The 144,179-nt window shown below is 41.3% G+C and overlaps 2 protein-coding genes and 1 long non-coding RNA gene across 6 annotated transcripts; 2 read left to right on the top strand and 1 right to left on the bottom strand.

Annotated features, from left to right (window-relative positions):
• Nucleotides 1-62,416: 62,416 nt before the first annotated feature.
• API5 (apoptosis inhibitor 5) lies at nt 62,417-81,392 on the top strand. The gene is made up of 14 exons (XM_081835336.1): nt 62,417-62,606; nt 64,057-64,218; nt 65,667-65,760; nt 67,535-67,600; nt 68,607-68,758; nt 69,721-69,927; nt 70,880-70,984; nt 71,414-71,503; nt 72,864-73,045; nt 74,665-74,758; nt 75,416-75,472; nt 76,047-76,123; nt 77,410-77,546; nt 79,908-81,392. Exons 1-14 carry the CDS (start codon nt 62,538-62,540, stop codon nt 79,985-79,987), a joined length of 1,572 nt encoding a protein of 523 aa, XP_081691462.1. The 5' UTR covers nt 62,417-62,537; the 3' UTR covers nt 79,988-81,392.
• Nucleotides 78,253-84,539, bottom strand: LOC309327586. The gene is made up of 2 exons (XR_014150582.1): nt 84,412-84,539; nt 78,253-78,618 (listed from the first exon to the last, which is right to left on the bottom strand). It is a non-coding gene; the product is annotated as an uncharacterized lncRNA (long non-coding RNA).
• On the top strand, nt 84,418-141,726 carry TTC17 (tetratricopeptide repeat domain 17). Of its 4 annotated transcripts, none has more exons than XM_081834043.1 (25): nt 84,418-84,691; nt 96,633-96,722; nt 97,808-97,977; nt 98,836-98,947; nt 100,144-100,275; nt 101,574-101,683; nt 102,575-102,719; nt 103,069-103,208; nt 103,506-103,666; nt 104,429-104,541; nt 105,322-105,468; nt 107,142-107,257; nt 107,733-107,907; nt 109,041-109,118; nt 110,552-110,776; nt 112,307-112,493; nt 125,279-125,449; nt 127,709-127,965; nt 128,959-129,124; nt 130,957-131,077; nt 132,985-133,144; nt 134,449-134,532; nt 137,474-137,593; nt 138,426-138,569; nt 140,706-141,726. In XM_081834043.1, the coding sequence occupies exons 1-25, from the start codon at nt 84,452-84,454 to the stop codon at nt 140,835-140,837; spliced, it is 3,696 nt and encodes a 1,231-aa protein (XP_081690169.1). In that variant the 5' UTR covers nt 84,418-84,451; the 3' UTR covers nt 140,838-141,726. The 4 variants fall into 4 exon arrangements, with proteins under 4 accessions (XP_081690169.1, XP_081690170.1, XP_081690172.1 ...); XM_081834044.1 differs by having other exon boundaries at nt 84,460-84,691; nt 103,120-103,208; XM_081834046.1 differs by lacking the exon at nt 84,418-84,691 and adding an exon at nt 84,843-84,861.
• The last annotated feature ends 2,453 nt before the right edge of the window (nt 141,727-144,179 follow it).

The raw sequence follows: 144,179 nt of genomic DNA, 5'->3' as shown, positions 1-144,179 counted from the left end.
TTTCCACGCACAATGCACAGTCTGGAGAAAGGCTGTGAAGACACCCTTCATAGACCTGCTTCAGGATCAGCTCAGAGTCACAATTTCTACTGCTATCGCTCATGTTTTGATGAACTAAACATTCTTTGCGTGTGAGAGGAGATGTGTGTCATTTGCTTTAAAGTTTGTAGAGTGAAATTGCTTCTTATGAATGTTGAGAGCTGCATCAAGGACTCCAGTCAAAAGTGAGGTGCAAATCGAATAAATAAATAGATATCAACAGATAGATGCTTAATCCAAATAATTTTCTAACCAGCATACCTGTATTAAATGGAACTTGGAAGATGGTTTTCAAGATTACTTTATGTGTCAGGATTAACCAGAACTCAAATTAGGATACAAGATAGCTGCAATTCCTTGTGGAGAGCCACAAGAGGCACATCGTTGTGTCTCCATGACAGAGTATGTGTTTCATATGCAGAAAGATCCAGGTTCAATCTCCAACATCTCCAAGTAGAGCTCCTGTCTGAAACTCTGGAGAGCTGCTGTCAAGATCAACAGCACCGGGCTAAATGGACTCAGATTCCTATATTACAGGTTGTGGGAAGAAGGAACAGTGTTGTTATTCCAGATCATAGCACGGCTCCACCACACTCATTTTTATTAAATAAACAAATTCACAGATTATGGATGTTGAGGTAAAATGTCCACTCACTTGGTCTTAGATGTCGTTCTGCTATGTTCTAGCGGCTGCTTTTCAAATTTCATTTCTAAAGATTTTCATCGTAGCACCCTACATTAACGTGCTACCAAACTACTAGGGCCAGGGACTGGAGTTTAGAATGTCAACATAGCAGCACTAATGGCAATGCAAATCTAATTTTTCAGCCCATCAATTTTGATTGGTAGCATATATTTCCTGAGTTAAACTTTGGAACTCTTCATCCAACTCAGATTCTGAGGGTTAGGTCACTTCAGTGAAGCTGAGGTTAGTACTAGAGCTGATAAAAGGAGGTACCTCTCACAACACAAAACTAATAGGTAATTCACAAACACAAGATGTAATAATTGCCATTAGCCTATACCCCCACCCCACTCCCCATTTTCTGTTTGGATATTTCCTCTTCCAGCTCTTAGTCAATATTATATGCCAACTAAGCATGCTCAGTTGTCTTTGGGCTGTGCGTGTGGGATAGAAGTTCCTTTAATTTCTCACCCGCCTAAGTGTTTTTGTACTTCTGCAAATTCTGAAGTCCCTGATTTGCCCATCATTCAAATGTTGTGCGGGCACCACATCATGTGATTGATTATGCGAGGTGGGACTTACATAGCCCTCCCCCCAACCTTTTATTTAAGCTGGCATCCCTGTCTGTCATGGATGCTTTAGTCAAGATTGTAGGGGGTTGGACTAGATGGCCCTAACAGTCCCCCCTCAACTCTACAATTCTTTGATAAGCTACATACACTGGAGAGGTGTATTGGATTGGTGCTCCATTTTGATTCCTCAGAAGCTATAGATAGTCATGCTTTTAGTTTAGGGAGGTTATTGAAATACCCAGGTATGGGAGTTGAGATTGGGGAGGGAGTGTGTGTGTGTGTGTACACAAATACATTGCTTATTTCTGGGGCGGGACTGAGATACGCATACCGCTAAACATTTTGTGAATCTAGGTTTGGCCTCATTGAGGGGCAGTATTTCAATAAGAGTACCCCTAAACATTTTTTTAGGGGGGGGGAGCACTGCACAAATATATGTGAATGACCAGACTGATCATTAAGTCTTCATGCTGTGTGTCTATAGTAAAGAGAAAGTACAGACAGCAAAAAAATGGGAAGATTTTGTTTTCACATTAAAAAGCCCAGCCAGGGCTTACAGTACAAATTCCATGGCAGAGGTTGGAAGGGTCGGTATCTTTCTTTCAGCAGCTATCAAAAGCAGGCTGACTAGTTTTATTGCTACCCTAATAACAAAGAAGATGTTCAATCTGCTGATAATTTGATTCTAATTAGAACTTCAATTCACAATGCTGGAACTGCACAAAAATGCATAAATGAAACAGCAATTAACCTTTAGTTCTGGGCTTATTTTCCTCCTCTCAACATGGGTCAGTTGCCATAGAGATTATACCTATGTGATTTGCAGATGTGACTCAAAAGCGGCCGGGGTGGGCATCTCAGTCTCATCTCAGTGTGGCACCAGGATAATTAAAAATCTGTTAAAAGCGAAGAGAAAGTATATCTGAAATTCAAAGTGGTGGGGGAGGCAGCTAAAGAGAAAGGGGCAGCGATAAGGGAGAGACTTGGAAAACTCTAATAAAGAAAGGCCACTTGCCTTGGGACAAAGTGTCCTAGTCCTTAGAGACAATACCCATTGAAGTGGGTGCAGTTATTACGGCCATCTGGGATACAGCTTCTCTGCACTTTGTTCATTCTAAAATAATTACCCTAGTAGTTTGTATATTAAAGCTTATATCAGAACACATATTCATCAGAACACATCATGGCTTCTCCGATGATAGAGTCCTGGCTCCAATCTTTAGCAACATCTCAGATACTGTAAGTTGTAAGTTGTTTTAAGCTGTTGTTAATATTTGTGTTTTAATGTTGTAACCCACCCTGGTGAAGGGTGGGTAATTAGTAATAATAGCAATAACAACAGTATAGTGAAAACAATGAAATATGGCTGCACAGCCACTATTCTGGCCTTCTCCTCATGATCTGTGGCTTCTCCTGGCCCTGTCCAGCTGTGCGCACATCAGCATGGATGCCTGAAGTGCGGAAGGCTACACACAGAGACACCTGTATCTATAGACTTCCATGGGTCTTCAAGCCCTTTGTGATCAGTGATCTACATTCATAGGCTTCCCCACTTCAGACAAGCAAGAGTGGGGCCATGGGGAGTTACATGTCATTAGAGGCAGAGGGGCAGCCTCACAACCCCTTCCTACCCACATTGCCTCTTCATACAAATAATGTGTGAAAGAGACTAGGATGTTCTGCCAGTTTATTCACGTGAATATGGTATAAAGTAGCCATCATCAACCTGAAATCCTCAGAATGTTTCATCAGCCCCAGCTAGCATGGCTGATGATAGAGGAACGATAGGAGTTATAGCCCCAAACATCTGGAAGGTGCCATGTAGGGGAAGAACATTATAGGTCAAAAGCATATGGTATGAAACTCCAGCTGATGCCACACAGTCAAGTGCAAAGTCTATCACAGTATGTTATACACTAGTTTGCAACCTTATGCTGGTCACACTCCAATAGAGATTCAGCCTTGCACTCAGATTAAACTCCATCTAAAATTGTTTCCATGCCATTGGATTGTGGGCCAAACTATACATTCAGCTTAGCACCTATACCATTTCCTTCATGGAGCACAAAGAAGCTGTTGGAGAAGGGAAGGAAGAGACCTTTAGTGGAAAAGTCTTAAGAAACCGCCCCCCTCCCATGCTGGTCTTCTGCTTGCACATTCAACTACAGGGATGAGCTACACTTTGTGATCATCATGTGTAGTTTGGACCTAATATTGCAAAGTCTTCCAGCTTCTTTGACCTGGAGCAGAGATGTGTTTGCTTCAAAACCACTGTGTTCACCAGAAAGGGGTCCAGAATCCAGCATTACATTTTGCCCCACAAACTGATCCCCCATGAGTAGTCATGCTTCACAATGAAGTTGGTACTATCTAATAATGACTGCTTCCCAATGCACATGGGCAATTATTTATTAAACTTCCCTGTTTAAGGAAGTGTTTAATGTTTGCAGATGACCTAGTTTTGACATTACAGGAGCCAGAATCTAGTATGAAAAGGGTATTAGAACTGATTCAAGAATTTGGTCAAGTGGCTGGATTTAAATTGAACAAGTTAAAAACGAAGGTTTTAGAGAAAAATTTAACACAGACAGAAAAAGAAAGGTTTCAGAATGAGACTGGTTTGACTTTAGTTAAGAAAGTGAAATACCTGGGGATAAACATGACAGCCAAAAATTTGAACTTATTTAAAGACAACTATGAGAAATGCTGGTCAGAAGTTAAAAAAGACTTAGAAACATGGTCCAAATTGAAGCTTTCCTTGTTGGGTCGAATTGCAGTTATAAAGATGAATGTATTGCCAAAAATGTTATTTTTGTTTCAAACTTTGCAGATTGTGGACAAGATGGATTGTTTCAAGAAGTGGCAGAGAGACATCTCTAAATTTGTCTGGCAGGGCAAAAAGCCCAGAATAAAATTTAAAATATTAACTGATGTGAAGGAAAGAGGGGGGTTTGCCCTGCCAGACTTTAAACTTTATTATGAATCAGCAGCTTTCTGCTGGTTGAAAGACTGGCTGCTTCTTGAGAACACTGATATCTTGGATTTGGAAGGTTTTAATAATGCTTTTGGATGGCATGCATATTTGTGGTACGACAAGGTTAAAGCGCACAAAGCTTTCAAACACCATATTGTCAGGAAAGCATTATTTAATGTCTGGATAAGGTACAAAGATTTATTGGAAAGCAAGACCCCAAGGTGGTTGTCACCCATGGAGGCAAAGGCTCTGAAAAGACTCAATATGGAGGCCAAGTGGCCGAAATATTGGGAGATATTAGAACAAGAAGGAGATAAATTGAAATTGCAGAGTTTTGAGAAACTAAAAGATAAAGTGCGAGATTGGCTTCATTACTATCAAATAAGAGAGGCCTATAATATGGACAAAAAAATGGGCTTCCAGGTGGAAAAATCGAAATTGGAAACAGAACTGTTAGAACCTAAAACTAAGATTCTTTCAAGAATGTACAACTTGCTGTTGAAATGGAATACTCAGGATGAAACAGTTAAATCAGCTATGATTAAATGGGCACAGGACATTGGTCATAACATTATGTTTGCTGACTGGGAAAAGTTGTGGACCACCGGTATGAAATTTATGGCATGTAATGCCTTAAGAGAGAATATTATGAAAATGATTTATAGGTGGTACATGACCCCAGTCAAGCTTGCTAAAATTTATCACTTGCCTGATAACAAATGTTGGAAATGTAAAGAAACTGAGGGTACATTCTTTCACCTTTGGTGGACCTGCCCGAAGATTAAGGCTTTCTGGGAGATGATATATAATGAACTGAAAAAGGTATTTAAATATACCTTCCCTAAGAAACCAGAGGCCTTTCTCTTGGGCATAGTCGGCCAATTGGTGTTAAAGAAGGATAGAACGTTTTTTATGTATGCGACAACAGCAGCAAGAATACTTATCGCAAAGTATTGGAATACACAAGATTTGCCCACCTTGGAAGAATGGCAGATGCAAGTAATGGACTATATGGAATTGGCAGAAATGACTGGCAGAATCCGAGACCTGGGAGAAGAAGCAGTGGAAGAGGATTGGAAGAAGTTTAAGAACTATTTGCAGAAACACTGTAAAGTGTATGAATGCTAAAATGAGGTTGGATATGAAATAATATGGCATTAGTGGTACAGTGTTAAAAGATATGCAAAAAATGTAATAGAAAAAGGGTGGAAAAATATGGTTATATTATGTCAAAGTAAACATTATGTTAAAAGTATTTAATTATAAGGAGGAAAGATTGGAGACATAATAGAAGTGATCACAATAACTAGAAATGAGTTTTGAAGAAGGGTAAGGATTTGCTGTATCTGATTGGACAAAGAGGAACACAAAAAAGGGAGGTGTGAGGAAGTCGAGAAAGAAAGCTATGTAAACATGAACTTAAAAATTGGAGTTTTTGTTCTTAATTCTTTTTTCTTTTTTTCTTTTTTTTGATTCATGTCTGTGATTGTTTTTGCTGTTTTGTGTTTTTCTGATGTTTTTTCCTTTTTTCTTTCTGTTAAAATAAATAATTTTTTTTTTTTTTTTTAAAGGAAGTGTTTAATGTTTGATGTTTTGTCGCATTATTATTATTATTCTGTTGGGAGTCGCCCAGAGTGTCTGGGGAAATCCAGCCAGATGGACGGGATATAAAATAATAATAACAACAACAACTTATTCTGCCTCATGTGCCGGACTATTAAAATTATGCAAAAGTTACATCATAGCCATTGTTTCTTTAACATATTACAATGGTGCAGTGTACATATTTTCATTTGGGAATGGGAACATACAATATTAATGCTTTAGCCCAGTGTTTCTAAAACTTTGGTCCCCAGCTGTTGTAGGACTACCATCATTCCTAGGTAGCAGGACCAGTAGTCAAGAATGATGGGAGTTGTAGTCCAACAACAGCTTGGGACCCAAGCTTGGGAAACACTGTTTTAGCCTGTTGTTGGCATTCATCTGTCTTGAGAAACAATTGAGTGCACCTTTGGGGGTGAAGTCAAACTGCTGAAAAATTATAGTGCCTGCTGTGGATGCAGAGATCAGTAACTCAGAACTGCTGCCTCTCACATTGTTTTTGTTGTGTTAGCTGCACCAAAGTGACCATTCTGGAGTGCAAGCAGTGTGTATGGAGGTCCTGGTTTGTCCAGATGACAAAACTCGGTCTCGCTGATGTGGTACAAAGGAAAGTGGAGCAACATGTTTGACACCAGTTTGCATGCAGGGGTTGATGGAAGGAGGTGTACAAGACACCATCAAACCATCTTAGGGACTCCACTCCAGATTTGTGTAAAGTTTATTCCTTAGCCTTTTCTTTTCCTGAAGATGTCCTGCAAGGCAGCGGACATGGATTTTTTCTCAGGGTTCACTCCTAAAGCCTTTCTCATGAACTAGTATAGCTGCAAGGCAGCTGACATTTAGGATCAGCATTTCCTTCTCCTAGATGGGCTACTTTCCCAGGTTGACAATCACCATCTGCCTCTCTTTTCCTTTTATAGCATGTGTAGTAACCACCTTCTTGACTATTGGACCCACTTTTGGTCTCACCAGCTCAATCTGCCAGAGCCTGTTTTTTGCATTCAGAAGAAGTCCCTAACTCATCAAGGGTTTGAGATCCATCAGCTACCCTCACTTGGTTTAGCCAGCCAGTCAAAGCTGTTTCCCAGGGTTTGGCCACTGTCACATGCTGACAGTTTCTAGGTGGAAAGCTCAGTGCAGAGTGGGAACCAGAGGTGGACACATTACCCCAGAAGGAGCATGACATTTGCCCCACCAGAGGTGGTACCCCTCTCCTAGCACCTCATACTCCTAGCTCATTCTGTATAGAGTAGAATGATCCTAATCACAATATGGTGCCAGATTTCATATCTATGGTTATAGATCAAGGCTTTTTTTCAGCCAGAACCTCTCAGGTGGGCAACATTGTCAGGGGGGCGTTCATGGCACCTCTTCTTCTAGAAAAACAGCACTAGGTATGGTCCTCTGTCCATAGCCCTGCACCACTTGTGATCTACCATCAAAGAGCTCCAAGCTATATGTTGTTTCTGCAATTCTAGGCAGGGAGCAAAAACAAATTTATTTAAACCTTAGTGGGTCGCCATGCCTGGCTAGTGTGCTGTGTTAAGCTGGGTGCATCACAAGTTGTACAGGCCAGGATTCTTTCCACACTGTGGCCTTTTAGCATTGCTGAGGCATTTGCTAATTAGTTGGAAGTGAAATTAAAGCTGTGAAACCACATGGCACTTAATAGAGTGCTATATTCCCAATTAAAATTCCCCAGTGTCTAGTCCAACAGGCAAGAACATAGGCTTACTCAGATGTTAGCTCCATTCTATTCTAGAGAGCAGGAACAGGAAGGCAGCCAGTTGCAAAGGTCTTGAAGTTTGGTGTTGTTGGAAGAAAGTTGCTACTTCTCCCAACTATCTTACTGAGAAATCAGCCCTTACTGAAACCAACCCTTTAATCCGTTGTTGCCTGTTCCCTCCCTGTCAGAATCAGCTTTATCATTCACCATTAAAATATTCTTACATTTTCTTGGGAATAAATAAAGTTTTGATTTCCCCCTGTCCTCCTGGAAATGCTCCTAGTATGCTCCAGGTCTTCTTAGTCCCAACATTTATATGAAGGGATCCATGAAACTTTGTCCAGGGTAGAAATGGAGGGAATTTTGATAAATTTGCATTTAAAGGCAGACCTATCAAATCCACACTTTATGAAACAATACACAAACTGAAACACATCATCCACACTTTATGAAACAATACACAAACTGAAACACGCCTGGATGAAGCGGACCATTTGGATCCCTTCCAGTCGGGATTCAGGCCTCATCATGGGACTGAAACTGCCTTGGTCGCACTGGTTGATGATCTCCGGCGGGCCAGGGACAAAGGTGAGAGCTGTTTCCTAGTTCTGCTGGATCTCTCAGCGGCGTTTGATACCATCGACCATAACATCCTTCTGGACCGTCTTGAGGGGCTGGGAGCTGGGGGCACTGTCATACAGTGGTTCCGCTCCTTCCTCCTGGGCCGTGTTCAGAAAGTGGTGGGGGGGATGAGTGTTCAGACCCCTGGGCTCTCACTTGTGGGGTGCCTCAGGGTTCTGTCCTCTCCCCCATGCTTTTCAACATCTACATGCAGCCGCTGGGAGAGATCATCAGGGGGTTTGGGCTGGGTGTTCATCAGTATGCGGATGATACCCAGCTCTACCTCTCTTTCAAATCAGAACCAGTGAAGGCGGTGACGGTCCTGTGTGAGTGTCTGGAGGTGGTTGGAGGATGGATGGCGGCTAACAGATTGAGATTGAATCCTGACAAGACAGAAGTACTGTTTCTGGGGGACAGGAGGTGGGCAGGTGTGGAGGACTCCCTGGTCCTGAATGGGGTACCTGTGCCCCTGAAGGACCAGGTGTGCAGCCTGGGAGTCATTTTGGACTCACAGCTGTCCATGGAGGCACAGGTTAAATCCGTGTCCAGGGCAGCTGTGTACCAGCTCCATCTGGTACGCAGGCTGAGACCCTATCTGCCTGTGGACTGCCTCGCCAGAGTGGTGCATGCTCTGGTTATCTCCCGCTTGGACTACTGCAATGCACTCTACGTGGGGCTACCTTTGAAGGTGACCCGGAAACTACAACTAATCCAGAACGCAGCAGCCAGACTGGTGACAGGGAGCGGCCGCCGAGACCATATAACACCGGTCTTGAAAGACCTACATTGGCTCCCAGTACGTTTCCGAGCACAATTCAAAGTGTTGGTGCTGACCTTTAAAGCCCTAAACGGCCTCGGTCCAGTATACCTGAAGGAGCATCTCCACCCCCATCGTTCTACCCGGACACTGAGGTCCAGCACCGAGGGCCTTCTGGCGGTTCCCTCACTGCGAGAAGTCAAGTTACAGGGAACCAGGCAGAGGGCCTTCTCGGTAGTGGCGCCCTCCCTGTGGAATGCCCTCCCACCAGATGTCAAAGAGAACAACAACTACCAGACTTTTAGAAGACATCTGAAGGCAGCCCTTTTTAGGGATGCTTTTAATGTTTGATGTATCATAGTATTTTAATATTCTTTTGGAAGCCGCCCAGAGTGGCTGGGGAGGCCCAGCCAGATGGGCGGGGTATAAATAATAAATTATTATTATTATTATTATTATTATCCTTAGAAGTTTGCATGTCTCTGGATTTTACAATACTGTTCTCCTGCCTAATAATGTGTGCACAAATGCCTAGAGTAATGTGCTCATAAAAGTGCATGTGTTAGTGAAAATAACATGCAAAAAATCATGATTTTCAGGAAATTTGCTTTGTAAAAATGTGTACATTAGGGGAAATTTGCATACAAAAATGTGTTTATTTGTAGAATTTTTCACTAAACTGCTGAGTAATTTTCATTAGGAAATCACTGCACAAATGTGGATAACTAAATTTATGATTGGAAAAATGAGAAACTGAGAGAACCATAACGGGCAGGTCCATGCATCGCTAGTCCAGAGTCATAGCCATGTAGGGTAAGGTAAAGGTAAAGGTACCCCTGAACGTACGGGCCAGTCTTGACAGACTCTAGGGTTGTGCGCTCATCTCACTCTAGAGGCCGGGAGCCAGCGCTGTCCGCAGACACTTCCGGGTCACGTGGCCAGCGTGACAAAGCTGCTCTGGCGAACCAGCACCAGAGCAGCACACGGAACGCCGTTTACCTTCCTGCTATAAAGCGGTACCTATTTATCTACTTGCACTTAAGGGTGCTTTCGAACTGCTAGGTGGGCAGGAGCTGGGACCGAACGACGGGAGCTCACCCCGCCTCGGGGATTCCGCCGACCATACGATCAGCAAGTCCTAGGCGCTGAGGTTTTACCCACAGCGCCACCCGCGTCCCTTGCCATGTAGGGTACAAGGAGTCAAATGCTTCTCACAGGAGGGGAAGAGTAGTTATCTCTATATCCTGAAGGTGTTAGTGCTACAAGATCTTATTAACCTGCAATGCAAACGTACAAAATCATTGAAAAGGAATGAGAGCACAAGTAAAGAGACATCTGCTGATATGTCTATAACTTGGCATTTTTCTAGCATCTCCACTCCTTCCCACTGAGGTCAGAAATTGTTCTGAATAATCCCGCACATAATCAAACCCCGTGGCAAGGGATGTTCTGAATCACTTTACGCAACTGCACCAGGCTGTGCCTAATATGTACATAAAGAAGCTATTGTCTCCGTTGCATGTGACAATTCTTGCTGGAATGTCTCAATGATATGTATGTGAAGGGTAAACGTGCCACCTGGGATTGCTTAATGGATGCTGTAATTAGCAGCACCAATTAACTAATTGTTCACCTGTTAGAAGATAATACAGAAAACAGCCAGCCAGCCTTCTTGTGCTGTCCCTAATGGGTATGTGAAACTGGTGGCTGGAAAAACAGAAGCATTAAGCTCTCCTTGCTTTGAACAATGAGCTCGTGCTTCCTTTTCCAACTGCTCTTTTGCTGCCAGTCCACTGCACAATTATAGCCTACTAATATCACTTTGCCATGGCCAGGTCTTTAAGAGTTGCGTGTCAAGGTCCACAAGCTACCCCTCAAATAACTCACAACACGCACATAAATTTTGTTTAAGGTTTTTGGCATAATTTTGGCCACAACTTTATTGAAATACATAAATGTGTGTGGTTGTTTAGGCATTGGTTAAGACTATCTGTCCCCTCACCTGGGGACAGAACTGACTTCCAGGCACCACCGAAAGCCATTAAGGGAAAACAATATCCTAACCCCTCCTCCAATCCTAACCCCTCCTCCAATCAATTGATAACCAATGCCTAACCGCAACCTTATAAGTTGTGACGAATTGCTACGCAGTAGGCAAAAACCAAATGGCCCAGCCAATCAGCCAGATGGACAAAATTCCTACCAGGCCCCTGCCCCAATGGCAGACGACCCCATGACAGGCATAGCAAGGTCAATGCAAAACCCAATAAAATTAGGGTGGGTGGGTGGGTGGGTGGGTGATCCGTTGCACGCAGTGAAAGAGAAAGCTCCAAGCTGCGTTCAAAGGATTTAAAACATCCAATTGCACCAAATTGGTGCAACATCCCTCCCACCAAATTGCAACATAGGATTTACCCCAGCAATCCAGCCATCCAATCGTTGCCACAGGCTTCCTTAGTAATCCTGCCTGGCAACAGAGGGGTGGCCTGGTGGACCCCACCACAACACATGCTCTCCATGAGGGAGAACACGCTTTGTGTAGAAGCTGGAGAGAATCACCTAGTATTCCTGGCACAGTAATTTAATAGGGTCAGGAAAACAATGTCTTTACCAAGTTGAACCTGGTATGATTCACAATATGGAGTGCATCCTTTCCAGTCTTTCATGGGTAGAATATTAAAATAAAAAAAGAAGCAAAACACCGTTTGTGGTATTTAAGTTCTTCTGCATTTTGTTTCAGTCTTGGGACCAGCATATGTCAAGCATTTCCTAGCCTTTCTATGCCTTACTTTTGTTTACTACAAGGAGGAGTATGAGTCCTGGTCGGCAGGACTCCCATGAGTCCTGGTCAGCATAGTCTACAGTCAGGGATGATGAGAAATGTCTGAAGGGCCACAATATCCCCACTCCTGGCTTGCTAAGTAGCAGTCATTATTGAAGAGTGTGTGTGCGAAGCAAATCAGAACTGCATGGTTGGGGAGATGGTGAAACATTTCTCCTCATTGGTCCTGATCGGGGCCATTGAACCCACTGCTATGTGCTTCTGAGGCAAAAGACAGCTGCAGGACTGGGACCATGGCAGTATAACCAAGTGCTAAATACTCTCTCCCTACTAAACCATGGTCCCAATTAGGAATGGTCGATTTCATTTTCTCACCATTGCTCATTTTCCCCAGTCTTAAATTTAGTTCTCCATATTCCTGCAGTAATTTGTAAATTCTTCTATACAAAACCCTCTTGAAAATTGGTCAGTGTGAATTTATCCAGACACTTTGTATGCAGTTCTGATGCATATAGACATTTTTGCAAGCAATTTACCCCTAGCATAACACATTTTTCTATGTTATTTTAACTAATATAAGTATTTTGTGCCAACTTTACCCTAGCATATGCATTTTTGTACACTTTACTGGCTGGAATAGGGACGCGGGTGGCACTGTGGGTAAAACCTCAGTGCCTAGGACTTGCTGATCATAAGGTCGGCGGTTCGAATCCCCGCGGCGGGGTGAGCTCCCGTCGTTCGGTCCCAGCTCCTGCCCACCTAGCAGTTCGAAAGCACCCCTAAGTGCAAGTAGATAAATAGGGACCGCTTTATAGCGGGAAGGTAAACGGCGTTTCCGTGTGCGGCGCTGGTGCTGGCTCGCCAGTGCAGCTTCGTCATGCTGGCCACATGACCCGGAAATGTCTTCGGACGGCGCCAGCTCCCAGCCTCTTGAGCGAGATGAGCGCGCAACCCTAGAGTCGGTCACGACTGGCCCATACGGGCAGGGGTACCTTTACCTTTTACCTTACTGGCTGGAATACTGTGTTGCCAAATTCAGTATAAGCAGGATGAACCAGATGCACAAATATAAGATGGGGCACACCTGGCTTACCAGTAGTATACGTGAAAAGGATACTGGGGTCTTAGTAGACCATAAGTAAAACAAGTCAACAGGGTAATGCAGTAGCAAAACTATTGCTATTCTAGCCTGCATCAACCAAAATATAGTTACCAGGTCAAGGGAAGTCATAGTACCACTCTATTCTGCCTTGGTCAGACCACACCTGGAATACTATGGCTTGTTCTGGGCAGCACATTTTAAGAAGGAAACACAATTTAAGAAGGATATTGATAAGTTGGAATATGTGCAGAGAAGGGTCACCAAGATGATCAAGGGTCTGGAAACCAAGACTTATGAGGAAAGGTTGAGTGAGATGGGTATGTTTAGCTTGGGAAAGATGAGGCTGAGAGGAGATATGATAGTTATCTTCAGATATCTAAAGGGCTGTTGCAATGAAAATGGAGCAAGCTTTTTCTCTCTTGCTCTGGAGGCTAGGGCCCAAGCCAATGTATTCAAGTTCTAAGAAACTAGATTCAAACTAAACATCAGAAAGAACTTTCTGACAGTAAGAGCTGCTCAACAGTGGAACTGACTCTCTCAGGAGGTAGTGGGATTTCCTTCACTGGAGAGTTTTTAAGCAGAGGTTGGGTGGCCATCTGCCATGGATGCTTTCATTGAGATTCATGCATTGCAAGGGGCTGTACTAGATGACCCCGGGGTACCTTCCAACTCTACAATTCTATGATTCTCAGAGAGCCAGTGTGGTGTAGTGGTTAAGAGCAGTAGTCACGTAATCTGGGGAACTGGGTTCGCGTCTCCGCTCCTCCACATGCAGCTGCTGGGTGACCTTGGGCCAGTCACACTTCTTTGAAGTCTCTCAGCCCCACTCACCCCACCGAGTGTTTGTTGTGGGGAAGGAAGGGAAAGGAGAATGTTAGCCGCTTTGAGACTCCTTAAAGGGAGTGAAAGGCGGGATATCAAATCCAAATCCAAGTGTTAATTTCAAAGGAGAGCTTTATTTTGGATCATATGCTGTTTCAGATAACTGTTTCAGATTTCTCTCACCCCTAGTCTCAATATGGATCCATCTGCAGCTACTGCTTAGTAAATAAAAAACAAACAGGCAAAAGCCAATCACATCCTTAAGGTACCATCTCTTTTGGTCCTTAAAACTGTAAGGAGATAACCTTTCACAGATTAAGGTAAGCCTGTAGCAACTGCAAAAGTTTTCTAGATACAAGTACAGTCGGAAAGATAAACATGAAACTATAAAACCCAGTAATACTAATTCATCTCTGGCCCTAATTGGAGTGTACAAGCCCCTTCCAAGGCGGAGAACAGATATAAAGAAAAATGTGTTAGTCCTGATATTGGCAAAGTGATAACACAATAGGTTTAAAATCAATAGAGAGAGAAAAAAACAACTTCTCATTTTTATATTATTTTTAAAATTATTACACATCCAACCTGTGAGTTAGTTCAGTGCTACTCATCAACTCACACATTGTGACTCTTAGTTGGTCCTAATAAAGGTATTGTTTTACTGCCTGTGGCTGGTGCTTCTGGCATCTATGACTGAGTCTAACGCTAGTGAAATGGGAAAATAAGGGGCCCCCATTACCAATGGGGGAGAAACTTGATTCATACTTTTCAAAACAATATGAGAACCAAAACAGGGCAGCTGTCTATGAGCTCCATCTGGTACACATGCTGAGACCCTACTTGCCTGCAGACTCTCTCGCCAGAGTGATACATGCCCTGGTTATCTCCCTCTTTAATTACTGCAATGTGCTCTACGTGGGGCTACCTTTGAAGATGACTTGGAAACTGCAACTAATCCAGAATGCGGCAGCTAGAGTAGTGACGGGGAGTGGCCGCCGGGACCATATAACACCAGTCCTAAAGGATCTTCACTGGCTCCCAGTACGTTTCCAAGCACATTGCAAAGTGTTGGTGCTGACCTTTAAAGCCCTAAACAGCCTCAGCCCAGTATACCTGAAGGAGCATCTCCACCCCCCATCGTTCAACCTGGACAATGAAGTCCTCCTCCAAGGGTCTTCTGCTGGTTCCCTCACTGCAAGAAGCGAAGTTATAGGGAAACAAGCAGAGGGCCTTCTCAGTAGAGGTGCCCTCCCTGTGGAAAGCCCTCCATTCAGATGTCAAAGAGATAAAGGATTACACAACTTTTAGAAAACATCTGAAGGCAGCCCTGTATAAGGAGGTTTTTAAGGCTTCATGTTTTTTGATATGCTTTGAGCTGGCTGGGGAGGCCCAGCCAGATGGGTGGGGTATAAATAATAAAATTTGCATAATCTCCACAAACTATGGGCAAGCATAGAGGATCAGTGGAGACCAGTAAAACAAAACAAAAGAAAAACCAAAAAAAACTTGCTTTTCCTACTGTTTTGAATGCAAGTCACCAAGAGTAAAGTACCAATTCCTCCAGGGGTTGTTGTTGTTTTTTAAGTTATTTTACTTTTCAGCATGAGCTTAGAATTATTTATTTTTCAACCATCTTAAGTATAAAATGGCAGCAAACTTTATTGGCTTAAAATTCTGTTGCACGCCACCCCAATCTCTGAGTGGTGCAAGATTTCTGGAGTTCCAGGCACTTCCCCAGGTTTGTCTTTCCTTTTGGAATGAGGCACAGAGGGGACTGTGGTATCTTTATGATATGTGGTTTATTTGCACATATACAGTATGCAACCTAAGCCTATGATGGAGGGGTTCACTGCGTGAACACCCCCAAAGAGTCTTGTTTCTTGTATGGGATAGCTGCAGCCTTGGGTTCAAACAGTAATCAAACATTGCTCTCAAACGTTCTCTGACTCTCTCTCTCCAGCTTGCTGCTTTACTTCTAGGTCATACCCCTGAACTCTCAACTCCCTACTCTGGCTTTGTCCTTCTAACCAACCACGAGCTTGGAGAGGAACCTTGCCCATTTGCCATCTCACACTGAGCCCCTTTCCTTTCTTTTCCTTAATGGCCCATCACCCAGGCAATCACCTCATCTGAAGCTAGCCTGGCTTATATTTTAACACTTCCTGGATCCAAGAGTTAGAAAGGTCTCGCATACAGCCTACTTCCTCCCCCCACTTTTTACAATACAGTGGTTTACAACCATAATCCGTTCCGGAGGTCCGGTTGTAAACCAAAACAGGTTGTAACCCAAGACGCGCTTTCGCCAATGGGGCCTCCCAAAAAAAAAATGGGTTGTAATCCCGAAAAATTGGGTTGTAATCCCAAAAAAGGGACACACACTTCCAGGTTTGATGTGGTTGTAATCCAAAACGGTTGTAGTCCAAAACGGTTGCAAACCAAGGTGCCACTGTACTGTTTGGAACTTGTTTAGGTTGAAATCCATTGTGTGTGTGTGTGTGTGTGTGTGTGTTAAAGCAATGGAATTACCTCTAATAATTAGTTCTTAGTCTGCTTTAATCACTTCTGGCAAATGGGAACTAAGAAGTGATGAGCACTTAAAAGTGAAACATCCTCAGAAGTGTCCATGCAGGGAAATTGCATTGTGGATCTTCAGAAGAGGGTTGGTGTGCACAGGTAGCAAGCAGAGGAATTCTGCCAGCACTTAGTTGCAGTGCTCCAATGAGAGAGGAAGGAAGAACGTATCTCAAACTTGTGAAATACAAAGTGTGACCAAGGCCTCTGTCATTTTTATTTAATTCCATTTTCCTTTCGTTTTGAGGAAACTGAAGCAAACAAAGGTCTAGCAACTTGCCAAATGGTACTTAAGAAGGCAGTGGCAAGAACAAACACAGGAGATGTATAAATGGTTGAGACAAGTGAGAGTGGCTAATATAAAACGTTGCATGATGAAGTGCTCCAATTCAAAGTTCCAGCTAGCCTGTCCTTCATGATATTCCATTCCACTCCATACCCCCCTCCCCTTCCCATGGGGTTCGATCCACCTTCTAACACTTATCAATATGCATGCCATGTTCACTGAGCTTGCTCAGTCCTCACTGGACTATTTGAGGGACTTTCCTTCCACTCTAACACATTTTTCCTAGGTTTCTTTTTTAACTTCTGCAAACTTCAGGGTTCCCCAAAGCCTTTTGATACCCAAATTCTTGTCTGTGGGTGGTGCTGTTTTGGCTATATAATGATCCACACTTAGAGAATGAGTTTGCTATTAAGATATAGGATTCTACAATGGATTGCCATTGGTCCTAGTCACTTACAAATAGCTGGTCTTCAGGTGACTCCAAGAATATCCTGATCAATAGCGCAAACTTAAACAGTAGGTCTCATTAAGTTACTTCTAGGTAAGTTTGTCTAGGATTACAGCCTTTTGCTGAATATATAGCTTTGGCATGAGTTGATGAAGCTTTAGAGCTATCTCCTTCTAGCTCATCATTCTCTTTTCCACAGGGGCCAGTCAGAAGCCACTATAAGCTTTCCCAGAGGGCTTGGTGGTAATTTCCCCAAGGTTTGTCCCAGCATCTGGTGCTCAGAAGTATAGTTTTAAAATGAAGGTCCCCTTTGTGTAATCCAGGTCTGCACAACTAAACACAAGTATGCACAGGGTTTGGGTCAGTTCCTACTGCCTCTCTATATATGGAAGTATTCTGTTTACAAACCTGTTGTTCACCATACTGCAGCTTGGCAGTTCAGGCAGAGTGCTGATGCACAGCAGGCTTTCCAACACTGAGCATCACTGTTGCTTACTGAGAGTGGGAGGGGTGAGGAGCTCAGTGTGGTGCAGACACGATGGCAGAGCAAATCCAATGGTTGAGCTCTTCCTCTCAGGAAGTTGCAACAACACTCAGTGTTAGGAATCCAGGTGTATAGAGCCATTCTGCCAACTGCTGCTGCTCACAATTTCACAGCGTTATGAATAAGGTGTGAGAACCTCAGGTATGCCATCCCAAGCCCCTTGGAAGAAAGGTGGAATACACTTGTAATAGATAAAGAATAATTCTCAGCAGCGATATCAGGGGGGGTTGGGGGGTCCTTCTTCCTGAGAGCACAAAAATAATTAGACTGGCAAGCTAAATATATATAAAGGGTGGGTGGGCATTGCTTGGTGTAGATAGCCAAGAGTTTAAAGTCACTCAGTGAGCTTCACGGCTGAGCAGGGATTTGAACCACAATTTTCCAGTTCAAAACTGCCCAGCACACTGCTCTGACAATATAATAAATTAGTAGCTATGCAGCTTCTTGGGAGGAAAAGACTTGCTGGATCTGACCACGGTGATCAAACCATTATGCACCTTTAATCAACCCAAGGTGACTGATGCTTCAAAATGGTTCAGAAAGTTTCTGGGGCAGACAAGGGAGAAGATAATCAATGATCAATACCTCCAGAATACACATAGCTTCAGCTAAATTTGACTGTGTTCTGGAATGGGATTCAGCTACTCTTCTACAATTAGAACCTCCACAGAGATTTGAGGTACAGGGCAAAGCAATGACTTTTGCTTCATGTGGCAAAACATTTGCAGTGTTCACAGAAAAATCCATGAAGGGCAGCCGAAGCCAACCCGAGTTCCTCAGATTGATTTAAATGGCTGTAATATCACATTTCCTTGGCTTGCATAAGAACCCCCTGCCAGACCTCAGCCGCCCCCACAGAAGCACAGTAATTGCTTTCCATGTATTAAGGAAACTATCAATAGCCTATTAACTTGTCATTTCCAGGTCTACACACAGAGCACAGCCTCACCTTCTCTTTCCTTGGTGACATTTGATGTCCTGCTATTTGCTTTCTTGATGGGGCCAGGGTCTCTTGGGTAAAGGAGGGAAGAATTAATGTGACACGCCCATTAAAATTAATTGCATGCAAACATTAGAAGGCAGCCAACCATTCCAATCATGAAATATGGATAAGGATTTGCTGAAAGCCATTTATATTAAACTACTTTTATGATAATATTTAACTTTTTGGCATTAAATATTTAGTGCTCTTTTATTTCCCACCTGCGACAAACCTTCAGTCTCACCCCATGTGCGTGACGGAGCAGCAAAAAAGGACAATTGCCAATAAATCCCAGCAATGGTGAACTAATCTAAGGTTCCTGTCTCACTTTGTCCAAACCATTTGCTGGAAGGTTGGGGAATGACTAGCTTTGATGTCAAGGTTTGGGGAATCCTTTCCCTCCCCTGATGGTGGCAAGAAAAAACAGGCAACAAGAAGGTCCTTACCACATAATTTATTCACGATTTACAGAGAGAGAGAGACAAAGGAATGCAGTCCCTATCCATCACTGTCATTACTCCGAGTAATCTCCTCCCCCTCTTTCCCTCTCTGTCATCAGCAGCAACTTACGGGGGCTGTGTAAGGCCCTTGGTCGGTTCACTTTCTGCTCTTCCACTTTCTCAGCTCTCCTAGTTCTAGGAGAAGGGGGGTCTGGAATGCTTTCGAATGATCACATGTTAGCCAGCTGTTCTGGCTCTGTTGCATCCCCCTCCTCCCCTTCCATTATCTCCCAGCTCTGTCTTTCTTCTATCTCAGAATCAAGACCTTCTGCAAACCACTGTTGTAATTCTGTACTGTCCTCCTCTTCTCAGGAAGATTCAGGAGGAGGAGGGGCGGCCTCCACCATTCCTCTTCAGTCCAGTCCCTGACACATGATCATACATTTTTACTAACCTGTATGAAGGGACGCAGGTGGCGCTGTGGGTTAAACCACAGAGCCTAGGACTTGCCAATCAGAAGGTTGGCGGTTCGAAACCCCGTGATGGAGTGAGCTCCCGTTGCTCGGTCCCTGCTCCTGCCAACCTAGCAGTTCGAAAGCACGTCAAAGTGCAAGTAGATAAATAGGTACCACTCTGGTGGGAAGGTAAACAGCGTTTCCGTGCTCTGCTCTGGTTCACCAGAAGCGGCTTAGTCATGCTGGCTACATGACCCAGAAGCTGCATGCCGGCTCCCTCGGCCAATAAAGTGAGATGACCACCGCAACCCCAGAGTCAGCCACAACTGGACCTAATGGTCAGGGGTCCCTTTACAAAGTAGATATTAGCTTCCTGATTATAGGTGAGAAAGTTGTGACCTATCTTCTGTCCACAGAATGGAGGAGTGGAGACAGCTGAAAGGCATTTACTCCAGTACTCTGGCCTGAAGGGGGAGATTATCTGCATTCGCAGTCTTGTTTTCCAAAATGGGATATTATGCAATTGTTATGAGGGATGTGGATAGGGAGAAAGGGCAAACAGAGACCTCATTGCCTAGACTTTCTGAAATGCCACAAAGGCTATGGACAAGGAAATCAGCAATAACATTTTGAGATCAGAGGCATAAAAAGTACAGTGGTACCTCAGGTTACATACGCTTCAGGTTACATACGCTTCAGGTTACAGACTCCGCTAACCCAGAAATAGTGCTTCAGGTTAAGAACTTTTCTTCAGGATGAGAACAGAAATCGTGCGGTGGCGGCGTGGCAGCAGTGGGAGGCCCCATTAGCTTAAGTGGTGCTTCAGGTTAAGAACAGTTTCAGGTTAAGTACGGACCTCCGGTGTGAATTAAGTACTTAACCCGAGGTACCACTGTAGTCCTGTCTTGGTGGGCTGTGGGGAATGGCCATAAAATTTCATCCCCTAGATATGGGGGACTAGCTTTTCTTTTCCTTTCATGATAGAAGGGGAAGGAGTGGGCAGGGTCTGGAATCTAGGAACAGTACAATTCTAGAAAGCTTACCATGAAATCCATGTCAGCCTTGCAGGGGTGATCCTAGATTGTAAACATATTTCACATTTTGTCAGCTCCAACCTCCTGATTATTAAGCATGGCACAATGTATTCCAGCTGCCTTTGCTGATATGATGATCAAAACCCTGTAACACAAATTACATTTCATTAACAGGAAAAGGTTAAGGAATGCTTCAGTAGCTCATAAACAATTCTTATGTGGAATGGAGATGGGAAGAGGCTGGCATTTATACTGCTGGCATCTCAGCAGCCTAGAGCAGTAACAGGGTAAAGAAGGAAGGGTGGGGAGAGAAATACTTTAGCCACAAGTTACAAAAAGCATATTCAATTAAAGATTGTTCTAAGAAGGAATATTGATCTATTGATTATCCAGCTTCAGTAAAGCAAAGATAATACTGGGCAGCTTTTGCAGTATTACGAACATCCCTTGTAGCTTTCCAGGGATGAGGAAGGAATTTGACTCACATTTTAACCCAGACTGACCTGATCCGCCCTTTCTGAAACAGGGGGTTGCATGCAATATAGTACTAAGTAAGACTATGTGCATATTGAATGGTTTCCATTTGGTCAGTGGGACTTTCCCCCTCCTTCTGCATACCCTCTAAGCTTTTCTAGGTTTTCCTCCAAACCTTCACTATGTTTTGGGGGGCAGGATGCACAGGAGAGGAGAGGAGACTAAAATCCCATTGCCCTAATAGACCTTGTTCTGCACATGCAAAAAGTTAGTTACGCATGGTGGAAATGCATGTGGGTTCCAATATACACATGTTACAGTTGAATACCAACCAACATGTGAACCAAACTACAGCTGTCCTTCAAAATTTGCACTTCTCTGAATTTTGCAATGCAGTTCTCCAGCCAAGAAAAGTGGAGGTGAATATAACATACAAAAAAAGCATTGTGTCAGGGGAAATTGCTTGCAAAGATGTGTATCCCAGAGAACAAGGTTCCTTTTACTATACTTTTAAGAGCTTCTCTGTCTGGAGAGTAAGACCGTCCTGCTCCGTCTGCTGGAATCAGAGCTCAAGACAGGCATAGGCAAACTCGCCCCTCCAGATGTTTTGAGACTACAATTCCCATCATCCCTGACCACTAGTCCTGTTAACTAGGGGTGATGGGAGTTGTAGTCCCAAAACATCTGGAGGGACGAGTTTGCCTATGCCTGGCTTAAGAAATACCTGAAATTGACATCACTGACAGTTGCAACTTCTCAGACCACACAATGCCTCAGACCACAACAGTGTATAATGTTAGTCTAGATGGCTTCTTCCCAGTTGTAAAGTACTCTCAGAGAGGCTGTTTTGTAACAGAGAAAGAGGCAGGAGAAAGTGCTTCACCCTTCCCCTGCCAGGTACATTCCCTCTTTTCCCAGTGGCTTTTCAGGGCCCAAGTTTACCTTTGAAACATGGCTCTAGAATCCTGCAGCAGGGAGGTGGAAGCAACTAGGGACAAATTTCTGGGGAAACTGAGTGGCAGAGGAGAGGTTAAACCTTCAACCTCTTCTTTGCTGCAAGCTTTGCAACAGAGTTGTGGTTTTTTATATTGTGATTTCATGTTGTGAACCGCCCTAAGATACATGTATATAGGGCAGTATACAAATATTAATTAATTAATTAATTAATTAATTAATTATTATTATTATTAATAATAATAATAATAATAATAATAATAGTACATTGAGTTGGTGCTTACAGAGAGCTTCAGTGTAATAATCTCACCAGGATACTTTGGTGTGATTCTATACAAAATTAGGCAAAATTGATAGCATCTCAGAGGTACAACAGAGGTACAATATGAGAACATCACAGCTGCAGACAGCCAGCTTGTTGACATCTTGTGATATGGCTAGCTGTGGGAAAGAACTTTCCCGGAAGTTCACAGGCTGGAAAAGTCTTTGTGAAGTCTGTAATTTGAACAAAACAAATTCCTTCCAGTAGCACCTTAAAGACCAACTAAGTCAGTTCTTGGTATGAGCTTTCGTGTGCATGCACACTTCTTCAGATACACTGATGGACTTCCATTTCATGCGGCTCAATGTGGTGCCTTCCATAGTTCCAGTTACAGATAGGTAGCCGTGTTGGTCTGCCATAGTCAAAACAAAACAAATTCCTTCCAGTAGCACCTTAAAGACCAACTAAGTCAGTTCTTGGTATGAGCTTTCGTGTGCATGCACACTTCTTCAGATACACACGAATGTATCTTGAATGGGTGTGTATCTGAAGAAGTGTGCATGCACACGAAAGCTCATACCAAGAACTGACTAGTTGGTCTTTAAAGTGCTACTGGAAGGAATTTGTTTTGTTTTGACTATGGCAGACCAACACGGCTACCTATCTGTATCTGTAATTTGAGACCTTCCTCTTGAGTATGTACAGGAAGTATTGGTCACTTGCTGGAAAGTGTCTGAAGTGTTCGGACGTGTTTTCTGTAGTGCTGCAGAGTCAGAAATAAAGCAATGTAAATAGATTTCTGTCTATCACCTTTCCCTGCTGGGAAGCAAGGAGGGAGGGGGTGTGCATTTTCCCACGCTGGGAGATGTCACCTATATCAAGATCTCCCTGGTCTGTCTGGGAAAGCAGCCAGAGGCAGATCACCGATAAGCAAGCCGGGAGCCTGGGAGAGGAGCCAGTCTCTCCCGAAGAAGGCTTGTTTTCCAACACAACACTCATCCCAAAACATGGTTCAACATCAGAACATACTACAGCAGATCCAACTTTAGCATAATATTTCTTGGTGAGAAGAATCAATATTTTAAAAAGTCAGTTATGTCTGGAAAAGATATAATTCCTTAAGGAATATGTGCCAAAAGATCTGCCATCTAACAACACAGAAGACCACATAGAATTCTGGTCTCCTAAGCCTAAATATCAAAGAAACTATGTTTGTGAAACATTAACTTATGTCACACGTGGATTTGGTCCTTACAGAAAGATCTAGGAAGAGTTCACTAATTATGGTGCTAAATCCTCAACTGCAATATGGATTTGGGCCAAGTCAGGGGACCTGATTTTTCCCATTCCTCCATCCACCCATTCAAGTTCTTGGGACTCCTCATGCCCTCTCCCCCAAAGCTGCTCCTGAGGTTTGTGGAACCTTCTGAAATGGAATGGGGGATATGGCACAGAAGGTTACAGTAAGTAGAAGGAAATCAGCTGCTAAGGCCAAGCCACTATTCTGCAATTGGATTCAAGAGTAATGGGCATGCAAGCAAGAGTTTCACACTGGAATCTTGACTATCAGATAAGTATCCCATCTACCAAGGTTAGGTGACTGAAGATCATGAAACCAAGGAACCATGGCTGCTGCGTATCTGCTTTGCTGGGGCTCCTTCTCCTGAATTTTGATTCTGCAAGTATGCTGCATTGTCCACTGTCCTAAACCATCTTTGGGAAAGTACTGAAGGAATGTTGTATTTACATCCCATTTATATAGATGACATTTTATAAGTATATATTAAAATTATTATTATGAGGAGAGCAAAACCTTCGAACGCCTGACAACTAGTTAGAAAAATATGTCTTTAGTTGTCCCTCTTTGAGAGAAAGTATTCAGAAATGCAATGTCTTAATGTAAAAATGTATAAAGTTAAGAACAAGGGTAGCAGGGAAAGGAGGAAATAGCAATAAAAAATAAATAGCATGGAATATTGCTCGAGGTCCTGTTAATACAGCAAATATATTGACTCGTGGAATGAAACAGAAAAGTTAACACATCACACTAAGCACCCACAGTGCAATTGTTTGTGTGCAACAGAAAAACTAAATAGATATAAGGAGGGAAATGTTCCAATAGAATTTATAGCAATATATTTTCTCATAGAACTTTAGCTCCACTTACTGGCTGTAAATTAAAATCCTGCAATTAGAACATAATTCCTCTGTGGAATGGCAGCCTTTTCAGCTGGCTAGATTCTACTTGCTCAGAGTACATGGAAGACTGCTTCTCATATTAAACTATCAGTGGACACTATTGTTTATGGTTGTATGGCTCCACATTGGGCCATCATGTTTGTCAACTCTTTGCCCATGTAGATCAGCTAGGTTGTGTGGAGTCTTCCATGGAGGTACCAGCACCTGCCCTGAATTAGAGGTCCTGAGGCTGCTGTCTTATATACCTGGAAATAAGCCCCATTGAACTGAATGGGATTTATTTCTGAGTAAACATGTAAAGGATTGTGCTGCAAGTGCTAACACAGCTTTAAGAGTATAAATCCCATGATGCAGAACAACTGTGCCAGAGAATGGAAAACTGAGGGGAAAGACAATTAAGGAAGAACACACTGGATTAGAGACATTTTAAAACACCAGTGGTTTTTGTTATTTATTTTTTTAATGGAAATCCATGGCTTGGGACTGGGGAAACCAAACTAGCAATAGAAATTTTTCTCAAGAATTAATTCCAGGAATGTGTGTGCATGCCAGCACTCTCTCACACAGATGCCTTGTGTGGTGGAAGAAGCAGGTGATGTGTTTGGATTTGACTGACATTTTGGCCAAGGATTTAAAATTATGTTTCGAAACACCCTGTTGGTTTCTAAAAGCTTTTCTCCCCAGGAGTGTGCTTAAAAAATACCGGTTAAGAATGGAACCAATTGCACTAATGGGAATCTTTGATACACTTAGATGAATCTCTCTCAGAATAAAAAGGCACATAGCTCAGCAGCTGGAGTCAAGGAGGACTGGACCCATCCTTCCTGACAACGTAATTGCACACAGCAGGGCCATAAGCAATTTGTCTGTTGTCTGCCTGGGAAGCCTCTTTTCTATATTAAGCTTTAGCCACAGGTGTCTATATAGACGTTGCTTTTGAAGACCAAGCTCAGGAAACCAAAAAGTCAATAGATACAAGGGGCCAGCTGAGGCCCGGATCTATTTGAGCCCAGGGTTTCAAATGCTTTCTTGCTGAGCTCTGGCCTGCCCTGAAGAGATTGAGGGATTCAGTTAGGACCTTAGGCTGGCTTTCTACGCGGTTGAATTATATCCCTTTTGTGCTCTGAGGGTTTGCTTGCTTTTCTCTTTTTCTTATAGGGTGGCCAGTTTGATCAACTGACACTTATTTGATTTACAACTAAAAGGAGATGCAGCTACCCAAAGCCTTGCTGATATCCTATTGTGAATCAATGTACCAGATGGTTAGTTTTTTAAAAATCACTGTGTACAAACCTCTTTCCGCTTCTTTTTCGAGGGCATTGTCTCTTGGTCCACTCAATAGCTATTTTAGCAACACAGAGCTACAGGTCTATTGGTGGTGGCAGCACATAAGACAAGAGGGGATCTATACCAATATGTGACAGTGTGCAGGTGAAGATGCTTCAGATCAAATTTTGTGAATTGAATTTAGTGACACATCAAAAGTGGTTGGAGCCTGCTGGGTCTTTCCGAGTCATTTTAGGTAACTCTTGGGAAAACCTTAGGCTTTTTGCAATGAACATAATGGAAAAATGAGAAACATGCTTGTCCATCCATTCATCTGTCTATGTTGTGACAGGCTCAACGCAAAGTCCTGCTGTACACAGGGCCTGTGATAGGGTTGGAAAAGGTTAATTAAAGCCCAGGCTGAACGACTGCAATGGTCAAAACTGCCAGACAGGTGTCTTTGGTTTCCTACGTGGACAGAGTTTTGGCTTACCTCTGCTCCCTTGGCCACAGTTTGATTTCTGACATTAATATCAATGGGTCTACACTGAGTAGAATTTAGTTGGCTACAACCCAGGGTTAATTAGCCGCTTCCTCTCCTTACCTCTGTCACGCTTTCTTTTATTGTGACATAGTGCCCTGTGACATCATGCTCTTTTGCAAAACAGGATTTTAAAAAGGGCTGGTGTAGGGAAGCCATTGATCAAAGTTTCCATACATACAGGGACAAAGGAAACAGAAACTGACTAAGGAAGGTGCAAACGAAGGGCAAATCATCACTAATGTTCGGACACACTGAACATGCATCAACAAGCGAGAGATAAAGCAAGGTGGATATTTCTCATTAAAGTTGCAGGGGACCTCTGCTATAGGAGATTTATTTTTAAATAAACAATATAGAAGGATATTGGTCACAGGAACAGACACAGATAATATAGCACTATATTAACTACAATTTAAATCATGTCTGCAACTTATTGGGGGGAAGCACTGCTTCAGTAGCATTATACAGGCCTGGTGTAGAGGCAACACCAGCTTCAGACTGACTTATTTGGCACTGAGAAGGATTGACTGAAGTTTCTAATAACAAATGGGTACATGTGACACTGTGCAATTCAGAGCCTTTTCCACTGCTGCCTCTGTCTACAAAAAGAACTCCGAAAGAATTAGTTTTTGTAGAAGACAATCAAATAATAGAAGGCATTTGTAGGTTCTCTTTGAAGCCGTAATTGAAAACAAAGTGGATTTGGCTTCTTCACGAAGCAAGGTTCATTGGAGGAAAGGAACTGCCTTCACCACTAAGTGTCAAAGTATTCTGGCCTACTAGCATGCTGGGTCAGAGAATAAGAGAATTGTACCAGCGGAGGGGGCAGTGAGATGAGGGAGAATTGTAAAGCCAACTTTGAAAGCCTGCTCAGATGCTCATAGCATAACATCTTGTTGTGTGTAACCAGATCTATTGAACGTAATAGAAAAATGGGGTCTCAGAGGCAATTGCTTGGGATCTCTGTAATAAATCAAGTCTCTGTGCAGTTTAATGTTGTGTCACACTTTTTGTGCCCCACCCCCACCCTCCGGCACCATAAATATTGTCAAAAGCAGGAGCTGGACATTCCTGAAGAATAAAGGAGAGGTTGAGGTCAAATTGTGACAACTCACTGGATAATATTCTTCCTCACGACCTACCTGGTAGCATTTAAACTGTAGGCTTTAGTGGTAAAACAAGTCCTGTATTGTCAGAAAAACACCAGCCACTTTGTACTCATCCCGTGCTGTGTGGGAGAAAATAGCAGGTTATGCGTGTTTATTCTTAAGGTGAATGATTTCCTTTGGCCACCCTTGTGCTGTTCCTTGACATCCATAAATTATCATCACATAACTCTTTGCCCCACACAATCTGTCCATGCCCTTATTTTATTTTTTTCTGGGATTATCATTAGAGCTCCTGTCGAGGCACCAAGTTTATCATGGAAAATTTGGAAACAGCAGAGGAATCCCAAAGAGCCTTTAGGCCACACGCATCCGTTCCTCCAATAACTATTTGCCACATTGATGGCTCCTATTTGCCTGGGGAGCCTCACAGCTGAGCTTCCAGAGGCAGGAAGACTTATATGCCTTCCATCTGCCAAGTTTTTCAGATGCAGGGGAAATGTATGTGCTTTTTGCTCTTAATAGGCACTGTGCAAAAGAAAAAGAAAAAGTGGTCAATACTATATTTCCTGGGCTCCTTTGACAACAATGTATTAACCAACAGATGCTGTTCCCAGAATTCTGCAAATTTCTCATAACTCTGAACAAGGAGCACAACCCAACAGACTTCTCATTTGTCAGAAAGAGGATATTTATTCATTCATAGTTATGGGGGGGGGGATTTATATCCAACCACACAGCCCCTCAGGATGGCTAGGTCTGATAACATGAATTTACTTCTTCTTTTTTCTTTTCTTTTTTACTAGCATTCTGCACCTGAATCCAGTAAAGCTCCTCAAAGTGACAGGACAAACTCTGAAATAGAAGTGTGGAGACAGGACATTAGGTTTTAGGCATCTACAGCCCTACTACCCCCTGAGCAATTGTTCCAATGCCTGCCACAGTGCTCTCTGCAGCTCTCTCCAACATGCATGCACAAAGACATATTTTTTACGGAACTTACAAGAGAAACTATTCAGACATCTGAGACTTGGCTCAGAGGGGTCAGGTAGGGTTGCCATTTGTCTGTAATCTCCCGGATATAGCCGGGATTCAGCCGTTGGAAACTGTGTCCGGGCAGAAATCTCTGAAATGTCCTGGAAAAACTGGACGTATGGCAACTCATGTCGGAAGTGTAGATTTTTGTCAGAAAAGGTAAATTACCCTTGGACGGTTAAGTCCAGTCAAAGGCAACTATGGGGTGCAGAGCTCATCTCACTTTTCAGGCTGAGGGAGCCAGCGTTTGTCCACAGACAGCTTTCCAGGTCACATGGCCAGCATGACTAAACCACTTCTGACGCAACGGGACACCATGACGAGTGCCAGGGTGCATGGAAATGCCATTTACCTCCTGCCACAGCAGTACCTATTTATCTACTTGCACTGGTGTGCTTTCAAACTGCTAGGTTGGCAGAAGCTGAGACAGAGCAATGGGAGCTCACCCCATTGCACGGATTCGAACCGCCAACTTTCCAATTGGCAAGTGCAAGAGGCTCAGTGGTTTAGACCACAGTGCCACCCACGTCCCTTTATCTTTTGACATATGGCAACCTTAGTCAGGAGAACTGGAGGCTGAACTTTAGTTGCTTGCACACAACCCTGAGAGCTGTGATTTTAACACTTTGCTTATTGGGTTTTGTGTGGTGGGAGAAGGAACAATAGTTGGATCACAGTCTGTTGGGAGAAATGTACTCCCAAGCCCAACCAGGTATTTTGTATGCTGAGATGGGGAGAAAATGGGATAAAACAATGAGGTGGTTGGAAAACAGGAATGTGAATCGAGGTGGGGCATGAGTTTTATAAAATGTAACAGAATAGATGAAAAATGGAGTAGTGGAGAGTGGGCATGGGTTGCCATTAACTAGATTGGGCCAGACCTCAAAGAGCCACAGGACTGGAGTGGTGCTGTGTGTACAGTGCACACACACCCAAATCCTAGGCCCTTCCAGACTGCCACTATTTTGGGTGGGATTCAGTCACATACTGAAAAATTCAGGTTGTACAATTAAAGTTGATTCAGTGTTCTTGAGCAACAAACTTCTCCCCTCCCAGCCCCCCTTTTTTTCGATCAGGAAAGTGACAGGAAAATGCACTGGAAGCCGGGGGTCAATGTGGCACCGACATGTAATAGTGCCCGTTCTGCAGATCAAAGTGTTTGATGGTAGAATAAGGTGATCCCACAAGTAAGCTGTAGATTGAATTGGCAACTGTTTTGGAAAAAACCTCAGGTAAAAATCCTCCACTTGTTTCATAGGGAATCAAAGGAGCAAAGAAATTGTTAATATGTAAAATTCAGAAGATAAAGAAAAAACTAGCACGATGACCTACTTCCTCTCCCATTCCAGAAGGCAGATAGACCTAACCGCTTTGCTGTAAGCATTCTTGAGCATTCACAGTTCTGCTGACTCCTTAGCCCATATTTCAGTGTCAGTTGTACATAAGGAAGGAAGGAAAGGATTTTGCTGGAGGAAGGAGGGGGGGCAAGTTGTGCCCTCAAAACAAGAACTATTTACAGTTCCATAAGCATGTTAGAGATGGCTGGGTTTTCAATGCAAGGCTTGTTCGAATACATTGTCGGTCTTGTAATTGACTGTCAGCTTGATTTACAATGGCAGCTGTGATGGGTTTGGTGATTTCATTCCAAAAAGCTCTTTGAAATAAGTGAGGGGAAAAGTCAACCCACTGAAGCAACTCGATTTGTTAATATCATCAAAGTCTAGGGAAGGCTTTAGGTGCCACATCAGCTCCAAACACACTTGGCTCAGAAATGCAGCAGGCTAAGAAGAGGCTGTTTATCAAAGCCACCACAATAGCAGTTGGCATGAGGGATGGGCAGGCAGGCGGGCGAGGGAGGGAGGAATGAGCGGACATTCCGGAAGCAGAACCGTGATACAAACTTCTCATACAATCATGTCCTGATCATTAAAACATCCTAGTTCCTCCAAACGGCACAGAAATAACTTCAGAATCAGTCTGGTGTGCTGCTGCAGATACTCTATAAGCATCTTAGTTTGGCCCAGGCTGCATTTGTGATGGCACGCCTCACTATCAAAAATTATGAATCACTGACATCTGGCTTTCCTGGAAATCACGGATGGGTTTTTCCAACGCTATGTATCAGGAGCAGCCAACATGCTGCCCTCCAGATATTGTCGGAATGCAATTCCCATTATCCATAACCACTAGTCCTGCTGACTGGAGCCGATGGGATCTGTAGTATAGAGACACCTCCCAGATCTACATTTCCTAGCACCCTTAACAAAGCACAAACTACAGTTCCCATGATTCTTTGGGAGTAAGCCATGACTGATAAAGTGGTATAAGAGTGCTTTAAAGGTATGGTGCAGATTTAACCCAACCTGCCTCAGCCCAGCCATCATGGTCAGGTTGTAAAGGAGCAGTAGTTGTCACTGAATAGCAAGCTTAGATAAAGTAACAGAGATGTTGAAAGTGCAATAGAATGGTGTGTATCTGCATGCTACTACAAGCTGTGTGAAAATGTCGTTCCTCTGGAACAGGGGTGTCCAACCAGTTGACCGCGATCGACTGGTCAGTCTCCGGGATGTTTGGGTCGATCACAGGCTCTTTTTCGTTTGCATGGGAAAAAGAGGATCCAGCCCCGCCCCCTCGCCCTGTCCCCCATTCACGCATGATCTCTAGAATGGAAGAGGGAGTTTTCCCTGTGAGGCTGTTTGTTTCCTGATCGATCTTTTGGTGAGTGACTTTTCCCTTTTTCCCCTAAAGAAAGCTCAACATTTTTGACCTGCCCCTGTAAAAAAAAGGTGAACAGCTTTGTCTGTCCTCCCTAAAAAAAGCTGAACATCTTAGACATGAAAACCCCACCCCCAAAAAAGGGGTAGATCACTGCCAGTTTTTTATTCTGTGAGTAGATCGCAGTCTCTCAGGAGTTGGACGTCCCTCCTCCAGAAGATGGGCAAGAAGCCACTTCCTGATCTCCCCCTAGAGGCTTGTCAGGACTTTGGAGGAGTGGGTGGGTTATATAAGGCAGCCTCACTCTGCCTTCCTCTCCTGCATGCAAAGTGGGGATTAGCCGGTGGCCATGCTATTGGTGGGAGCTGCATAAATTAGTGGATTGGACTGGTCCCTGCTTGAATGTGCAGGGAAATGAAAAAGGTTGGCACAGATGGTGATCACCTTGAGGCACTTTTCAGGTGAATAGTGATTCTGGAGACTTGCACACAGGGATTCGGGACAGATTCCTTTTGAGGCTAGCCTGTGTCACTCACCCTGAGTTGTGGGGCTCCAAGGGGTCATGGGTCAGGAAGACCTCCCTTCTCATCTGAATGGTGTGGGATGAGGGGACTGGTGGAATTTAAGCCTTCTTCTCTTGCTCCCTCCCTGAAAGGCAGGGTAACCCAAATTATAACATGCTTAGAAGCCTGGTTGTCAGTTTTAAATATTTCCCATACAGTGGCTTTTACCTGTGTAGATCAGAAGTTCATTTGAATTTAAGATGGTGGCCCTAGTTTAAATCCACACCTTGTGGCATGCCTATTTATAGCAGATCTCCTTAAGCACAGAATGTGTGGGCTTTTTAACATATCCTTTACTGTTAAGTTTGGACTGAAGTCTGTATTTGGAAGGCTAAAATAGACTCCAATTGCTAGATCTCTTTCCTGACAACTAAAGGGCAAGGAATGTAGACTTACTAAGAGTGTTAAAAGTTAACAAGCCAGTAGCTGGCTAATTAGGTTTTAACCAGAATAGTTAAAAGAAAGCACTTAGCAGGCTCGTAGGTCAAAATGGTCCTTGAGTCCTATATGTAAGTAGAAGAACATGAATGGTACATTCAGTACATTGCCCTCATAGCTGAATAAATGTGGGGAAGGCAAAACAGGAATGAACTATGAATTAGTCTTTTTTTTTTCCACCACAACCACATTACAAAGCAAATGGCTTGCAGCAAAATATTGATGGCTGATATCTTCTGTTAACTTTTAATCTCCGTACTTTTTGAAGCAATTATCCAAGGACAAGTTGCAAGGTGGAAAGACAGTACAGTACTGTGGCTATATGTTTTGTGCTATTTCCTTTTTCTTTCTTTTTTTAGGAGAGTAGGGAAAGACCAAAAGCCAGGATGTCTCAATCAAAATGTAAACGGCATTAGCCTGCTGCACAAGGAGCTAATGTGCAAACCCCAACGTATCAGGAACCTGTCAAGGTAATACTTTGCTATCCATTTGCCGGTGTGAGATAGGGACCTCGTGGTGCATTAACTTGAAAGATGCAGGTAGGACACAGAGCTCAGATGTCGAAATGAGCTACGAGGCTGCCACAAGCTTTCGCTGTAGGACAGTCAGATTCCGGACGCATTCTGCCTGCAGTTCTAGTGGCAAAACTGCTGTAGCATCAATGTAGAATTACTTCCAGTTTATAATAAAGAAAGTGACCTCATTACCTCACCCTCATTTTTTTCTTATCCTTCTCCTTTTTCTTCTCTGCCTCCAAGGACCTTTGATTGCCTTTTATTTCTTTTTCAATCAAGTTCTTTTTATCACCTAAAATATTAACTTAAAAGTAATAACTCATCCTCAGATGCAGGGACGAAGAAACTAATGGCTCCTCCGAGAGGTGTACCTAAGGCTTGATTTTATCTGTTTGGGCTCTAGCATTCAAATGCTTCCATCTTTAGTGAAATGGGGACTATAGAATATTAATTCAAGTGCTATTTCAAAAGCTACCAATAACCACTGGGGACCAATGGTTCTCTTTTGACTTTTATCCCCTTTACCTCTCTTGAACTGCAAGCAGGAAAGTCACACATCCTCTTCTCCTTGAATCTGCTGCTGCTGTTAAAACCAACTCTGAGGTATCCAAGTTCCTCACTCCAGAAGCTGTCACTAGTCCACATCCATTCCACATCAGGCTGTAACAGAGATGGGGAGGGAAAGGGACAGAGGATCACCCCCACAGAACCAGATTTAGGGCAGTGCGGGCGGTTCCCCCACACAGGGCACTAAGCCAAGGGGGCACAAAACTGAGAAGATCCATAACTGAGAAGATCCATTTGGGGGCGCAAAAGTAGGGCACCTCACCAATGCAGCCAAGAAGCCAGCAACTTTAGAGGCCTCTAGTTCTACCCCAGTCAAACTTGCTAAGATATATCACCTGTCTGACAATAAATGTTGGAAATGTAAAGAGGCGGAAGGGACATTCTTTCATCTCTGGTGGACTTGCCCGAAAGTGAAGGCCTTTTGGGAGATGATTCATTAAAGGGAAGTTTTCCTTCTGCACATATGCTTTCCCTCTGCACATAACTGTTGCATTATGGGGAAGCATTGCTTCTTTTCTCTTGCATTCTGGGAACTCTCGCTTATAATCTTTTCTCTGTTTCTGCACACACTGTCGTGATTTTCATTCCTACAATTCATAATGAACTAAAAAAGGTACTTAGATTTACCTTACCTAAGAAACCGGAGGCCTTTCTTCTGGGCATTGTGGACCAGAGAGTACTTAAGAAAGATAGAATTTTTTTTATGTATGCTACCACAGCAGCAAGGGTCCTGATTGCTAAGCATTGGAAGACACAAGATTTACCCACGCTGGAGGAATGGCAGACGCAGTTGATGGATTACATGGAACTGGCCGAAATGACTGGCAGAATCCAAGACTTGGGAGAAGAAACAATCGAGGAGGACTGGGAAAAATTTAAAGACTATTTGAAAAAACACTATAAGTTGTATGAATGTTAAAAAAAATGCACTTTTTAGGAAATTCTAGCTTCAGCAATTGTAAATTAATGAAATGGAAATTAAGGTACAAGAAGTCAGAGGTGGAATAATGAAATAACTTTATTATGTTTAAGCTAAAACGTATAAGATGTGGGTTACAACACTTTGGAAATTAGGCAACATGATAAAATGAAAGATACAATAAGTTTTGAAACAAGTTAACAAATTGCTGATGTTTTGTATCACAGAGAACGCAGAGTTAGGAAGATGTGGGGAAGTCCATTAGATGTGTTGGAAAAAAGGATTATGGAAATTTGTAATTTCTCTACTTTATTTTCTTTATCTGTCTTTATCTCTTTTTTCTGTATTTCATAAACTTAATAAAAATATTATAAAAAAAAAAAATAGAGGCCTCTAGTTCTCATGTTTTTCTACCCAGCTGGTCCTTAGAAGAACTTTTAACTAAGATCTTGTATCTGAGTTCCCCTATTTCCTCCTTCCTTGCGTTAACAGCAGCCCTCTTCAGGAAAATCATCCTGTCACTCCAGCCTACCCACTCCATCCCTTACATATATATGCCAAAATTAATTTTTCCAGTCTAATTGGGGGAGGTCAACGTGCTCATGGAAGAGTGGGTTAACCCTTCCCTCCCCAACTGTGCCAACCAAATGCACCTGTCAGGGACTGGCTGGATGACAAAGAGTGGTGGGGGGCACCAGCCAGGGAACCCCCAAGGGAAATCCCAAAGGAGGAAGGCTCAGAGCCTGGGGATTGGTGGTGGGACACCAAGGAGAGGTCAGAGGGAGAAGAGTGAGAGGAGTTGTTGGATGCTGAAGGGGCCACAGGATTTAGTCAACAAAGAGGGTCTGTGACAGGCAGCAGTTCTGACTCAGAGGCTGAAGCAGAGGACAAGGGGCAAGAGGCTACAGAAGAATGCAGGGAACCTGCCTCTCCTGCTGTGACAAGCTCCCCTCCCGCTTTGTCTTCAAGGGCACACAGTGTGATGCATAGCACAGAACAGAAATTAGACTTCTGGGGAAACATCTAGCAGAGGAGAAGCCTTAGAGAGGATTAAAAGCCGTCAGTCCTGGCAACTGCTCCACTGGGGCAAGACTTACTGGGAAGCATTGCTGAGTTGTATGGTGTTTCTTTGAATAAAGAGTTAACTTCTGCGGCAAACTCTGCTTCTTGCTTGCTGACCTGCCCCTAACTCTAGCGCTGACAGCCCACACACACACACACACTGTACTATAATTAGGCTTGGAGAAAAAAAGCCTTCTGTTGGATCTCATAAAGAGCTTTTTGCCTCACAGAAGGGGCATTTCGGGGCAGTGCCTTGGGGACATGAGGATTAACCCTTTCCTCCCCAGCTGCAATTCTACTTTGCAGGTTTTATGCAAATCGGAAAAGAATACATCATACTAGGTTTGTGTATGTTTGTGTGTGCCCTATACAGTGGTACCTCGGGGTTACAAACACCTCAGTTTACAAACACTTCAGGTTACAGACTCCGCTAACCCGGAAGTAGTACCTTGGGTTAAGAACTTTACCTCAGGATGAGAACAGAAATCAATCACTGGTGGTGCGGCGGCAGTGGGAGGCCCCATTAGCTAAAGTGGTACCTCAGGTTAAGAACGGTTTCAGGTTAAGAACAGACCTCCGGAACGAATTAAGTTCGTAACCAGAGGTACCACTGTATACATATTTTATCCCCATCACCTACTAGTACAGTTTTCCCTGTTCCTTGATCTGTGTAATTCTGCTCCACAGCTGGTATCTAGAATTCCATTATTACTGTGCCAATATTGCGACTCTTCAAGGACATTCTTTCAGCTCTTGTGGTGTTGTTGGTGGTGGTCTTCTTTTTTTAACTATCATATTGGTACATTTTCCCCAGCTCTAGCATGGCTCTAAATGAGACCAACAGAGGAAATCTCCAACAGACTTACCTGAATAGCAGTATACAGCTGTAGCACAGCTTTCCTCCTATCTAAGAGTTCTTCAACAACAATCCCAAGAGCGCTGCAGACAGCAAAATAAATAAATTTTCTACCTGGGGGATTGTAAATGGTGGGAGTCTTGTGCCTAAGAGTCTCTTGGGAAATGTTAATGGGATTTGGGGATCTAATTATAGTGTAATTAATACAGTTGTCCCACATTCTCCTCTGGGATAGAGGGCAGAAGAAAGGCATTTTAATGAGCTCTCTTGGGTTTTGGCAGGTATGTTATAAGATGCAGAGCAAGAATTAAACAAATTAAGAGACACTACTCAAGAGACCACAGAAAAGAACCAGTTGTTCAGCTGAGCTAGTTTTGTAAGAATGTTGTAGGAGAAATGTTCCTTGCAGCTCTGAGATAAAGAAGATTCAAAGTGTTGTGAACTTCAGAATGTCGGGAAAATGTAGGAGACCAGCCATTTGCAAAGCAATGATAAAATAACACCACAAATCACAAGATAAGGCCATTAGTAAGAATTCTCATGGCTGCAACAGAATATTGCTCTTTCATTGAATAATGAAACAGCAAGATACAGGTTCTCTTGGTCAGAAAGAAGAGCATAAAGATACAAGGACGGTTTTCAGCTGCTTTGCTTCAAGTGTCATAGAATGTGAACCAAGCAATCATTTGCTAAAATCAGAAGACAGTATGAGACTATCATTGGCTTACAGCAGGTGAGGGGGAACTTTCACCCCCCAGATATCCCTGGACTGCAACCCAGTGGAGGCTGTTCCATTAGATCAAGTGGGGCACCTGCTTGCATACTTAGTTGCAGACAGTCAGAGGATGAGCACCAACCACTACTGCTACAACCTCTATCATCCTTGGTTGTTAGCTTATGGGTGTTGTAGATCAGAAATACCCAGAGGGCCAAATGTTCACCACCACTGTCCTAAAGGTTGGATTTTATTCTTAGCTCAGGGAATCTAAATTGTGCAAAAAGTGTGATATAGGCATGGGCAAATTTGTCAAATTCACTTTCTCTCGTTTTTATTTTTATTTTTCCAGCCTTAAATTCATTTCTCAACCTTTCCACATCAGTTTGTGGGTGGATAGTATGGAAATTCATCAAGATCTTACTGCGAATTTCTCCTAATATATATGTTTATCTACAATTTTGCCTAATATACACATTTCTGCAAAGCAAATTTTCCTAAATATAATGTATTTTACAAGTTATTTTCACTGTTATATGCATATTTACTCTTATCTCACCCTAACGTATGCATTTTTGTATACATTACTTGACTTGAGAACTGCATTGCAAAATTCAGAGAAATGTGAATTTTGAGCAGTGGCTGTGTTTTGATTTGTGTATTGTTTCGGAAGTTTGAAATTAGGTTCACTTTTAAATGCAAATTGAATCAAATTTCTCCTCATCCCAACCATAACATCATTCATGCATTCGTTTTCTTACACCCAAGCTTCCTTCATTTACATTTTGTTTTTATAAAGTACCCTGACTAGGAGTGAAGTGTCCCATTCTCTGTTCAGCTTGCACAGTCCAGGAATAGAAAATGGAGCCTTTTTATTCTTATTCCATTTATTTCTGTCACAGCAAAAGTTGACAAGGCTAGGCATGTTCCTGCTTAGCTTGTAACCTCTCCTCTGGGTCTTCCTCCCTCCACCCCAGCAGTCCTATGATAATGTAATAGGCTGAATCCTACTGGCTTGCAAGCAATCTTCCTTTGCCTCTTTTCCACATGCTCTACCAGCAATTATTTGCAGAGGTCAATAAATGTGCCCTGACATTTATACTGTTTGCAAAGGGTGCAGGACTGTAAGAGACTTATCCCCAAACCTGAATTTCAGCTTTATCAGAAGCTATTTTTAAAAGCTGACTAGATTTGGTTGAATGGTCCGAGAGAATCAACCAAACTTTATTTCAGGGAATCTCAACTTCAGGATTGGAATTGCTTTACTCAAAATTGCGTTCAGGGTAGGTCTCAGCAGAGTGCATGTGGATATAACCACTGTGTGCTGGTCCCGTGAGCTAACCGAGAGGCGAGGTCCGAGTCCAGGCCGATGTCAAAGGTGCAGTATGGAGGCAGCCCATAAAAGTTGAAGCTGGATGCAGGGCAGGTAGTCGGGTGAGGTCAGGAGCTGCGGCAGGATAGCAGGACACGATTCAGGCAGGAACTGACAACTAACGAAGTTGCTCCCGCAACTTGGGACTGAGGTTGGCTGGCTTTTATCTGCCCCTAGGCACAGGGCGGCCCCGATCCTCAGGTGACTCACCTCTCCTGGCCTGGAAGCGAGCATTCCTCCTGCGGGAACTTAGTTCCCTCTGCCTCTCTGCCCTGAACCTCTGCAGCTCAGGAGAGGCTGGAGGGTTACCGGACCCAGAGGCAACCTCAGCTTCCTCTGACGGGGCTGAGAGTGGAGCACCTGCAGTCAATGGGTCCTCCACCCCCTCAGGAGCCAGAGCAGATTCAGCTGGTGCCTGCACCTGAGGATTCAGCACAGGTGAGGACCCTTCAGGCTCATGCCCCAGCCCCAGCTCAACTGGTTCTGGAGGCGGGGAATCCTGTGCAGGCTGGGATTCCTCAGGTTCAGCATCTGAATCCAAATCTCAGGCCATCACACACTGCTATACAGTCATACATCGGGTTTCAGACACTTCAGGTTGCGTTTTTTGGGGTTATGGATGCGCCGAAACCTGGAAGTACCGGAATGGGTTTCAGCGGTCGCGCATGCGCAAAAGCACTAAATTTAAGCAGTGCTGTGGGTTGTGAACACTGCGGGTTGCGAATGTGCCTTCATGGATCACATTCACAACCCAAGTGTCCACTATAGTCTTTAAAGACAGAAAGAAAAACTTGCCTAGTGCTTTCTCTTTCCCTGTTACGTTTTTGTGGTATACAAATATTTCAGGAAGCTGAGGCATGCCAAGAATATTTTACATGCACAATTTCGTGTACAATTGAAAACGCTGGTAGCATTTAGATAAATTCAACAGTATGGTAAATATTTGAAGGATGTAAAATGGAGAAACGATTAGATTGGTTACACTAAAATATGCAGGAATGATAGCGAAGTAAAATGAACCATGAAAGGAGAAGGAGGGAAGTCAATTGTTACATGGTATTATGTAAAAAAAAAAATTGAGACTGAAAAATTAATAAAAAATTGTTACACACACACAAATATATATTTTTTTTTCATGCTCAAAACATATTTGTATGTTCAAAGCATTTTTTCACAATCTTAGTAAGATTGGCAAGCATTCTTTTTTTCTTTTTCTTTTTAATAATAATTTTTATTTCTATATATCCCAACAATTATTTAACCATAATTTTAACATTTTCAACTTTGACTCCCTTCCCCCTCTTTCTGCGGTTCCTTACATTTATTTTTGACCTTTCTTGCATACTCCAAATTGCCTTAACTTATTATTTTACTCATCTTTTTCTCCTTGATTGGTTTACAATTTGTTTGTAAATACCCATTAACTATTTCCATTCCTTTCTAAAAAAGTTGTCTTGATTTCTTATTCTTCTGGTAAGTTTCACCATTTCTGCATACTCCATTAGTTTCTGTATCCATTTTCTTCATCCTCTTCATCCTTCTATTTTTGGACAAATAACATTCTTGCAGCTGTAGTTGCATACATAAAAAAATTCTATACTGTTTAGGTAGTTCTAATCCCATAATTTCCAAGAGAAAAGCTTCTGGGGGTTTTTACGAATGTTATCTTAAAAATCTTTTTCAATTCATTATTTATCATTTCCCAGTAAACTTTAACCTTATTACAAGACCACTGCATATGAAAAAGGTGCCTTCTTTCTCTTTACATTTCCAACACTTATTTGAGTTTGATTTATACATTTTTGCCAGTCTACTAGGTATTAGGTACCTAGTTGTCATATAATTTTCTCTTAAACCATAAGACACATAAATTGTATATCCATATTCCATAATCATTCCCACGCTTCGATTTCTATATGACCAATATCTATTGCCCAAAGTATCATTGAAGTTTTCACTTGTTCATCTTTTGTCTCCCATTCCAATAACATCTTGTACATTTTGGACATCACTTGAACATTACAATTAAACAGGTCTCTCTCTAATTGTGATAGTTGTTCCCCAAACCCCCACTTCATATCCTTTAAAAATATTTCATTCAAATGATGATATTGTAACCATGTTGTTAACATTCCTGGTAAATCCTTAAACTCTTTTAATTTAAATTCTCCACCCTCCTGCCTTAGCAAATTTCTATAAGTCACCCAACTTTCCGTCGTATTTTTCTTTTTCACTGCTATGGTTTCCAAAGGTGAAAGCCAAAGTGGTATTTTAATTTCAATAAATTTTTATATTTGTTCCATATTCTATACATATTTTTCCTAATTATATGGTTTGTGAAATCTTTATGTACTTTCACCATTTCATACAAATAAGCATGCCAACCAAAAACATTTTCATGACCTTCCAAGTCTAAGACATGCGGATTCTTCAATAACAACCATTCCTTCAACCTGCACAGGCAATATGCTTCATAATATAATCTCATATCCAGCAGGGAGAAACTTCCACTCTCTTTCATGTCTATCAGTATTTTATATTTTATTCTTGGGTTTTTCCCTTGCCAGATATATTTAGAAATATCTTTTTGCCATTTGTTGAAGCAGTCTGTCTTGTCGATCACCGGTATTGATTGAAACAAAAATAACATTCTTGGTAATACATTCATCTTTATGGTCAACATTCTGTCCAGCAATGAAAGTTTCATTCTACCTGAAATTTGCAAATTTCTTTTAATATCCTCTCAGGTTTTCAGATAGTTATCTTTATTTAGATTTATATTCTTTGCTGTTAACCATACACCTAAATATTTGACCTTCTTTTCAATCTTTCAATCTGATATATTTTATGATTTATTTTTACTCTCATCATTTGTGGTGTTTTTTTACCAGGAGCTTGGTTTTATCTTTACTAATTTTAAGACCTACTATTTCTCCAATGTTTTTTATCTCTTCTAATGCTTTCATTATTGACTCTATTGGTTCTTCTACAGATATCACCACGTCATCTGCAAATGCTTTTAATTTGTACTGTCTCTGTCCCACCCTTATTCCTTTAATTTCTTGATTACATCTTATTCTTTGCACCAAAACTTCTAAAACTAATATAAAAAATAAAGGTGACAGTAAACAACCTTGTCTAGCACCTTTAGTTGTCTTATAATTCTCAGTCAATACATTATTTACTATCAATTTTGCCTTAACTCATTTTATAAAAGTGTCTCCACAACTCATATATTTCAAAATATTTAAACATAAAGTTCAAGGAGAGATTAGCCAGCATTCTTAAACCCGTGCCACAAGAAGAGAGGCCCACAAATTCAAATCTGAAATAGTCTGTGTTATTGCTATAATCAACTGTAGAGTTGGTTTGGCAGGGAGTAGCAAGTTGTTTTGCTCAGTGTCACATTACCCTTAAAATAATTTCTATGCTAATTGGGAATATATATTCCAAGAACATATTCCAATTTACATTTATTCCAACCCAAAGTTTGTTCTTCATCTGTTGTGCTTGGAAAAACCTGTGGTTTGCTACTGATTATCTGTAGATTTTGATATTATACTGAAGCTGCCTGGTTCACTTCTGCCTCTTGAACTTTCAGCCCTGGCTGGCTGAGGACCCATACCTCACAGCTGCCAAGGTTAGTGACTGGCACAATGGTGGCAAAAATGCATGCTAACCCCTAATTTTTACCTGATTTTGGAGGTTGGGAGGTAGCATTACATGGCTTATGTTGCCCCCCTTTTTTTGGACAAGTGGGAGATATCTACCATTGCAAGAAACCCGTTCCTATCCTTTATTCCTCCCAATGCAACATTTAGATTTCCAGGTTCTTAACATTGTCCCTAATTTAATAGATGGCATGGTTTTCTTATATTTTACCTTTTATCAGGTGATTCATGTTCTCAGCTTCGTTCAGTCTTTTATATGACAATGACCTGCTAGAATGTGGGCTTGTTGCTGCCTCGGGGCAGTGGAGAGGAGGTCAGACCGCTTGAGTTACACTTATTATAGAAGCACATGGTAGCTGTTGATTTTCCAGTGATATTTGTGTGTTAAATCTGCCCTGTGTTTCAGCGCATTGACAAACCATGATTCACACATACATGCACACACAACACTACTTCATATAGCAAAACTCACTAACAGATGTTAATTTATCATGTAATGCCAGTTATGTGAATTAGCCTTGACATACAAATTAGAGATCTATAAATAAAATGGACTTGAAATTAAAAAGGTAAATGGTATTAAAATTTTGCGTTGTTGCACTTCTGCATATTCCATACTGTATTGAATTGAATCAATTGCCTTTCAATAATTCCTGCAGGAACTATATGCCTGATTTTTTTTTTTTTTTTAATGGGATATTCTTCTAGGTGTCTCAATTAATTAGTTATTTTTCAGTGTCCACAGGGAGACAGTTATTGTTGTTTTCTAAACAGTTTTTCTGAATAAAACTTTGTTTTTCTTTACCTGCCTAGAAGCTCAAGCTATACTAGTCTTTATGGGTTTTTTCTAAGCTCTGTAATGGCCTGTTGTTATTGTCCAGCAGGGAGCCCCAGGTGGGATCTAGGGCTGAGACATCAGCTGCTTAAACAAGTGGAACGGCTGCCATTAATCTCTGCTTGTGATGCTCATAACAAGAAAATGGAGCAAGCAGGGAATTGGCTCTCAATAAAAGAAGCGTCCTTCAGCCTTACACAGTTCCATGTCCAGTCACTGATCAATATATATATCGTGCCCATAGATCATAGATCAAAGCAGCAGAGGTTGAGGAATTGCCCAAACTAGAGACCTGTGCAAAGTGGACAGTGGAGCATTTCCCAGTCAGAGAGTGATAAAATCCATCTCATGGGGACAGGGCTCTAAGAAAGATCCAGACAAGGACTAGGGTGATGAGAGCTGGACTTGGGAAGCAAATGTTTTGTTTTGTTTTTTTATATGTGTCGCTTCCCATGAGGTTTGTCAAATCATTCGACAATATAATGACAAGTATAAAAACAATTGCACAAAAAACATTTTAAAATACAACTATAAGTATAAACACATTTTAAAACAACAACACATACGTAAAATTTTTTTTCCTCTCTCCCAACCTTAATTGGCCCCTTTGGTTGGGTTTGTCCCTACCTTTCCCTCAATGACTTAAGACTTGCTTAGTTAGGCTTTGTATAATGGAAATGGCATTGGGCAAGATCCACATAGTAAATGAGATCCTCTAAAGGGGCCTAGGGGGAGGATTGGCTATTGTCATGGGCCAGGAGGCAGCTTACCTGCTCAGCAGCAGCCTGAAGGAGCAGAAGGCAAAGTTACCTGCTACTGATCAGCCTTCTTGCTCCTGATGAGAACCACCTGGCTCCAGCTTTCTTAAGCAGGTTCTCCAGCCTCCGTCAGTTGCTGGAAACAACATTCATCATTGCTGGCCAGACTTTGTTGCTTCTTGCTTCTCGTGACCCTGGACCCTCGGCTTTCTTGACCCCCGGATCGTCTGACTATGTGAACTGAGATAGTCCTGACCTTGGGACTGGACTGAAACTTGTATATGGACTCTGCCACCAGGCAAGTATCCCCCTGAGTCTCTGCTGGTTGGCTGGCTTCTCCCTCCACTGAGCTCTGCTCCGGCTGGCAGCACAGGACTACAACAGCTATGGCATGTGCTAAGCTTGGGTTGGGGCCTCTTCCTGGTTGGAATCTCTTACCCTGGTCACTCAGTAAGGCCCTGGATGCTTGCCTTCCACCCTGCCAGAGCTCAAGACTGAATGATTCCCATGTGGGGAGCACTTCTCAACCCCAACCAAATGCCATTACATCAACATGGGGCGGTAGAATGAGGAACAGGATCCTTGTCATGCCAACCCCACTTGTGGCTGTAATTGATAAAGTTTTCGTTTGAATGAATGAATGAATGAATGAGAGAACTATATTGTAATTTCCACTGACGATAATACTATAATGTCACCCCACCTCTCATTTATATTGGCTTTAGGACCCAATGATCAGTGCTGACCTTCATCAGACCAAAGCCCCATCTCACAACAGCTAGCCAAATACCTATGAGTTGCTACTAAGCAGGACATTAGTGAAATCCCACCTTTCCCAGCATATGGTATTCAGAGGCATATCACCTCTGACACTGGACGTAGTACACAATCGTGGCTAGTAGCCATGCACAGCCTTTTCCTTCATGTATTTGTCTATCACCTTTACTCTAGTTTCATCAGGTGCTAAAGACATGCCTCTTCTTTCAGGCCATCTTGAGGTTGTTGCAACTTGGGCTCAGAGAGAAGTGATTTATAGTGATGTTTTATAGTGGAGCCAAAGTGCTGTCCTCCTGATATGACCACAGCTGTTGTTTGCTTGGATGGGGCTGCAGTGAGGCGATGGTGAGGCTGAGAATGTACAATAGTGCACCAGGAGGGACCACTGACATTAGTCTGTTGCTCCCATCAATGTACTTGGATAGCCCCACAGTCTCACCCAAGCTCATTAGCAGTGCTAACGTTGGAGTGGTGGCTGCACCACCCATGTTGCTACTGTTTGATTGGTAGAACAGTCTCTGGAATTGTTGACTTGGCTCTGTTACATATTTGACAACTCAATTTGTGAGCCACTCTCAGATTTTTAAAATTAAGGTAAGAATATAAATTAACAGCGTTTCCGTGCGCTACTCTGGTTCGCCAGAAGCAGCTTAGTCATGCTGGCCACATGACCCGGAAGCTGTACGTCGGCTCCCTCAGCCAGTAAAGCAAGATGAGCACCGCAACCCCAGAGTCGGCCACGACTGGACCTAATGGTCAGTGAGCCCTTTACCTTTACCTTTATAAATTAACTGAATTAATATGAATACAAGAAGAGTCTGCTGGTTCAGGCCAATGGTCCATCTAGTCCTGCATCCTGTTCTCACAGTGGCCACCCACATGCCTGTGGGAAACCTGCAAGCAGGACCCCAGCACAAGAGCACTCCCCTCCTGTGGTTTCCAACAATTGATATTCAGGAACATCGAGTGTGGAAGCAGAGCACTCCACAGAGCATCCCTCTGCGAAACGCCTTCCCTTCAGATGTCAAGGAGATAAAGAACTACCTTACTTTTAGATGACATCTGAAGGCAGCCCTGTATTAGGAAGTTTTTCATGTTTGATGTTTTACTATGTGTTATATATGCTGTAAGCCGCCCAGAGTTCCCCAACCAAATGGGTGGGTATAAATAAAATAATAATTAATAACAATAATAATCACAGCTACTGTGGCTAGTACCCATTGATTGCCTTATCCTCCATGAATTTGTCCAATTCTCCCCAAAAGCCATTCAAGTTGGTGCCCATCACTGCCTCTTGTGGGAGTGAGTTCCACAGTTTACACGCTGCACGAATAAGTACTTTCTTTTATCTGTCCTGAATCTTCCAAAGTTCAGCATCATTGAATGTCCACGAGTTCTAGCCTTATGGGAGAAAGAGGCAAACTTCTCTCTCTCCACTTTCTCCAGACCATGCATAATTTTATAACCTTCTATCACATCACTTCTTATAAATTTTGACATTGCCTGTGGATGTGATGATGTCCCTTAAGATAATCATAAGATGCTTTGCCTTTCATTGCCCAGCCAAACATATTCCGACGAGAAACGTGACAGCCTCTTTCTCAGGCTAAGAAGCTCTTGGTTGCTAGAATGCAAACATTAGCCAAGCTAGCTTGCAGTTGAGCTTTGGATGTAGGAGAGGTTTGGGTTTTCACAGGAGCAGATCAGTCTGATGCAGTTCTTGTTTTAGCTCAGAAGAGGTTACAGCAACAGGCACTTGAATTCTCAGAAGGGCAAAAGCTATTCTGGTTGCATTACCAAGACAAATAGTGCAGTGAAATCAGCTCATACAGGCAAGAATGGGTCCCTGAAGGTTGGCTAAGTAAATTTTCAATCCAATACAATCTCTATGGTCCCCTGGTGTGTTCTAATTTTTTCCAGGCAGCATAGTGTGTGGCAGGCTCCCCACATTTTGAATAAGAGTGTGTATCTCTTTTCTTATGTTCATATCTTTCTCCTATATCTCCATGGCCAGCAGTTCAAGACCTTATGATTTGTTGGCACTAAATCAGGCATATTGCTGTCCCCCATATCTCCAGCTTGACAGCTGGAACACTGAGGAATTCCAGTCCTATCTGATTTTCACTCAAACCAGCTTAACATTTTGCACATATACATCTTTTAAAGGTCTCTCAGCCACCCAGGGTTGAGGAACAAATTCACTGGCAGGAGCAGTTCATCATAATTTGTAAAGGGGACAAAAAAAAAGAACTGTCATTGTTCAGAATACACAGGTCTGTACAAATGCCCTCATGGTTAATAGTTTTGCCGTGAGTATAAGGCAGAAATTGCTTGATTTTACCGCCTATATGTACCACACATTTTTCATTAGAAAATAAACACTCCATACCTTTACATTCTGTTACTACAATTCTTTGAGTCATAGGGTAGTATCCAGCTAAGTCATAATCAGAGTAAACCCATTGAAATCAACTGGAATGACTCACTTCAGTCCATTCACTTCAATTTGTTTTCTCTTAGTTGGATACAGCCAAGGGGCTAAATACACACTACTTAAAATGCATTGTGATCCCAGGTTGTTGTTTTTTAACCTAAGGGGTCCCTAACCTGGATCAGGACCATAATATGAAAAGAGGGGAGATTTAACTCTCTCTTCCCCCACCACGACCCTGAAAAAATTGTCACCATCACAAAGCAAATAGCAATGATAATTTAAGCTTTGTTGTTTTAAAAACCCACTTCCATGGACACCACTGGGAATTCTTTTAATTACTGCCATTGGCTTAAACCTCCACTCCCTGCATGCGGTGGTCTGTTTGGTCCAAGAGCCTCATACTTGGTTTCAGTTTTTTAAAAGCCTTTGTCTCTTTAGGGCCCACATTAAAATTAAGATGTAACTAGGCCTCAACATGTCCATGCAGTAATTTAACACAGGTAGGAAAGTAGTTAGGCTACATGTTGGATGTGTGGACTGAGGGGCCCATAGTAATGCAATTCAAGTTCAAGGTGAGTCAATATGAAATGGTAACATTGGAATGGTTGCAGGAAGTACTGTCTCTTTGAATTAACTGTTGCTGATAACATCAAATCATCTTAAATGTTTTTTAAAACAGGAAACAAAAACGAACAGGAAATTGAGTCTACTGAGCAAGAGCAAATCATCCCATTGACAATGATGACTGGCTGGTATTTGGAGCAGGAAGGTGTTTTTGCTCAGCAAAGGTTATCTTGAAACATATGCTACAATATTGTACTTCTCTCCACCTGCAGTTCCTAGCCACTCCTGAGTGATGGATGGTGTCTCAGAATGGATTCTCGTGACCACGAGGTGTGCTGTGGACAGATAAGCCTGGCCTTGCCCTCTTCCCTGTCGGGAATGACTTGGGTCTGTAATATACATGCCCACGTAGAACACTGATTTCTCTTTAAGGTAGTGAAGATAAAAGTACAGGCACGTGGTGAGGAAGAGGCACCAAATTATTTTGACAAGGCAGCGATTACTTGTCCAAAATTCCACTCTTGTGTAGAAAAGAAGAAAGCATAAGAAAGTTCAGTGATAAGGCAGGCCAGGTTGGGTTCCATAAAAGCTTCTGGCATGCCAAAAAGCAACAACAGAAGCAGTCTTCCGTTGGGGGCTGCTTAGGGAAGGGAATGACAATAATTAGACGTTGCATCAAATCACCATCCCAATCTTTGTAAAGCCCTTAGTGTCTGCCAACTGAAGGCAAATGGGATCTCGGCATTTATTAGCATCATTTCCCTCCTCCTGCTTTTCAGCTCATAGGCACTCAGATCAACTTAGATACATTGCAAAATAATAATTTCATAAATTTAAAAGCAATGCAATTTTAAAGTCGCAATTGGTTAAATAACCAGTTTAAGGCAGCAAAACATTGTGTTCAAGATCATTCCAGTGTCTGAAAAGAATGTATTAGATTAGACAGATTAATGATATTGTCAATTCTAAGGTGTACATTTGCAAACTATGAGGCTTTGTAGTTGAGAAGAACACAAGAATTGCTAGATGTGTCTTTATTGGTGTATACTTTGTAGTGATGGTATTCTGTATTCTTGAATATGTCTCAGAGGAAAAAGATTCCCAGAATCTAGAGATGGGGGAGAAATTTGATTTAGTTAAGATTTAAAGATGAACTTACCTAATTTGCACTTTTGGAACTATATGCAAAACGAACCACAGTCATCTTTCGAAATGTGCATTTCTCTGAATTTTGTAGTTCAGGTCTTCAGTAAAGTTATTGGTCAAAAAAGCATATAGTAGGGTAAAGAATGCATTAAAATGCACATATTCATGAAAATGGCATACAAATATGCCTTACATTCAGCAAAATTGCATTTAAACATGTGCATATTAGCAGAAATTTGCACTAAGATGCAGGTGAATTTTTGCAAGAACTTCAAAACAAAAAAGCTTGTGAAACAAGAGAAACTGAGAGAAACCAAAACTGATGGTCACCCAATCCTACTGAAATCCCGAGATAAAGTAAGGTTCTTTGTAGGCTGCCACGTTCTGTAGACATTTTGTTCTGCAGTTAGTGGGGGAAAGCATCCAAATCATGAGAAAAGCATCCAAATCTGATCTGCTTTGATCAGATTTCACCTGGAATGTTGTGTCCAATTCTGGGCAATTCAGTTGAAGAAGAATATCAGCACTGGAACTTATCAAGAAAATAGTCGCAAAGATAGTGAAGGGCCTGGAGACCAAGTCCTGTAAGGAAAGATTGTAAGACCTGGGGGTATGCAGCCTGGATAATAGATGGTTAAGCTGCAGTTCCACTCTGTAGGTGGAAGTTAGTGTTACTTAGTGCAAGCATTTGAGTTTGCCAGGTAGAACTATCTCCCCTATCCTGCCCCCTCCCATTCTGTTCTGGATGTTCTCCGAACACCCTGCAGAACCATAGGGGTGGGGGGAGGGAATACAGGGGCACGTGAGGGAATAGAGGAGGAAAGGCCTACTGCTCAAGTTACACTCTAGCTGCCACTAGCACAACTATTTTGTTGACTCTGGCCCTATGATTCAACCCTGTTGGTCTTACTATTCAGTGAAAAATCATTTACCCCTCATGTTAATTCCAACATAATTTTGTATCTTTTTATCCCCTTCTAATGTAGGAAGGGAGGCACAGTTTTAGCTAACACTAACTAGCTGCTTATGATGTTGATGCCATGGAGAATGCCCTCTCCCAGGCCACCACAAAAACCCCCTGAGAGCTTTTGAGAGTGACAGAACTACCAATAGGGGCCCCTCTGTCAATATTGGTGCCTGAGAGGGTCTGTAGTGAAGGAGGCTGTCTTTCAGATATTTAGGACAAGAACTAGGAGTGAACCTCATAGCAACAGTACACTGAATTGCTATACATTTCTGTCATGAGTCTGAAGTACAACTCTCCTTTCAAGTATGGTACAACTATATGATGAAATAAAAAGGTTTTTGAATTCAACTTCATAACGTATGCAGCCGGGAGGAATGGGGCAGACAAGAGCCCATCGGTGGTGTCAAGGGCCTTGTATTGCAGACATTTTATTGCTTTGGTGAAAGCTCCCAGTCATATCGCCAAAATCCATGTTTACACAGAAATGACTTAACCAGGACTCGATATTTACTCATTCAGATTATATCAGTGCAGCTTCTCTGTGCCTGTGGCGGGGAAGAAAAGCTATTTGCCTGTATTTGATCAGATTCTCTGTAAAAAACTCCACATTCTTTAGAGCAGAATAGAGTTTTATTCTATAACTGTATAGAGTTTTATTGTATAACACAGCTAACGTCAAAGCAGAAACGGAACATATACAAGATACAACTTTCACTTTTTATGCTAAGTGCCATAATGGTCCCCTACCTATCCTATCCAAATGTATAGCTAAAATGACCCAGCCTCCAAGACCAGTTCAGTTTTAAAATATGTGAACTAATGATAGACCTGGTTTACCAATAAACGGACTTGGGGCAATAGGAAGCCATGTTCTGCAAAGAAGTGGCATATCTGGAGAAGATGAGAATCGTGTGTTCTTTTGTCTACACCAGGAAGGGAGACCCCCATGCCACTCCAGATGTTGTTGGACTCCAACAGCTATCAGCCCCAGCCAACATGGCTCCAGCATGTGTAAAAGGAAGAAGGGAAGGTCTGCTTAAGATGCAAACAGGGTTCCGAGTCTCTTAGACACAGTGTTGCAAGCCTAAAGGGTTAGGGTTTGCAAAGTATGGAATGTTTTATGAAGCTCCAGTTTTATGGCATCTCTAGCTTCCTGCCCTCCCATGGGTATTATAAAGCTACAATAGTTGCTGCCCAGGATATCTGAATTGCAGGAGAGAAAAAGGCTTATATCAAGAATGGGTAGATTGACCTATTTCCATTCTGTGTCACAACTGCATGTGCTCACCCATAAGTCTGTTTTGTAATTTCCACAATTTAATCTGCAATTTTTTAAAAAAAAAATCTGCACAAAATTACAGTACATGTTTAAATACACAATTAAATATTCTGCCAAAATAGACAGGATTGTACCTAAATCATACTTAGAGCAAACCAACTGAAATTAATGGGCATGACTAACTTCAGTTCTGTTGGTTTTAATGGGGCTACTCTGACAGTGTTTAGTTGGAAACAACTAAATAAGTTTCTTTTTTAAAAAAATCAGTGATGGTTTTCTAATTAGCGTATGAGAGAAGTCATAAGTATGCTAGCACAAAATATGTGCTGCAGCATATTTTGGAACAATATCTGTAGATGGGGTAAATAGCAAGTAGGATAAATAATGGCACATTGCTGCCCGTTGGGGCCTGCCATTCTAGCGAATTCCCACTACAGACCAAATTCATTTTAGCAGGAGAGTTTTAATATATAACATTAGCCTCAAAACTCTTAGAAGAAACCTCTATGGTGTGAAAGTGTGTCATTAGTTTCTCACATCTACCACACAGCTCTCCATGTGGCGTCTTGACGCCATCCTTAGAGCACCCGATGTTTCCAATTAGGAAGAATGTAACCCAGCTTTCATGTCTGGGAGAAAAATCAGTGGCTTTTGGATTGCCTTTGCCTGCAAGCCTTTATTATGTCCTTGTTGAGTCCCTACTGATAAATGCATCTCCAGCCAAGAGATGTTTCCAATGTGTGGGGAGAGTACATAGATCCAGTGACTGGCAATGAAATAGCCCAAGGCCCAACTGCTTGAGGTGTTTTTTTTGCTACAGAAATGTACAATACAAAGTGTTTTTTTTCTCATTAGTCTTATCAGCCCTAGTGAAGCACTCCTGCTAATCCTCGCCTCCTGCTGTTCAATCTGGCCCTTCGAGCAGCCACTTCCAATGGTCACGGATTAATGATACACAGAACTTGAAAAGGGATAAGAGAAAAGAGAGAGATGGAACACTAAACGCATCGAAACAGAAGCTTGAAAAGTTGGTCAGGAAAGCCTGGAAGGCTTCTCAGCAAAGCAGCATATCATAAGGCAGGCTTCCCCCACCAGGTGCTCTCCAGAAGTTTTGGAGTACAAATCCCATCAGCCACACAGTGGTGGGTGGGTTGATAGGGGTTGTAGTCTTAAACTTCCAGAAACACTGTATAAAATAAGCCTTCCTTTTCCCTCTGCAACAATAAAGCAAGTGAATGTGATTAAGCAGAAGCCTAAATATGTTTCAGATGAGCTAAAACAGAGGACCTGTTTTAGTCACTAAAAGTTCCACAACACTTTAAAAAGAAGAGGCAGTGGGTTCTCGTTTCCAACGTGTGAAGCCAAACCCACAGTTCAATAATTATTATTTCAGAATGAAGCAAAATTCCTGCATGACACTTTTTCCAGATTAGAATTCAGTGTTCTTTGATTACTTCCAAACAACCCATTTCTTGAGCCTTTACAGTGGTACCTCGGGTTAAGTACTTAATTCGTTCCAGAGGTCCATACTTAACCTGAAACTGTTCTTAACCTGAAGCACCACTTTAGCTAATGGGGCCTCCTGCTGCATTTCCGCCGGAGCACGATTTCTGTTCTCAACCTGAAGCAAAGTTCTTAACCTGAAGCACTATTTCTGAGTTAGTGGAGTCTGTAACCTGAAGCGTATGTAACCTGAAGCATATGTAACCCGAGGTACCACTGTACCTTGATTTGTTTACATGAAGTTTGTTGGTACGTTATATGACATCTTCTGTTAACTGAGCATTTGTTCTGATTGGTTTTCAGGGAGGTTGCACAAAGTCAAGTTAAGTGACTGTTACCCAGCACTTTTATCCTGCCATGGAAGATGTTGCTCTCAATACTCATCCCATTAACACAAAGAAAATAATTCTGCTGGTGACTAGCTCAGGTCTGCCTCCTTTCAGTCTGAACTCTTGCTTAGCGGTAATTCACAAACAAAATATATTGTGACTATGGATCACTGCCAAATTACAGCAAGGTGATTTCTAACAAGGGGAAAAGCCTGTTAGTTGACAAGCAGCTACAAAGAATACTAGACTATCCCATCCCTTTCACATGCTGGCTCATTCCCACCCACTTTCCACCGAATTGGCAGCTAATTGAAAATTATGTTTTTAATTCAAAGCCACTTCTTAATTCATCATTGTTTCAAAGCACTTAGGGATCCTGTCTCTTATTGAATCCATTTTTAGGGAAGTCAGGAGAGGGTCTTGTCAACATTTTACTGGCAGGGCTTTCATCCAGACTTGGCTGATAATTGGGAAGGGCTGATCCATGTGTTTTGTACACTTGCACTTCAATCATTTGGTACAGCACTTTAGGGATTCAAACCACTTGCAAATGTAGGTTGGGCATCCTATCATATATACCAGTAACAAACTCATTTTCCAAGCACTTATCCATATGTAGAACACAACAGGGACATGACTTGGAGAAGTACAAGTAAAGTGACCCTAAGGGAGGAGAACCTTCCTCCCCCCCCCAAAAAAAAAAACAGTCCAATGAGGACTCAACATGCTCAGCAGACATGGGAATATGACTAATTGTCTGGGGTGTGGTTGAAAACCAAGGAGATGAAATGGGGAATCTTTGAAAAGGGCATAATCTCAGAATTGTTTGATGAGTTCCTAGGACATGATTTTGTTCCTCTAGCAATGAATTTGTTCATGAACTTGTTGGGAAGGAGCCTATGTGTAGAGATAGCAGTGTATCTAGAAACAATAGCTGGGTTATTGGAGAAAGCATTTTCCTGGAATGCAAAATAGGTTCAGGAAATGGAAACAAGGTAACTATGTTGGGCAAAAATATTCCCGCATTGCAGAGGGTTGGGCTAGGTGTCTTTCATGGTCCCTTCTAAAGCTACAGTTCTATGATTCTATATATGCTTGTTGCCTTGCTCTTCAAGGAAAATAAAATAAATACTGTGGAAGTTTAGGCCCAAATCAGAAAATAAATCTGAGACTGTGTGCCTCTTGCTGCTCTAGTTCACACATCCAGGGTTGAGTAGCAAAGGACAAGTGCCAAAAATGACTCTCTGGAGCCATCTCTGTCAACCACATTCAAGGAAAGCCATTAAGTTCAAACTAGTTCCAGATCCTTAAATTCCCCTGTCAGTTTCTGTGGTTTTTCAATCACATTTTCCTACTAATTGAATTTCTTTCCTCAGCTTTGCTCCTGTGTGAGTCCCCTTCAAACAAGAAAGGATAAGCTGACTGTAGATGGTAGAAAGGCAACTCGTCAGAGATTAACAGGAGCGCGAACACACATTAAAAACAAACCAAGCAGCTAAAGATTCACAGATAGCATTCCCTGTGTAGCCCACTTCAGGTGACCCCAGTCTGCTGAGATGTTCTCCATAAAGCAGAGGAAAGCAATATTATTTATTAATTTTGAGATCTGGCACCCAGCACTCCATGCAGCTCCTTTGCTTCCCCCAAAGCAAGAACAAAGTAGCAATGCCGAAATTTGTCAGCACAGGGTCAGAATACAAAGTTACCCAGCTCATAATGCTCTCATCTGGATCATGGCCACCATTCCTTCCCCAGAAGTTCTTCTCTAACTTAGAATGCTAATTGAAATTATGGGGAAAGAAGGTGGAGAGGAGAGAGTGTTATTAGGCTCAGGTTCTGCTTGTGTGGCAGAGGCATCTGGTGGGCCACTGTGAAAGCAGAATGCAGGACTCGATGGATCCTTGGTCTGGTCCAGAAGGACTCTTCCTATGTTCTTACCTGCACACTGAACTGAATCCTCTCCCAGCTGCTGATTGTCCTGCTGCCTAAAGGTATTTTCCCCCTGCGGGGCTAATGACAACTAGAGGAGGGTGATTTAGATGAAGAAAATGATGTGTATAAGGATGAAACTTCCGTTCTCCCAGTGTTGCTCCTCTGATCAAATTTGGACCAGCATCTCAGCTGCCTATAATTTAAATTTTAAAAAATAGAGCCATTCACAGATCTCCCACATCATGTGGGGTCTGGCCCTTTAGTAAAAAAATATAAAATGTGATTTCTAATTATGTTCACAGGAAACTATGCACATTCAGTCAGAAGGAAATCTCACAGAGTTTAGTGGGGTTTATTCCCAGAGAATGATACATAGGATTGTAAATGTACAGCACAATCCTTTGTGGACGTGGGCATACCTAAGTCCACTGAAATATATCATATGATCACTATCAAGCGCAATCATGATGTCAGGCTTAGGGTGCAATCCAAGCTCTGCCAGGAAGTCAGATGAGGAGGAGACAGGAAGTGGTGTAAGTGCTGCTCTTCTGTCAGAGACAGTTGTGTGCTGGCACAATAACACACTGCTGGAAGTCGCATCCCTGCCCTTCAACCACTTACATGCTGGTGGAAAGCTGCACCATTGTAGATGGGTGTGCAGGCAGTCGCAACAAAATGGCAGGGCAATGGATGTGGTAGTCTTGAAACAAGCAGATTCCTTGTTACCCTACACCACCATGAATGTACAGTGGTACCTCAGGTTAAGTACTTAATTCATTCCAGAGGTCTGAACTTAACCTGAAACTGTTCTTAACCTGAAGGACCACTTTAGCTAATGGGGCCTCCTGCTGCTGCCGCGCCGCCGGAGCACGATTTCTGTTCTCATCCTGAAGCAAAGTTCTTAACCTGAAGCACTATTTATGGGTTAGCGGAGTCTGTAACCTGAAGCGTATGCAACCTGAAGCGTATGTAACCCAAGGTACCACTGTATGCTAGGATTGTTCTACGTATGAACTCTCCAGGATAAAAATGTTAGAACCTCCCCCTCTGGAAATAGCCAGACACATTGAAGTCTGCAATCCACAAGTTGTAAAGTTGCACAAAAGTCTATTGATTCATAGAATATTTATTAATGTTCTGAATAAATTGTGGCGGTTCTGCCCTTTCTCCCCTCTGTTTTCAGTGTGAGCCTGCCTCCCATGCAAAGGATCAAGATATTCTGTCACAATCAGACTTCTCTGCTGCCTGTTGTTGTTCTCCTGGCAGTGTCGCTGTCATCCGCAAAAGAACTCTGAAAGACTTTGCTTCCCACTATATTCCTAAAACCTTTAAAAAAAAAAAGAAAGAAAGAAAGAAAAACCAGATTTTTAATCTCACAAATAACCATTCCTTTCGCCGCCTCATTCATCTCTGTGAGGAAAGATCCATTGGCTCCTTGATTGGCCACTTAATTACAACTGCTAGAGGCATCCACTACCTAGGAGGTTAATTGTCACAGAGGGACTTCAGTCAGTTTTTAGAAATAGGGAGGGAGGGGGGAATAAGTCCAAACAGAAAATCAAGAAGCAGAGAACAGACACACCTCTAATGACATAAGAATATTTTGGAAGGCCTTCAAGCAGAAAATATGTAGTGTAATGAGCAGAAGGGCAGGGTAGGTAACAGGGCAAGAAAATAGTTTAGTAGGAGGATATAGGTGATTGTTGTGTGTCTTTGCTGCCTTTGTTTTAAAAATAAAAGTGTCCTTTTTCATCTTCATTTTCAGGTTCCCTTGTCTGATTTTGAGTGTGACTCTTTCCTGCAACAAAGGAATGTAACTTTTGAAACTGTCGTCCTCACTTATCTCTTGGAATAGAAATTAAGCAAATGTTGCTCTTATCATATTGCTATTGATAAGTAGTGGTTATTGTTACTGTACTGTTAGGTACTCTTAGATTAGAAAAGAAAGAAAGAAAGAACCTTGTTCGTTACAAGTCTGAACAATCTTTTCTCTTAATACTTTAGGTTTGTATCATATTTCTTGGGAGATGTCTGTAGTAGGGATGGAAGTGTGGATATTGAGTGTCCCCTGCTGGGCAAATAAGATAGAACAGAAAGAACCCAAATTTTACTCTGTGCCACTTTAACAGCCCAGGTCAAGTTCAGAGCACCTGTTTATTGAACATTTGTCTTGTTGGATTTGCACAAAGTTTGTGGGAAGGTCAGATGGCAGCAGTTACTTTTTATGCATTCATTCTGATTTGCTTGCAGAGAAGTTAAACAACATTGTGTCAAGCGGTTGTTATCCATACTTTCCAGGGCAATTCACTATCACTTGTTGTTGTTGTTGTTGTTGTTGTTGTTGTTGTTGTTGTTGTTAACTAAATTTGTTGGTTATAGAGGAAAGTTTCTGCCTGCTGCCTAAAGATGATGGCTCCATGCAATTCTCCATGTGTAAAGCATTCCACAAATAGGGAACCACTGCAGAAAGGCCTGTTCTTATGTTGCCACCCTCCAGACCTCTTGAGGAAGGGGCTTAGATGATGCTTGTAGAAGCCAGGTTGGTTCACGTGGGAAAAGGCAATCCTTGAGGTACTGCAGTCCTGAGCCATTTAAGGCTTTCAAAGGCCTTTTACTTTCCTTATTGCGAAAAGTTTGATTTGGGGGAGGAAGCAGGTTCGTTGTGCACCAACAGCAAATCAACTTTGCCAGTAGATGATAGAACCCCACCCAAAAAATAACAACAATTTGGTAGCATTCCCACTCCACAAGCCATTTAGCCTAGCAAATTAGATTTAACCTAATTTATTCCCATCAAAAATTATAGTTCAATTCCAAAGAGTCTTGGATTATACGCTTGACTTTAAGGCTGCAATCCTAAACATACTTAAGCACTGTTCAAGCCTTCCGCCACAGGTGAGTTCAGTCATGTGAGGTGGAAGAGCCAGGGTACTTGCTCTGTAACTGCCCCCTCTGTGGCATCACTGTCACCAAACTCATCAGCCTCCAAACACTGGGGACTGAATGTCCACACCAGGCAGCCTCTTGTACAGTCATACCTCAGATTACAGACGCTTCAGGTTGCACATTTTCGGGTTATGGACATGCCGAAACCCAGATGTACCGGAATAGGTTACTTCCGGGTTTCAGCGCTCACGCATGCGCAGAAGCACTAAATTGAGCTTTGCGCATGCGCAGAAGGCCAAATTGCAACCTGTGCATGCACAGATGTAGCACTGCAGGTTGCGGATGCTGCGGGTTGCAAACATGCCTCCCGCACGGATCATATTCGCAACCCGAGCATCCACTGTACTCATTTAGGTGCCTCATGTGATTTAAAACTTAAGCTTGTGGTTCACCCAGACCCCTAGATCCTTTAGACATATATTGCTAGTAAGCCAGATGTCCCCCATCCTATATTTGTGCATCTGGTTCTTCCTGCTTAATTGCATAACCTATTTGCAGTCTGGATTCAGACCATTCTTCCTAGGCTGGAAAAATGGTGAAGACTGCTTGTTTACTGGAAGCCAAATCACAGGCCGAAGTGATGCAGAGACTTTTGGAAACTGTGAGATAACAGCTTCTCCTGAGGCATGATGGGAACCATCAACAGTTGTAGCAATGAAGGATATAGCACCATATATGGACGAGAAAACATCATGGGGGAGAACTATCACACTTGGAAAAGAATAGGGATTACAGAAGTGAGTTCCTCACTTGAAACTTTATAAATTACCTAATATACCAACATGAATGAAACACAAGATTGTAGCTGTTATATAAGGGATTATTATATTGGAATGGAATGGACATTTTTAAGATTTTGGAGTGCAGAAAAAATGTAGAAGAATGAAGTCATCAAATCTTGCACGCAGGGAGACCAGTTTGATTAAATTGTATAATTTGACATTGGAATAATTGGCATTAATCATTGTATTATTTGGATAAAATTGGTATAGTTATAATGAGGCTGCTATTGGAATTATATTGGAAAATCAATAAATACATATTTTATTTTTAAAGAAAGTAAGCATGCAATCAGCTTCATGTCTGCTAGCAGGCACATGGAATAGATTCATAAATAAATAGAAGTTGCCTTTCAGGAATAAAGACTGGAATATCCTTAGAGAAAAGTCAATGAAGGGATTCATTCAGTGGGCAAGCAACACAATAATTAAACAAGAAGTGAGGGAATAATAAGCAAAGTATCATAACACTCTACTGTGAGCATATGTTATGCCCTTGCTTTGAATAATTCATATCGTCTGGAAGATTTCATATTCAAGAGACATAATATGAATAGCAAATTTCCAGAGAATGGTAATAGCAATTATTGGAAGCACTAGAGGAAGAAGGAATAAAGTTACGGCTTACAAGTGAAGCAAGTTAGCACTCCTAGAGCATCTCTTAATATCTCCCTACGACCTCATGAATCTGATCACACGAGAGTAGTAGCACAGAATTATCTGAGTGTTTTAAAACATTTATTGGAAGTGAGTGTGCAAATCCTTTGCTTGGAAAGGCCTAATACAGTATTCCCTTAATGCCTTGCATTCACCCAGAAATACTGCTTTCAAAAATAAAATAAACAGTCATACATTCATAGCTGGCATAATCACCAATGATCATCTAGGAGTTGATAAGATGCTGTCTCATTTGGGAGAAATGTCCTAAGAAATGTGCTAGAAGCTTGCAGAAAATCAGGTTCATGATTTAATCTGGTCCTTATGAATCGAATGGTTATACCCTTTCTAATAAAACCCAGCAAATGTTATACAGTCATTATTGAATGGCTTGTTGCCCAACAAATCAGCTCCTGAACACCACAAACCTGGAAGTAAGTGTTCTGGTTTGCGAATGTTTTTTGAAAGTTCCAACGCGGCTTCCACTTGACTGCCAGAAGCTCCTGCAGCCAATCGTAAGCCGTGCCTTGGTTTTCGAACGGTTTCGGGAGTTGAATGGACTCCCAGAATGGATTAAGTTCGAGAACCAAGGCATGACTGTAAATTTATTGCCTTGCTCTTGCCTTAGAATCTTGCAGGGGCACCAACTTGCCCCCAAGATTGAGGTGACCCGGCGCACATGATGTCACACGGATCACATGTAGTCTGAAAGAGGCCAAACACGCTAAAGGAGCCAGCCACTGAAGCTGCGCTTGGCTCAATGCTCGGCCTCCTCTTCCCCCTTGACATTGTGGGGGCTGAAGACACCTAGAGTTGACATGCCTTGAATCTTGACTTCTGGACCCTGTGGTTCGTGCTGAGCCTGTCCCACTATAAATCTGAACAAAGACACCCCCTGACTTACAAATAAGAGTCGCTGTCGTAGTGTTTTGGGGTAGGACCCTGACATAAATTACTGTGGGGAAACACAGACACCTGTGTTGGCGCAGAGGAAGAAAATCTAGAATGTACTATAGGGCAAAAACTTATTAGGACCAAGCGTAATGGCACAGAACAGAGAACAAGCTTTCTAGAACACTTCGTCAGGTTGGATGTCCAGCAAAATGGTGGTGAGGGAGGAAAAAGATGGTATGATGTTAAAGCCATGAAGTCAGCCGTTGCAGGTAGGATGCCAGATTTAAACCTGGGAACTTCTGCACTCAAAGCAGATGCTTTACCAGGGAGCTATGACCTTTCCATTGCTGACAGGTTTTAGAGACAAAGAAATAACCATTACATATTCCCCATTTTTTTGGAAATGTGAAATCCAGCCAGTACTTGGACCCATCTCCAGCTCTAAGTGAAAGGCATACAGGTTCCTTGTGAAGCAGTAAATAGAAGTAAAAAAGAAATCAAGTTCTATTTTATATTAGTAAAGCTGGAGATTAATTGCAGGTAGACGTTGAACATTCACTTATTTATAGGGTTTTGTTGCATTACCCTGAAGAAAGCAGGAAAGGGGCTAATCGTTTAAAAGTCAAAACCTAGCATAAAAACATATAATTAAACCTTATTAAATTATAAACTGTAACTGAATTTATCAAAGTTATCCTTTGATTAAGGTGGTACAGCAAATGTATCTGTGCAGCTCTGAAATGTCCTTCTGAGGGTTTCCAACAATGAAGCTCAAAAGTGCCATGGGAACCCACCATTGCAAGTTTTTGTTTCTTTGTGTTTTTCTTACCAGCCAAGGAATTTTAATTTTTTGCTACCCACTAGTGCTTTATTTCCACACGAGATAAATTGATACAGTGCCAATGCTTGGGTGGATGAAGACTGCCATGGGCTCTTACTGCCACCTAGGGGCAATCAGTTAAATTCAGCCTATTTCTGCTTATTTGTGTCAAAATGGTTAAATGCTACCCAAAAGTACAAGTTATGCCATAGTCTATGGCAAAAGCATTTTGAGATTATGCCATGGTAACTCACACTTCGTTTGCACAATGGTAATAACATATTTTGCCTTCTAATTTTTAAAAAACAGTTTCTGCTTTTCTGTCCAATGAAGTTTATATATTTAAATAGGGTTGTTACTCATGTATTTTTTAATACTGGTGTTCCTTTGGATCCAATAATGTAGCCCCAAAGTACCATCTGCTCACAATAGTGAGGTTGAGGAAATCCTGAGATTTGCAACAGAAATATTTAGGGGGGAAATCCACAAGGAAATCCCCAATGAGGACTGAGCATGCTCAGTGGTTATAGAACCCTGACCATCTTTGGAGAATAAACAAAGGGTATGGGGAATTTGGTTGCAACTCTGAAAAGAAGCACTCTCATGCATATTTTGTTGCAGTTATTTTATTATTTAGTTATTTTTAAAATGTATACAACACCCTTCACTGAAAGGCCACAAAGCAGTTTACAACATAGTAACATAACAGATACTTAATGTAAATACAAAACATAGGCTTGTATCCAAAATTAGTTATGCTCAGAGCAGACCCATTGAAACGAGTGTGCATAAAGTAACTTGGGGTTAATACCAGTTCCCACTATTTTATTTAAACGCACGCACACATACAGATAGTGGTGGGTGGGTATGTTACGCTGAAATGCTATTGCAACCCATATACTTTGGGTCTTAAAAAATACACACACTCCACAGTTCCAGTGCCTTTATTCAACATTTTTATTAGTCCTTGGGTCTTTTAAAGCACAACTGTGCAGTTTTGGAGCAGGATGGCTTTTCTCACAATCATTCTCCTTTTGCTATTTTCCCAGCCCTCAAACAGCAATGTTTTGCGACATCTGCTACCAAGATGTACTCTTCCTGTTGTTATTGTTGTTGTTTAGTTGTTTAGTCGTGTCTGACTCTTCGTGACCCCATGCACCAGAGCATGCCAGGCACTCCTGTCTTCCACTGCCTCCCACAGTTTGGTCAAACTCATGTTAGCTTTGAGAACACTGTCCAACCATCTTGTCCTCTGTCCCCTTCTCCTTGTGCCCTCCATCTTTCCCAACATCAGGGTCTTTTCCAGGGAGTCTTCTCTTCTCATGAGGTGGCCAAAGTATTGGAGCCTCAGCTTCAGGATCTGTCCTTCCAGTGAGCACTTAGGGCTGATTTCCTGAAGAATGGATACGTTTGATCTTCTTACAGTCCATGGGACTCTCAAGAGTCTCCTCCAACACCATAATTCAAAAGCATCAATTCTTTGGCGATCAGCCTTCTTTTTGGCCAGCTCTCACTTCCATACATCACTACTGGGAAAGCCATAGCTTTAACTATACAGACCTTTGTTGGCAAGGTGATGTCTCTGCTTTTTAAGATGCTGTCTAGGTTTGCCATCGCTTTTCTCCCAAGAAGCAGGCATCTTTTAATTTCGTGGCTGCTGTCACCATCTGCAGTGATCATGGAGCCCAAGAAAGTAAAATCTCTCACTGCCTCCATTTCTTCCCCTTCTATTTGCCAGGAGGTGATGGGCCCAGTGGCCATGATCTTCGTTTTTTTGATGTTGAGCTTCAGACCACATTTTGTGCTCTCCTCTTTCACCCTCATAGTAGCACCTTTTTTCACCTTTTTAAAAATAATAAGAAGAAAGAATGGTAGCAAATGAACCTTCTACGTAAGAAGGGGCTGACGAATATCAGCATTCCTAGCGGGAAGCCGGCTCCTGATTCGACCGCAGCAGAAGGGCGAACGAGAAAGAGATTCCTGAATGTGACTGACATCACTCGCTCCGCTTCCGCGCCGGTTGCAAGGACACCTCCGCGACGGCAGGGGCCGCTGTAGGCAGGACGGGGGCAGTTGCGCTCTCTTCCCACCGCCGCCGGAAGCCGCGCGCGGCCTGACTAGGCGGTTCCGCTCGCTTCCGCCCGCGGGTTGGAGGTGGCGTGAAAGGGAAAGCGGTTGTTTTCGTCGCAGCTTCAGCCGGAGATTGAGAGAGGCCGGCCGTGAGAGGACCATCCGCGGCACGATGCCCACCGTGGAGGAGCTGTACCGTAATTACGGCATCCTAGCCGACGCCAAGGAGACCGCGGCCGAGGTGCGAGCGGGAGGGCGGGCGGCTCGGAGTGCGCGCGGGGCTCCTGGGCCTAGGCGGCGGCGGGGGAACATCGGCGCCTTTATGCGGCTGGGGGGGGGGGGAGAAAGGAGGACGAGCCAGGCTCCCCAGGCTCTGCCTCTGCTCACCTCCCTCCCCCCGTCATGAGTCTGGATTCGGACCCCCCCCCCTTTGGGGGGCACCTCCTCCCCCTCCGCTAGAAATCTTCCATTGAGAAGGTACCCCTTCCTTAGCTAAACAACCTGAGGGTAGGAGCTCGAAATCACGGCTGGGCCGAAGGCTCTGGGCAAAGGCCTGCTTAAAAAAATATATCAAAAAATCCGGTTCTTTTTCGTAAAAGGATAAAGAAGAGGTGTTTTTTGGGGGGGGGACACGTGCAGTGTAGTAATCCCGTGCTCGCTTCTCCCAGCGCTCGTTTAGTTCAACGGGTTTTTTCCTCCTCCAAAGTAAACCTGCTTAGAATTGCGGCCGCAGCATACCATGTGCTGCCTGCTGCGCTTGCTTATAGAGGCAGGGTTGTAGTCGTGTTTATGTGGGCGTTCATTCAGAAATCCATAGTCGCAAGTGATGCGATATAACATCTCATTTTGTATAACATGTCGCATTACGTTGTCGTGAGTATGCATCCCTACAGCTCAGCCCTATGCCTGTTTACTTACCATTCCTCCTGTGTTCAGTAGTGTGTGTTTTAGAATTGTGGCCTTAGAGACTTGTGTGCCATGCATCCTCTTCTAACCATTGCCCCAAGGGATGCCCTTTCCCCAGTGCTGTACTGTACTCACAAACACAGGGTTCCCCCCCCCCCCCAGCTCTTCTTCTTGTAAACATCTGTGTTTGCTGTGTTGTACCTTGATGTGTGTAAAAGACGGGGGGGTCTTCTTTTTTTGCACTATACTTCCACCCGCGATGATCCATGGCTCTGTCTCCTCCAACACTTGGGGACACCTAGCAGTAGGTTATGAAGAGCATATAAAGTATCCATCTAAAATTAAACACTGCACACATAATGGTAAAAGTGTTCAGCTCTTTCCCGGGTTAAGCCTGCTCCCCAAAAGCTAGGACAAATAGGATGATATTGCAGTATTTGTAGAAGATGCTTGCAATGCAATCCTATACATGGCTTACTGAATTGAGTGAAACTTACTCCCATGTACATGGGCATTGGTTTGCAACCTTAGACTTTTAGGAAAAGTGGTTTTATAGTTATCTAACAGACACTAAAAATAACTTTATGGGTGCTGTTTGGCACATGAGTAGTGGTGTGAGATCTGCAGTGGATAGTGGTGATATACTCTCAGATATGCCTAAGCTATAAATATCTCATTCTTTATATATAAATTTATTCAGAGCCTTAGAACAGTATTCTGATATTGCAGTAGATTATTGCATCTGTTAACTGCATAAAGCAGAGAGTTTCTATCTTCTGTCTTAGCACAAAGATGCTTACCAGGTGATCTTGGATGGTGTCAAGGGAGGTGCCAAGGAGAAGAGATTAGCAGCACAATTTATTCCAAAATTCTTCAAACATTTCCCTGAACTGGCAGATTCAGCTATCAATGCCCAACTGGACCTTTGTGAGGATGAAGATGTTTCTGTAAGTATTTTTTCATCGGCAGTTAGCACTTGCCTCTTGTTCCTTCTGATTTCATCCGTTCCCCTCTCATCCCCACCCCACTATCAGATTAACCATAAAAAAATTGTGGGGGAACAGAACACTTTTCACTCATAAGGTCTAAACCAGGAGAAACTGCTATTACATCTTTGGGTTATTTAACCAGGATTGGCATGCTTGTCAATTGATTAGTAAATTATTTTATGAAACAAAATTATGGGAAGTTGATAGTGTATTTTAAGTAAAAAAAATGTACCATATATCTGGGAGCAAGTGTGGGTACCTTTTTTACCTGTTCATCAGGAGTTGGGGTTCATACAAACTTCATTTAGGCACAGGCATCAGTTTTCAAAAAGTATTTTCATATACAGTAGTTTATTTATGAATTTATAAGCTTCTCTTGAACATGTGCTCCCAACATATATGGTGTAAAATTTAAAATGAATTAACAAAATAATTTAAATACCAATTTCAAAAGAACAATGCAAACTAGCAAAACCAAAACAGGAATGACTCCCAAAGGCAGGATGAAACTACATCATCTTTGCCTGTTTACAAAACAATGACATAAAGTGAGAAAGTTGTACAGAAAAGGTTCATCCTTAAATCTGTTTTAGTTATTAAAATGTTTAGCAACAGTGCAAGAGGAAATTTGTCATTTTAAACTTGTCTGTGTTATAGTTTTATTTGGGTGTGTGTTAACCTCAGTAGATATTGATGTGACTTTTATTTTTTTTAAATAAATATTTATTAAGGTTTTTTTTAAAAAAAGAAATGCACAAATAATAAACAACATTAGTTATGTCATAACAAAATCTCATAACTTCTTTGGACTTCCTCACGTCTCCTACTCCCACTTACATCGTTGAAAAAAATTTTCAAGCAAATTATCATCTTGTTTACAATCTTATTTCCACTCATTTAAATATAATCTAACAATTCTCCAAAAGGTTTATGTTTTCATTAATATCACTTATCATCAAATTCCAGTCTAATTTAGTGGTGGTCAATTATTTTATGATCAAGCATCCTTCTTAACATTCAACCAAATTACAATATTTTTGTAAATAAATCTTAAATTTCTTTTAAGATATTGATGTGACTTTTAGACTGTTCATCTGTTGTACTGTGATGATCTAATGACAGATAAGCATGTCATATTTACATATCTACCACAAAGTAAGTCCCATTTTCAGAGGAGCTTCCTCCCACGTACATTGATATAGGATTTCAGGCTAAATCCCTTAGCGGATCCTCATGGTAGCCTTAGGCCTCTTGCAATTAAGTAACAGTGAACATAAAAACTGACAGCACAATCAGACAATAGATTGTGTCTGACTTTCCCAACCTTTTTTGGAAGCTTTATTATCTGTGTAAGATAATTTTAATTCCTTGGTTGGTGAATGTGTGTGTCTTTGTTTTGTTTATAGATCCGGCGCCAAGCAATCAAAGAATTACCTCAGTTTGCTACCGGTGACAACCTCCCCAGAGTGGCAGATATACTCACCCAACTTCTTCAGTCAGGTAGAAGAGATTGGTGTTTGTATTTGTAACCTTACAAGGTGTAATCAGAGCAAGGTTATAGATTCATTGCTATGGTTGTATTCCTTAACCATCTTGTTTTTTCCATGTCAGTATTTGCAGTTCTGTATTTTAGGAGTCTTCACCAGCCCATAACTTTTGCTGTCTTACCTACCATTCAAATTTCTAAACACTCTGACCCTCCTTTGATTGAAAACTCAACATGTACAGGGATCTGGCAATCTGTACATTCTAAAAGGTGCTTGTCAATCTTGACTCGTGCTAAAAGGTACATAGTCCACAGTGCAGGAAAGGGCTATGCTAATGTACCATTGCAGGCAGAAAAGCACAGGCATGCCTCAGAACCAAATGGAACCCCTACCATTCTGCGGCTTTCACTAGAAGGTGCCCTCTTCTAGTGCACTGGCACAGCAGCTGGTACATCTACTCTGGCTAGTGCAGGAATTCTTCATGCTAGCTTCTTGGGGAAGAAGTATCCACAACCTCTAGGTCTTTGTCTTAAAAGCTGCATAGGTTTGTTGGAAACAATGCTGCTTCACATGTTGCAATGAAACTTTTTGCTTCCCACAGTTAAATGGGATAGATAGATGTATATGGCTTCTAGACATTGGCTGAAATCCAGTGGTGTTCATTCACTGGTGGAATGTACACTTTTGGCAGAATGAATTCCTTCTCCTGCCCCTATCACCTAAAGCAATAGATTCCCTCTGGAGCAGAGGGGCGGGTGCAAGGGGATATAAAGGGGAGGTCTGCTTGTGTGGTGTTGTATGTTGCCCATTGATTAAACATTGTTGTCTTTCTAAGTTTGTTCTGAGTATAAGCTTTCATGAGCATGCACACTTCTTCAGATATTCTTCAGTGTGCATGCACACGAAAGCTTATACCCAGAACAAACTTAGTTGGTCTCGTAAGGTGCTACTGGACAATTTTTTAATTTATTTCAACCACGTCAGACCAACACAGCTACCTACCTGAATCTAGAATTGTTGTCTTTGTGCTTGTTTCTGTTGTATTCTGCTTCTTTTGTTTGTTTCTGTTGTAAAATAAGCAGTGTTATTTATAAATTATAAATTATTTATAATATTATAGTTTATAAAGAATATTTTAAAAAAACAGTGCTCTCAGGTTAAAACCTGGACATGCTTTGATTAATTTTTGCAAACCACAATATGGATTATAAGAATAGTATTCAGATAACAGAAGAAATGGCAAAATGATTAAAGAAGCAGTTTATTAATCAGATAAGACAGACCCGCTTTGAGGAAGATGGAAGTCTATTGGAGAAGATAAGGAATTGGGAATTAATAATATGGTGGCATAAGTTCTTTTGTAAGAACATATGGTTTTATGGATATATGTATGGGGTTGTTGTTTTTTTGTTTTTGTTTTTTGTTTGTTTATCATATTTGTTAATTTCTTGTATGTGTTTGCTAAGCAAGAAAACTAATAAAAAGCATATTAAAAAATAAGCAGTGTTATTATTATGCTATCATTGTGCATGGTGTTTTACAAGGAATGTTTTATATGCTTCTTGGAAGGGAATAAACATAAGTCAGCTGATGCAGCTTTGTATTTGTACTGCTATGTTATCTGCCTTCTGTTTTTCAGACGATGGTTTTGCCACTTTCATTCTTCACCTGGTTCTTTGAATAATTTCTTATCACATGAGATTCTAGTTTGTGTCGATTTCCAGTGCTTCACTTTATTTAGCTAGAATTAAAAAAAAATTTCATCTTTAATTTTCTCTTTTCCCCAGATGATTCTGCAGAATTCAACTTGGTTAACAATGCTTTGCTAAGCATATTTAAGATGGATGCTAAAGGTAAAGTATGCCTTATATCCTGACATTTATAAATTGTTTGTACGCTCTGTTGGATCTTTTGGGATGAGAATTGACTATCTTTTGGGAGATACAGAATAGTTACCAGTCTGAATACCTTTTTGACAATAATAATAGAACAATTTGCAAAGATACAAAGAATATAATCTTGTGTATTACAATAGATAGCTATTCCAGAGGAGGGTATAGATCTTTTAGAAGCAACAGGATTTTTTCTACTAATGTGGTATATAACATTTACAATTATTTATGCCATTTCCATGTAGCTGACTCATGTTATTCTTTGGCGATCACTTGTAGCCAAGTAAGATTGTCTTCCATAAACACGGTTTTAACAGTGAGTCCGTAAATGACGGCGGAGGCCAGTTCTGGATCCACACGTCCTTCCACAGTGGCAACATAGGTTTCCAGGTGGGAGTTGATCACAGTGAGGGTTTGCCAAGCGTGCCTTCCTCTTAGCACGTTTCTCCCTTTTGTCCTGAGCTCGAACGTCTTCAAAGCCTATGACACCTTTAGTAAAGGCTGTTCTCCATTTGGAGCGCTCGCAGGCAAGTGTTTCCCAATTGTTGGTGTTTATACCACACTTTTTAAGATTTGCCTTGAGAGAGTCTTTAAACCTCTCCTGATGACCACCAGCATTACGCTTTCCATTTTAAAGTTCGGAATAGAGTAGTTGCTATGGAAGGTGATAATCAGGCATCTGCACAACATGACCAGTCCAACAAAGTTGATGTTGAAGAATCATTGCTTCAACACTGGTGATCTTTGCTTCTTCCAGTACACTGGCATTAGTTTGCCTGTCATCCCAAGTGATGTGTAAAAAAAATTTGGAGACACCGCTGACAAAATCTTTTGAGGAGTTGGAGATGGTGTTTATAACATATAACATATGTTATATAACATGTACTTGGAATACTCAAATATCTAACAAAATTATATTCCTTTCAATTGTAAAGGGATGCTTATGTGATATTTATTTCTATTTTAGGAACACTGGGTGGTTTATTTAGTCAGATTCTTCAAGGAGAGGATATTGTACGAGAAAGAGCCATCAAATTCCTCTCCACAAAACTCAAAACACTGCCTGAAGAGGTGTTAACAAAAGAAGTAGAAGAACTCGTACTAACAGAATCGAAGAAAGTGAGTTTAGTTAAATTACGTTCTTCATAACAGAATTGCTTCCTATCAGAACACATTAAGTACCACCTATGGGTGTAAATTAAAAATGCAGCTAATAGTGTTGCTTCACCAGTTCAAGATTCTGAAACATTTTAGTTGAGTCTAACAAAGGTATGCTATTTTTCCTGTTGGGTGGTTGCTGACCCCCCCCCCCAAATGAACTATCAAGACTACAAACATTTTTGTCTGCTTTGGAGAATACCTAAGTTAGCTATCTAGGGGGGTGATACTGGAATTGGAGGAATAAATTTTACAACCTCACATACCATATGTGTAGGAAACACATTGTCAAGCCACTTGGTAATGTTACCTATCTAACATCTATTGAATCTTACATTTTACATTATCTAAAATTGAATATCAGCTTTGCTAATAAAAAGACCACAATCTTCGTATTCACTTTTGTTCACAGCCACATAAGGGTCATTTTCCATTTAGTGGTGGAGACGTATCCAAGTGATAGCTAGCATTTATTTTAAGATGGAGAGAAGCCATTGTTCCTTAATCCCATTTTTATATTTGCTCAGAGAAAAGTCCCACTGAGTACAATAGGGCTTTGGCCCAGGTAAATTTACAAAGGTTTGCAGCCTTAGACCCATTGTATTAAATAAAACAAGTTAATTTGCAACAGCACTTAGGTTCTGTGTGGCATAATGTACAAAGTGTTGGATTCAGAATGTTCGCCCAAGATTCAAATTCTGCTCAGATATGAAGCATTGGGGGAGATCGTTCCATCTGACTTTTATTGCATGGAAGCTTTAATACTAAAGGAAGAGCTTTTTAAAATGGTTTGTACACTGAAATGTGCTGTAAAAAAATTAAGCGAGGAATGATCATTTGCAAGGAAAAATAACACATGGGCACTTGTTCCCACCTGCATTGGTATGATTCTTCATTCTTTTCTATTTTTCTCTTTTCTTAAGGTGCTCGAGGATGTGACAGGAGAGGAGTTTGTCTTATTTATGAAGATACTATCAGGCTTGAAAAGCCTGCAGACAGTGAGTGGGCGGCAGCAGCTAGTTGAACTAGTGGCTGAACAAGCTGATCTTGAGCAGACCTTCAATCCATCTGACCCCGATTGTGTGGATAGACTCTTACAGTGTACTCGTCAAGCAGTCCCGCTTTTCTCAGTAAGTATTTATGGTGTTTTGTTTTTTAAGTGTTGTGACTGTTGTGACAATACAGCATGGCTGTATTGGTTGTGTCAGAATGACTATCCCATAATACAATACAGTGGTACCTCGGGTTAAGTACTTAATTCGTTCTGGAGGTCCGTTCTTAACCTGAAACTGTTCTTAACCTGTAGCACCACTTTAGCTAATGGGGCCTCCCGCTGCCGCTGCACCGCCGGAGCACGATTTCTGTTCTCATCCTGAAGCAAAGTTCTTAACCTGAAGCACTATTTCTGGGTTAGCAGAGTCTGTAACCTGAAGCGTATGTAACCTGAAGCGTATGTAACCTGAAGCGTATGTAACCTGAGGTACCACTGTACATGACTGTGAAAAGTTGTAAGACCGTTGCATGTGTCACTGAAATATATTTATAAAATAGCTTGTATGCTACTTTTGTCCCCTCAAGGACTCTCCCAATAAATAGAGCAAGGCCATCAATTTCATTGGATCTACCCTGAGTATGATTAGTGTTTGGTATCACCCAATAAAATCTAGTTAAGATAGATTAAAATCAAGTGTAGAATAAAATTAACCAAAACAAATCAGGGAAGAGACAACAAAATTCAAATCAGATTAAAAACCAAGTGGAATTAAAAGAAGCTAAGTTTAAAGCTTTAAAGAAAGGAAACCAACCCATTTAAGGTACCTGTTTGCTAGAGTTGTAGCTTTCCTATCTCTCACTGTATGTAAATCACACCACTGTTTTATCTGAGCATGCTTGCTGTCTAAAATCTTTGAAGGTGTTTCAGTCTTGGAAAACAGTGTCATGTTTACATAATAGTATGCTAATTTAATGATCTTGTGATTAAAAAGGCTTTTAGTGCTAGCTGCTGTCAAATGAAAAATTGGAATTGTGCAGCAAAGCATTGGAAAATGTTGCTGTTACAGCTGCTATTTTGTTTTTCTACAGAAAAATGTTCACTCCACAAGATTTGTCACTTACTTCTGTGAGCATGTGCTGCCAAACTTGAGTTCCCTGACCACCCCAGTTGAAGGCCTTGATATACAGTTAGAGGTAAGCTAATCTGGAAATATCTCATGGAGCCTGAATTATAGGTATCCAAGGTATGCCAAAAGAAGATAGGAAGAAATTTATTGCTAATTTGGACCACTGACAAGGCTGATTCTGCTTGTCTTATTTTATACTTTCTCCTAAAGTATTACATAGATTTGCTTTTTTATCATGTGTGCTGCTATGCAGAACAAAATTCAAGCAATTTATGCATATAGTTTGCAGCCTGAAAGAATGCTGTTTAACTAAGATCCTACAGGAGGCACTATCTTCCACCCTCTAGGCACATTTTCTGATTTGCACTGTCATATCCTGGAATAAGCCCTTTCTTTCTGTCTTAAAATCTGTTCTTTTTTTTTATAATTGTCATGGTATAAAGTTGCAACTGTTAATTTTCCAATGGCTTTTTTCCTCTCTCCCCACCCACTGTAGGTGCTGAAACTGCTTGCTGAGATGAGCTCCTTTTGTGGAGACATGGAAAAGCTAGAATCAAATTTGAAGAAGCTTTTTGATAAACTACTGGTAAGAGGATTATTAGTCTTAAGAGAGAGAGTGAAAGTTTGTAATTAGATTTCATTATGCCTTTTATTTTATTTTATTTGAATTAAAAAGCACCTAGTGTAATGATAGTACTTCCAGAGGGATAACCATGTTGTAATAGCTAATTGCTTTAGCAGATTTGAACACCAGATGTTGACTAATTTTCATACACAGTGTGTTTACAAGTGTGAAGAAGTTCAATTCTCTGTGGATAGCACAGCACTTGAAAGATGCTTGAACAGCAGCCGGGAGGAAATACATACTTGGCGTCAATAGTAAAGGGCATGGACTCATAAATTGTGTCCAGCTTTGGTAGCTAGACCACCAAACCACAGGTGGGGTTCTGTTGTCATCCTCCAACATTGGTCTCCCCCGCCCCCTGGCTTGGTGTAATCTGTAAGGGAGCCAAAAATTTGTGGGGCTTGGTGTAGTCTTCCCATCTCTGTCTTCCTGTCTTCTAAGTGGGCTGCAAGAGGAGGATTTATTATTTATAATCTTTTGCATACTGCCCTTCATCCAAAGATCACAGGGTGGTTTAAATTATAAAAACACAAAAATATATACAGTGGTACCTCAGGTTACAGACGCTTCAGGTTACAGACTCCACTAACCCAGAAATAATACCTCGGGTTAAGAACTTTGCTTCAGGATGAGAACAGAAATTGTGCGGCAGCTGAAGGCCCCATTAGCTAAAGTGGTGCTTCAGGTTAAGAACAGTTTCAGGTTAAGAACAGACCTCCGGAATGAATTAAGTTCTTAACCCGAGGTACCACTGTATCACAATAGCTAACAATAACCCCACACACCTTTTTTAAAAAAAGTCTCTGTCCTGTGGTCTGATTACCGAGGGTCCCCACCACCACTTCTTTAATCACTCCCTTTCCCCATGTTTCCATCTGAATATATGCCTATGTCTTTGTCTTGCTGCCGAGGAGAGAGTCAGGAGGAGAGCAGGGACACTGGAATGGATAAACACTCTGCAGAGGTCAAGATGCAGTGGAAAATGGCAGACAAAAGCCGACTAATCTTGACTGAGTGAAGTAAAAGGGAACATTTAAAATGCTGCTACCTACTCTCACTCAGTCGGAGAAGTAGAAGAGAGGAGCAGGGACAGAATAATAGGGGAAATGTTGGCAGTTTGTGTGTTCTGGTTTTTAAAAGGAATATGGCTTGAGATTGCACCCTAATTCTGACAGCTGGGATTAAATATACTTGGCTGTGCAACCATGTTTGTGAACCTCTTTCGGAAGGAGATTTGGTAACGAATACATAGTTGAGGCAATGACATCTTAAAAACTAGATGAAGTAACAAGTGTCAATTCTTCTGGTTTCTGTTTCTCAGGAATACATGCCACTCCCTCCAGAAGAAGCGGAGAATGGGGAGAACGCTGGCAATGAAGAGCCCAAATTGCAGTTCAGCTATGTGGAGTGTTTGTTATATAGCTTTCATCAACTAGGTCGAAAACTTCCAGACTTCCTGACAGCCAAGCTGAACACAGAGAAAGTGAAAGACTTTAAAATCAGGTAGCATTAAAGTGTATGCATGTGCAGACTTCATTAGAATAGCAGTAATGGAGTCATGTAGAATCCTGCTAATCTTTTCTCTGCCAATTATAATTAACCATATGATTAATAAGCAAGCATTAGCCAATAATAGAAAAGGTTAACTAAAACTTCAGACTGAAAATATTGAACATACTGTTCCTAGTTTTCAGGGCAATAGGGAAATGTCTATGTCAGAATAGCTGTATAGCCCCAAACTGACATTTCAAACTTGCTTCTGGCCCTCTAAAATTAATGAGAGAATTCTTCTCAGTTTTCTTATTAAAAGCTACTTGTTGGATATGTCATATTGTCTTTCTGTAACTCAAACTAGCCTATACTTGTATAGCAATGAAATGAATAGTTTACTAGGCGGTGAAACAAAATGCCTTTAGCTTTTTAATATGCACCGAAGGCTTATTGAGTATAAAAGCTGTAATGCTTCCAACAAAGAATTACCTTTACGTTCGTGACCTGTAGCATATTAATACTGAACTGCAATTTAAGCTGCTCTTGAAGAACTCATAAAGGGCTCACATGTTCCGAATTCTCAGATCAAATGGCACTTTGACCAATAGTAACCGAAATGTGTCTAAGGATTATTTAGTGGATTTTAGTGGATCTCAACATTTGTGTCCCTTGGTGACCCTAGGTTAGGGCTTTGCTCTGAGGTTTTCTGCTAACCTCCATGTGAGATTTCCTCCATGCCTTTGTTCCATAATCAGTTTCTAAAATTGATAAAGGAGTGGTTAGATGCCAAAGACTACATAATTCTTTCAGATTTCTCTTCAGCATCAGAACAATCTTCTCCATGGTCAGTGACAGCATCTGGCATCCTGGGGGTAGGATCCATCCTTAACACCTGCCTTAGACACTTTGATTCCCTCCCGCCCCACGACCCAGTGATCCAAGCAGCACAGAGTCTACCCAGCATTTAAAATTAGCATTATGGGAAGTTTTTCATATATATTTGCATTTTCTATTTTACATATACAAATGAAATAAAAACATAAACATATAAACCCCTTTATAAATCAGAGCTTGCCGTCCACTGCCATTTCATGGTAACCTGGAAGTCATTATGGGACATTTTTCATGGTAGCTGTCGCAACTAGGACCCCCGGTAGACTAGAGAGCCAACTTTGATTTTAGTCACATTTGGCACCAGTTTGGCTGCAGGAGTTGCCGGAAGGAGACGTACAAGGCACTATCCATCCGTCAAAAGGGACTCCACTCTGGGTTTGTGTAGGGATTACACCTTAGCCTTTTCTTCTCCTGGAAATATCCTTCAAGGCAGTGAAGGTTTAGGATCAAAGTTCCGCTTCTCTCAGTAAAATGTTCTTGGTTTTGATTGATGTTTAAATTATATTTGATATTAAAAAGTCTTGATTCATAAATCTACCCCAAAGTTTATTCCTCTATAGAGACACCTTTATTTAGGACATTCTACATAAGGTCTCTTACTTAGGCAAATTCAGTTTGCCAAATGTCTTTCTGTTGAGGCTTTTCTTTTTTCAAGATACTAGCAGTTTTCCTTTTTATCATCTTGATTTCACTGTGTGTTGCATAACTTACTGTTCAGCTATTCTCTTTTGTTAAAGATTACAGTATTTTGCTAGAGGACTGCAGGTTTACATCCGACAGCTTCGTTTGGCGCTCCAGGGCAAAACAGGAGAAGCATTAAAGACAGAAGAGGTATGTAGTCCTCTGTGACGGCAGTACCTTAGCTGAATTTACCATAATGATTTTATCACAGTATAGTCTGATGGATAAAGCTCGTGACAGTGGCTTTGATCAGTAGTAACTGGGGGTGTTGCTCACAAAAAAAATAGTTTTTCCAAATTGCCCTGTGCCTTCTGAAAATCTGCTCCTGAGGGTGGTGAGACTGTCAGGATATGATATGGGAGCTGCACAAAAGGGGAATTGATGAAAATCGGGGATGTCTTTTTCCATGAGCAGAAGTATCTCTCCACTTAAGCAAGCACCCTTGGATTGAATTAATTGAAGAGTGTCACTGTATCGCTTCTATTTTTATGCATCCACTCTGTTTCACAGAGAACAGAAAAGCAGTGTGTTGCTAGAAGTGTAGCAAGGGGGGGGGGAGGTTTTGCACCAATCCTCCACATAAGCCAAAGGGCCATAACTAAACTACATGTGCATGTGATTATGCATGAAAGATTCCAGACTCTAGCAACTGGTAGTGTTTCAGATGGAAAATAGTTCTCCTCAGTGTTGTTGTTCATTTAAAGAAAAGAAAAGAATGCACTGAGCTTCATTAGAAACATCTTAAATATAGACTTAAAAACAATTTAATTTTAACATTTCTAAGATAGGCTTTCTCCTTTTTTGCAGAACAAAATTAAAGTGGTTGCGCTGAAAATTACAAATAACATCAATGTTTTAATCAAGGTAAGCCCTTCTATATTTTATTACTGGATTTGTTTAAAAAGGATGGTTTGGTGAAGATATTAGTCCTGAAGCTATTTGTGACCAATCAATTCTGTGGCCCTAACTCTGTTCTTTCTGGAAACAGTAATACTGTTCCAGTAACTTTTGCTGGGTGCTGCTCAGCCCAGTCAGATGGGTTGCAGCATTATTATTATTATTATTATTATTATTATTATTATTATTATTAAATGTAGTAGATTCCTTCCTCACCCTGTTGTGCTTGAGCATTATACCAAACCTGTAGGGAAATTTAGTCTGTTTTCAAAAACAGTGCAGGAAACAATGGAATTTGATCAAATCGTTTACAAGAACATAAAAGAGAAGTGAGTGTGAGAGAGACTGAATTAATACTTACTGCTGATCCTAACCATGGATTTTCCCAAATGTGGATTTTGGAGTGAATTTTTTTTAAAAATCCAGGAAATCTGTCATCATGCAATAAATTTTGAATTGGGGAACTTTAGTTTTTAACATCTATTATTCAGCTGTTTAAAGTACTATTCCCAGAAACATATAATTCCTATTTTGTCTCTAGGATCTCTTCCACATTCCCCCTTCATACAAGAGCACAGTGACGCTGTCATGGAAACCAGTACAGAAATCTGAAGCTGGGTAAGTTAGCAGTGAATGACTTCCAACTATTTATGTATTTCTCTCTTGTCTTTCTGCCCTCCAGCAGATCTCTGTTAATGTAATGTTGGAATCTTCTTTTAAATCTATTTATACATCTATAAAGTTATGCCAAAAATGTTATTCTGCACAAGTTATGATTTTGTATACATTCATTGATTGAGTCAGTGTGTTTGAACATCCAAAGGAGAGTTAAGATAAAAGGAATAATAGAATTGTAGAGTTGGAAGGTACCTCGAGGATCATCTGGTCCAACCCTGCAATGCAGGAATCTCAGCTAGAGATGGCCACCTAACCTCTGCTTTAAAAAGAATATACTTTATTTAGCAAAACAAATAGTCGCTTCAGCAATTGTAATAACTTTACTCTGGAGAGAGAGAGATGGGTTGGGATCCAGAGAAGTTCGGCAACATGTTCCCATGCACACAGGAGAAGTACAGGGGGCTGATAATCTTTGTGTTCCTTCTAGAAGTACCCACTCCTGGTGAGGAGCTGCTCCAAAGAGTCCTTAACCTTTCAGAGACTACTGCTGCTAGAATAGGGAGAGCTACAAATACTGCATGTCTGAGCAGAATACCATATGCAGTGCCTGGGATCCTGGCATCTTGGTCCTAAAAAAGATAGCTAATCTAGGAGTCACCTCTTCTCTAGGCAAAACATAGTATCTTCTTTACTTGAGAATAAGCAGATGGTGGGTTTTTCTTTTTATAAAAATAAAAATAAGCAAGCTGCTTTTATATTTTTCTGCTATTGGTGTCTGGAAATAAAAGTAAAAGCCCACCTGTTCTTGCAGAGGAGCAGGCTTTTCCAAACTCAGGATGGTGTCTTCCAAGATGGTGTCTTCCAGATGTTACTTGACTTGTAACTCCCATCATCCCTGGCCCATAGCTATGCTGGCTGGGGCTATGGGGAGTCCAGCAATATCTGGAGAGCACTTTGGTTACTTACCTCTGCTCTAAGAAAAATAGAAGCTTTGGTTATTAAGGTGATGTTCAGTTTTATCAATTTTGTGACATATTTGCCCTGAGCGCTCTCATTTTATTTTAATTTTTAATTTTACAAACAAATGAGCTAGAGAGTAAGGTAATAGGAATCTTCTTGCTTTGAAATGCTAGGAATTTTTGTTCTGTGCTATTAATGTTGCATGCCTGTAAATTAACTTTATACGGAAAGCCTTCATTAAGTTTTCCATTGCTGTACATATTGGGTTCATTTTTTTTAAGTCTTACTTGTCTCTGCAATATTTTTTTCCCCTATTTTCTTTGAAGGCAAAAAAGAGCAAGCGAGGATGCAGCTTCAGACTTGCCAACAAAGAAGGCTCCAGCAGGACCAAAAAGGGATGCCAGGCAGATATACAATCCACCCAGTGGGAAATACAGTAGTAACCTGGGAAATTTTTCTTATGGTAAGCGTTGCAAGAGATTGTGTTATTCTGTGCAGGGGAGAAATAGGATTCTGTTTTGTGTTGTAAGATGAGTTGCCAGGCTCTGTTGCCTTTGGGTGGTGTTGTTCTCTGGTATTCCTGTTCATGAATTTTGTATGTGCTTTTTCGAGATACAATCTTGGCATGATTTTGATTTACAGTGGTGCCCCGCAAGACGAACGCCTCGCAAGACAGAAAACCTGCTAGACGAAAGGGTTTTCCGTTTTGGAGGCGCTTCGCAAAACGAATTTCCCTATGGGATTGCTTCGCAAGATGAAATGTCTTGCGAGTTCCTGCGGGTTTTTCCCCCTTTTCCTAAGCCGCTTATCAGCTGATCCGCTGATAAGCCGCTTATCAGCTGATCCGCTAAAAGCCGCTAAACGGCTAATAGCGCTAATCCGCTAAGCTGTCAATGGGCTTGCTTCGCAAGACGAAAAAACCGCTATACGAAGAGCCTCACGGAACGGATTAATTTCGTCTTGCGAGGCACCACTGTACATATCATACTGAACAATGTCTAGACAAGTGTAGCAAGCCTGTGGCCCTCCAGATGCTATTGGACTGCAGCTGTTGTTAGTCGAGCAACATCTGGAAAGCTTCAGGTCTCCTGTCTGTGGTCTAGTACAAGATATTTATTTTTGGTCTCACTGGCATTTACCTGTATAAAATTTCAACCTGTCACATCCAGTTCTTGAGTCAGGTTTTATTCACATTGAATAGGAAGGGGGGGGTTGTAACATGATAGGAAACTCTTCATTCAGATTTATGGGAAGGTCTTCCATGCCATCACTTAATTCTTTCATGAAATAGCAATCCAAACTCGTATTCACTATGCCAGACACTATGCAGACCCTGCAGCTCTCATATGACAGCAACGGACCTGATCCAGGCTTCTTTGCTTTGCCAGCCTGAGCACTGGTGCACCACAAAGGCTTTTTGATCTGTCCTCCCACCTTCTTTCCTGGCCAGGGCTGTAGGAGTGGCAATGGCTGTGTTGTTCAATGAATCTCTGCCACTGTTGGTCAGTAGGGTAGGACTGCAGCCTACTATAATGCTGGAGAAACGAAATAAGAATTGGAGAGATCACTATAAGCAGCTTCAATTAATGCCCTTTCCACACAACATTTTTTTCTCTTTAAAAGGCATTGTTCAGCTTTCTCATTCAGTTAAGGGCTAAAAAAATGGTATGTTTGATACTCATTCACAAACTTTGGCTTTCATATGCAATCAGTGCTTTCATATACAATCTGTTTACTTAACAAAGACATTGTCTGGATTCAAAAGAGTCTCATAAGTGTATATTGGCAATTAGTGCTTCATCGGAAGTTCCCCAGAGTTTTGTAAGTGGCTTGTCTAGTGTTGCAAATGGCTGCAGGCATAATGAGGAACACTGGAAACTATGACGTGGACACTTCCAGAATAGTCCCCTTTGATTCCAACACTTAATAATATACAGGTAGTCACATGTTCCATAAGTGGTAAAGTTATTTTCTATTCTGTTAAACAAGTTCTGCAAATAAGTCCACAAAGAAATGATTAGCCTACCTGTACCTGTGTAGCGTAATTGGGGGGGGGGGGGAGAGAGCCAATTGACTTGCCATTTGCAAAACCTTTCTTGGAATGAGTTATTACCATAGCTAAACTGGCAAGCGCCTATTTTCAAGTTTGTATTCAGCTTAGACATCTTGCAAGCTGAAGTAAATTGCTGACTATACCTTCCACTATCTCAAGTTTGTATGTTTTAATGTAACTCAGCCTGTGATCTTAAGAGTAAAGGATGGTTAAGAAATAATGATAATAACAGACGTGCAGTATGTGTAAAATATGTACATACAGAGTAATTATACGGATTACTACTACTTTTTCTGTGTATCAGAGACTTTGATGTTAAAATAGTTTTACTGGATAAGGAGGGGTAGCACACATGAACATGCTAAATATTTCATACTCAGCCTTGTTTCAGAGTTGGGAGGCACATACGAGCAGGTTTATATTCTGACTTGAAATATAGTTACCATAGGAAAAGCTATTCAAAGGCAGGTTCACACTGTCCTATCCCTTGAGTGGTTGTGTAACTGGGAGAATGACCATGTGGATCAAGCCTTATGTGAACTGGGCAGTATGCGCTGGGAGCCGGTGTGGTTCTTACTGGTCTTGCTTCACACAGTTGGGCTCCGCATCTACTTGATTAGAGAGTATGTTGCAATTCTTACTGTCCTGTTTGTTTAAGTGCCACTTGTATTTAAAAGCTAGAATTATAACTAGGGGTAGTTGCAGTTTTCCTTCTAGTCAATCAGAGATCTATATGTTTTAAAACAGACCTTTATTTCTCTTTATTTTCAGAGCAGAGAGGTGGTTTCCGTGGTGGACGAGGGAGAGGATGGGGTGGCCGTGGTAATCGCACTCGTGGAAGAATCTACTAAAATCAATGGTGTTTTCATTGCCATGATCATCTTTCAAGTCTTGACGAATTGCCTGGAGGGCTGCATTGTTTAAAGAACTGTCTTCTGCAAAAGACTGATTTAAATGTTCTTATACCTTTGTATGTATGATCTACTTTTCTAATGGACTGCAGACTCACCCACAGTGAAGCTACAACTGTATTTTTGGATGTTTAGCAGCTGGCAGTTTGAGTTTGTGTCTGGGTTTGTTTTTTAAGCTTCTTCAAGACTTATTCAGGAAGAAAGCATGGGTTTTCCTGCTGATGTTACATTCATCTATAAATATGGCTATACAAAGTAGGCTCCTTAGTGTACAATAATTTTCATATGCTAGATAAGAGGTGGAAATGTTATAACTGAAGTTGAAATCAGCGGTAACCCTTCTCCAGACAAAATCATATTTTTATTTTATTTTTTGCAGTAAGTGGGAAAGAATGATATTGCAGAAAAAGTAGTATAGGCCACCAGTGGTAGCATTGATTGTTGATAGGAATCCTTGATTTTTAAAATGTGCAACATGGATGCAGAAGAATCTGTGCTCTTTATCATAAGTCAGTCCATTTACTTGTTGGGAAGGGTGGGAGGGAGCAGGGAAGACCAGGTGTTAACGTGAACACATTTTGCTCTTCTCCATATATTGTAACATAATGTGTGTTTTGCAAATGGCTTTTTAAATGTTCTCTATAAATGTGTGTGTGCATATATATATTTATATATATGCCATAAAATTATAGTGAAAAAGAATAAAACTGCTAGAAATGCAACCCCAAGAATGGCAAATTTGTGATGCTGTAATAACTCTTTCTTGTTAAAGAGCTTGGATCAGTTTAGCCCTTAGAAGAAGCTCTTTTGTTTTTGTGTTTTTTGTTTTTTTAATTAGTTAGATACCTGTGTTTACAAATATTAAGCATGGCATTAGGCACTTGAAATTACTGCTATTCAGTTGCACTTGGGTAAAAAGTTAAAACATCTTGGTAAATCTTACGTAATAATGGAATCATCATAGTGATAAGGATTCTAGATATTTTATTTAAAATAATATGATGTAGCAAACTTGATTCTCACCTCCCCCAAAAAAATATTTCCCATTAAAAATGTATGTTGGGTCCTTAGGCATGGGAGGAGGAAGAGTGAGCAGCATAAAATGTCAATATCAGTAACAGATCATAGGAAAATTTATAACACTGCAGGAATGTTTAAGTTACCCAGTGTCAGGCTTTATTTTAAAAAATTGCATATTCATTCTTCGCATCACCCCCCATTCCCCTCTAGAGTTTGATGCCTGTACTGAAAACCAACATTTTGTACAAAGCATATTTCCAGCAATCCTCATGTATATCAGAGAGAAACAGTTTATAAACTGGCCAAATAAATCATTTTAATCATTCTTTGGGCCCCATCTGTGCTATGCATTTAAAGCAGTATCATACCACTTGGAACAGTCATGACTTCCCCTGCCAAATAATCCTGGGCACTGTAATTTGATTGTTAAACCACTCTGAGAATTGCAGTCCTGAGGAGAATAGGTGTTTCCTAACAACTCTCAGACCCTTTAACAAACTACAGTTCCCAGGATTCCTTAGGGCAAACCATGACTGTTTAAACCAGTATGGAACTGCAGGTGAAGCCTTGATGTGTACAACCTTGTTTCGTTTTTCTTTCGATGGCCACAAACATGATTCTGATTAAGGAGAAACATCTACATCTATTCAGATTTTTGTTTTAGAAACTGGCCTGGTCAAAGTACAAATAATTGATCAAAATGGATTTTGAAATATTTTTGGTTAATTCAGTATGCTGCATATTTTGGTTACCATGGCAATTTGAGGTCCTTTAATAATGTGAAAGCCTAATTTTTAAGGATGGGCATTCAGTGATTACTACTGTGCCCAAGTATCTTTGGACAGGGAGTGGGGAGGGTCCCCTAGGTAACAAATTGACTAAAAACTATTTCTATTCATAAATGGTGTGCAGATTGTCCTTAGAAACAGCTAGCTTTTTCACTTTGTGTTGTGGCTGCAGTTACTTCTTTTTGGAGGCACCCATTAATCACATTCTCTTTGTAAAATTTCCTTTATGCCTTTGCAATAAATCCATTTTGTAATTTTGTTAGTGACTTCTTGTTGCTTTGTCTTTTTTAAATGATAGCTTCCTGAAAACACACTGGACTTTTAACAAAATATGTCATCTCCAGGTTTTAGGGATAATCTAAATGTAAACCATTTTTGTGTGTTCTTATGAGTTGGGTGTGATGCAAAAGAGAGTTAAATATAATTAATTCACTTAAAAGAGCTTGGTTGGGTGTTGGTGATTCTCTACTTGGCTCAGTCATCCAGGGATAATGCACTTGCAGCATGGTGCTTTTGCATAGAAAAAGCAATGTTCATCTGAAGAAGGTAAGAGTGCAATAGAGAATTTCCTACAACAGCAACATCCTTTCTCTTCCTCGTCATTCACAGCAAATTTACAGTGCTCTTGGGTAGGCAGATTGTGAATAGGATGGCCAGGTGAGGGAGGGGGTTCCTGCACTTCGTTGTGAACAGGGATTTCAGCAGGTGTAGCTTTCATGATAGGCCACTCCATCTTCTACACAACTATTAAAGGTGCGGGAAGGTTCTGTCTTCTTTTTTTCTTACTGGCCTCCCTAGTTAGGAATGAACATGCCTGAAGACCATGTTGGTAGACATTATTGGGATGCTGCCTTAAACTGAATTAAGTCATTGGATCTTCTAACTCTCTACTGACTGCCAGCAATCCTCTGAAGCCGTTTGGGGGGTTGCAAGAAGGCTGCATGAGGAGAAGGGAAGCCCCATCATGGAAGATCCGTACCCTTGGTTTTGACTCCTGAGGTGTATATTTTTAGGACCCACCTTACATTTTTGAGATGGTACATTGTTTTTAATACTGTGTTTTAATGTAGTCTGCCTCGGATCAGAGGGTGAAGGACATGTAATAATGTCCACTCACACAATCACCCATTCTATGTATTTCTAAGGGTATTCTATAATCCATAGCTATATTCTTGGTCCTGCAGTTATAATGAGTCTTTTCAATGATGCAATGACTTACATAAATCTCTGGATGGTTAGGAATATTCCTAAATTCTGGTTTGAAAATCCCTAAATTCTTGTATCTTTAATTAGTCCTATTTGGTAATGGGGTGTGCATGTGCAAGTGTTCATCCTGTCAAGTGACAGACCCTGTCATCCCCACTATTCAAGCTGTTGAATGCCTTAGATAACTTAATGTGTTGTGCACATGGCACACATTAAACAGCCCCATTTAACTATAGATGCATACTGGAAAGGTGGTCCATTCCTTCTTACTAAAGTCATAATTAAAAATTCAAAAATATAGTACAAAAATACCAGTTGATTAGATGCAGAATGGGGGAGTAACTCACTTCCTACGTTGAGGAAGAACCTTGTTTTTGATTAACAGCTTCTAAGATTAGCAGCAGTGTCTAGCAAGGCTGAAATGTTTCCCTGCTACTTTTTGAATATTGTCATTTCTAAGGGCATTTATTCTTTGGAATCTGGCCCCTTTGCCCTGTGCAGAATGCAGGTGAGCCCGATTCTGTTCGGTGCTGTAATAGTGGTCACGGGGCCAGGGTAATCTATGTCTGCCACGGGTTTCGGCCCCTGTGTCAGTATATCTCTTATATGGCCTGCTGTTGCTGGGGCGTTTTTTTCAGATTGGGGGGCAGCCTGAAATGTTCTTCCATCCGGACGGGCAGGTGCAGCAGCCTCCAAACGGGCACATGGTCCCATGTCAGAAGCAGTCCGTCTACTCTGGCCCTCCGTGAAAAAGGGCTTCCTCTCGGGAAAGCGGCCACAGGATTGCAGCCTAAGGCACACGTGCAACCAAAGGACTGCAACGCGGTCAGCCAGCTGGCGGGCGCTCCCTTTGCGGAACAAAAAGAGCGCGCCTCCTATTCACCTTCCGATGACAGCGGCTGCGAGCCTGCGATTGGCTGCTGCCTCTGAGCAGCACGTGGGAGGGCGTGGCGGAGGATGCGTAGAGGGCGCGGCCTCTTCTCTACTCCCGGCGCCCTCCTTTTGTAGGCCACGCCCCCTTTCGCCACATTCTTTCTCCGCCTCCCGCTCTCAGGGGCGCAGCCACGCGAGACGTCCTCATCCGTTTGACCCCACGCTCTCCTCCCCTTCCTCCGGCCTCTCCCGGTCACATAGAGATAGGAGAGGAGGAAACATAGAGTGACACGCGCACGCAGGACTTGTGGTCTTAACAGGGAGCTGGCTTCTCCCACTTCACTTACAAGGCGAGTTGACTGAGGGAAGAAAAAGCTGCTATGCTGCTTCCGCAGAGAATCCATCCGCGCACAGCGGCGTCTCGAAACATCTAAGCTTACAAGTTCGGGATTCGCGCGAGTCTACCCCTTTTCGTACCTCTAAGCTTTCTGAGCGCGCGCACACTTCCTTCTCCAAAATGGCGCTGGAGGCCAATCCGCTTCCGGGTGGCGCGGGTAGGCCGGGCTTGAGGAAGATGGCGGTAGCAGCAGCAGCAGCAGCAGGAGCAGGAGCGTCCGGGCGGGGTGGTCGAGAGCTGGCGTGCGCTTCTCCGGGCTGGGCGCTGCTGGGCCTTTTCCTGCTGCTGGGCTCTGCGGCTCAGCCTGGCGCCGCCACCACCCACTGGGTGGTCACCGAGGATGGCAAGATCCAGCAGCAGGTGAGGGAGGGGCTCCTCTGGCCGCTGTGGGAACCGTCGCCATAGAAACGCTTCCTCCCCCCCCCCTTCCCTCTGCATTCTTCTCTCCCGGTGCCAAGGAGGGTCCGTCCCCTGTGTAGGGAAGGAGAGAGAGAGAGAGAGGCTCCGCGGGCGCGTTGCCGGTGCCTGAGGTGCAGCCCCTTCCCACCCCTCCCTTTCCAGCGCCGCTTCCCTTGCTGGCTCGAGTTTCCTTCCCTCGCTCTCATGTCTCCAGGTGCACATGGCCGCGAGGTTCTTTCTCGAGAGGTGCGTGAGCAGATCCTGCAGGATCAGGCCAGTGGCCCAAATAGCCCAGTGTCCTGGCTGAGCCCTTGCCTGTGGGAAAGAAACCAGCAAGCGGAGTTCGAGCACAAAAGCAGCTCTCCTCCTCTTCCCCTCCTGTGGTTTCCAGCAACCTCGTTGCTGCTGTTCTTGAAGCTCTTCCTTTGATCAGCGTTTCTGTGGTGGTGACCTAAGAAGAGCCCAGCAGGGATCCCTTTAGGACAGCAAAGTGCCTCTGAGGAAAGAGTGTGATGTAGGAATGGTGTCAGCAGGCCTTCCTTGCTGTTTTTCTGCCCACACCCCTTCTGGGCGGCCCACGATTTGGTCTTCAGGTGTATACTGCCTCTGCTTATGGACATTTTCATTTAGTTACAGTAAAGGTTGACCTCTGTGAATTTATCTAAGCTATCACCGTGACACATTATGTAGTGGCGAATTCCGTAAGTAACCATGTGTTACATGTAATAGAGAGATAAAGGTACTATCGGCCGCCTGTCACTTTCATTGGGACCTTCATTCCGGAATAATGAGAGAGGTGAACTGAAGACTCCTCAGTTTCTCCACATGATTTTATTAACAGGTCATGTGTCTTCATAGTCATCTTTCTCTAAAGAGCCCCAAATGTCCTAGCTAGCCATTCCTTGTTTGGAAGTCCAGCTCCCTGATCACTTTAGAAGCTCTTGTCTGTAGTGTTTTAAATATCTCCTAATTCCCAACATTTAGTTTTTCTTCCCCCACCCTACAATGCTGCACCTTCTGTTGAAGCTTTCATTTAAGGTTTTCTGTGGCACACAGTCATCTTCCACCTGAAATGCCCTTTTTGAGTCCTACAAAATCTCTTTCAAGTTTCATCTACAAGCATGGCTATCTCACGGCTCACCCTAATTCCATATCATATAGGAATGTTAAATGGCAATGGACCCAGTACAGAGTTTTGTTCAGAACATTTTGAAAATGTTCTGCTTATTCCTACCCTCTTCTGCATGATTTCACAACCAATCACCATTTCACAACCATGACTACTGTTTACTTAGGAGCCTTGTTGGAAGTCCAAGTATGACTACTGAATCTCCCCTACCTTACATGCTTGTTGACACTCGAAGAATGAAAAGCAAAACATCCTTTTCAGAAGCCATTCTAATTAATTAATGTTGTTTAACCATCTAGTTTCAGTAATGCTTTCTACTAGTTTACTTAGGGCAGTAATTAGGATAAGTGGTTCTGTGATTTATCAGAGCCCCTCTGGCTCCCTTTTTAACAGGCTTGATTTCATAAGGCAGCCATGTCAGTTTCACCTTTGTCCTCATTCAGTTTGTTCTGTTTCTTTCTTTCTTGATGGAGAGACTTGGGCAGGGGTTGATAAGTACAAAGTTCCATGTCACTCTCTATTTCACACATCACTGCTTTTGAGTGAGTTTTATAAGTGAACCACAGAGCCATCAAACCCTGGCTTTAAGTATTATCTGGGCTATACCTGGGTGAAGCATTGCTCATTTATCGATAGGAAGATTTTCTGTTTTGAATGGCAAGGCAAGGCATCAGTCCACTAGACAGCAATGACTAGGCAAAGTATAAAAAGGTAAAGGGACCCCTGACCATTAGATCCAGTCGTGACCAACTCTGGGGTTGCGGTGCTCATCTCGCTTTATTGGCCGAGGGAGCCAGCGTTTGTCCACAGACAGTTTCTGGGTCATGTGGCCAGCATGACTAAGCCGCTTCTGGCGAACCAGAGCAGCGCACGGAAACGCCGTTTCCCTTCCCGCCGGAGTGGTACCTATTTATCTACTTGCACTTTGATGTGCTTTCGAACTGCTAGGTTGGCAGGAGCAGGGACTGAGCAACGGGAGCTCACCCCGTCATGGGGATTCAAACCGCCGACCTTCTGATCAGCAAGTCCTAGGCTCTGTGGTTTAACCCACAGCGTCACCCCCATCCCACAGGCAAGGTATAGAAGGTGGTAAATCTATTCAGCAGGTACAGTTCACCAGAAATGTAGTTTGGAAAAAGAATATCATGGCAGCTTGATCCCCCTGTTTTATAAGTTAAATTTTTGCCAGCAGCTTGGAGCATTCCTACCAAATTAAAAGGACTTATCTCATTTGAATTGCTTTTCTGTTATAAGTTGATGGGCTTTCATATAAAAGGTATTCCCTTTTATAGAGTGAATTCAGTGGTTGCCTACATATAATAACCTGTTTTTATAGAGCTTCCTGGTTTTCATTAGTATTACAAATCACCTATTTTGTTGTTACCTAGATTTGTTGGTTCTCTTCTGTGCTTTATAACGTATGTCATATGGTGGTGGGGTGAATCTGTAGGTAAGTTTAAGATGGTGAAAGTTTGGCTATGCTTAAACTTCATTGTACATTGTTGAGGTCTGCAACTAAATTTGTTTTCTGATCATAACTCTCTTACTTGTTACAAACTGTTCTTAATCTAGAGCCTCTGCTGATCACTTCCCAGTTTTGCTAGCTTTCTGATTTTCCTGTAATAATTAATATCCATACCATTTACCATATGACCAGTTACAGATAGGTAGCTGTGTTGGTCTGCCATAGTCAAAAAAAAAAAAAAAAATTCTTCCAGTAGCACCTTAAAGACCAACTAAGTTAGTTCTTGGTATGAGCTTTCGTGTGCATGTACACTTCAAAGCTCATACCAAGAACTAACTTAGTTGGTCTTTAAGGTGCTACTGGAAGAATTTTTTTATTTTGATTTACCATATGAGATATTGAAAGTGACTCTAGTACAGTGGTACCTCGGGTTAAGTACTTAATTCGTTCCGGAGGTCCGTACTTAACCTGAAACTGTTCTTAACCTGAAGCACCACTTTAACTAATGGGGCCTCCTACTACTGCGGCGCCGCCAGAGCACGATTTCTGTTCTCATCCTGCAGCAAAGTTCTTAACCTGAAGCACTATTTCTGGGTTAGCGGAGTCTGTAACCTGAAGCGTATGTAACCTGAAGCGTATGTAACCTGAGGTACCACTGTATTTATTACACTTCTAATGCAATCTCCTTAAAGGGTACAAAGTCTGAGAGTTGGACTTGCTTCCCTGCTATGCAAAGTTGCCTCAGGTTTTGGTTGGTCCTAGTAAAGCTATTGCCTAACCATGAATTTTAGATATAAAACAGATGGTAAGCAACAAGTGTTTGTCTGCTACTGGACAGAATTAGTCAGCAGAATGGGGAGGGGGGCAATTTTTGGTGTTCCCTTCCTGCTGCCCCTCCTTGATCTTCTCTGGAGGGGACCCTTCGGAGCAGATTTCTGGGGAGCTTCAGGGGGTGAGGGGACAATTGAAATTGTCTCCCTACCCAATCTTGCTGACAGTTTATCTTCTAACTGATCAAATACCAATGGATGTCATGCTGTATTAGCTATTCTGGTGTGGAGATGCCTCTTAATTAAAAATTTAATATTTACTTATTAAAATGTGTATACTGTCTTTTATTTCAAATAAATATTGAGGTGGTTATAAATCAGTAAAACAAACAGCATATAACAAAATATGATAAAACGATATTAATGAAGCAGAAATAAAACATCAGGATCAGCTGCAGTAGCCAGAAATGCCAAGAATCAGTATTAACTCTTGGGCTAGGGTTTTTTTGTTGTGGGGGGTTGTTGCTGTTCTTTTTTTGTATCTTTATTTTATTATTCCATTTGGTTCTGTATTTTTAATGTTTTATTTATTGTTTATAACTACTTTTGCTATGTTGTAGATATGTATTTTTTCATGTTGTAAGCCATCTTGCGCATGGTTTAAACTGTGGAAAGGCAGCATACAAATAAAATTATGTATGTGTGTATGTCAGTTGGGAAAACTTTGGGTAAAGAGCTATGTTTTAAATTGTTGGTGAAAGCTTCCAGGAGTTGCTGTGCACCTGATCTCCATAAGGAGATCATTCTACAAGTTAGGGACCACTGGGGAAAGCCCTTATCTGTACATAGACACCTTCAGGCTATGATCATAGAATCATAGAGTTGGAAGAGACCACAAGGGCCATCGAGTCCAACCCCCTGCCAAGCAGGAAACACCATCAGAGCACTCCTGACATATGGTTGTCAAGCCTCTGCTTAAAGACCTCCAAAGAAGGAGACTCCACCACATTCCTTGGCAGCAAATTCCACTGTCAAACAGCTCTTACTGTCAGGAAGTTCTTCCTAATGTTTAGGTGGAATCTTCTTTCTTGTAGTTTGGAACCATTGCTCCGTGTCCGCTTCTCTGGAGCAGCAGAAAACCACCTTTCTCCCTGCTCTATGTGACATCCTTTTATATATTTGAACATGGCTATCATATCACCCCTTAACCTCCTCTTCTCCAGGCTAAACATGCCCAGCTCCCATAGCCGTTCTTCATAAGGCATCGTTTCCAGGCCTTTGACCATTTTGGTTGCCCTCCTCTGGACACGTTCCAGTTTGTCAGTGTCCTTCTTGAACTGTGGTGCCCAGAACTGGACACAGTACTCTAGGTGAGGTCTGACCAGAGCAGAATACAGTGGCACTATTACTTCCCTTGATCTAGATGCTATACTCCTATTGATGCAGCCCAGAATTGCATTGGCTTTTTTAGCTGCCGCGTCACACTGTTGGCTCATGTCAAGTTTGTGGTCAACCAAGACTCCTAGATCCTTTTCACATGTACTGCTCTCAAGCCAGGTGTCACCCATCTTGTATTTGTGCCTCTCATTTTTTTTGCCCAAGTGCAATACTTTACATTTCTCCCTGTTAAAGTTCATCTTGTTTGTTTTGGCCCAGTTCTCTAATCTGTCCAGGTCGTTTTGAAGTGTGATCCTGTCCTCTGGGGTGTTAGCCACCCCTCCCAGTTTGGTGTCATCTGCAAATTTGATCAGGATGCCCTTGAGTTAACCAGGTCTGTTCAGCAGATCACAGTGCCTGGGCTGGGCTGTGGTGTTGAAATCACCTAAAATGAGTAGACAGTCTTTTTTTGAGATCATGGGTAGAAAGGAAGTTGGTGCTGAATGGTGCCAGCAGCAAAGGTGAACTTGGGGCCACATTTCTAACATCTCTTTTTCTCTCCCTCTCCACTCAGCAGGCTGCTGAAGGAGAGACAGATTGTAGCCATAGGACCACATAGAGCCCACTCTTGACTTCAAATATTACTGATTGGTAGATCAGTTTAGTGAATATTGCATTTGGGGAAAAATATCTGAATAATATAATTGTCAAATTATGCTGATTAGATGCTGCAAAATCTTCAGCTGTAACTATTCAAATGTCTTACAATATTCACACCACAGCTGATGTTGTCTATTACGTACAGTGTTTCCAGGGCTTTTTAAAAGAGTTGACAGAATTTCCTCATCTCAGACCTCTGCATTAAGCAAGTTCTGATGTTTTTGCGTAAGCGGCACAGTGATTTTGCAACTTTGTGCTTATTTAAATTGCTCGTTCTCCTTTTGCCCAAGCCATAGTGACCCTTTTTGATTTCCAATGGAACTTGCATATGAGAAAATGTTTATAGGCTTAAATCCTACGTTCTCTTAGTTGAAAGTTGGATCCATGGAGATCAAGAGCACACATTTGCACAGATGTAATTAGGATCAGAGATGCTTTCCACCCACAGTCACATAGGGATTGTTTTTCCGTCATGTAATTTTACACAGTTGGGGACTGATGTGAATAATGCAATTACATGGGTGGGGCAGATTGTGTGGGTCTTCCTATCTACTTTCTCTTTTCCCGTAATTCATGGATTCTATAAATGTTGCTGTTTTCACTGAAATGACCTCCTTTACTTGTGTAAGTAAATAATAGTTGTAGAAATTCACAGTCCAGTTCATATTTACTCAGTGTAAGACCCAGCAGGGCTTAATCTCAAGTAAGTGCGCTTGGGGTTATAGCCTTAAAAATCTGTCAAATAGTTCCTTTAAAATACTGTTCCACCATGTTCATTTTGGTATTATTAAAGAGGGTATGGGGAATATTTTGCAGTTTTGTGATGTGATGAAAAAGCTGGATAGTTGTTGAACACTCTGGTCAGAATAGAGATAGGATAGAATAGACAGGATAGACATATTAAACATGTTTGATTATATGAATAGTTAGCAATAAGGTGACCGGTAAAAAGGCACAGGGTGCAGTGCCTCTCTGCAATTAAACTCTTCTGAATTTCATGGCATGTTATGGCTGCCTATGCTTCTTCATAGATGTGTAGCATAAGCAAACTTGGCACTTAAGGCCCCACCTATGTTTAGTCATCCTGAGATCCTTGACTAATTCAAAACTAACATTTTTAAGCATGCAACTGGCCTTTCAAAAAGCACCTCTGACTATAAACTAATTTACCATAAAAGATTCAGCAAAACAAGTAACAGAATATAAGAATCTAAAAACAAGCAGTGTATCCCAGTAGACTGTATTATATAAACAGATAACTCCCCTCACATTAAAAACCTTTTGGTTAACATAAACTGTTAACGGTAGTCTGACATGAGAACTTACCCGACATGAGAACTTGCCGGATATAGTAGTCTGACATGAGAACTTGCCGGATATAAAGTTATACTATGAGGCGGTTTGCTTATGTTGGGTCAAAGATTGGGTAAAGTTAGAGAACAGGGAACTACTTGACCTGGAGGGCCACGACAACAACTTCGGCTGGCACGCCTATTTATGGCGGGATAAATGGAAAATATATAAGGGTTTTAGGAACCATATCTTTAGAGGGCCCTTTAATTGAAACATGGGAAAAATATAAAAATCTGCTGGAACCGAAAACACCACATTGGCTTTCACCTTTGGAAGTCATGTGTGTGAAGACTACCAATATGAGAAGCAACTGGGCAACATATAATCAGTTAATAATTAAAGAGGAGGGGAATTGGAAGATACGACCATACGACCAGGTCAAAGAATATGTTTATGATTGGCTACACCATCTCCAGGTGAATCAAATGTTTAGAAAGGACTTTAAGGAAAGAGGCTATGGAGAGAAGGAATCCAAGTTTCAAATAGAGATTATAAATAAAGAAGAGAAAATTATATCGAAAATGTATAGGATATTGCTGGATTGGAATCTAGGAGATGAGGAAGTGAAGTGTGTGATGATCCGCTGGGCAAAGGATGTAGGACATAATATACTATTTGAAGATTGGGAGAAACTTTGGAAGGAAGGACTCAGTTTCACGGCATGTATAACGATAAAAGAAAACGTAATGAAGATGTTTTACAGGTGGTATTTAACACCTATGAAACTATCGAAAATGTATAAGGTGAATAACAAGTGTTGGAAGTGTAAGGTTAGTGCGGGCTCCTTCTACCATATGTGGTGGGAGTGTGGAAGAGTGAAACAGTTCTGGGAAAAGATTTACACGGAATTAAAGAAGATCCTAAAATATACGTTTTCAAAGAAAGCAGAAATCTTTTTATTAGGTATATTAGGTCATGAGATAAGAAAAGAAGACTGTAGATTAGTATATTATGCAGTTGCAGCGGCAAGAGTAATGCTGGCCCAGATGTGGAAAAAGCAGGAAACTCCAACGGTGGAGGAGTGGAGATCAAAGCTGTTAGATTACATGGAATTGGATAGACTCACAGGTAAAGTAAGATATACTAAAAACCAAAAGTTCACCAAGGATTGGGGAAAATATGTAGATTATCTGGAATTCATTAACCAAGGGAAAATAACGCTAAAGGGATACAGAGACGTACTGTGAAAAAATAAGAGTTATTGTCGAAAGATAATAGGAGACTAAATAATTTATGAGGTTAATATAAACTAAGAATTGTATATGAAGAGATATAATGACAATATAGACTAAGAAATGTGTAACTTAAAGTATCACTTCGAATGATTCTGGGAGTAGCTAAAGGAAGTCTAGAAAGCAAAGACCAGGATACGTGGTGGATGTAAATACTAAGTTTATGTATATATATATCTTTTTCTTTTTTTATTTATTTTACTCTTACTTTGTCTCTTATGTTGTATTGTACTTTTATTTTTTTTCTGTGTGTATGTGTGTATATATATATTTTCCTTTTCTTTTTTTTTATGAAGCAAAGCAATAAAAAACAATATGGAAAAAAAAAAGAGAGAACTTACCCGAACTGTATCATTTGGTTGTTATTTTGCATGCATTGCCTAAACACTATCTTCTGATTTAGGGTGGGATATTTTATTTTTTATCTTTATGATCTTGTTAATACTCAAAAGAAAGATGCTAAACCATCCAGGAGCTTCAGTGGGGTCCCACCCCCCATCTCTTGGCAGCTATCAGAATCCAACCAACATCATCCAAACATCTAATTGAAATGGGTTTAGAATGATCTGTTTCATGCAGGAGTATCTTGAACTGCTTAACAGTTGCCTTCCCTGCTCATTTGTGAGGAAAGGGAACCTTATACATATTTGTAATTCTGCAAAACAAGAGGATCTGTGAAGACCGTTGGATGGATAGATGTGTGTGTTTGCACACATGTTATACTACTTTATCAGCAACTTTCTGAAAATAGATTTTCTATTTCTGCCCTAAGGTACAAAGGTGGATTCATGCTAAATGGCATTATTCCATCTCCATTGAACCCTGCTGCCTACTATGAAGTAGAATCCTTTCCCTACTTCTATTATTATTTGCAAGGGTCCATTTAGGTGTGCCGTCTGCTTTCAATGAAAATGTGATCATAGCCTAGACTACATGAGATATCCTCCAGGGTAAGAAGAGCCTCCTGGATCAGGCCAGTGGCCCTCATCCAGCATCCTTACAGTGCCCAGTCAGATGCCTATGGGAATGTGCTAGCAGGACCTGAACGCAACAGCACTCTCACTTCCTTCACTTTCTAGCTCTGGACCCCTGCCCACTGGCTGGGCCAGGGAAGTGATTAATATCTCAGCAGCTTTTGATACCATCAACCATGGTATCCTTCTGGGGCGGCTGTCCGAGGTAGAGGTACATGGCACCACTTTGCAGTAGTTCTAGTCTGGGGATTTTGCTTTAGCCCTGTGGAACCTTCAATGTGGGGTTGCTCAGGGTTCAGTTTTATTCCATATACAGTGGTACCTCAGTTTACGAACTTAATCAATTCCGGAAGTCCGTTCTTAAACCGAAACCGTTCTTAAACCGAGGCGCACTTTCCCTAATGAGGCCTCCTGTCGCTGGTGCCCTTCCGCCATTCGGCTTGCGTTCTTAGACCGAGGTAAAGTTCACAAACCAGGACACTACTTCCAGTTTTGCGGAGTTCGTAAACTGAATACAGTGGTACCTCGGGTTAAGAACTTAATTCGTTCTGGAGGTCCGTTCTTTTCTTTTTTAAAAACTTTTTTTTATTCAAAATTAAAACAAAACATATTACCCAGAAACACATCATCCTTATTCCCCCACCCCCATTTTTCCTCCCTCCCCCCACCCTCCCCCACAAAACCCACCCACCCCCACCCCCCGGCTTCCCTCAGTTCCAGTCTTTTATTTCTCTAAGAAGGCTGTTTTCTGCATGTTACACAGTTGTATAGATCCTCAAACTATTTAGCTGATTATTATCAATAAAAAGTCTGTTCTTAACCTGAAACTGTTCTTAACCTGAGGTACCACTCTAGCTAATGGGGCCGCACCGCCGCCGCACAATTTCTGTTCTTATCCTGAAGCAAAGCTCTTAACCCGAGGTACTATTTCTGGGTTAGCAGAGTCTGTAACCTGAAGCGTCTGTAACCCAGGGTACCACTGTAGTTCGTAAATAGGACTGTTCTTAAACCGAGGAACCACTGTACTGTTCAACATCAACATGAAATTGCTGTGTGGGGATATCTGGAGTTCAGAGTACATTGTCAGCAATATGCTGATGACACACAGCTCTGCTTCTCCTTCACATCTGCAGATGTGGCAGTGGGTGTGCTGGACCTTTGTCTTTCCTCAGTAACGGACTGGATGAGAGCCAACAAGCTGAAGCTCAATCCAGATAAGGCTGAGGCACTGTTAGTGGGTGGTTCTCTAGACCAGATGGGTGGGAGGTTGCCTGCTCTTGATGGGGTTGCACTCCCTTTGAAGGAGCAAGTATGCAGCTTGGGGGTACTTCTGGAGCCATTGCTGCCAGTTGAGGTTCAGATGGCCTTGGTGGCACAGAGTGCTTTCCATCAGCTTTGGCTGGTGGCCCAGCTTTGCCCCTACCTGGATAGGAATAGCTTAACTTCTGTCGTCTATGCTCTGGTAACCTTTGGTTACATTATAGTAGGCATCCCCAACCTGCAGCCCTCCAGATGTTTTGGCCTACAACTCCCATGATCCCTAGCTAACAGGATCAGTGGTCAGGGATTATGGGAATTGTAGTCCAAAACATCTGGAGGGGGTTGCCCGCATTATAGCAACATGTTACACATGGAATTGCCTCTGAAGATGATTCAGAAACTTCAGCTGATGCAGAATTCGGCAGCCAAAATTCTTGCTCACTCGGGGCATGATGATTTATACATATAAGGCTAATCCTGGCCTGATTGCATTGGCTGCCAGTTAGTTTCCAGGCCCAATTCAGTGTGCTGATTTTGACCCATAAATCCCTAAATGGCTTAGGGTCACAATACCTCAAAGACCACCTCCCCCCATATGGACCAACCAGGACCCTGTGATCATCATCTGACACCCTTCTTCATGTGCCCCCTCCACAAGATGTCTTGTGGAGGATGGCAACACAAGAGTCAGCCTTTTCTGCAGTGGCTCCCCATTTCTGGGATGCTCTCTCCAAGGAGGCTGGCATGGCAAATTCATTACATATATTTGGGAGCTAGGCTAAAACATTACTCCTTAACCAGGCTTTTGGCTGATTAACATTCTATGTCCTTTTAAATGTGTTTTTGGGGGGGTTGTTTTTGTTTTGTTAAGTATTTTGTGTTCTCATTTTGTATTTTTATGTTGTGAACCACCCTGTGATCTTCAGAAGAAAGTCAATATACAAATTTAATTAATAATAATAAGTGGTGATTTTCCCCTTCATAAATAACCCTCAGAAAATGATGGAGTCAAACTTCTACTTTCCTGTACAGCAGCACTAGCAAACTCAATGTGCATATCAGGGAAAGCAATTCACTGGCATTTTAGCAATGTGGATCTAACTTATCTTTTATAGCTAGATAACTATATTAACGATTAACCTACTATACTAAGTGTGAGATTTTACTCTTAACAGACCTACGCCCTTACTAAGTATAAAATTTTAATCTTACATTCAGTAGTGCTGAAAGTCTGAGAAATCAGAGAGATATGACGAACTAATTGGGGTGACCCTATCTCCCAACAAATATTGTCAAAATGTGAATGTTCAGACGCTATACAATTGTTGGCACACACTTTAGATTATACCACAGAGTATGTTTTTAACTACTTAATCCTCATACCAAATTGCCCAACATTATGTAATATGCGTAATTACTGAAGCTAAGCATCGGATCTTGTCAGTATGCGGGTTCCATGAGGAAAGAAAAGTAGGATATAAATATAAGAAAACAAATAAAAACAGCATTATGTTTCAATGCCCTATATCCTAAGCTTCTGAAAGTTGCCTGTAGCCATTTGGCAATTTATAGTGTTCAGAAATTCCTCAGTGCTGTAGCCTGTTACCAGCAAATGCCTGAATATTCAGCTGTCTAAACATTAAGGATGTTTAATAATGCAGCTATTCTGAACTGTCTTCTAGGTCGACTCGCCAATGAACCTGAAACATCCTCACGATTTAGTAATACTAATGAGACAAGAAACAACTGTTAACTACCTCAAAGAGTTGGAGGTGAGGCTGTTAATGAAATGGTCTTGGAAACCTGCTTTGTAGGTACTGAAAAGTATGAAATGCTAATTTCCTGATAAAAGAAGTGCATTTGGAGAGTGATAAATACTGATGCTGGAAGCTTTAGCATCAATAGTTTTTTCTTCATATTTATTATTTCAGTCTCTATGCATAAAACCTGCAACTTAAATAAAAAAGTGTTGAAGCTTTTTGGCTTTCCTTTACTATTGGAACTGTAAAGCATGGCCAGGTTCCAGTGAACCATGGAATTCGTTCTCTGAGTCCAAAGGGCTCCAAGCTTTTTCCCCTTGAAGAACAGCCTCTCTCACCTCATGAAAATTTCTTTGAAACTGAGTGGCATTTCAGAAACCATATCTGACATGGTTTTCATTTTGATATTCCAGACACCAAACATCTGAACCAAAGCACAGGCTCATGAAAGCTCATGCTTTACTACAGTAACCCCAGCTTCTACACATCTCCCATCTAAAAAGAGGGACCAGTCTGAAGCTTGAGCAGTGCCAGAAAAAACACGCTAGTTCTCTGTGTGTTTGTCTTTCTTAAAGAGCATCCCATGTCTGAAGCCAGCTAGCAAGTTTATAATGTAGCTAGGTTTGGGGGTTCTGCTGGTTAAAGAAACCAAAGCCATACAGAGAATTCCCAGCCCCTTCAGCAGACATAAATAAATTTCTTTGCATCCTAGTCAGAGACGTCAAAAATAAGTCACTATGTACAGCTAAGAGCACTCTTGGCCCTGTTTTGTGCAGATGATCCTACGTACATACATATCACTGTATTTTGGACCTTAATCACTAAAAGAATGAGTAGCAACCTTGATCCTTTATGAAGACTTGTTCACATGGCAGTGATTAATTGTGGCTCTCAATGTTTGAAGTGTCCAATCTTTACACTGGGATGGGGGGAAATTAAAGTCTTAAGTGTTGTATCCTGAAAAGCATGAGCAACAGAGCTGACCTACCTTCCTACTTTCACTGCAACCCCTTGCAACCCTCCCCAAGAAGCCTTTTGAAATGCCTTGGTATGCGGTTCTGTTTCAAACAATGTTTTGTTTTTTGTATCTCTTCTAGAAGCAATTGGTTGCTCAGAAGATCCATATAGAGGAGAATGAAGACAGAGACACAGGACTGGAACAAAGACATAATAAGGAAGATCCGGATTGCATTAAAGCAAAGGTGCCTTTGGGGGACTTGGATCTCTATGATGGCACTTACATCACCTTGGAGAGCAAAGATATCAGGTAGTGAGATGATTAATTGTATGAAATTTTTGCAACAGCTGTAATTTCAGATTGTCGGATTATGATTGTGCCATTGGGAATCAGGTTGAAATAATAAGTGACTGTTAAGGTAATGAGTAGCTTTCCTGAATATTCCCAAAAAGATATTTATAGTCATCTCAACAATATTTGCTTATGTGTCTTTTCTAGGCATTCCTAAACTTTGTTGCATTCATTCTTGGTGAAGTAGGCTTTTTCCAGAGCATGATTTCAAATGTACAGGCAACACTCAACTTAGGCAGGGGTAATGTTGTGGGATAGCACATAAAGCCAAAATTGCATATAGTCAAAACCCATTGGGTTCCATGGTTTGCCAAAGTATTTTCCTGGATGTCTACCCCCTTAATTTTTTAATTTTTTTTAATGCCAAGGGCATAAAGCTTTATGTGCACAAGTTAAATGTGTATAAGTTGTGAGTTCCCTCTATTTCAGAACTGGATTCCAAACCTACTTTATTCAGCGTCAGTATGGCAGAATCCAAAAGAGTTCCTTAATTTTGAATATTGTTCATTTTAATTATTTGAGCAAGGATATGCACTTCAGAAAGTACCCACTATAGGATCCTAACTGAATTATTTTGTGCCTGCTTTGGGGGGGAAAGAGATTAGTACTAGTTTATAGTCTTAAACTGAAGACTCAGCAGATACAATTTTAATGCAAGTTGATCTGATGTAGATAGAAAAATATATAGTGTTAGTTGACTTAAAACAGATAATGTTAATCAGCATTCCTACATGACTTAGTTCCCATTCCTAGTATTTTGTGATCTTTTCGACGGCAAACAAATATGCTAATGTTTGCGTTGCTATTTGGTTTTAGCCCTGAGGACTACGTAGACACAAAGTCTCCTTTACCTCCAGACTTAGAAGAGCCAGAATGCACAAAAATTCTAGATCTTCCATATAGCATTCATGCGTTCCAGCACTTACGGGTAAGTAATTAATGATGTAGTCTTTTGTTACTTTACCTCTAATCTGCCTTTCTTCCTGAGATGTCCAAGTAGATTCAGATAGTCAGGACTGCTTTGTCTTACAATCACTTTAAAGTATGTTATCTGTTAATTGAAGTAAATCTGAATAACTTTCTTCTTAAAGCAGCCTAGTAATATTTGTAGCCACATTACTGAACATTTTGGGCTAGACTTGGAAATCATTGCAAAGCTTCTAGTGATGATGCTTGCAATTCCCTCTCCAGCTTTCTGGCCTACAATGACTACTGTCTCATATTTCCTCCCCCACATGCATCCTAACTTCAGTTTCTATCACTTAATAGCTTTTTCTTCCCCGCGCCTCATTTTGTCAGAAATGTTCAGATTTTTTTTTTCTAAAAGAAAAATATTGGAAAATTTTGCTGGTGCAGAATTTGGATTTTTCTAAATAGGTAGCAAGTAACACAGTAGGCTTGGTTATCTTATGCATTGTAACAAACATTGTTATTCTGCTACAGCATTTAAAGCAGCTGAAGTTCTTCAAAATTCCCCACTAACTGCAGCCTAAATTGTATGTGGGTGTTTTAGGATAAAAATAGCTGAAGGTATTGATGGAACAATACTTAAACATGATTTTATATGGAATACTAGAACAATACATTTTCTAAATAACAGATGCAGCAATTTTGTGCGCTTATCTGGAAGTAAGTCCTATTAAATGTTGTGGGGCTTACATCTGAGTAGACTGCTATAGGATTCAGTAAACTAGATATTGCCTTTTCAGAAATGATGCTTTATGTGTTGAAATTTTGGGGCAGTATTTGCTAAATTGGGGAGTTGTGGGTAAATTTGACATGAGGAATTACTGGCTACCTTCTACCACCTTATCATAGGTGATTCCTGGGTATTTCTGTAAAGAATGCTGAAATAGGTGGACCTGTGTATCAAAGCGTTACTTATTTTCTTAAGCAGAAGTTCATATTCAGTATTCACACAGATTAGCTAACTGTTAAGAAATTCTGAATGCACACTCCTGCTATGAAAATGTGAAGACATTACTGGACCACAGAAGTTTTTGTAGAATGAAAAAAAGCAGACAACAAAAGACCGAAGTCTGTCCACCTTGATAGTAGAGAATCGCATTTTATTTATCAGTCACTGACTTTTTTCTTTTTCTATCCTCTCTGTCCCCCACCCAGGGTATTCAAGAAAGAGTTAATCTTTCTGCACCCTTGTTACCTAAAGAAGATCCTATATTGACTTACTTATCAAGACGGTTAGGAAGAAGCATAGACGAGATAGGCCACCGCATTTATGAAGGTCTCATGAAGGTAACCACCTTGTGTGTGTCCCCAAAATGAGTATAGAAGCTTTGATTCAACATGAATATGCTTTATATTTAGCAGGCACTTAAATCTTCACATGCCTTCTATCTGCTAGTTAAGGAAAAACATCCCAATGGATGCTTACTTACCCTAAGTGCTCATCTGATTTTTATGTGGCTTTTCTCCCTGTGAACCAAGACAATCTGTAAAGTCTGCAAATTTCTACCAGTGGCCATTTAAATGAGGACCACTATAGTGCCTTGAATCTTAATTTGCATAATTTTTAATTTGGGATTTTATGTGTTCTGTTACATTTTATGTGTGATATGTGTTTAGTCGTTTAGTCGTGTCCGACTCTTCGTGACCCCATGGACTAGAGCTGTTGCCTTTGTCCATGGAGTTTTCTTGGCAGGGATACTGGAGTGGCTTGCCGGTTCCTGCTCCAATGTGTGATATACTCTTTGTATAAATTGCAGTGAGTAGTGGCTGATGCAGATACATTTCTACCTATCTGTAGCAGATATATAGCCAACTCATTTTTGTTTGAATCAGTGGGCAGGAATCAGTTAACAAGTTCCATTAGTGGAAGTTTGTACAATGACTTCCACTAACACAGCAGGACTTCTTCCCCTCCCCTGAAATTGGCCGGGGGGGGGGCGGAATCCCTAAGCAGTGCACAAGGGGCAGTTGTTGTGTCTCACAAGCTTCTACTGACAGAACAATTGCCACAGCACCATGTTAAATTCCTTCTAGAGTTTTTATTTCATTAGCCCTCCCAAATTTTCATATACTGTGAAGACTAGAAGAAAATGGATTACATGCAGGTCCCAGTTTCTGGATACAATGCATCCCCAGAAAATCGTTCGTTAGGCATTCACATAATGAGCTGGCAATTTCCTCTTTTTCCTGTGGGAACATTTCTAATCCAGTCTCTCTCCCCACTTCATCCATGGTTTCTTCCTGAAATGGCTGCAGCCAACCAGCAAAAGGAAAAACTGATTTGTCCAATCTCTTTCCATCCCTCCCCCCTCCCCACATGGCTTCTGCTCGAAAAAGACTGCTACTGACCTGCGGAGCACAAACAAGTAAGGAAGTGGACAGACTCTGGCTGTTCATAGCTGAATCAGCCATTCATGTAGCAAGGTTTAGGCATAACTCTTTATATTCACATAACTGAATTTGGGGATAACAGGCATTCTGATAGTGTGTGTATGTTCAGAATCCTGTTTCAGCCACCAACAGCTAAAAAGTTTAGTAACTTTAAAAAAAAAGTAAACATTTCTTGTGTCTCCTGTTCTTTGCAGAATTCTTCTTCTTGGGTATTATATAATATGGCTTCCTTCTACTGGCGAATAAAGAATGAGCCATACCAAGTAGTGGAGTGTGCCATGCGGGCTCTCCATTTTTCTACAAGGTGAGGCAAATGGATTTTTATTAGCAGCATAATACAGTCTGTTGTATGATTTGAAAATTAAGCTAATTGAGGGTGGCAGTTGCTTCCCCCTTAGGATTGACAGGCCAATGCAGTTATATGATGGAGTTGTAGATGCATATAGATATCTAGAGATTCTGCCATCTCTTGTTTGACTTACACTAGGCTCTTTGGATGGGTGTCTCTTGCTTTGTGCTGTTGGCTTATCTGAACCATATCACCGTGAATGCTAAATAGTGTGCATGTGTATGTTGTCCTGCTTATACAAAGATGTGTGGGAATAACTTAGGCTAGCTTTTTTCATGTTCCCTGCTCTGTAACCAAAGTTACTTAGTCATAACTCACTTCAGAATATTATTCTTTATCAGCAAATGATGTTGAAATTATTACTACTATTTATAACTTACCGAACTACAATAGTTAATTCTGGTTTTAGAACCAAATAAGGAAGAAGACTATTTATACATAATTGTGCATCATCTGATGGAAGTACTGGCTGAATTGCTCTTCATTATAAAAAAACGAAACAAAACAGCAGCCTTCTCCAAAACCATTGTGCTCAGTCAACCCATGCGCTTTTAGACTACTGACATTCCTAGCAATAGATAAAAGTATAAGACAGCAGGATAGATGTACACACTTTTGGATATAAAAAGACACTTCATATTAAACCAGTCGCTTAGGAAGCTCTGGGCTATTGTTATGTCTGAATTGCATTTTTGCATAGATTCTGGCTAGTAGCTTCTCAATAGTTCTCACTTTCCTGCATGCAAGTAACCAGAGATTGAACCTGAGGCCAGAGGCTTGCCAGTTGCTTAGAAATGCCTTAGGATATCATCTTAATGACCGCTTTGTTTTTTCCCTCTCTTTCAGGCACAATAAAGATGTTGCACTGATAAACCTGGCAAATGTGCTACACAGGGCGCACTTCTCTGCTGATGCAGCCATTGTGGTCCATGCAGCTCTGGATTACAGTGACGTCTTCACCAGCTATTATACTTTAGGAAACATATATGCAGTAAATAATATCTTATTTTTCAGTTATCTAGAAAGATTATACCACATTGATTAGCTCTCTTACAAATTGAACAGTGAGACTCATGCATCTTCAGGACAAGAATGTTTTGAATTTGGCTATCTTTGAAGATCTTTAAACCGACAGATAACATTTATATGCATTTTTGCTGCTGTTGTTGTTTTGGAGGGCCCCACTAAAGCAGCCATGATGTATTAAACATGATTCTATTTCCAGAGTAGTCACATGCTGAAACTCGTAATCAATATGAAATTCAGAAGCTACATTAAATGTTCATATTACATTTGAATGCTGCTAACGTGTCTTTTTTCCCCTCAATCCCTTTTTTCAGATGCTTGGGGAATACAACCACTCAGTACTATGTTATGATCATGCTTTACAGGCAAAACCAGGGTTTGAACAAGCAATTAAAAGGAAGCATGCTGTCCTATGTCAGCAAAAGCTTGAGCAGAAACTGGAGGCTCAGCACAGGTAGTGCATTTATCCTCAAAATTCATACACAGGCTTGTTCAGATTTACTTTCTTGTTTACTACTTCCTTAAAATAAAATATAAAACTGCATAATTTTAAATCTAAGGAAAATTAAAGCACACACTGCAGCATTGGAAAATCAGCTGCATGCTGTAACTTAACTGTATCGTTTAATAAAACCTAAGAAACAAGTATACAGAAAAGCCAACCTTGAAAGTAAGTACTGACATAAGTGTGTAAGCAAAAGCTATTTTAAGCAACTTAAATGTCCTTTTCTTTGGTGTTAAATTTTTCAAGATCACTTCAGCGAACATTAAATGAACTGAAGGAATATCAAAAGCAACATGACCATTACTTAAGGCAGCAAGAGATCTTAGAAAAGCACAAGCTGATTCAGGAAGAACAGATCCTGAGGAACATTATCCATGAAACACAGATGGCGAAAGAGGCACAACTAGGTATCTGTTGTGTAACAAGATGTTCATTGGGAAATGTAAAAGCCGAAATGAAATTTGTATGTTTGTCCAAGGAATTCTGTTTCAGGTAAAACCAGGGCTTTTGAATAAACCAACTCACTGACTAGAAGAACACTTGCTGACGGCATATTAAAAATGCCAAAAAGTTGCATTTTAGTGTGTTCTGCTCTAACAAACAGATTCTCCTTTTAGCATGCAGCCCCTTGTCTCCACTACAAAAAGCCACTTTGAAGGTCACAGGACCTTCTGGAGTAACATTCTGTTAAACATGTGAGTCTCTGTTTAACAGGGTTTCTGTTTAATTCTGTTAAACATTCTGTTAAACCTGAGAGGAAAACCAGCAACCTTCCTTGTTCAAAAGAAATGTGTCACATGCATGGGCCTCTGAATTCTGCCTGTAAATTCAATGTGCTCTAAAGTACTAAAAATGCATGTTTCTTAAGAGCCCTGTAGTCTGGAGCCAAGGTTAGCAAATGCATTTCTTTCTGGCAAAAACTGAAGTGCTGGCCAAGATAGCCAATATGCACAAGCTCTGTGTGGACCAAGATAGTGAGTAATTTATTATCTAAAATGCTCTTCCTCCATGCAGAATCAAGAAACATAATAAAAACAGGAAATTAAGAATCATTTGTTTTCGGATGCTTAGCTTGGAAGAGATCTGTTAGGTATATCTTCTTGATCCTAAATGCTGTCAACCGTAATTTTGTTAGCTTTTAACTTGAATTTTATGTTTATATACTGCAGGAAACCATCAGATTTGTCGCCTGGGCAACCAGCAGCACAGTTTGCATTGCCAGTGGGACCAACCTGTCCGTTATCACCGTGGTGACATGTTTGAAAATGTTGAATATGTTGAGGTTTGTCTGTAGAGCATTGCTCTCCCTGCTTCATGATCTATAGTGAGGGGTACACATCTTCCTGAGGTGTCTAAAGATGAGGATATTCCTTTTATACCTATTTCTGTTTACCCTAGCACAAGATTTTAAAACAAAACTGGGGTGCAGGGAGTTCCAATCAATCCAATATGTAGGTTCCCTTTGGAGCCCCATCTTCCATCTTGGAAGGCATAAACTGCCTGGCTCCTAAACACAACAGACATTATGCATTCATTCCAGGTTGCTGATCACTGTATCTTGTCCTGAGCATCAGACGGAAAAAAGCACCCAGATATTGAAACAAACTTACTTTGTGGCTCCCTGCCTCATCTTTGGATTTTGATCATCAATAACTCCTTCATGGTGTGCTCAGACACTAGATACGTGATGAATGGGTTTCAGGGAAAACAAAACTAACTTTCAAACTGTTCATCAAGAGAAGGAAATTGAAAGTATTGTCTGGCAAAATGTGTTGTTGTTTTTTTAATACTTTGAAGAAAGATTGTGCCTGCTTTAGAACCTGTAGTTCTGAAGTTTGGGGAGGTGATTTGCACTGCTGCTTAAAATTATTAATATCAGGGCTCTTGATTTTCTCAGCATCTCGTGAGGGGGCTTCCCACATTTTCCAACATGCTCAGAATTGCACTGCATGCAACCCAATGTAGTTAGTTTTTTGTAAGGAAGTAGTTTTTTTCTTAAAGAAGTCTCCTTGAGGTGTCAATTTCATGCTCCAAACTTTTCTTATGCATTTTCTGTTTCTAGTTTGGCAGTGATTCTTCCATTTCCAGTATGACATCCATGAATTCTGAACTTCATGCCAACCACAGTGACTTTGGCCATTCCTTGGAGTCTTCCCCTTTGGTCCATTCTGTCTTCTCATTATGGGGCCTGGAATCTGAGGCTTACAGGGTAAGTAGATAGGGTAGCTATGACTTTTCTTTCCTAGGCAAGGCCTCCTAGCCAGTTTCATTGTTTGCTAGTAGTGTTCTGCTAAAGACAAGTACATAACTAACAATATGCATAAAATAAAGCTAATCTATTTTGGGCCTCTTGTTGGCAGTGGTGTCTGTGCACAAGCAGAATGGACTTCCACTCATCCAATAGGACTTCTCATTCCTCTCCTCCCCCTGCATCCCCGACCCCATTTGCTTCCTCAAGGTGAAGTCCCATTCTGTGAGCGAACGTCCACTCTCAAAACGTTAGCTTCCTCCCAAGGTACCTTCTGGGTCACGCTGGTTTTGTCTCTCCTCCCAACTCTGGTTTTGTCTCTCCATTCACAACTCTGTCTGCCACCAAAACGGCAAAGATGTTATGATAGTAAACCATGGTGAACAGAGTTCAAAACTGCAGGGCAGCCAAAAACCCAAGATCTACCCACACTGGAAGAATGGCAGATGCAACTGATAGACTACATGGAACTGGCCGAGATGACTGGCAGAATCCGAGACCTGGGAGAGGAGACGGTAGAAGAAGACTGGAAAAAATTTAAGATTTACTTGCAAAAATATTAGTTACAGATAGGTAGCCGGGTTGGTCTGCCATGGTCAAAACAAAATAAAAAAAATCCTTCCAGTAGCACCTTAAAGACCAACTGAGTTAGTTCTAGGTATGAGCTTTCGTGTGCATGCACACTTCTTCAGATACACTGAAACAGTGTATTCAGGAATTTCAGAAATAGACTGGAAAGAGAAGCTGCTGAATTGCAACTTATCACCAAACTTAAAACTATGGAGAGACCTGGTTTGAACAAAGACATTGGATTCTTATCTCATTATACATGACAAAGCCATTTTTCACCTTCTCACCCCTTGCTTTTTCCTGTTAGACCTATTGCAGTCGCCTTCTGAGTAATACCCCTCCCCACCTTCTCACTATATAGAAAGGTCCGGTGACTTCTGTTTCAGTGTATCTGAAGAAGTGTGCATGCACACGAAAGCTCATACCTAGAACTAACTCAGTTGGTCTTTAAGGTGCTACTGGAAGGATTTTTTTTATTTTGTTTTGCAAAAATATTGTAAAATGTATGAATGTTAAGCAGGATGCTTGATTATAAACAACTTGGCACCATTGAAACAGACGAAGTGAACTATGAAGATAAGTCAAATTCAAGAAAAAACAAATTTTTAGATAATTATTAGGCTAAGTTTAAATTTTTTAAGGAGTGAAATAAACGTATCTAAAATTTGAGATATAACATTGGAAAATTAGATAGTAAGGATGGAGATAAGGTGATAAATTGCTGGTTTAATTTTTATGATTTGGAATGCAGGAGCGGGAGATGTGAGGAAGTCCAAAGGAGATAAGAAAATATGTTATGATATGTAATATTTTTGCTTGCCTTTTTATATTGTAATCAAAAAAACCCTTAATAAATATTATAATAATAAAATAAAAAAAACTGCAGGGCAGCCATCTGACTTTTGTCATGGATTTTGCTTGATAAACTGGGAATCACTACCCAAAGAAAGTGGAAGCATTTAGAAGTTCTGGTTTCTTGAATTCTGGCGAGTTTTCTCTAGCAAGTAGAAAATCAGACAGTCATAACTTTGTGATACCTTAAGAAATATTTTCTCTGTGATCAGGAGAAGCAGAATATTTTGTGGCCTAAAAGATCAGAGTGTGTAAAAACCTATCCAGCTATCCCCTCCCCAGGAGAACTACCAACTTATTTCCTGCATCCAGAAAGCAGGGGGCAAAGGTGAGTACTGTTAATAAATCAATTCTTATGTCATTTGCATGCAAGTGTAGCCAGAGCAGCTCACAGTAGCAGCAACATAATAATAGTATCATATAAAAATACAGTTATTAAAACATGGAATATGCCTAGCACTGAAAAACCAACACCAATGAGACTAAAAGATGTTGCATGTGATGTTCAGTTAGAAAACTGGAAAATAGGCTGCAGTCCTTTGCATGCTACCTTTAGAGTAAATCAAAATGAGTTCAGTGGGATTTACTTCAGTGGGATTTTCTTTTTCAGGTTACCTTTAGTGCTGTGGCATAGTAAAGAGTGCCAAACCAAAGGTACTATTGTCTGACAGTAATGAACATATGTTCTGCCTCTCTAGTTTATACAGCAATTTAATTCTACTATGATTGTTGCCTTTAAATTGGTACTCCTGTAGTCTGAATCATATTCTTATACCTGTGTGGTGTTTGTTTAAATTTTTTAGAATCCATTCAATACTTAGCAGTCCAGGGGATGACGATGCACAAACCGAGGTCTATGAGCCAGATTGTTCTTCCATTTCTGATGCCCATAACAGTGACTCTATGCACTTTTTGATCAATGAACTAGACAGTCATCTGGATCTGAGGGTAAAGATGCCAGATGATCATGCCAAACAAGTAAGAGATTTTATGATTATATTTGAAGATTGTTAGTATACTTCTGGTCTTCTCTGTCCTATAAATTGTCACTTCCAGACTTGACAACCTTTTGAAAGCAAGTGGTCTTCCCATATAAAATTCAGTTTGGAAATGGCCAAGTCACCACTGAAAGGAAGCCTGTAGCCGTTACAACATGTTTGTTTCAATTGACAGTCACCTATCTGCAAAATGTTTGAGACAGCACCCTGCTTTTGCATTACGATCAGATTCTGTGAACTTGGTTTATTCGGTTAGTTGACATGATACAGGTGCAAGGAATCGTTAATGCACTCCAAATTAGTGGTGCTTTACATTGTGGCATTGCTGGTGGCTAAGAGTTTGAGCTGTGAATTAGGATATCCATAACTGGCATCTTAGCACTGCTGTGAACTTGCTAGGTGGCCTAAGGCAAGCCACTTTCTCTCAATCTTAGCACTGAACCACCCCAGCAATATGTGCAAAATTATCAATGCTGTATTGTTTTTAACACTTGATTGGAAGCCGCCCAGAATAGCTGGGGAAACTCAGCCAGATGGGCGGGGTATAAATAAATTATTATTATTATTATTATTATTATTATTATTATTATTATTATTATTATTATCACCTCCTTTCCCTCTGTAAGGGACCAGAAGTAGCTGTTGCTAAATCAAGCCAGCTTAGGTTATATTACTGGACTATTTAGACTTGCAGTTTCTGTTTGTTTTCTGTTGGATTTTGACTATGTTGTTTTCTCCAAACTCTCTACCAACAATAAGCCTTCATGCAGATAGCATAAGACTTATCTGGTTTTAGCCAAAGTTCAGGTTGCTTGTTTTCAGTTCTACAATCATCATTGTCTCTACAAGCATAATACATTATTTGTTTAATTTATGAAGTTACATGAGTTGTTGAATTTTCCAGTTGAATTGCAAGGATTTTTCCAGTCTTTGCAATTTAGCCATAACCATCCAAATAAAAAAGTAGGCTCTTTTGGGTTTTCATTTTGTGATAAAACCTGCTGATCCTTTAGATCATTAAATTTGAATTACCAAACGTAAGTTTTCTGCATTAAAGTCTTACATTCGATAGGTTCAAATGTATGGTTTTAAACACTTCTCTGTCTTGCACAGATATTATACTCTCGTGTCAACAATCAATCAGTTACACAGCAGCAAATAGGATCATTCATCTATCATGCCATTGTAAAGGTAATTCCAATGACCGCAATGTATGCTTTTTATTTTCCTCTTAGAGTATATGGATTTTTTTCCAGAATCCCAAAGGGCCCTCATGTACAGAAGCAAGAATCTCTTTAATTTATTCAGAGTGTTCCACTTAAGTCAACTGTAAATCATTCCACTTCTTTATTTTTGTCAGAAATGTTTGTGATTTTTGTGCATGAAAAGTGCTGATTGGGTCAGATTTTACAGCCTCCATGAGTGATTGACATAGAGTGAAATAAGGACAGACAAAGAATATAATACCACGAGTACCAGTGATGACTAGAAATTGAATTTGTTTCAAGCTATTCTTGTTATGATTGAAAACATACAGGGGCCTTTTGTAAAAAAATATATTGATAGCTGTGAAGCCTTGGATTGACAAATACTGAAGGAGATTTACAGGTCAATATTCCTGCTGTACAGTGAAAATGCTTGTATGGCTATACCTATGATTTCAAGAAATATAGCAATCTAGGAAATTGTAGGAAAGAAATTCTGCTGCAGTGCTGCTGCCTTCCAAAAGAAAATGTACAGTGCCAGCTCTGGTAAATGTTGGAAATGTAATAGTATATTCTGAATTATAGCATTTTAACCATACAGGAATGCTAGAAGGATAAGGTAGGTATCCCAGAGACTATAGAATTGTGTATTTACTTTATCTATGGACAGCTCACGATATAAAAGAGTAAAATATAACAACAGCAGAATTAAAATAGCAGCATAAAAGCTTTTGAACCCACAGAAAGGAGACATAACTTGTAAAAAAATACATGCATGTAGATACTCATGTTGTAATGTGAATTGTTTGATTCACAGAATACTAGCACTCTTGGTCTATTTAATTACATATTGTATTCTAAGCAAGACTCTCAAGTAGCTTTTGCTTCTGTAATATATATATATTTTCAAAATCCCTGCTGATTCACAGTTCCACTTAACTGATGAGTTATTAAACAGATCTTAGACCTTAGACATGGGCCTTAGAAATACAGTAACACCTTCCGCATTATATAGGGCCATAATCTTGCAAAACTGCAGTTATGCAAATCTGTTCTTTTATTGTTAATGCTGCTTTTGATGCAAGCCATAAATACTGCAGAAAGCACTTGGATAGCTGTGAAATGGGGGCTAAACATGCTCCCTGCCCTTGGAGACTCCAGCCATTTAGAATCAAGCCTGCTCTCACCTGCATCAGCACATCCTATGTTCCTTGTTTCACTAGGGTGTGATAGAATATTGGGAAGTGGTTAGATCAATGTTTTGCTGTATGCAGCTGATTTGTATATGCATGACCCTCCTGCAGTGATCTCTGCAAACACCTGTAGCTGTAACATCTAGGGCGGCAATGGTAGTCTAACATGGTAAAGCATGGAATGAGATTAATGAGGGTAGCCTTTCTTTTTTGTGGTTAATTTCAGGCAAGGGATCCCTTATGGTTGGTTCTCAATGAGGCTGGCCTTTACTGGCGTGCATTTGGAAATGGCACCTTCGCCTTCACTTGCTTACAAAAGGCCTTTAACTTGACCCCACATGAATTCCAGGATATCCCTTTAGTCAATCTAGCCAACCTTCTAATTCATTATGGTCTTCATCTGGATGCCAGCAAGCTTCTCCGAAAAGCTTTAGCCATCAATGGTTCTGAGGTGAGTCTTCGTTTTTCCCCCCTGCTCTCTTCTGTTTGCTTAAGTAGGATTGAAGCAGAAGTACCGTATGTTTCGTCCCATAGGACGCTCCATCCCATAGGACGCACCTAGTTTTGGGGGGGGGGAAATAAAGGGAAAAATTTTTCCTTTATTTCCCCCCCAAAACCAGGTCGGGGAAACCAAACCAGGTCAGGGAACAGCAGTATGGCGGCGCTCCGCCTCCCCGCTGTCCCCTGAGCTTGTCCCCCCGCTGTCCCCCAAGCGCGCTTCTCCCCAGCACCAGCCTCCAAACCAGGTCGGGGAACAGCGGGATGGTGGCACTGCGCCTCCCCGCTGTCCCCTGAGCTTGTGGGGCTGGCCGATGTCTGCCCGAAGCGCGGGGCGCTCTGCTTCAGCGCGCCCCGCACTCCGTGCAGCAGGCTGCTATCCGCAGCCTAGGGAGCCCTGCGGGAACTCCTGCAGGGCTCCCCAGGCTGCAGATGTCTGCCCGGCATGCGGGGCGCTCTGCTTCAGGGCGCCCACGCGCCGGACAGCAGGCTGCTATCCGCAGCCTAGGGAGCCTTGCGGGAACTCCCACGGGCTCCCCAGGCTTGCTGATAGCTTCCTGAAGCCTGGAGAGCAAGAGGGGTTGGTGCGCACCGACCCCTCTCGCTCTCCAAGCTTCAGCGAAAGCCTGTATTCACCCCATAGGATGCACACAGATTTCCCCTTCATTTTTGGAGGGGGAAAAGTGCGTCCTATAGGGCGAAAAATACGGTATTTCTTTCATACCCCATCTCAGTGTCCAGAAGTGAGTTAGTGGAAGTGGTTTGTTACATTTGAATCTTGGGAAGTGGCTTGAATGTATTGATGTAAAAATATAATTACTCAAAGGTGCCCAGCACATGTTTGCTAACTTCACACAAATTAATTCTTTAAACCCTGTCTTCATTTTGTTCAGCTGCTGTTAGTTGACATGGTTGCCCATCGCTCCTAACTAGTCAGAAATATGAATACAAGAGTTTCAGAACACTTCAGTAATGTTCACAAACCATTGAGTGGAAGAAAGCTCACACAAGTGGGGTTTGGTCCCATCCAACCCCCTGTGCCCCTTCCAAAGCAAATCTAGAGGATCAGAGGACCTCTTGAACAACTGGGAGAAGTGGGAATCTTGAATCCACCCCTTACTGTTTGGAGGATCCCCATACCACCTAGAGAAGCTTTTGTAGGAACAGTGGGAACTGTTGCAGGGCATGCAAAGGATCCCTTGAATGAGTTTCCTTCTACTTTAGCTACATAAGAGCCAAACCAATAAATTTATATTGTATCTTATAGGCTTGAATACCGTATTATCAGTCTTAATGTAAAAAGATACTGATATCTGAAAGGGCGGCTTTAAGTAGATATGCGTGCATACACACACATATTTGAAACAGAACTCCTAAGATGTGAGCATGCTTGTTGTAAATTTCCAGTTCTTTTGACAACTGAACTGAAATCTGGGTTTTGCCTATGCCTGTGCTGATGAAAGTTTGCCTTTCGCCTTTTTAGCCTCTGACCTTCTTGAGCTTAGGAAATGCCTGCTTGGCTCTGAAGAACGTCAGTGGGGCATTGCAGGCTTTCAGGCATGCCCTGGATATTGCGACAAAGTGTCTGGAGTGTGAGAGGAGCCTGAAGCTGATCCGCTGTTTGCAGTTCTATCCATTTCTGTACAACATCACCTCTTCTGCCTGCAGTGGTAAGCAGCTGCTGAAAAAGTCCCCAAATTAGTAATTTTATCCCTTCAACACTACCTGCAGAAATTGGACTACTTTTCTTTCTCTCCCTCGTTGATAATCTCTTTTTCATCTGCGCTCTCTCTCTCTCTGTCCAATTAGAAAAGGGAACAGTGTGTTTTTTTCAGTTAGATCTAATTGAGAGTAATTTTTGGAAAGCTGTCTTCCCAGAATTCCCTACCTGATTCTCCTTACAAATTGGGTGCAGTGTTTACTAATTAGAGAATGCTAGGATAGTTTCAAGCCCTTCAAGGGCATTGCTCTGCTGTAGGGCTGCTGAAATAGTCCCATGTTTACACCTGATCTGTTTTCTTAGCAAATACCAAGAACCAGGGAAACAGGGAGAGAATGGCCCTAAGCATGGAATAACATATAACTTTAAACCCATCTGCACCACTATATAAAAGCAGGCTCCCTGTTCTTCAGAACCTGCTGTAAATATTTGAAGAGATTTAGCTTCCTGTTCAAGTAAAGCTGCGAAAAGATTAAACAAATTCTGTCTTCACCTATAGCTGCTAAATCTCCGGTGCATTTTTGCTCCTTAATAGCACTAAAATTTTATTTGAATATATGATTGGAACTGAACTAGTATAATCCCTATTCAATTATCCATATGAGCTAACACATTAGGATTATTTAAGCCAGTGGTTCCCAACCTTTTTGATATGGCAACCTGTAAGTCCAAATTTACTTAGAATGGTGACCCATTATTTTATTGTCACATGAATTTTATTTACCCATCATTTTACTGCCACATGAATTTTGGACTTTGGTCTTCAGCAGCTGTCTATTTTGTGCATTTCAATTGCAAGTCTGCCTACTTTTAAAGCATCACTTGAGGCATCGAAGCAAAATTCAACAATACCCCTATTAATGTGGAGTTTAATTTATTGAAATATTTATAGTACTTAGTAAATTATTACTGGTTTGTTTGTGAGAATGTAAGAACACCAACCATCAAATTGCAGGGCATTGCCTCATAAACTGTAAAACTTTTTTCTAAAAGCATAATTACACAATCAGTGTTAGATATAATGAACTATGAGCATCTTAAAGTTTTATTTACGATAAGCCCATTTTGACAAGTATCAGTGGGATGGCTTGAGCTTACATTTTATTACCAAGTAGGTGAATGGAGGCTTTGATGGTTGTCAGACATAGTCTCACATCAGTTAATACACAGGATGCTGGTATTTCTTATTTCAGCTAAGCACATTTCAAATCACCCTTGGCTCAACTATTTACTCAACCTCTAATTTGTGGGTGTTTACAAGCACCTTGTGGCAAGTTATCACCAGATCTGCTGCAAGCCGCCAGAGAAAAGTTTACTACCATTACAATGTGAAACTTGACCCTTTCTGGCATTTGGTTACAAGTATCAACACAGCATTATAATATGCCAAAAAACCCCAAAATGTTACCTGAGGTATTATACCGGTTAAGGATTAAAAGCAATAATCCTTTTGGGTTTATGCATCACAACCCACAGGTCGAGAAACGCTGATTTAAGGGATGGAGTTGCATGGCATTACCCTACTTAAGTATCTTCTCTGTGCCAAAAGTTTATTTTCCCATGTTTCATAAAGAGATACCTTTCAAGGGATTAGAAACAGGACTGCATATGTGCATCCAGGTTCTTAGCATAAGTGCAGAACCTAGAGTCAGACTTCTCAGAATCCCAGCTTTCAAAAAGGGAAGTTTTCCGTTTCAGTTGAAGGGAGAAGTTTAAAGCTATGCTTTTGTACAAGGCTTAAACCACTGTGGTGCTGAGCAAGACTTCTTGAAGTCTGAGCCGGTAGTGAGGGGGGTAGGCAGAGTTTCCTGTAGTGTACAAGCACTTTTTTCCCTCCTCTCTGGCTGGTGGCTGTTAAGACTGTTGGCTTCCACTTCATTGTCCTCCCAACGCCCAACCTTCATTCTTCTCTTCTCTTTTTGTCATACCTGACATTGTCAAAACATTTCCAAAGTCTTAGGGTGCAAGTAGAACCCAAAGATGCAGGAAATGTTTGTGAGCTTCCGGAACCAAGTGAAGAAACTTTCCTTTACATTCAGTGCTGGTTACAGATTTTCACTACTGACTGTTATTCAACCCTTGGTTATACAAAGTGTTAAAAATCACACATATATGCACTTCTGAGTAGTTTAGGATTGCTAAATTCAAGGCCATCTACTGGGAAAGCGCAGGATCAAAATACTGACTAAAAACTCTTCCTTTGTAACTTGAGATTCTCATGACTGATAGAATATGTGAATTTTTCATGTTCGTCTGTCTTTTGAAGTAAAATCCCAATCTTCTGTTACATTTTCAACAAGTATGGCAACAAAACTATGCACAGAGTATGGGTTTTATTGAAATACGGGTTGTAAGGACTGCATCATTCTGATATGTTAGTTCTTTTGGTTGCATGACTGTTTGTGGGAAGGAAGTAAAAAGCTTTCTTCTCTCTATTCATAAGAATGATGGTCCTAATGTGGTTGTTCCCAATTTGACACTAATCTGGGTTCATAAGGATTATATTTCTTCCCTCTGTTCATAACTATTAATAGCTCTCAGAAAAATAAATAAATCAAGATCTACCAGTGGGAAAGTGGACAAAACATTGGTTCAATATTGGAAGCTTCCATATTTACATTGTTCTCTCTCTCTTGCTCTTCATGTGCTGTGTTCCTTTCTTTTATAGACTACAAAGGTGGGCAACACTTCAGGTCATCTTGTCTATCCCCTGCTAATGTGAGAACATTAGACATTTGAACATGAGAAATGGTGTGGACATTTCTTTTGTTGTTATTTTTAGAATGTGAAATAAACATTCTAATGACTCCAGCTTCTGACACTTGATTTTTTTTTTTTTTTTATTGTGGGATTGAAAAAAAGGGAAAGTGAAAAGAAGAAACCAGGAATTTGCCAGGATGTCTCATGATCATTGTTCTGTGTTCTATCTTTCTTTCCTTTTTTCCCTTAATGGGCTCAAAAAGAAAAGAAAAAAAACCTCCTTATAGGAATCAAACCTTTGAAAAATATTTCAGCATATCTGAAGCACAGGGACACCCAGAACTGACCAAGTCCATCTAGCTTGTTATTGTATATGCCATCCTTCCCCAGCCTGGTGCCCCCCAGATGTTTTGGGCTACAACTCCTGTTGGTCCCAGCCTGCGTGAAACATGGGGCAGGGATGATGGTGAATGAAGTTCAAAACATCTGGAGGGCACCATTTGGATAATGCCAGTCTACCTTGACTGGCAATAGCTCTCCAGGGATTGAAACAGGGATCTTTCCCAGTCCTATCTAGAAATGCCAGGGATTGAAACTGGGATATTCAGCATGTAATGCATATGCTCCACCACTGATACACAAAAAGTAGATGGTGCAACATTGGTGTAGTGAAGTTTTGTGCCACGTAATCAAATAAATAAAACCTACATGTAGGGTTTGCTTGCATTTCACACGTTACTGGTGCTAACTCCTATTTAATGGAAAGTCATTACTTTGTGGAACACAAGTCCAGTAATCTTGAACACATCCGGATTAAGGTTCAGTAATAATACACAACTAAATACCCAGGGTAGTCAAGTACCCTAGTGGTAGTCACCACTATTGTACTTGTTGCTGCACCAGTTAGATATGGGGTGAGAGTTAATCACATTGATGAATTACCATCTCTCTGAGCACAACTCTTCAGCATTCTACTAATTGAACTGACCATGGTGCAGAAATGGGATGGCATGTTGTACAGGCATACCTTGCTTTATTGCGCTTGACAGATGATTGCTTCTTACAAAGACGCAGTGTAGCTGCAAGCATTCTGGCTGCTTCCAGGGGAAGGAAGCTTCACCCTGCCCCTGCCATCCAACTTCTGGCCACGGGAGTAGAACTGGCTAGGGCTGGAGCTGGAGCTAGGTTTCCCCCCACCCCTGCAGCTGTGGGGTGTGTGGCTTAATAGACTACAGTATCATGTAAACATAACTTGCATATGCTCTAAGAAACAAACAAAAAGTGCTTTATTGCGGTGGTCTGGAACCAAACCTGCAATATCTCCATGGTATGCCTATACACTCCCATTACTTTTGGTTTCTTACTATAAAGGTGGAAGAATGAAAGGGCTTCAGTAGCAATAGATCCTACTTCTCCCTTGACATACTGGTTTAGCAGTGTGATAACGAGTGATTTTTATCTGAGGTAAATAAATAAATTTATTTCTCAAATAACATAAGAATAGCAATTAGGCACAGGGCTGTGCTTTGCCCCTTAGACACTGTCCCAGGTAAAGAATTACACGACAAAAATTAATGGTCACCAGATCTGCTCCAAATATGTCATAATAAAAATAGTTTTCACCAGGGTTAAAAATCCTCTCTCTGTGTGTGTGTATCAGACCTAATAATGCAATCATATACATACAGTATATACTTACAAGTAACTCCATGTTCAGTGGGACATACTCCCTTGTAAGTGGATTTAGGATATATCCTAGGTATTGCAGTGTTTGCCACCTTTTCCTTTTCACTCAAGTGTTTTGCAGAAAGGTTGTTAAAAGTTTATAATGCAATTATGTACATGCTTATTCAAAAATAAGTTCTGTTCCTAGTAAAGCAAGTGTAGGGTTAGAGCCTTAAATTTGCTCGAGCTAGACAATTCTCATGGCCTCCAGGTGTTTTGGACAACAGCCACCATGGCCAAATAATGGTCAGGGTTTATAGAAGTGTTCTCCAAAACATCTAGAGGACAACAGGTTGGAGAAAAGTTTGGTAGGCCAAAATAAATGTTCAACCACAGTAACTGTTTCTGACTTCCAGTCCTTGATGTACCTTCTTTCATTTATTAACATGAATATCAGGCGCTATTGTTTGGGGGATTACCCTGGATGGTCCCCGACGGACTTTCAAAAATTAACTTTGGCGATATGCTCACGCCTCCCTCTTTCATTTGCCACGATAGTAGCTTCCTCTACATTCTTTAGGACAGCTTTCTCCAACTTGGTCACCTCCAGTTGTTTTGGATTACAACTCCCATCAGCCCCAGCCAGCATTGCTAATGGTCAAGAATGGAGGAAGTTGAAGTCCAAAACATCTGGAGGGAACCAGGTTGAAGAAGGTTGGCTTGGACTTTGTGTATATGCGCCCATACATGGTGATTCTCATTCTGTAGCATTTTTGTTTTGGTTTTTCTTAGCTTTTTTCTTATTATGAAGCTCCTGTTCATTCCCTATCCTATATACATTTTCTCATTTCATCTGAATATTCCCACACTACATATGCGTTTCTTTAAGCAGCATCTATACTGTGCTTTCTGAAAATGCTGTGTTTTCTGATGCCCTCTTGTGGCATAAGGTATCACATTTCCATTTAGCAGAACGTATTTCTTCTATGAGCTTTTTGGAATAAGCTCCTTAGGTAGTTTCCTTTCGGTGTTGTTTTCTCCAGAGCTATACTGGGAGAATTTATACAGTATCAGCCAGCTTTTACAATGAGGCAGACATGGGAGGAAGCTATTTTTAGACTAGTATCTTATCAATTTTACATCACCCACACCACACATGAGCCTTTGAAGAACCTTCAAACATTCTTTTAGAAAAGCAAGATTTCCCAAAGTTCTGGCGAGAAATTGTAATTTATAATCCTGTTTTTTCCAGTTTGGACAAGAAGAACAGGATCATATTACTTGGGTAGATGTTAGTGAGCTACAGTTAGCAACACAATAATATCTTTAAAAATTAGGTGCTGGCTCCCAAACGCCACAAACCCAGAAGTGAGTGTTTCGGTTTACAAACATTCTTTGGAACCCGAACATCCAACGGGGCTTCTGAATGGCCACGGGAGCTTTCTGCAGCCAATTGAAAGCCACGCCTTGGTTTCCAAACATTTTGGAAGTCAAAACGGACTTCCAGAACGGATTCCGTTCGACTTCCGAGGTACCACTGTATATAGAGTAAGGGTTCTCTCAGAATAGAAGTACTGTTACTCAGAAAAATATATCTATACCTTACTAGATATTATTTAAAGCTTGTATCGAGTGCAGTACACAGTATAATAACATAAGTATAATAACATCATAAATAGTAAACCATTTCTTTAAGGGAAAATGATGAAAGGACAAGATAATAGGTAGAAGCCAAGTGGGGGAATCCCTAAAAGCATCTTCATGAGAGAGTTTTCAGTTGCTTTCCTAGAGTAAGAAGGTAGGAAAAACACAACTAGCATGTGGAAGCTATCTGCCATCATAGGCATTCTTTTGGAAAACAATCTGATCACCTACCAGCTCAAATTGTGCTTCTGGGATTCCCATGCAGCGGGTGCTATCCAGCCACAGTCAGCCACAAGGGAACTTGCCACAAGCAGGACTCTTGTTAGAAATATGTAACAAACCCAAATCTGACAAAACAAAAGTGTCTGTGGTTGCTACATTATGCACATTTAGGAATAAGTTCCAGTGAATTTCGTGAAACTGGAGTATATTTTGCATTTGTGCATCAGATTTGCTATTAAAGTTTCTCTCTGAGCCACTATGAAATGTGGCCCTCCTGGCCACGTAGATGAATTTGAAGATACAAGAAGTGCTGCTGAATCACAAAGAAGGCAAGTAGAAAGAAGATCAATTTTACTTTGCTTTCAGCTCATCAGTCTATTTAGCAATACTTTTCAAGATTTGAAGTTTTACACTTCTAGGTGTGACAATCCTAAAATAATGCTGCAGGCCAGATTGATTACATTTATGAAAATGAGAGGCAAATCAATTGCTTAAAAAAATATAACTATAATGCACATTAGTGGCAGTCTTCCATCACATGAGACATTCCTAGAAGTGGGTCTGTATTGTTGAACATGTTGCCCATCTGCCTTAACACTAAAAGATCCATTAATGCAGCTTCCAAGAAGTTGTCTTTTTCTCTCTAAGATGAGTTTTTCTGGTCCTGTGGCCATGACTCAGGAACATTTTCAGGTGTGCTGCTTGGGTATTTTAAGAGAAATAGTACTGAACAGATATTTTACCCTAAAAACAAGGAATGTTGAGTTGGACTCAGGCCAAGTCATGGTTTACAGCCATTGAAATCAATGTTAATGTATCTACTATTGTTCTGGCTTGCTCTAAACAGCAGTAGATAGATAGCATTGGTTTACATAAATATATAGCCATAGAACCCCACCTCATTTTATTGCGCTTTGCCTTATTGCAGTTCACAAATATTGCTCCTTATGAGGTTGCGGGTGCAGTTGCAGGCAGCCCGGCTGCTTCCAGAAGAAGGAAGCCCCCCACCATCGCTGCCCCTCTTCTGGCCACAGAAGTAGAGCTGGCTACTGGTTTTCCCATCCTGCCCCTGCAGCCAGGGGGCCTGGCTTAATAGGCTACCACAGCATAGGGTAAACATAACTTTAATATACACCGGGAAACAAAAAATATTGTGTTACTTGCTTTATTGCGATAGTCGCTTTCTTGCAGTATTCTGCAATATCTCCAAGGTATGCCTGTATTTAGGAAGATAATGGCTGAAGATGGGGGGTTCTCCATACAAGAAAGGTTGTGGACATAGATAATATTTTATTCTGGAAAGAGAAAAAACAGAAATGCATACGAGAAACTGTAATACAAAAACCAAAGAAGTTTTCCGAGAACGTGCCATCGCCATTCTAAGGGTCTGTGCGTTTCACCCTCCCCTGTCTTCTAAAGGACGTCAAGTTATATTTGAGGCACTAATTGAAATTCAGGCCACACCACTGCTTAGCCTGCTGCTCTATATGTAGCATCAGAGTACCCTGAGAGGCATTGCAAATAGCATTTCCTAGTCTTTCTTATCTGCTGACGATGTTGGAGAGTTAAATTTAGAAACCATCTTCCATGTTGGGCCTCGTTCCCAGACAGGGCTGAGAACACGCTGTGGTCTCTATCCACGTCACAGGGAGAAAAATCCTGTTGTAACCATTGATGAGGTAGGACAAGGGTTAGGGTATGGTGGCTTTTACGATAGCTGCAGCCCTGCCCCATTATTCATAGATCAGTTGTGCATTTTTAAAGGGGCTATGGGGTTGTCAGCCATCCCACTGAATTCTCTGGGGGAGGTGGGTTTGTGTACGTGTGTCCCTTTTGTGCCATGTTGTGTTCAAATTTAGCAGACAGACGTTCGCCCTGTTTTTTTTTTCTTTTCATGATTTATTTAGTGATGGTTTATATTTCATAAGGGTAATTTTTAGCACTATCGTTGCTGGGAACAGAGCCCATTATGCAATTGGTCAGACATTGGGTTGTGTGCCTTGCTGATGCTGCTACTGCTGCTTTTGTAATGCAAAAAAGAAATGTCACAACTAAGTTATATTGGAGTAATATATGTTTTGTTACAGTTTGTCCTATATGTTAATAGGATCAACCTGTTTCTACATTTACATACAACGTTGGGGTGAGAACACCCTAGTTAAAAACAAATGTGCACTGGTTTGTTATATAACTAGTTTATTATCAATATAGATGAGGACGTCCACTTGCTGAAATGTATATTGATAATGAACTACATATTACAGCATCAACTAAATTAGTTTTGTTCGTATAATAATATATTGGATCAAAGTATGTGGTATCAATCAAACTGCCATTCATTCCATTATTGCCTTCACAGTAGTGTAGCCAAAGAGCCATGGTCAAGTAAATTAGAGAACAACGTTGGCTAAACTGATTGTATGATTCTGCTTCCAGGATTTAGGTTACTGACGTCTTGTTTGGGATTGAATGGGGGAGTGGAAGAAAAGTACACAAGGACTAGAAATACCAACAGGATGGGGAATGGCTAGACTCTGAGCTCCCCTATGGGTAGCTTTAACAGAAGGGCAGGACCACTCAACTGTCAGTCACCAGATGCCATCATGACATCAGGTGATCTATTTTTCCATTGTAGCATGGCATGAATTAGGACCCCTGCCAGGCCTAATTGGAGTCACAAGCTAGAGATCCCCTATCGCAGGAATAGCAGAACAGTAGGGGGACTGGTGCATATTACCACCATGAGAGATGGACAGGGAGCTGTGGAGGGTGCATGGACATTTGACATCCTGATTAGGACTCTTCTTTTTGAGCTTCCATAAAGTTGCAGGAGGATATACTTTGGTTGAACATTAAGAGAAACTTCTTCATGGTCAAAATAGTTTGACACTTATACATGCGAGGGGGAGATCCCTCTCTGGGAGATCTTCAAGTAGACACTAGACAGAGGTTTCTTAAGTTGGTATTGGAAAAAAGGTGAATAAGAGGGTGCATGATAGAGGTATATAAAATTATGCTGTGTGTTGAAAAAGTGGGTAGAGATAAGTTTCTCCCCCTCTCTCATAACATTAGAACTGGGAGACATCCAATGTAGTTGAATTCAGGACAGATGAAAGAAAGCACTTCTTCCACATACTGTATAGTTATAAACTATGGAATTTGCTTCTACAGGAGGTGGTGGCCATCAACTCGGGTGATTTTAAAAGAGGATTGGACAAATGTCTGGAGGATGACACTATCAAAGGCTATGTTCTACCACCACTGTCAAGAGGCCATATGCCTCTGAATGCTAGTTTTCTCTAGAATGTGCTTGCCCAGATCCTTCAACCTTTTTTCACCAAAGAACATGTCTAGCATCCTTACTGCTTTACTATCTATGTTGCTTTCTTTGTCATTTCTGTGGTTACTTTATAATGTTAAATTAAAAAGTATTATATAAATTGAAGCTTTACCATTGTTGAGAGGAAACCGCCCACAACTTGGATGCATCAATTATAGCTGATCAAAATTACCGTGGCCCTGATTTCAACAGTATTATGGTGTACATTGGCTCCTGTTCAGCTGATGATCTCTTAATAGAGAAGTAAGGAACCAAATGCCTCCTTGCCCTTCTCAAGTGCTTTTGCTTGCCTGGAATGTGCCCTTGGACTGTGACGGGGCTTCTTGCTTGGCTGGATGGACAATACAGAGTTGGGGACGTGTAGAAACCTCTGACTTTTGTTGGGCTGGATTGTAGACTTCGTGCAAAAGTCAGAGTTGCTCCTGTTGGCCCACCCATTTTTGCCTGTGGCCCGGCCCACCCTGCGAGGTGCCTATGAAGGGAGCACAGCTATCAGGCTGCAAAGGGTTCCCCACTTCTGTTCAACTAGAAGTCCTCCAAAGCAGTGCCATTTTCTATTATTTCCCCCACTTGATGCCGTTAGTTTAGTACACACTGGCAAGTGGTGTCAAGACTTCCAGCATCTGAGATCTTTCCGTGTTAGACGTTAGATCTAAAAGTGGCTCTTTGAGTGCTGCTACTGGTTTTCAATACTCCAACTGCTTTTTCTGTAAAAGTAAAACTGCTTTACTTCTGTAAAGTAAAGTAGGTTTCATGGCTTTCTTACTACAGTCATACCTCAGGTTACAGTCGCTTCAGGTTGCGTTTTTTCGGGTTATGAACCACCGAAACCTAGATGTACCGGGACGGGTTACTTCCGGGTTTTGGTGGTTGCGCATGCGCAAAGCGCTAAATTGCACTTTGCACATGTGCAGAAGCGCCGAATCACAACCTGCACGTGCACAGACGCACCGCTGCGGGTTGTGAACATGCATCCCGCACGGATAACGTTCGCAACCCGAGCGTCCACTGTATAGCAGGGCTTCATCTTCTAAAAGTGGTGCGTGCCATCAACTAGTCCAGGCATGTCCAACAGGTAGACTTTGACCTAAACCCCCCAAAAGGGGGTAGATCACTGCCAGTTTTTAACTCTGTGAGTAGATCGCAGTCTCTTGGGAGTTGGACACCCCTGATCTAATCTATTTAAAACGAATAATAAAGATGGTGCTAGCTTAACAAGCATATTATTCTAGAATTTCATTCTTTTCCAATTTTGTCCTTCCCTCATCTCTTCTCCACAGTGTTCTTTTTAGTGCGGGTGTGGGTGTATATAAACACACGCATGCACCATAAGGCTTTTCCATAGCATCCTCTTATTTATTTTTTTGGAATGCTAAAGTATCCAAGGTTCATTCTGCTGAAGGGCATCTCACAATGTAGTCTGAATCAGATGTCACCAAAAAGGCCGCATTTCCGTGTTGTGGTCCTGTGCTCACTATCTCTTATGAATTATACATGAGGCTGCATAAAGCAGATTTAAAAAGATGAAACCAATTAAATTTTAATGGGGGGGTGAGATGAGTTGGGGGAGGGGAGGGAGGTGCAGTGCTGAGACCAGGGAGAGATGACAAAGACAAATGTAATTGTATAGCAGATGCTTTACAAGTATGTGAAGTTCAGCTGCTTATGCTACTCTGTCATTAGCCTACATTGTAAAATAATTTTGGTTATCATCTTTATTCTGTTACTGAATAGAATACCACTCACCAGCAGATTAAAGAGGGAGGTTCTTACTGAGGCTGCATGTCCTTTAGATCTTGCTGTGTTTCATTTTGGCCTCTCCCTAAATAACAAAAGTCTGGCCTTATTTATGTGAGATCCTGAGCCTTCATACTTTCTCATATTTCACTTGGAACAATGGATACCCAAACCTAAAATTGCATTTTACAGCTGAGCATGTTCCCAGTATGACTAGTTCACAAACGTTTTCATTGATCTATGCGTACTTGTTTCTTTAAAAAACAACAACACCTCATTTCTTAACATTATTAAATATTAAACCATTTGAAGTTCACTTTACTTGTTCCAAAATCGTTAACTGGTTTGGCTGAAACAGGAAACTGGTTTAATCTTGACTTGTGCAAAAGGAGTAACAAAAGTCTGTGTGGGGATGAAAGTCCCAGTTTTTTATTAGATTTGTGAATTTTATTCAACATTTCCATGGATTATGTGGCTTGAGGAGATATTTATAGTGGTACCTTGGTATTCGAACGGCTTGGCTCCCAAACAAATCAGCTCCTGAACACTGCAAACCTGGAAGTAAGTGTTCGGTTTGCGAATGTTTTTCAGAAACCAAACGTCAAATGCGGCTTCTGCTTGAGTGCAGGAAGCTCCTGCAGCCAATCGGAAGCCACGCCTCGGTTTTCGAATGGTTTGAGAGTCAATTGGACTCCTGAAACGGATTAAGTTCGAGAACCAAGGTATCACTTTATTTCACAACTCTTACCTATAAACTTACATTGTAAGGCTTTCCTGAGCAGATTTGTATCAGTTAAAGAGAAAGAGAGACCGTGCAGTATTTGAACTTGGCCATCAAAATCAACCCAGTAGAAACCAACTGAGAGTCAAATAGCAGGATTTTCAATAATAGGACCAAGCCTTCATACTGCAGCAGAAAGAAAGAGTGAGCAGGAAAATTGTTGTGCTCTCTGTGTAGTCCAACATAATGAATTCTGTGTATGTTCAGAGTCTCACTCAGGAAGCTTTCAAAGCTTGGCTAGAGTTTGGGATGGGTGTCCTGTCCTCCCTTCCATGTGTGCACATCAAGAGACATGGTTTTTGTCCCCCACTCAGCTCTGTTTCAACTATGATGTTGTAGGACTTAGGGCACTGTCTGTAGGGTTGGTTTCTAAATAAAAATGCATTCCATATTTTTATTCTTGCTGTCGTTCTCCCTCTTCCTTTTGCACTTGTTGATTTTCTATTCCGTAGCCCATCCAAGTGCTCCTCTTCCCACTTGTGATTGGCCAGGTGAGATACTTCGGAAAGTGTGTCACTTAATGACTGCCATTAATTTCCAAAGCATTGTACATGATCATCCTTGTTTGTAGACCATTTGTGTGTATCAGTAATTCAGATGATTATAGCAGCTTGGCCTAAGGGAGTCATGTCTGTGTGTTTCACAGGCCACTGTCACGAGAAGAGCCAAGGCAACAGCCATACCAAGCAGAAGTACCTTGACAAGCCCAATTCTGAGATCATATCCATGGAAGAAAATCTTGTGGCAGTGACTGATGATGATTCCACAGATCTTCTTCACAGCTCCACAACAGAATCATCCTCTTTGACTTTAGAAAGTAAGTGAATATTGGAATAGTGAACACAGCAAAGGGGGGTTGAGCCTTTCCTTCTTTTTCAGAGCAGTTGTTACTTTGTACCTTTCTAAATTTGGAAAACCCCTCTTTTTCATTGTTAGCATTAAAAAGTGTATGAGAGAAGGAATTTCATTGTGTGCAACTTCTCTGCAGCAATTTGAAACTTCCCATTACAACCATTAAGGATACAAGGACCGTAATGTTGAAGTTGGCCATCTCTGCTGTACCTACACCCTTGACCATCTCAGCAGAGCAGGCTACAGATAAATCCCTTGCACGGAAGTGCATATGTCTGGACCACAAAATAAGTCACCGCACCTGTTGAGTGCTTAAAAAAATAGTAGAGCACCAAAAGAGACTGGTAGTAGAGCTTGGCAGGGGGTTGGACTCGATGGCCCTTGTGGTCTCTTCCAACTCTATGATTCTATGATTCTATAAAGAACACATCCTTGCCTATGGTCCATGTCATGTATAAGTCAGGCTTCACTGAGCTACATACAATTTGATTGCAGAACGATTAGGGAAAGTAGAGACATATTGCTTGATTGCATAGGATTGTAGTTTAATTCCATTGTTAAAGGACTTTCCCATCTGTCAGACATGCTAATGGTGTCACATTGCTCTGAAAGCGCATGTGCAGTTTGTGATAGAATGGGATCCTTGATTAGATTAGATGAAGATCCATCCTCAGTCTGGTCCTGCACCCTCTTTCTAATAGTAGTCCACCATACCACATGCTTCTGGGCGATCAACAAGTGCCCTACTCCTCTTGTTAAGCTCTCAGCAATCGCAGTTTAGAGACATACTGCAAGTAAACTCTGGGGACTCCCATTTAGTGATCATGCCTTGGTAGGTACATAGGATGCTTGCCTGATACCCTCTACCCAAATTCATCATCTTGCCTTAATATGAGGCTTCCCAATAGGAAATCACACTCGCTAATTATTTCTGAGTCAATATCCCAACACAAAAATAGGAAGTAAAAGGGAATTGATTCAGATCAGGGCACAAAAGGTACAATCCATATCTCAGTCATGTGAACAGAGCCAAGCAACTGCCTGTTCCTCTCCCCAATTGTACAAATGAGCAATTTGCACTTTCTGCAGTTGCCACATCATACTGAAGCAATGCGCATTGTCCTTACCATTCTCTGTTCAGTGGAAGGGCAAGTCCACAGAATTTCCTTCTTGTCATGCCAGCAGGAGTTTTTCTGTGAACAATCCCTGTGTGTAATCCCCTCACTTACATGACTTAGTGAAATGCTTCAGTTTCTGAGAACTGCTGCTCCCTTCAACTAATGGGAACTTCTTGCAGATTTCATTAAGAGAAGCATGCAGCTCCTTTTGATGTATTTTGCCTCTTGAATGATAGCTTTACCGGAGACATTTTTTAGAGGAACTTAATGGAATGCCCTGCATGGTGGCTTGAGAGCTTGAATTATGAGGTGAATACATTTTTAATACCTTTTAGGTTCTGAGCTCTTCAGGTTGGATAGTTCTCCCCCACACCTCAAAATGGGAAAGGGTATTTTCCAGATAACAGAATATTGTCTGATTTTGAAAAATTAGCAATCAAAAAATAATTTTGATTGCCTAAAAATACTCATTCCTGGAAAATACAGTGGAAAGAAATGATGCTTGGGCCAATCAAACATTTTAGATCTGTCCTTACAATATAAACTTTCCAAGCAGGGTCGCTACCGAGAGCTATTCAAATTATTGCTTTCAAACCAACAAACAATTTAATGAGAGGGCTTTGAAAGATCAGTCCTTTTCAATCCAAAGTGACAAGTTGTATTAGAGGTTTTATTACCATCAGCCTGCATTTATATCATTAAAAAAACCTATGTGTTAAATTGATTCCCATAGTCTTGGTTTCAGACAAAAACAGAATATGGGTGGGTTGAGAATATCATAGTGCTGAAAGTTTTAATCAGTTCTTAAGCATTGGATCCTTATGCAAAACAACTCTTCTGTTGAATGCTCTTGCAACAAGGATAGGTTCACACAGTCATGCCTTTCACACCATTATTGTAATTAATATGTAATCTTCCATAATGTCTCGGATATTGTGACTTGACTTTTCAACATATATAGGCTGTAATGTATGGCAAGGAAAGGTTATGGATTAGGTTAGTCATAAGCAAAAGCAGAAGTGTGATGCTATCCTGTCTGGCATGTAACCCTAATTATAATACAGCTTTTGATCCGAGTGATTTATTTTGTTGCTCCCCCTTTGCAGGCACCGTCATTGCCGAAAGCAATGGTTCAGAAGAAGTGGAGAGTTTGGGAGATGCTCAGATGTCCGAAGAAATGTTGGCATTGGTTGACGAGTTTGAAAATTCGTGGCCCCTTGAAGCCTTTGAGGGGGCACTGGAAGTGAAAGGCCATCGGATGGACTTGCAAGGGATCCGTGTCCTCAAGAAAGGTTCTCAGAACGGACTTCCCAGCTCTTGTTTTGGAGATTGTGGAGATGATGACGATGACGAAACTGAATGGGTAAGAACTCCCATCAGCAAGATCAAGCTGTGTATTTCTTGTACAGTGTCTCTGGGTTATCTATAGCCTTGCTCAGGCATCCTGATAATCACATGAGATAACATTCACACAAGGTGTGTCCCATGGAACATGGCTCCCTCTTAGCTCATTTCTTCCTTTCATCCTGAGTTCGTGCTTCTTCAAAGTCCATGACAAGGGGGCCAAACCTTCAGAACACATTACTCAAATTCTGTATCGGTTACATTCTCTGCCCATTGGTTCCTGTAGTTTATATCAAGTGGCTAGAAAAGGCTTAACATAGTCCATTATATAGTCCCTCCCTGTTTGCTCCTCTGAGTCTGTAATGATCATTTTGCTTCAGCATTCCAATAAGTCAATCACAGAGCAAATTGTATTTTGAATATAGCATTCCTTATTAGACCTCTTATTGTTGCTTGATGTATATAATATATAGTATATTATTTCCGTGTTTCTCAGCTGTACTAATGTGTGTTTTCATTGATGTTTATCAATTGTAATTGTCAGTTGTTATAAAATGTTATAAACATGACTGCATTAGTTTTCCATTAGTTTCAGTAGGTCTTCTGTGAGTAAAATTTAAGTGAATACTCACCCTATGGTCCTCTTTACCCTCACCATGTTAGTCCTATGACAGGGGAGACGAACCACAGACCCAGTGGCCCTCCAGACTTCTCTATCTCACCCATGAGACTCTCTCCATGCAGTGTTGATTATCTCTTGCAAGTGTGGTCCTCAGTGCTGAATTGTTGCCCAACCTTGTGTTAAGTGAATTATTTTTATATACTTGCGCAATTTGATGAATGAAATGCAATCAGAAGGAGGAGGGCCAGGAGATCCAGGGAAAAGAGAAACTGTCTGGAAATTGTCCTTGAAATCAACTCAGACCACCGAAAGCCAGCTATCACTTTATTCTCAACAGCACGCCTGATATATTTGGTTGCTAACCCTCATGATGTTTTTTTTCTTTGACAGATAACATTCCAAGTAAAACGTGTAAAGAAACCCAAAACAGAAAACCTAGATCCACAAGAGCCAGCAGGAAAAAATGGAGAGGAGGGAGTAAATGGAGAAAATGATAACCTTTACCAAATGGCATTGGAGATCAGTGGGCCAAAAATACCCTCCCCAGGACCACCAGGTATATATATTTTTAGGATTTTTTTTTTATTTTTTTTTTAGAGCTTCAGGTTGTGTTTTATTCATGACTGATTCAAGTGAAGCATAAGAAATGATAGAAATGATTACATAGGTGAGGAGTGTGGAACCTTTTTAAAAAAGGATTTAAGTCTGTTGACCCTTCTGTCCTGAAATGACAGTGTAGCCTTTTGCTGTAGTCAGTGAGATAGTGTTTGATATAACATGGTACAATATTTCCCAATAGCCAAAGTCACAGTCATGCGAGCAGAATGAACACGAATAAAAGTGTGACTTAAGATCTGAGGACTCCACAGGTTATATTCATCATACATGAATTAGGGTCAAACAAGTAACAAAAGTGTGAGGTTCTATGGGTTAAAATGTGGCATAGGGCTTAATTAACCTTTTGTCTAAATTACTTCAGAGTAAAGCTCAGAGTCAAACTTGGGTTTCTGAAAGTATGTATCTCTTAGAAGAATTGCTATCTTATTCCTTTTACTTACCTTATAATAAGGAGCAGGGGCTGTATTCATGTTGGTGAAGGCATTTAAAGTGCTTCTTGATCTGGGCCACCTTAGCTACCCTCATCTCTTTCATTCTCTCTTTAGTAGCATGATTTTGTTGGAGAAGCATTCATGTTACCATCCTGGGACTAAGAGAAGACCAAGCAACCATGCCAAATGCCATGGCTGAATGCAACTTGGGAGCAAGGCACCACCTGAGCCAAACTTAACAAACATAGCATGGCCAAGAGAGCATAAAAATAGATGGTCCTAAACCCCAGAGTAGGGATGGGATGTACAGAATTATGGTGAAGCAGGGATAGGACTGTTGTTTCCTAAGGAACGTCTGCCAGCTTCTTCCACCTGTGTTGTCTATTTGCTGCCTTTTTTGGTAATACTACTATACTTACCAGCAGAGACTTCCGGGACTCTTGGTCTGATGATCTAAGACTGGGCTGAGTGGCGCCTTGTGTGATGCCAAAATTCAATGCCCAAACCCTGCCTTTTGCCTTCCACTTTATATAATAGTTGTGGAGCCCCCAAGGCTCTGTATCCATGCTCCCCTAAATCCACCTGTGCTGGACAGTAAAAAAAACATTCACACCAAGCCACACCAACTTGGGGCACCAACTTGAATAAAATATTGGGGGGGGGCAAGCCCTGCCCCACATAATCGACCACATGATGCAGTGCACACACACCATTTGAATGGCAATGCCCATCCACTTTGGGGAGGCCAAGCCCCCTCACATATTGTATTGGGGGGCCAAAGACCCCTCGCCCCCTAGGAGTTGGCTCCTATGTCTCCATACATGGATCTGAGCAGCAGAGGTCTATTCACAACTTGCTGTTCAAAAAGTTGCAAAGTAGAATATATTCAACCATTTTGTAAAGAAAATGCTGAAGCTTTTCATATTGTGTGTGTGGTTGCGGAATTTCTGGATAGAGATCCCAAAGTTCTTTTAGCTTGGAGTTTCCTATGACCTCCTACCTTAGGGCCAGTATTGATAATTATCTTGATACTTGTGTTTTAATTATCCATTTATTTTTACATGTATAAATTATTGAAGTGGGGGATGCAACAGAAAACTGCAGTGTCTAATAAATAGAAAAATGCATCTTGCGATTTTTTTTCACACTCAAATGTATCCATCATAATCTTCTGTATGTCTCTCACTTCAGATGTTGACCTGTTCGCATGATTAGAACACTCACATAAGCAGTTATTTATAACAGTTAGCCAGCTGCAATATCCCTTATTTTGCTGTGTGCACTGCATATTTTGGCTGTGTTCAGACTTAATACTAAAAACTTGTTTGCTTCTTTCCAGGGAAAAGGCGAGACTACCGCAGCTTGGGTTGGCCAAGTCCTGATGAGTGCATAAAACTTCGCAGAGTAGAACTTACTACAGTAGCCAGCACATGGCTTGCTGTTTCTGCTAAAAATATCGAGTGAGTGTTTTTTCTGGAAAACAAACTGGGTTAGTGCACAAACCAGTACAGATAATCGGTGGCGCCCTTCACCAGCTGGGTGCCCTTCCTGCATTCTGACTGGAGCTGATGGGAATTGGAATCCAAAACAGCTAAAGGTCACCAGGCTGGTGAAGACTGATCAGTATTCTAAAATATTATGGGCTGGTGCACTGAACTCTGCCTACTTCAGCCACACTCTTATAGGGAGGCTAATCTTGTCATAAAAGGGATGCAGGTGGCTCTGTGGTCTAAACCACTGAGCCTCTTGGGCTTGCCGATCAGAAAGTTGGCGATTCAAATCTGCACAATAGGGTGAGCTCCCGTTGCTCTGTCCCAGCTTCCCTAGTAGTTTGAAAGCACACCAGTGCAAGTAGACAAAATAGGTGCCGCTGCTGCAGGAAGGTAAATTGTGTTTCCGTGCACTCTGGCTTCTATCACGGTGTCCCATTGTGCCAGAAGCGGTTTAATCATGCTGGCCACATGACCCAGAAAGCTGTCTGTGGACAAACACCAGCTCCCTCGGCCTGAAGCAAGATGAGCACCGCAACCCCATAGTCGCCTTTGACTGGACTTAACTGTCCAGGGGTCCTTTACCTTTTTACCTAATCATGTCATCCATAGTATCCTAGGATAATCACCTTTGTCTCTTTTAATGCACAATATGTCACCATCTGTTAACAGTGCCCTCCAGCAGTATCTCTTGCCCTGCAGAACTTAAAAGACCACAATTCATAAATGATGTGGTGTTAGGAATGAGCAGTGAGGTAGTTCAGGTTATTAGATAAATGTTCAAGATTGTGACATTCAAAAGTAAATTCACTGTTATGACAGCCACATTCTGCCCTAGTATCATTCTGTCAACCATCTTCAAAAGCAGCCCCGCATAGAGCACATTGCCATAGTTCAGGTGGCATGTCACTAAAGCAGCAGTGTATCTTAACTTGAGTATTTTTATATGTACCTCTCAACTTTTAAATCATATTTGGAGCTCTCTTAACCTGAAAGATGTGTGAGTTGCTGCCAAGTGTGGAATGCCACTTTTTAAATAATATATTCTCAGGTAGCTGGCTTGAAATTTTTGTTGCTAAAGCCAGGACCTAAGCCCGGTTGATATAATACAATGCCGAGTGAGCAGGAATCATGTCATAACACAATCTGTTAACTCTGGAACTTACTGTCTGGCTTATTAACAGATTTCTTAACGCCTGTGTAGTTTCATTGGCAGTATTATCATTTATACCATCTTACTGTGGGAAAGTGAAACCTAATGCTAAAGGAATGTATTATGAAGGATTTGGAAGCTTGCTGTTACATATCCACATACTAGGATTGGGAAAGCTGCCAGTTGTTTTCTTGCTCCATAAGTAATCTCTGGATTTTGCAAGGAATGGTAGCAACAGATTTGAGTAGCCTGCTTCTCCCTTAAGCATTATTATAAGAGTATTTTGCAATATACAATTGTCTAAAATGAAGATAAAATCTATCTCCCCTTTTTTTAAAAGGAAGCTCCTTTTTTCCTTTACTATCTTAAGATGAATCTCACTGAAAATTGAGAAGACTTGTGCAAGCATTCAAAGCTGATTAGCCTCTTAAGATTAACATCTAGACTAAAGAATGGATTTTTAGTGCTGAATTTTAATGTTGCTGCTTATTTACTTATGTTTTAAATTTTATTTATAAACTATTGGGAGGAGTTCAATTATAAGTCACTGTAGAAACATGTTTTTTTTAAAAAAACCTAAATAAATAACTTGAAACCAGCTGGTAGAGTGCAGACATACAATGTGTTGTGAAGAAGCTATTGCTGCCCTGGAACTGTTGCTCCTTCAACCTCTTTCTCTAAATACTTCATTTATGATGAGATTTGGCCTTCCCTTCATTTCTAGTATTACAGAACACATAGATTTTGCAACCCAGCTGCAGGAACCTGCCGTGGAACCTCTCTGCAATGCCAACCTACCTGCCAGCATGCATACTTTGGATCACCTTCAAGCTGTTGCCAATCGGGCTAGTCTTCATTACATGGGAGAGAGTCAGCTAAAAGAGGTAGGCTAAGCTGTGGGCTTCACACACACACTGGTAAGAAGCTTCTTTGCACATTGCAGGTAACATTGCCAATTGCTGTCTACCCAGTGCTAGTGGTAGTTTAGCAGCATGTGTGAAACAGATGTTGACAGATGGCAGTGCCAACGCAGGATTCTTCTGCTTCCAGCTTGCACTTTAGCATTAAAACAGATGTGCAGGACACCTGTGGGGAAAGGATGTGCAATATGAAAAGTGTGCTCGTATTGCTTCTGTTCAACATTTATTCCATGCCAATGGTGTGCTAATGCACAACATTGTGGTGAGAGACGGTGTGCCTGTACAGAATGAACCTTTGTTGAGCTATCCTGCCATGTGACTCAAGTGAATCAGAAGTTCACATTCCATGAACCTGTCTCCCCCAACAACCCAAATAAAATCGGGCAAAAGTTCTATATTATTATTATTAGTAGTAGTAGTAGTAGTAATTACTTAAACCCCGCCCATCTGGCCAAGCTTCCCCAGCCACTCTGGGCGGCTCCCAATGAAATATTAAAACACGATAAAACATTAAAAACTTCCCTAAACAGGGCTGCCTTCAGATGTCTTCTAAAAGTCAGATAGTTGCTTATTTCCTTGACATCTGATGGGAGGGTGTTCCACTACTACTGAGAAGACCCTCTGCCTGGTTCCCTGTAACCTCACTTCTCGCAGGGAGGGAACCGCCAGAAGGCCTTCGGAGCTGGACCTTTAGTGTCTGGGCTGAATGATGAGGGTGGAGGCGCTCCTTCAGGTATACTGGGCCGAGGCCATTTAGGTCAACACCAACACTTTGAATTGTGCTCAGAAACATACTGGGAGCCAATGAAGATCTTTCAGGACCACTGTTATATGGTCTCGGCAGCCACTCCCAGTTACCAGTCTAGCTGCCACATAAAGACTATTTAGCAGAAGTACCAGTAACTGAATGGTCTTAGGTCAGGGATAAGAAACATGGTGCTCGCCAGCTGTTGGATTCCAGTTCTCATCAGCCCCAGCCAATGTGGCCAATGGCCAGGAATGATGGGAGTTGTAGTCCAACAAAATCTGGAAGGCACCACACCCTGGTTTAGACACTGACCTGGCTTCTCATCACTTTCAGAATAGAAGTTATTATTTTCTTCTGGTTCGTGTAGCTGCATTTGCAGGATGCCGGAAAGCTTATACACAGATATAAGAGCACATTGCCTGTTGGAAGGGAACAGATTTTATCTTTGAAAGGGAATATGCAGATTTTAAGATGGCATTGATTGTATTACCCTAAGCTGTTACCTTCTCTTGTTCCTCAGGTGTTGCAGAATCTTGGGAAAGACCATTACCCACCGCAATCTTTAGAACAAGTTGGGACTCGAATAGCCAAAGTTCTAGAAAAGGTAGGTGTGCACAACTAAGAGCTTACAAGTTCATATTGTCTTAAATTTACCTGGTTGATAGCCATCTCTGTAACCAGTAGCATTGCCTCAATACCTACGATACAAATCAGGGCTTCTGTTGATAAATAATGCTCCCAATACCATTTTAAAGGCACATTTTTAAAAATCAACAACAAATATAAAATCAAAGCCATCATTGGGAGCATTATTTATCAACTGAACACCTTCCTGCAGCCTCTCTAATGTGGTTTACAGTGGACGCTTGGGTTGCAAACGTTATCCATGCGGGATGCATGTTCGCCACCTGCATCTGCTCACGCGTGGGTTGTGATTCGGCACTTCTGCGCATGGGCAAAGCGCGATTTAGCGCTTCTGCACATGTGCACCCGCAGAAACCTGGAAGTAACCCGTTCTGGTACTTCCGGGTTTTGGTGGTCTGCAACCCGAAAAATCGCAACCTGAAGCAGCTGTAACCTGAGGTATGACTGTACTCTGGCAGACTTCTGGGGAGTGGTAACACAATTTAGGGTCAGTGACTGAGAAGGCTTGGCTTCTTGTGGAGGTCATCCTTACTTCCCATAATGATGCCATGCTAGCAGAGGACCTGTTGAAAACCTTAACTGGTGGGAAAGGGGCACATATGTGGAGAGCTATCTCAGAAGGCTTCAAAGGTTAAAGCCGGTAACTTGAACTGAGCCCAGACGCTGGCCAAAATGCTCCAACTTCCTTACATTCTCAGGGAGGCAGGCTATAGCATTCTGCACCACTTGAAGCTTTTGAGTCCTCTTCAAGGGCAGTTCCAAATAAAGCCCACTGCAGTAGTCATTCCAAGGGGTGACATAAGAGTAGTCTGGTCCCTCCTCTCTAAGAAGTGGCCTAGCCTCCGAATCAAACTGATATTCTCTTATCAGTCTTTGAGATAAAGGCAGGATGTATGAGAGGAGGTTCCGCAGTATGTTGAGGAAAGGCAATGATAAAACAATGGAAAGCAGAAGCTAACATGCATTAGTAAATCATTATTATTCTCTTTCTTATTTGTGGGTATTATATTCTAGATTGTAATAGTAATCATTGTTGTTTAAAATTTGCTTATAAAGTGGTACATTCTTGTAAATTGTGCAAATTGGATGTTTCTTTGTGTCGATTTCATTTTTTTTATATAATATTTTTTATTAGTTTTCCAATTTTAAGACAAGACAACAACAACATACAAACATCAACAAATACAAACAAACACACAAATATAGTTTCTTAACCTCATTTTCATAAACCTCCTTTCTCGGACTTCCCCATACCTCACCCTTTTTGCATCCTTATTTTACAGTTTTTCAGCAACCCTTTTTGCCAATTAAATTTAAACTTATTATCTTTCTCAATTTCACCTTAAATCATCAAACAATTTCAGCTGTAATTCTGCATCTTCCTTCCCCTTGACATTTTAGCACTCCTCAATTTTGTAATAGTTCTTAAGATATACTTTAAACTTCTTCCAATCTTCCTCCACCATCTCTTTCTCTTGGTCACGGATTCTGCCAGTCATTTCTGCCAATCCCATAAAGTCAATCACTTTCGTCTGCCATTCTTCCAGTGTGGGTAGTTCTTGTGTCTTCCAATACTTTGCTAGAAGAATCCTTGCTGCTGTGGTGGCGTACATAAAAAAAATCTTATCCCTCCTTGACACCAATTGGCCGACCATGCCCAAGAGAAATGCTTCTGGTTTCTTGTGAAAAGTACATTTAAGTACCTTCTTAATTTCATTATAAATCATTTCCCAAAAGGCCTTAATCTTTGGGCAGGTCCACCAAAGGTGAAAGAAGGTACCTTCAGTCTCATTACATTTCCAACATTTGTTATTGGGCAGATGATAGATCTTCGCAAGCTTGACTGGGGTCATGTACCACCTATAAATCATTTTCATAATATTTTCTCTTAGGGCATTATACCGGTGGTCCATAACTGTTCCCAGTCAGCAAACATAATGTCATGGCCTAGGTCTTGTGCCCATTTAATCATAGCAGACTTGACTGTCTCATCTATTGTATTCCACCTCAGCAACAGATCTTTGTGTCAATTTCAGTATTATATTTATTATTTTAAACAGAAAACACCCTAAAGTAGACCAGAAACCTCTTACACTGCCAAAGGGCACCTATTTACCATTTCCCTTTGGCAATGTACCAGAGTCTCTGGTCTCCCTAAACTCTCCCTAAACTCCCTAAACTAAGCCTCTGGTCTCCCTAAACTAAGGCCCGGGGGCTGGATGTGGCCCAATCGCCTTCTCAATCTGGCCCATGGACGGTCCGGGAATCAGTGTGTTTTTAAATGAGTAGAATGTGTGCTTTTGTTTAAAATGTATCTCTGGGTTATTTGTGGGGCATAGGAATTCGTTCATTTATTTATTTTTTTCAAAATACAGTCCGGCCCCCCACAAGGTCTGAGGGACAGTGGACCATCCCCCTGCTGAAAAAGTTCACTGACCCCTGCCCGAAATGTACCTTTTCAGAGATTATAGGGTCTTTGTTGGTCCTTTTGAAAAACAGGCATGCTGGCATTCATCCCAGGCTTATTCTCCCCACTACCCCGTCTCTGACCATCCAACTTCTTTGAAACACCTCAAGGGAAACAGAACTCTTAACCAGTAGTTAAAATGGTTATTGAAAATCACCAAAGAGTGACAGCATTTCTGCACTAAGCAAAATACGAGGTTCTGCTCTTGGAAGAAAGCACATAGCCGTTGTACCCATTACAGACATCCATGAGCGCCCTTCGATATAATGCTGTCTGCATAGACAAGATGTGCATTACTAAGTTGTTAAGTGCCTTAATTTTTGAATAAGCTTAGGATGGACGAAGGAAAATAATGAGGTCCTTGTGCAAATGTGAATGATATATGATATTGCCCCCCCTCCCACCCCATCTTGTGTTTTTTATGCCACACCAGAATCAAACCTCTTGGGTCCTCTCCAGCATGGCAGCCCTTTACTGGAGGGTAAAAGGTCAAGGGAAAAAAGCAATTGACTGCCTCCGGCAAGCCCTGCATCATACTCCCTATCATATGAAGGTATGTGTTGTATTACCTGTGTGCCTGTCTGTGATTTCCAGCTTTCAGTTTGTGTGTCTCAGTTTATGTGCTTTCACTGTTACTAATGCCTCCAGAACATCTCCCACATGAATAAATAACTGAATACAGAAGTTTCAAGACAACCTTAAAGTATTTTAGGGCAATCATCTACAGTTGCCTTCTAGTTGCCTTCAAAATAGATATAAAGTGTGGCAGAAACACTTCCGCTCACAATAATAAGATTGGCTTACTGGCTTCAGCTCTTGGCTGCAGCCTCTTCCCCCACTGGAAAGCTGTTCTGGATAGAGGGCAGTGTGCAGTGCAGTGTGGAGGATTATAGCTGGGGAAACGTCCACCTCCCAAAACAAAAAAAATGCAAGAGAGCATTTGGATCCAACCTGTGTTTTGTGTGCTTGTAGTAGGCAGAACAGAGGCTAGCTAAGTTCTGCTCCCATAATGGATCACAAAACCAGCTGCATGCCTGCACATAGATGACTTGGACTTTTCAGGATATCAGGCTACCAAACTCTTTCTCCCAAAAACAACAACAAAAAGGCACTGCCTTTTGGACAGTTCATAATCTCAACATGATTTATTTGTTTAGGAAATTCTGTTGGCACACTGTCAGTTAAACAGTTGTCATTTCATTTTGCCATTATACATTAAAATCTGTCTTGGCAATGCAAGAAAAGAAAAGAAAAGCCCCCAAAATAGAAGCTGACCCTAATAAGCAAAGCCGGTTCTTTCAACAGCTGTCATTTCCAATGACCTGATTCGGCCTAAAGCAACATACTCTTCTCACTAGATTTGTTCCACTTTTCTTCTCTTTCAGGATGTGCCACTCATAAGCCTAGCAAACATCTTTCACAATGCAAAGCTTTGGAATGATGCCATCATTGTGGCTACAATGGCAGTAGAAATTGCCCCACACTTTGTTGTCAATCATTTCACATTGGCTAATGTCTATGTAGCAATGGTAAGTGAATAATCATTAGATTCGGTTCCCTTTCCTTTCGTAGCATCCTGATGCTCCAGTGTTACAGATAGGTAGAGTTTAGGAACAAGGAGAGAAACCACAGTTGTGTGTGGAGGCAGCAGTTAGTCATGTAGCTGGTAGGTAGAGAGTTGTCCCTTTTGGTTTTGTTGGTTCTGACAGTTGATATCATCTGGCTAATTCTCAAAACGCTATGTGGGTGTCTCCAGCTTCCCAATTCAGATCAAGTTGCTCTCTGGTTTGGTGCCTGTGGTGCTTGCCTGCCCCAGTCCCTAGCATTAGGGTGGGGGCAGCATCCTGCACTGTTCTTTGTCATGCCACTCTTCCTTTTTCTTCCTGTAGTAGAGTTTTAGGCACCTTCATAGCACGTGACCTGTTCCCCATTGGCATGAAGCCTGGCTAGCATTTGATAGGACACTGTGGGCTGCAGAAGCATCTCAGTTGATGGGGGAGGCAATTAAAGAGCATTGCATCACTGGCAACCTGGAAACAGCACCATGGTCGTCGTCTTCTTCCCATGTCACTCTCTGTTGCCCTGGCAACCACCATATCTCCAGCAGCCACCAGAGACACTGGCTAGCTTTGTTAAAAAATATAAATAAAAAGCTCCTCCTGTCTGGGAGGATCTGCTGGGAGGGTCATTCTTACTCTGAACAAGGATAAGGGGTATATCTTAGTGTGCCTTTACACATATCTGTATGCACACAGTTGTGAATAGATGGGAAAACATCAATCCATTAAGTTTTGCTGGCAGCAAGTTCACATAACACACAAGCGATGCCTTACCAACATTGATGGAAGTTTTTGTGTGAAGACGGGTCAACATAGGAGCAACTGCAGAAATGGCAGCAATTCTGCATTTTGATAAATGTAAAGGTGTTATTAATGTCAAAATTCTGGCCTTAATTGTAGGAAGTTGCATTCAAATAAGGCATAGATTAGGGGCAAAATGCAGTGGATTGTGGGATTAGCCAATGACCAGTCATGCCCTTCTGCCAGTCTAATGTTTGAGTCTGGAGTTTTTGGGTCATCAGGGAGTGCAATAACCTCATGAACGAGTACATTGGTTGTGAGGAGCATCCTGACATGAAAATGCTAGCAGGTTAGAAGTGTTCTCTTCCGGTATAAGAACAGCAAGGAGTAGTAAAGGGGAAAACAGATCTTAACTGGCGATGCTGTGAAATTCTGTGGCTTTTAGTTTTCCAATATGATGCAACTGGTTGTCCCATCTTGACATGTAAAAACTCCACATGATCCATCTCTTCCTGACATAATATACTTCATAAACTGATTTTTACCATTCTTAATTTTTTCATTTAAAAACTAAGCCTTTTTTAAAAAAACAAAAACTTAAAAATCTGCACCCCTCAGCAAAATGTGACCATATTATTTCCATTTCCTGAAGGTAATGCTAAACTAGAAATAACTTGTGCTAAGTCATTGAGGAGCCATAAACTAGTTCCATGACTTCAGGCCAATTTCTGTGTTACCCTGATGACACTGTCACTGGCAAAAAAACACAAAACCCTGGTTCTCAAGGGAAGCAGTTTGTATGCTGGCTTCTTATGCACTGCTGGTGTAGTTTGAGCCGATGCATACAGTGCATTGCCTTGCACAAATAGCTTTTCATGTGGAACAGTGTGCATACAACTCCCATTTTTCAGTGGCTACCGTAACACAAAAGTAAGATATTGAGTCTTAGGTCCCTTACTTAATGTCTTTACACAAAGGACCCAATTGGATATAACCCTTAATCATATTTTAGCACTACAGAAATTAGCAGAAGCAGGCCGCAGACTTCCTTTCCCCTTCCCCTTTTCAAGCATTGCTGCGAGGAAGAGATTCAAAGCATCTACTTCCAAGTTTATTTTATTTCAGTTATTTTTAAAAAAATACCTAGTTTCTTGCAAGCTTACTTTAAACTATGGTTTATTGAAAGGTGCCAGAATTCAGCTGTTGTTTTTGTTCCTGGCTCGATCCAACAAGCAGCAGTGTGAAATTTAGCCTGATGTTCAACACCATAGCCTTGCTATCAATAGCATGGTACCTGTTTGGTAGGTGTTTTGCTGGGGCTTATGGTACTTTGACCACTAATCATTTTGCATCTGGGCCCTACAGGAGGAGTTTGAGAAAGCCATGAGATGGTATGAATCAACATTGAAACTCCAACCCGAGTTTGCACCAGCGAAGAATCGGATCCGTGCCATTCAGTGTCATTTACTCATGAAAAAAGAAAGACGTTCTCCTTAAAGATCACAATCTTCTTCATTTTTCCCTTTTGTTTTTAAAAGACAACCGAATCATTCTTCACTATTATGCTTGTAATGAGGTGTGCTAATATAAATTGGGAAACCAGGATTTTAACTAAGAATTTGGGATTGTTTTTATTGTTCAGAAACGGAAGCATCCTTGGAAGCATTACAGAAAAAAACATTTTTACTAAACATCTGTATAATTAAATATTGAGCCCAGAAACTTTCCACATGCCTGTGACCCAAACATCCTTAGATTTTTTTTCCATAAAACAAATTGGTGCCAGCATAGAATGTAACCTGCTTCTTTGTCTAGCATATCTATGAAAATGCAAAGCACACCATTGCACCAGACACACTACGTAGGAAGAAGATTTTTATCCATCAGAAACTCACATGTTACCATTTCTTCCAGTCCATATTACAGCATTACCAGCTCAGAGATTGATTGTGAGATAAGAATGCAGGTGGCTGCAGACCCTTTTTTGTACTGTTTTTAGGGGGGGGAGGAGAAGCGGCAAGCACAACATCTAGTTGTAAAATCATTTTTATTTTGGTTACCTGAAGAAAAGGGAAATAAGACAAAACATTATTTAAGAGATTTTATATCCATATATATGTGAAACCCACTGCAGCCCTTAGCCTGTCTTTACTAATTTTTTGTTTTACCCAGCTGAGTGCAAGGTGCAAATGTTAAAGGCATTTGTCCACATGCTCTGTGACTCTACAAGTTAGAGAAAGTGAGAGCATTTTAGCAAACAAGGCAAACGGTCTGTTTCCAAATCAGTACCCACCTTGATCAGTGAAGGACTTGAAGCTCCATGTCTCATTGTTGAATCAACAAGGGCACATAACTTGGAACAAAAATAAAGAATTATGTTAATGAATGCTGGCCTCTCTTTTTATATAGTCAAATGTCTTTTACAACAAATGTGGTGCAATTGCCTTAAGTTGTATTGAATGTACAATAGGGATCAGGTTCAGCTTTGTTACACTGGAGTACAAGTGGTCTTTGGATTGTGTTCTATATGTGACTCTCTGGGCATTTGACTCCACACACTTCCAGTTGCATTGAGTGGAAGAATAGGATCACACTTGTCCATGTGCTGCAAATTAGAATGCAGCACAGTCTGAACTTTAAGACACAGGGAAAGCTTACACCCCTAGAGTAGACTCCCCTCCTCAGACTTTTTCTCCTCAGCAAACAACATACAGTGGTACCTCAGGTTACATACGCTTCAGGTTACAGACTCCGCTAACCCAGAAATAGTGCTTCAGGTTAAGAACTTTGCTTCAGGATGAGAACAGAAATCGTGCTCCGGTGGCACGGCGGCAACAGGAGGCCCCATTAGCTAAAGTGGTGCTTCAGGTTAAGAACAGTTTCAGGTAAAGTACAGACCTCCGGAACGAATTAAGTACTTAACCTGAGGTACCACTGTATTGCAAAATCTTTCTAAAAGTTTGCATTCATTACATATGATCAACTAGGAACTAAGAGTAGCCAGCTCCTGCCTAATGTCAACTTGGAGATCAGGCATGCCAGACCCTAGTTACTGCTGAAGGCTTGAAAACGCAAATGACAGCGGCTCCCACTGAGCTAGACATACATGTAGGTCACAACTGATGGTCCAAAACAGAGGCTCACAAGTTCCTTTAAATATGGTAGGCAGGTGCATCACCATACATACCTTGCACATCCAGCCTGCATCTTCAGCTTCAGCAAGATAAGCACACATGGAAATCTGCTCCAACATCCATTACCATTGCTGGATTGCAAAGCAGTGAGGACTAGCATAATTACATTTTTGCCAGATTAGGTCAGAGGACATTCTGTAGTGAGGATGATCCTTCCCATTGGACTTGGTAGGTAGGGTCCTTGGAACTGTTCATCTATAGCTCAGTAGATCCTGAGACTCTTAATCACAGGGTCGTGGGTTGGAGCCTCACATTGTGTGAAATATTCCTGCATTGCAGGGGGCTGGACTAAAGGGGAAGGGGCTGGTCCCTTCCCATTCTATGACTCAAGCTATTCAAGTCCTTTTCCAGGTGGAATTGTCCTTCCCTCCAGACTTACCCTTTTCTTGTCTTTGGGCGGGGGGGGGGGATCTATCCGATTGATCCTTTCCTGCAACTTATCACTGTTCTTTTTTCCTTATGTTGTCTCCCCTTCTCTAGTTTGTTGTCCTCTGCTCCCTGCTAGAATTGTTTTTCTGATTCTTTGCCTTGGTTATTTGTCATATAGCACATGATATTTCGTGCCTTTGCTTGTCCTGAGGTTGCTTTCTTCACCCCACACCTTGTTACAGTTTTCTACATGGTTCCTGAGATTCCAGGGGTGGGGTGAACATTTTCATCATGGGGTTGAGGAGCTTATTTTGGCTCTGCTGATTTGGTCTCGAGTGCCACTCTTCTGCCTGGAGACCCTGCCTACGAAGTATAGTGGGAGGCACCCTCTCTCTCGAGAGTGTCCTGCAACATAACCTGTAAACAGAAATGTACAGTAAGAACCAGGTTCCATTTTCATTGAGTTATGCACACTATTGCATCGCTAGATAAGTAACTAGTAAAATTGGGGGATTTTTTCTAAATCCATAACTTACATATTGCTAATTTGTATGTAGCAGAGAGAAATACTGAAAAGAGATTTTCCCAAATAATTAAGAAGCTTTCAGTCTCTTTCACCTGAAGCGCAGGAAAGGTCAATCATGGCATTCTGGCAGATCAGGTCATCGCTCCTTCTCTGGAGAATGGTCTGGAGGTCTGCTTTCTTGCCACCGGTTCCTGTTCCCATTGCACTTGCTTCCACCACTTGAGAAACCATTTTTCTGACTGTGCCAACCACTACCTTGTACCTAGCGCTGCTTGGTGGATCTCAAGAGTTTTTATAAAAACAAATCCCACAAGCATAGAGTCTGCCCATGCCTACAACATCTGCCATTAAGGAATATGATGAGGTGGTGAGTCCATGAGATTTGATTCCATGCTTCTTGATGTTTGGGGGCATCAGAAATGAAGCTGATGTATGTTCATGCACAATTCAGAAGAAGATTACATGGATCTTCTGTATGGGGCTACTGAAGAATTTAATCAAATATAGGCATCAGGTTACAATATTATTATGAGTTTGTGGGTGCTAAACCCTAAATTATTGGGTTCAGTAGGTATCCAAATCTAATTAAGGCTCAGTGTTAAAGCTGCTACGCCTGTGTGTATTTAAGCCTGTGTATTAGATGCTTCTAAATCTTCTGGAATTAGCATGTATTTAGGGCTAATTAAGCTTGTCTAAGCTTCCTGTGTTGAGGTAGTCACCTGAGGAATGGGCCATTAGGACAACAAAGCA

Source organism: Podarcis erhardii, assembly GCF_964252035.2.
Source record: "Podarcis erhardii genome assembly, chromosome: 1".
NCBI lineage: Eukaryota > Metazoa > Chordata > Lepidosauria > Squamata > Lacertidae > Podarcis > Podarcis erhardii.
Note: the sequence above shows the minus strand (reverse complement) of the source record. Positions and strands in the feature narration are given on the sequence as shown.

Excerpts from the sequence above, each read along its gene's own strand:
- API5 (XM_081835336.1), top strand. The coding sequence starts at position 62,538 with ATGCCCACCGTGGAGGAGCTGTACCGTAATTACGGCATCCTAGCCGAC. Across the intron at positions 68,759-69,720 it reads TACTAACAGAATCGAAGAAA|GTGCTCGAGGATGTGACAGG; the intron begins GTGAGTTTAGTT and ends TCTTTTCTTAAG. Across the intron at positions 71,504-72,863 it reads AGCTTTTTGATAAACTACTG|GAATACATGCCACTCCCTCC; the intron begins GTAAGAGGATTA and ends TCTGTTTCTCAG.
- TTC17 (XM_081834043.1), top strand. The coding sequence starts at position 84,452 with ATGGCGCTGGAGGCCAATCCGCTTCCGGGTGGCGCGGGTAGGCCGGGC. Across the intron at positions 107,908-109,040 it reads CAGATGATCATGCCAAACAA|ATATTATACTCTCGTGTCAA; the intron begins GTAAGAGATTTT and ends TGTCTTGCACAG. Across the intron at positions 133,145-134,448 it reads GAGAGAGTCAGCTAAAAGAG|GTGTTGCAGAATCTTGGGAA; the intron begins GTAGGCTAAGCT and ends CTTGTTCCTCAG.